This window comes from Peromyscus leucopus, chromosome 1, assembly GCF_004664715.2.
Source record: "Peromyscus leucopus breed LL Stock chromosome 1, UCI_PerLeu_2.1, whole genome shotgun sequence".
NCBI classification, from domain to species: Eukaryota; Metazoa; Chordata; class Mammalia; order Rodentia; family Cricetidae; genus Peromyscus; species Peromyscus leucopus.
In genome coordinates this window covers 190252969-190370395 of record NC_051063.1, presented here as the reverse complement: position 1 = coordinate 190370395, position 117427 = coordinate 190252969, and the positions used below count along the sequence as shown (strand labels likewise).

General features: G+C 36.8%; 3 protein-coding genes across 6 annotated transcripts; all 3 read left to right on the top strand.

The window, feature by feature from the left end:
* The first annotated feature begins 11923 nt into the window (after positions 1-11923).
* Positions 11924-49522, top strand: LOC114685599 (vomeronasal type-2 receptor 116-like). 3 transcript variants are annotated; one of them, XM_028860240.1, is made up of 6 exons: positions 11924-12120; positions 32698-32983; positions 33262-34059; positions 35775-36002; positions 45097-45220; positions 48621-49522. In XM_028860240.1, exons 1-6 carry the CDS (start codon positions 11924-11926, stop codon positions 49520-49522), a joined length of 2535 nt encoding a protein of 844 aa, XP_028716073.1. The 3 variants fall into 3 exon arrangements, with proteins under 3 accessions (XP_028716073.1, XP_037060306.1, XP_028716074.1); XM_037204411.1 differs by having other exon boundaries at positions 33262-34113; XM_028860241.1 differs by lacking the exon at positions 11924-12120 and having other exon boundaries at positions 32918-32933; positions 33260-34059.
* A 2493-nt stretch (positions 49523-52015) lies between these two features.
* LOC114685603 (vomeronasal type-2 receptor 116-like) lies at positions 52016-82434 on the top strand. Of its 2 annotated transcripts, none has more exons than XM_037204408.1 (6): positions 52016-52212; positions 67518-67809; positions 68087-68884; positions 70211-70438; positions 78045-78168; positions 81683-82434. In XM_037204408.1, exons 1-6 carry the CDS (start codon positions 52016-52018, stop codon positions 82432-82434), a joined length of 2391 nt encoding a protein of 796 aa, XP_037060303.1. The 2 variants fall into 2 exon arrangements, with proteins under 2 accessions (XP_037060303.1, XP_028716076.1); XM_028860243.1 differs by having other exon boundaries at positions 81533-82434.
* A 9585-nt stretch (positions 82435-92019) lies between these two features.
* Positions 92020-113677, top strand: LOC114685607 (vomeronasal type-2 receptor 116-like). The gene is made up of 6 exons (XM_028860245.1): positions 92020-92213; positions 94335-94626; positions 94909-95703; positions 96991-97218; positions 109129-109252; positions 112773-113677. The coding sequence occupies exons 1-6, from the start codon at positions 92020-92022 to the stop codon at positions 113675-113677; spliced, it is 2538 nt and encodes an 845-aa protein (XP_028716078.1).
* The last annotated feature ends 3750 nt before the right edge of the window (positions 113678-117427 follow it).

The window sequence follows — 117427 nt, the reverse complement described above, 5'->3', positions numbered from 1 at the left end:
CAACATTCCACTGTTCAAGATCTCTTCTTTCTCTAATATACAATAATGTTTCTAATAAACTGTGTTCTTTTTTTGATATCTGAGTGAATGTGAGACTTTGATAACACAATGGTGAGACTAAACCCAGTGTGTTGTTCTCACACACAACTCTTCCCTAAGCACACACTCTCCCACATCCACCGTGCCTCCAATAAAACTTCCAAAAAGAGAAGGACTCCAAAAGAAAAGAACCAAAGATGCCAAAACATTATACAGACAAGACAAAATAACATTTCTTTAAGTTTTTCTCAGCAATTTGAGTTTCCTCTTTAGTGAATTCTGGGATTAGATAACTATTGTATTTGAAAATTGAATTATTTGTTTTTTTCTTTTTTGCCTAGTCTTTTGAGTTCTTCATGTATTATGGATATAAGTCCTCTATCAGGTGTGGAGATGGTAAAAGCCTTCTTTCCATTCCTTAGGCTACTGATTTGTCTCAAGGATAGTGTCCTTTGCCTTAGAGGAGCTTTTCATCTTCATGAGGCCCTGTTTGTTAGTTGATGGTCTCACGGTGTGCATTAATAGTGTTCTATTCAGAAATTCTTCTCCAATTGCAATGACTTCAAGGTTCTTTCTCACTTTATTTTCTACTATGTTCAGGGTATCTGCTTTTAAGTAAGGCACTTCATACAGGGTGTCTTCTAAATGTAAACATTTGTTGAAAATTCCTTATTTTTTCAAATGTGTATTTTGTATCTTATTATCAAAATCATGTGTCCATGGGTGTGTAAATTTATATCTAGGATGTCAATTAGATTCCAGTGATCAATTTGTCCCTTTTTATTTTAATACTATGCTGTTTTATTACTGTTGCTTTTTGTCAAATTGAAATCAGGAATGGTCAACCTTCCTAAATTTTTAATTACTTTTTCATAAGTATTTCAGCAATTCTGTATTTTTTTGTTGTGGTTTTCCCCTATGAAGCTAAATAATTTTCTCTGAAGATACATGAAAACTTGAGTTGGAATTGTCTGCAATGATAGTGAAGTTTGCCTGTATTGTTGCTGTTTGAATTCCAAAATGTTTTTTTATTCTCATAATTATTCATTTTTGATCAATTATTTTAATGATTTCATTTCAATTTTAAATTCTTGAACTGTTTTATTTACTTCCTGTTTTTTTGTTTTGTTTTGTTTTCCTGGATTTCTTTTTCAATCATTATTATTCTCACATCCTGAGCACAGCTACCCTTTCCTCCACTCCATCCTGTTCTACCCACTACACGCCTACACTCTTCATTAGATCCATGGCTTCACCTTTTGGTATGATTGAGCACTTCTTAGGTATATGCCCAAGAGTGATATATCTGGATCTTGGAGGAGATTGATTCCCAATTTTTAAAGAAAGCGCCATATTGATTTCCAAAGTGGTTGTACAAGCTTGTATTCCCACCAGCAGTGGAGGAGAGTTCCCCTAGTTCCACATCCTCTCTAGCATAAAGTGTCTTCAGTATTTTTTAACTTCGCCATTCTGACAGGCATAAGGTGGTATCTCAGAGTTGTTTTGATTTTCATTTCCCTGATGATTAGGGATGTTGAGCAACTTTATAAGTGGGCAGACCTCCCAAGGAGGTCAAACAAACAGCATAACAAGTGACAATAAAACTAGGAAAAATCCCTCATGTCAAGGCAGGATGAAGCAACTTAATAGGAAGCAAAATGTCTCATGAGGAGACAATATTTTCAAAGACACCTATCTTTCACTGTTAAGAGTACCACAAACTCCACAAGCTAAATAACTACTGCATGCAGTCAGAAGAATTAGCACAGACCCATACAGTCACTGTAATTTCTTCTTCAGTTCTTGTGAGCCCCTATAAGCCCTGCTTGGGTAATTCTGTGGAACATGTTTTTCTGCTTTCCTTGACACCTCTGCTTCCTATAATCCTTCTGCCTTCTCTGCTCCAGGGTTCCCTTTGCTCTAATTAATGTTTGGCTGTGGGTCTCCTTTCTGCATATGCTTCCAGTAGTTACCAGAGGAAGAATCTGGTGTTGACTGGGCTAGACATTGATCTATGAACACTGCAGAATATTTATACATCAATTCATTGATTTTTTCTATGTTATTTTAGTCGGTTCTGTTTTCTATTTCCCTAGTTTTCTGAGTCATTTAGCTTTTGCTTCCTATCCATTCATTTCCTGCATTTCTTTAAAGGATTTAATCAACTAATCTTTAAGAACTTTCATTATATTCATAAAAGTTATTTAAGGTCTTGTTTTCAGGCTTCAGATATGCTGGAATATTTACATACTGAAGTGATAGGTTTAGTAGGCTTAGATAGGTTTAGATTTCTTTCCTGCCAGTACTGGAATGTGAAATGAGAAATTACATGAAATCATGGGAAAAACAGAAGAAATCAATCAACACAAGAAATCGGTGTACGTGAAGTGAGGCTTGCGAAGGGAGACCATATTTTGAAAATCAAATATTTACATTATCTTCCCCTTAATAATGATTGGTTAGGAAGGGTAATAGATATCATTTGGTATTTAAAAGGTAATACACAAGATCTCTATGGATTGCTGTGGAATAATGATTTTGTACACTGCTTTAATAAAACAATGATTGGTCAGATGGCAGGCAGGAAATGTAGGTGGTATAAGAAGACAAGGAGAATTCTGGGAAGAGAAAGGTTGAGTCAGGAGTCACCAGCCATCTAAGGAGCAGCAGGTAATGGTACAGAGGTAAAGCCACAGAAAACATGGCAACATATAGATGAACAGAAATGGACTGAATTTAAGTGTAAAAGCTAGTCAGTAGTAAGCTTGAGATAATGGTCAAGCAGTTTTATTTAATATAAAACTCTGTGTGTTTACTTGGCTCTGAGCAGCTGATGAAGCGTGGGTGGGACACAGAAAAAGGCCAACTACAATGCAAGTTTTTGAATATATAAAAATCAACATTTTTTAATCTTGTAAATGTAACAGTGGTTCTGTGATGAGCTGGGTATTGGTAGAACAGCAGGATTCAGAAAACTTCTGACTTTGGATTTTCTATTAGTTCTGAAGGCAATGGAACCCAGGCTTTGGTTAGGTATTCCATCACTGTAGCAGGTGTTGCATGACCCCTGTGTGAATGCTGTGTAGAACTCAATTGCTCCTGTCGTGGACCTGCTTCTCCCTAACAGGGACTTTATGATGCAATTCCAAGTGAGTAACCTGGAATTCTGACTTTGGGGATCCTCCCTTGTCTATCACTGCATGTCTCAATGTAGATAATCTAATAAAATTCACTGACATCATTTCTAAAGTCATTAATATAAATAGATTTTTCAGGCAATCCTGTAACCAAATTCTCAAAAATGACATCATCAAAGGAGCCTTTATTTCTATAAATATGAGTGATATCATTAAACTACCTATACTCTCCTCATATACATTTAACAATCAAATTTAATAACATGGATATCAGATTCAGAGACCCATGGAAGAGAGTGTCTAAGATTCCTGCAGATGTGAGGAACCACCTAGAAAAAGAACATTCATGAATGCGCAAGTAAGCTTTCCTCTGTCTAGAGAAATAAAGGCAGGTAGGAATACTTGTGTGTCCACATAATGTGCTGATCTGAATAGCAGTTCAAAATACACATTGCAGAGGCTCAGAATAGGATAAAGATTTTCATTTTGATTTTCCTCTTCTTGTTCATGAACATTCCACTTCTTGTGTCCAGTTTAATCATCACAGGTGTTGTTGGGGAATGAAGCAGAATAAAGAAATGGATGGAGACTTGTGTACAGGTTGTGTCTTCTTCTACAGAAGTATAAAAGAGGCTGTGAAGAAGGCTTATTTCAACTACATTCTACAAATGTACTAGAAACTTCATTCAACTCCATTAGTTAGAACCTCAGGAATAGGTGTTGAAAAGACTTAAGTTAAAAAGCATATAATAAAATCAACACGCTATAGTTATTAATTTTTATTATATAATTTTGTGAGTCATTTTACAAAGAGGTTCAAAAGTTCTCAAGTTATTTAGGATGGCATAGCATGGGAAGACAGTTTGAAGAAAGTATCACACAAGTCTCATAAATTGAAAAAACATACACACATCCTTAAAGGAAGCTGTTTGAACTCAGTATTACAATCGGAAGTAAGAAGAGCCAGAGATGTAGGTGACAGAGTGACAAATTACAACAAAGGGCATGCTACCCATGTGTGAATGTGCTATAATGAAGTCATTAATGCTGCATATCAGTTAAATAAATAATAAATAATTAATAAATACAAAAAATAAAACTAGATACCATACCAAAACTGGACTTCTAGAGATTTCATTTGCATACTTGAAAGAAGATTTTACTGGGTCATGAGGTAGATTAATTTCCAATTTTCTGAGAAAGAGCTTGTCTCTAACTCTTTTGCTAGCTTCTAGAACCTACTCCTCATACTGAATTTCCTTGTATGACCTAAATAGAAGGCAAGGTGCTAAGTATTATGACAACTTGATATGCCAATTTTTGCTGATATCCATGGGGGGCCTGACAATTCCTGATTAGAAACAGAAGAGGAGTGGATTAGGGCTGGAGCCAGAGGAGAGATAGGGAAAGGAGTGGAGGAGAAGAGGCAGAGAACCTGGCTGGCAGAATGTAAAATAAATAATAAATAAATAAATACAAAAAAAGTTGAATTTGCTCTGTCTTCCTATGAAAACCTCCTCCTCTCACATTCCTTTTTATGCACATCTTGCACCAAAGGAATGCTCATCACAAGACCAGAGTCATGCACTTTTAAATGTTGATGTTTAAATGTATAGTAAGATCCTGATGAGAAAACTGGCCCTGTTTGCCTCATCTCAAACGTTCTCTTTATCACCACCCACAGCAAAGATATGCCCTACATTTGTCCTACTTTTTCTGTAGTCCATGTCCACTGAAAGAGGTTCATTAGCCCACACTCATCAGATCACTTCCACATTGGCAGTGCAGGTTCTAGAATGCAAACAATAACAGAGGTCTAGGAAAATGTTAGAAGAACAATTTTCACATTAATCACAGGGTCTCTTCCCATTTTCTGTTTGCTTATAAGATACTCAAGAAGAGACTTTTCACAGCCACTATTGGATTATAAAATGATCAAAAATGATGGAGGAAATCAAAGATAAAGAAAAAGAAATGGTTCAACACAAGCCTTTGATGTGTGAGAACTAAGAATCAGGGAGGAAGATCATGTTTTAGAACTCAAATAGTCACCTTATGTTCTCAATAACAGTGATTAGTTGAGATGAGGAGTGATAGATCTTATTTAGTATTTGAAATGAGGCACACAGCTCTGGCATTCTCTCTGGATCTTGTTGAGTTTGATACAAGAGGATACAGGAAACTTCTGGATTTTGGCAGAAGCTGGTATTATCTCCTCTCTTCTCCTTTCCCCTTCCTCCTCTCTAGTTAGAATGCCTTGCCTAACCCTATTCTGCATCACAATTGGCCAAACTGCTTTATTTATCAAGAAATCAGAGTAACACATTTACAGCATATGGAGTGATACCAACCATCAATTGTGAAAAGAAGTATTTCTGTTCAGCAACATTGTTTCATTGAGTTCTCAGGAACACAATAGAGATATAACAAACGTTCTTCAACACACATCATTGAAATGTCATGTCAATAAAAATGCTAAATCTGAACTACCCATACTACCTTATCTCCATCAGATGTGGATAAGTGTGTGAAGTATCTGGAAGACCACTATGCCAACACAGAGCACAACCAGTGTATTGAAAAATTTGTGATCTTTATGACCTATGAAAGTCCCCTGGGGTCAATTCTTCCTTAATGGCTTTGTCCTCCTCTGTATGCACAGCTTTGGTTCTTGTGGTCTTTGTCAAACACCATGACACTCTCAAAGTGAAGGCCAATAACCAGAATCTCAGATATATCTTTCTTGTCTCATTCATTTTTTGGTTTCCTGTGCTCCTTGCTATTCATTGGCCATCCCAACTCATCTACCTGCATTAGCTAATGACTCTTAATTTTTCTTCTCATAAAGATGATAAGAAGTGTCATGTAGAACATTTTTTATACACTTTCTCCTATAACCTTCCACTCATCCACTTATTTTACAATACCTGGCTATTGGACATTATTGCAGAACAGAAATTGTTTTATTTCTGTAATATACGATAACATTTAAGATTAACTGGGAGTCCTTATTTTGATGTTTGAGTGAATGTGTGCCTTTAACAGCAGCTGAGTGAAGAGACTAAATGCTCTTTACACACACACACACACACACACACACACACACACACACACACACAATCCTACCTAATCTCCCTTCCAGATCTACTATGCCTCCATTTCTGTTCCAAAAATAGGACTCCAAAAGACAAGAAATAATGTTGCCAAAACAATATAGAGTAAGAAAAGGTAAAGAATATTTCCTTAACTGCTTCTCAGAAATTGCAGATTTCTCGACGCAAACCTATGGGAAAACCACGCTATGAAAGTTTGCCTTAAATATAAGGCAGGCGCTTTTAAGACCAGCTTGGTATTGGCATAAAAACAGATATGTGGACCAATGGAATCGAAGTGAAGACCCTGACATTAACCCACACACCTATGAACATATAATTTTTGACAAAGAAGACAAAAGTGTACAATGGAAAAAAGAAAGCATCTTCAACAAATAGTGCTGGCATAACTGGATATCAACGTGTAGAAGGCTGCAAATTGATCCATATCTGTCACCATGCACAAAACTTAAGTCCAAGTGGATCAAAGACCTCAACATATATCCAGCTACTCTGAACTTGCTAGAAGAGAAAGTAGGAAGGAGTCTTGAACACATTGGCATAGGAGATCACTTGCTAAATATAACACCAGTAGCACAGACACTGAGACAAACAATCAATCAATGGGACCTCTTGAAACTGAGAAGCTTTTGTAGAGCAGAGGATACGGTCAACAAGGCAAAGTGACAGCCTACAGAATGGGAAAAGGTCTTCACCATCCCCACATGTGAAAGAGGACTAATATCCAGAATATATAAGAAACTCAAGAAATTAGACATCAAAACGACCAACAGTCCAATTGAGAAATGGGCTTTAGAACTAAACAGAGAATTCTCAACAGAGGAAACTCAAATGGCTGAAAGACATTTAAGGAATTGCTCAACATCCCTAATCATCAGGGAAATGCAACTCAAAACAACTCTGAGATACCACCTTACGCCTGTCAGAATGGCTAAGATCAAAAACACTGAAGACACTTTATGCTGGAGAGGATGTGGAACTAGGGGAACTCTCATCCACTGCTGGTGGGAATGCAAGCTTGTACAACAACTTTGGAAATCAATATGGTGCTTTCTTAGAAAATTGGGAATCAATCTTCCCCAAGATCCAGCTATACCACTCCTGGGCATATACCCAAGAAATGCTCAATCATACCACAAGAGCACTTGCTCAGCTATGTTCATATCAGCATTGTTTTTAATAGTCAAAACATGGAAACAACCTTGATGCCCTTCAACTGAAGAATGGATAAATAAATTTTGGCACATATACACAATGGAATACTACTCAGCAGAGAAAAACAATGACATCATGAGTTTTGCAGGCAAATGTATGGATCTAGAAAAAATCATCCTGAGTGAGGTAACCCAGACTCAGAAAGACAAATATGGAAGATGCTAGATGTGGAACAAGGATGACTGGACTGCTACTCACATCACCAGTGAGGCTACCTGGAAAAGGAGACCCCAAGAAAGACACGGAGAAATAGACGATATCTACATGAACAGCCTGGACATGAGTGGGAGCAATGAAGGATGATGGTCAAGGGAAAGAGAGCGGGAGATCCTCGCTGGATCAAGAAAAGAGAGGGAGAACAAGGAATAGGTGACCATGGTAAATGAAGACCACATGAGAAGGGGAGGAAGCAGAGAGCTAGGGAGGCCCACGGAGATCCACAAAGATACCCCCACAAAAGACTGCTGGCAATGGTTGAGAGACGGCCGGGACTGACATACTCTGGTAATGGGATGGCCAAACACCCTAATAGCTGTGCCATAAACCCCATCCAAGGACTGAGGAATCTGGATGTAGATATCCATGGCTGGGACCCTGGTGGAGCGCTGGGAGTCTAATTAGTGAGAAAGAGGAGGGTTTATATGAGCGAGAATTGTTGAAGCCAAGGTTTGATAAATCACAGGGACAAATAACCAAATGAATGGAAGCACATGAACTATGAACCAAAGGATGAGGTGCCCCCAAGTGGGTCAGGCCATCTGAATGGGTGAGACAGTCATTTGGCTTGATCAGTTTGGGAGGCAGCTGTGTGGTGGTGCCGGGTCCTGGGCAGGTTGTATGAGTTGGCTGTTTGAATCCTGGGAATTATGCAGGGATGCTTGGCTCGGTCTGAGATGGGGGGGACTGGACCTGCCTGTACTGAGTCTATCAGATCGATCCCAGGCCTCGGGGGAGACCTTGATGTGGAGGAGTTGGGATGGAGGGTGGGCTGGGGGAAGGTGGAGGGGGAGAGGGGGAGAGCATGGGAATCTGTGGCTATTATGTAGAACTGAATGGTGTTGTAAAATAAAAAATAAGTAAGTAAATAAATAAATAAATAAATAGAAAGAAAGTGCAGTTTTCTTGTTTGATAATTTTCTATAGATCTGTACCTGTTTTTAAAAAGCATTATTTAGCTTTTAATATGTATTTTCATGAAGTATTCACATATTTTGTATAATAATTGTCGACCAGATATAGACTTGGTAAAAAATCTTTTCCCATTTTGTAGGCTGGTGTCCTTTGCCTTAGAGGAGCTTTTCAGTTTCATGAAGCCCTATTTATTAATTGCTGGTTTTAGTGCATGCACTAAAGGTGTTTTTTCCAGAAATTCTTCTATAATTCCCATGAGTTCAAGGCTACTCACCATTTTCTTGTCTGCCAGGTTCAAGGTATCTGTTTTTGGTGATTTTTTTTTTAATTTGGACTTGAAAATTGTGCAAAGTAAGCAGTATGAATCTATTTGGATTTTTCTGTAAGCAGACATCCAGTTATCCCAGCACCACGTTTTGAAGATAAAATATGATTTTAATTCTGTATTTCTGTCTTCTTTATCAAAATCAGGTGTCCATAGGTGTATGAATTTATATCTAGGATTTATATTATATTCCCATTTTTAACATAGTTAAACCTGATTAGTGCCATTTAAAGCAAGTCCATGGCCAACATTAAAAAATTATTAGGATGATATCTTTATAAACAGTGTTATATTTTAAATTCATTTTTTCAAATTGTGAAAAACAACATGAGTACAAATTATACACAACTGTTTTAGCTATTAAAATGAAAAGCCATATTTGAGATAGTAATCCCCTATCACTGTGAGAAAGGATGAACAAAATAGTAGCAAACAAATTAATAAACATGTAGGAATGCTATTTCAGTCAGTAAATGTGGGACTACATTAGGGTCCAACCACATCTCTCATGGAACCTTCTGAAAATACATAAGTAAGTGTACATAACAGATACTTGTCTGCCAATGTTTATTTCATTGTTATTCAAAATTTTTTAGATATGGAAGCACCCTAGATGCTTGTCCACAGATGAGGAAATAAAAAAAAATCAGCTAAAATTTTCTAATTTTATTTTCATATGAAGATTCATTACTGTTATTTGCAATGCATTCTTAGAATTTTGAAAGTTTTTTTCCCATGAATTACCATATATAAATATATGTAATTATAATATATAAATGGATTTTAAAGAAGTTGAAATAAATAGATGCTATGTAATTCCTAAATGACTGAAACAAATTACAAAGATTTACAAATAAGATTATCACTTCTCGGCCTTTTGGCTAAGATCAAGTGTGAACATTATTGGGTCCAGACTTCTCTAGCCATAATAGAATCAGAGGAAAGCCACATAAGATTTATTTAGATATAATGGAGTTGTCTTCAGCCTGCAAGTATTAAATGATGTCATTAGCAGAAATTGGGGATAAATTAGGAGGTCATCCTCTTACCTAAAGAGATGGTCTCTTGAAATACAGACTTTACAGACTCTAGATATAATTGTGTGTGTGTGTGTGTGTGTGTGTGTGTGTGTGTGTGTGTGTGTGTGTGTGTATGCGTATGATTGTGAGTTTATGTGTGCATGTTTGTGTGTACATGCATGAAAACAATCAAAGTACGAGAGGAATTATTTGAGAATTTAAAGCCTTAAGGAACTAGGGATTGGGAACCCAGTGAAGTCAGGCTAAAGAAAATATCACTCTCTTCTCATTAATTCAATATGCTGAAACACATCATGAAGTGAGAAGGAAACTTCTTAAATTGAGGAATGGAATGAATAGTATGATGAGCAAATGATGTGGGTGAGAGGGGGAAATACCAACAAAAGACATGCTACACATATGTGAATTGCTACAATAAAATCCTTTATGCTGTATATTATTTTTAAAAATATTAATTATACCAACTAAAGACAGCTGTATACAATACCGAAAATGAACAAGCAGAATTTTTATTTTCCTGCTCCATGAAATGTGAACTTTCCATCTTCCTATGAAAGACTCTTCTTGTCACATTGTTCTATTCACACATCTTAGGCCCCCAGGAAGTTCACCACAAAAGTAGAGGTCATGCACTGTTTAAATGTTTATTATTAAATGGACAATCAGAGAACATGAGAACACTAGCCCTATGTACCGCATCTCAAATACTAAATAGGACACATCATCAACCACAGCAAAAATGTGCCCCACTTTTGTTCTCCCTTCACTGTAGTCCATGTGCACTGAAATAGGATCATCAGACCACACTCATCTGAACACTCTCACACTGGCAGGGCATGTTCTAGACTACAAACAAAACAAAGGTCTAGGAAAATGTTATAAGAACGATTTTCACATTAAACAGAGGGTCACTCCCCATTTTCTATTTGCTTCTAAGATACTCAAAACAGACTTCTTCACAACCACTACTGGGCTGTAAAATGAGCAAAAACAACATAGGGAATCAAAGATAAAGCAAAAGAAATGGGTCAGCACAAGGATTTGAACTATTAGAACTGAGGCTTGGTGATGAAGATGATGTTTTAGAAATCAAATATTTACTTTATCTTCTCTTTAATAATGATAGGTTTGGAGGATCAGTGAGAGATCTTACTTAGTATTTGAAATGTAGGAAAGAAGATTTCTATGGATCTTGTTGAATATTTTAAAAAAAAAATTGTGATGTATGTGTAACGGTGCCTCTATGAGGAGATGGATTTATATAGAACAACAGAATTCAGGCAATTCTGGAATTTTGCCTGATTATTTGCTCTCAACACAGTGGAAGCACAGAATTTGGTTAGATATTCTGTAACTGTTACTGGTGTAGCATAGGTCCCACTGTGAATGTTGTGTGGAACTCAATTACTCTAAAAATGGAGCTGTTTTTCCCTGACAGGGACTTCTTAATACAATTCCCAGTGTGTAACACGAAATGATGTCTTTGTGAGTCCTTCCTGAGTCATTATGGCAGGTCTCAATGTGAAACATCTGCAAAATCTACTGACATAATTTCTAAAGGCATTAATACAAACATTGTTTAAACAGTCCTGGGATCATATTTTCCCAAAATGTCATCCTCCAAAGATCCTTAATTTTCACAACTATGAGTGATGTCATGATACTAGCTGAACCCCCTCATATATATTAATCAACCAAATTTAATTACATGAACATCAGATGCAGAGCCCCAGGGAAGAGAGTGTCCAAGATCCCTACACTGGGGGGAGAAACCCTCTGGAAAAAAAAGGAATCATGACTCACGAGTAAAATCTCCTTTGACTACAGAGAAAAAGCAGGTGGGAATATATGTGTGCCTATATAATGTGCTAATTTTAATAGCAATTCACAAAAAATACTGACCAGGTGTCAAGTAGGACAAAGATGTTCACTTTGATTTTTCTGTTCTTGCTCCTGAACATTCCACTTCTTGTGTCCAGTATTATTCGTCCCAGATGCTTTTGGAGAATGAAGCAAAATAAAGACAAAGATGGAGATTCATTGACAGGTTGTTACTTCTACTTTTTTATAGGGAAGTGGCCTGTGGAAAAAGATTATTTCAACCACATTCTTAATACACAGTAAGTTCCTTTATATTTTCTAGGTAAATGCCATCATGAATATTTCATTGGGGTTAGGATCATGAGAGTCAGAGTAATGCTTTGAGTATTTGGCCTGATACCCAATCTGAAAACTAAGAAATCTTCTCAAGTTCTTTTAGAGCCTCAGTGCTATTTTTCAATTTTTAATTTGTCCAGAGAGTGTTCTATTATTCTCCAAGTTATTTTACTACTTAAAAGGCTGGAAGCTGAGTGAAGGAAGGCCTCTTTATCTTGTGCCATCACATATAGCCCTCCTCTTCACAGTTTCCACAGAACAGTAGCTGGTGGTGTCTTACTGAAGGAAACCCCACACTATTCAAAGAGTATCATTCTAAATGAGTGCAAGTAAATGACTTTAGAATAGAGTCTGTGATGAACTTTAGATCACTATGTCGCTCCTAATGCATGTACTAGGACATCTAATATTTACAGCAACCCTAGGTCCAGAGACTTTTGCATGTATATTCAGTTACATTCTCAGATGTTCTGCATGTGGTTACATGTGCCTTCTAAAGCTTCATCAAGAATGAAGTAGGAAACCTGCCCACTGTAAAGTTGATACGTGTTCCTGTTTCTCCATACTTCATTTATATATGTGTATAACTATTGGGCTTTGATTTCAAAGTCTAGTTCTTCACTGTCTCTATAGAGTAAAGAAGGAATGTGTGGACTCTAAAAGATAAAATTGCATTCTTTGAAGTGTAAAGCTGTCAATAACATGGTGACTGCTTACTCTCATTGTCACTTCCCTGAGTAAGAGCTGTGGCATGTGATACTTGGCAACACTCGAGAAGCCACCTACCAGTTCATCTTTGCCATTGTTTAAGAGGAATGTGTCTTTTCCTCTATGACTAAGCTGTTTATTCTCTGACACTTATATCACACTAACCGCTTACATTTCTCTTTCTTAATTTTACTAATTATAGCTACATATTTTACCAATTTGGGCACAGTATACATTTTGATTTTGTGTATTGCTGATAGATGTTTTCAAATATAGCTCTTTAGTCAGATTGGCTATACTAACAGCTCAAGGCATTCATGTTTCTTAATGTTTTGTGTGCAGGAGTTAGAGTTTTAGATTTATAAGTTATAATCTCAAGTTCCTGTTAACTGTTGCTAAAAATTTCAATGACATTTTCTCTAGTGGTTATAAAGATTATTCTAAAATGTTTTTATTTTTAACATGTACAGATAAAGATATTTATACCTAAAGATACCATACTGGTACAATTGCTAAGTGGAAAACAGATTGTGTTTAACTCTGAAAGAATCATTCAGAATGAAAAAGTTTTTTGAGTTTGATTTTATTGGCCAGATGATACAAAATGAGTAAGAAGACATGGGAATTATTATTCTTCCCAAAAATATAAACCCAAAATGCTATTATACTATTCTTACTAATTTGTCAATAATATTTATTTTCAAAATTCATAAATATTTCCCATTCAGCATATACTTTACATTCTTTTATTTACAAATATGTAATACTGTCACAAACAATTCTCACTGCAATTTCTAGATGTCCCCAGTTCTCAATACAATGCTAGTTTTGTGTATTTGTAAGAGAAATGTATATTAAAGGTGCTCTCTATAAGAAAATTTATGTTGGGTAGATATACCAAGTATATTTACATTGAGCATACATTTATAAACATAAAATAAGTGAACAATACTGGGTACATGCACTTAATCTCTGCCTTACAGAAAAGAGCGTGTGTATTTCTGTGAATTTGAGGCCAGTCCATTTTAAAGCCAAATGTCATTCAAAACTTTGGAATCCATGGCTTTTTTATGACCTCAAGGAGTATATCTCATGTCCATACACACAGATACATATATTTACCAAATACATTCTGGCATTTAAATTTACTTAAAAATGAATCTTCTGAAAAAACATTTTGTGCCTGCAACAGATAGACCATAAAGAAGAAAAGAATAAGATGAGGATGGACATGAGGGAGTATGTTAACTATATTGTCCACTATTACAATTAATTATAAGTACAAGAGCCAAATGGTAACCCAGAAACACTACTGAGCCTTTACCAGTCATGCTTTGAATGCTTTATCCAACTCAGTTTGATTCCTTTAAATTACGAGAAACTTTGCTTAATCATTTCATGTATTTTTCATAGTGTTCAATAATTTTAAAATGAATTCATATTCAGGTTTACTGCTTGGTCAAGGCTGTGCCCTTGAATTTACCTTCTGAGAAAGCACTCAAAAACTAAAGATGCACAGCCCTCTCTGTGAAAAATACAAAGGCTTATCTTGTTTGTGGGAGATGCATTCTCATGAACGTTTAAAGCTTTTGTAAGCATCCAGCTTCTTATGTCACCCCAACCTCACATCACAGCACATTTGTTTTAATCATAGTAGATGGTTGGGAATACTGTCTAATATAAGATAATCCTCATCCTGACTACAAATGATCATCTGTAGATTTTAGTCCACAATAAACACTTTTCAATTTACAGAACCTCAAATGTAACCTACCAGTTTAGCTTGGTCTTCACTATTTCCAATGATGAAATCAACAAGAACCATGATATTTTACAAAATATGTCTCTAGTATTTGAATAACTAGCAGAGAGTGTACAACTGTGTCACAATTACACAGTCTCATTCATTTGCGTGAACAAAACCATGAAACTCCCCTAATTCTTTCTGTAATGAAGAAATCAGGTGAGGTGTACAGTAGGACCTTACTAGAAATCATCTTCAATAAATGGGACATTCCTGGATCTCTACAAATCTCATCATGAGTTTTTCTTATGTGTTTGGGGGGGTGCTTCTGAGAGAAATCCTGTCTCTATTGGTGCTAAGATGTGTGAGGAAGCAACAGGCCTCACACTTATAATAAACTGTGTAGTTCAAGAGTACTATTCAGGGTCTTGATGGGATTTCTACATTTCCTTGTGTGGATCAGAGATAAGGGAAGAAATAATGAGGGGATTTTTGAGAACAATGCTTATAATTTCTTAGGAGTGCATGATACCTCATGGTGCTTCCTGTGTCCTAGGTCCTTCAGGACCTTTCCATCTTATCTTGATTGATAATTATCAGTTTCACTATCTGTATCAATGACCTCTCCAAATACATCTGTAGCCCTGATCATGATCTCATTGATGCTTTACTTCAGCTGTAATTTGATTGGGCTGGCCATCTCAGACAATGATCAGGCAACTCAATTTCTCTCTCATTTGATAACAGATAAAGAAAAATACAGTCTGCTTCACCTTTGTGAACATGAACCTAGGCAACCTGTATTCATGCATGCCAAGAGCTGAGGTGTATTATAACCAGATAATGACATGATCCACAAATGTAGTTATCATTTATGGTGACATGGAGAGTACTCATGGGGTGAACTTTAGAATTTGGCAATCTCCAGGTATACAGAGAATATGGGTCCCAAACTCACAGTGCGATGATACTACACATAAGACAGACTTTCCACTTGACGCATTTCTTGGGACTCTAGCTTTCGCACACCACACTAGACAGAAGTTTTCCTGTGTCCTGCAACAGCTTGAAAAACACACAAAAAAACACAGAGGCTGAGCAAACTCCCACAAAACACCACCATGCCGAGATTTCTGGTTTTAAATTTTTGTCCAGATATTGGCCAATCTCAGATACTCAGATAAATACCTGGCAAGGCTGGGTGGATAACTGTGAAGTCTCTGGATCTAAGTCTAAGACACTGGAGAACTGCTCACCAATGCCTCATTGCAATAGTTAGTGTTCCAAACTTTCAATGTGGCCTTTATTGAGCAATGAAAATCAGTGATTTTGTTACAAAGCACCTGAATATCCTCACTCCATCTTAATACTGAAAACATATCAGTCCTTAGTCATTAATGCTCTCCATGTTGAGAAAATGAACCTTCATTGATTAATTCTCAAATATGTTCTAATCAGTGTAGGAGATGGTTTTCACAAGTGTCCCTAACTGATTCTGCTCCCACTCTAAGCTCTGGGGACCTCACTTAGATCTAGGAGAGTAATTATATAAGAAATTTGCTAAGATTCTTTTTGGTACATACATGCATGTTTGTGTATGTGAATGGATGTTCTCACTGTGCATGGATGTTTGTTAGTGTGTTTCTGTTTGTCTGTGTATTTATCTGTGTTGCTTTATATACATTTGTTTTTCTGCCTAGCTGCATAGCTATCTGCCTATTTGTAGAAATGATCATAAATTTGCCTTATGGCAATGTCTTTCTGTATGAGTGTTTGTTTTTGCATGTATCTTTATGTGTGTATTAGATAGTGCATGAGTCTGCATGTGCCTCTGTGTTTGTTTTGCATGTTTCTGTGTATGTTCTTGCACATGCATGTATCTGTGTTGCTATGCATGTGTCTGTTTGTATTCTATGTCTTTGGCTGTGGGCATAAATTTTTCTGTGTCACTGTCTCTGTGTAGTTGTTTGCATGTGCATCTCTCTCACTCTGCGTGTATTTCTGAGACTATGAATGTTTGTGTGGTCCTGTGGATATGTGTTGTATGTTTAACTTTCTGTGTGTCTGTTTGGAGGTATATGTCTCTCTGGCTGTGTGTGCCACTTTGTTTATCTATGTGTCTGGGCATGTACCCAAGTGTGTAGAAATGAGTATGTGGCTGTATTATTTATGTATCTCTGTATAGATGTCAGTATGTCTGTGTGTAGCAGTGGGTGTGTATGTGTGTGTGTGTGTGCATGGGGTTGTAACATCAGGATCTCCTTCGGTAGTTTTACTGTTCTTGCTAAAACTTCAAATACTATATTGAATTAATATAAAGAGAATAGACAACTTTCCCTTTTCCTGATTTTATTGTGATTGATCTAAGTTTCTTTCTTTCCAATTAATTTGATATTGGCTAAGGGACTGATGTAAATTGCCTTTATTATGTTGAAGTATGTTCCCTGTATTCCTACGTTCCCCAAGATTTTTGAGAGAAAAAAAGTGGGGTTTTTGTTCTGTGATTTGCTTAATATGATTATTCTAATTTCATTTAATTTGCGACCCCAAAAAACCCACAAAGAACTAACTTCATGTCTTTAATACTGAAAGACTTTTTGCTTGTATACCATACTTTCCTCATTCAATTCTCTGTTGTTAGAAACCAAGATCAATTTACACATTTCTTTATTCCTTCTCACTTTCCTACTTAGATTTTGAAAAAATAAAAAATAAAACATTCTCCAAGACTTTTATCATGAAGGGCTGTTGGATTTGCTTAAAGATTATTTCAACATCTAATGACATTATTACATGGTGTTTTTTCTTTCAGTTTCTTTATATGGTGGGTTACATTGACAGATTTTCTGATGTCGAATTATGTTTCAATCTCTGGGAAAAAGGCTATATGTTCATAATGGATGACCTTTGTATGTTTTCTTGGATTCAATTTGAAAATATTTTTTGAATATTTTACATCTATATTCACAAGGAAAATTTGTTTCTAACCTTCTTTCATGAGTGAATTATTGTGTTTTTTGAAATGTGGTTTATCCTCATAAAATGAATTTGGCAGTCTTCCTGCTGTTTTCATTTTGTGGAATAATTGAAGAAATCTGGTGTTAGCTCTTACTGGAATGTTTGGTAAAACTGTGTGCAAAAACCAACTCACTCTGGGTTTTTTTGGTTTGGAGACTGTGAAAGACTGCTTTTATTTCTTTAGGGGTTGTAGGTGTGTTGCAATTGTTTAGCTGATCTTTGTTTAACTTGGTAAGAGGTATCAATTGAGAAAATTGTCCAATTTGATTTTCTGTTTGATTTTACAATTTTGTTAATTAATAGTTTTTAAAATATGACTTAATACTTGATGTCTATTATTATGTCTACCTTTTCTGATTATGTTAATTTAAATATTCTGTCTTTTAGTTGGTTTGGATGAAGATTTGTCTATCTTGTTGACTTTTTCAAAGAAACAATTCTTTTTTTCATTGATTCTTTTTATTGTTCCCCTTTTTCTATCTTATAGATTAAGAATTCAGTTTGATTATACTAGAGTCTATTCTTCTTGGATATCCTTACATCTTTTCATTCTAGAGCATTCAGGTGTGTTGTAAATTGCTAGTATCAGATCTCTCCAACTTATTTTGTAAAAAGCTAGATGAATGATCCCTATTTTACAACCACTGTCACTTTGTCCTATAAGTTTGGGTGTATGTTTTATTCATATTCATTTAATTCTGTGGTCTTTAATTTCTTTATTCTTGTCATTGATTAGAGGGCCGTTCATTTACAATGAGTTTGAAAGCTTTTTTTTCTCTTATTGTTGAAGTTTAGGTTTAATCTGTGGTAGTGGGTTAGAATGTAAGGGTTTGTTTCAATATTCGTGCATTGCTTGAGACTTGCTTGTGACAAAGTATTTGGTCAAATTTGGAAAAAGTTCCATGAGGTCCTGAAAAAAAGAAATATTTTTTTTGTGTTTGAGTGCAAGGTTCTGTAGATATGTGTTAGGTTTTTCATTTATAAAGTCTGTTGACATGAGAATTACTCTGCTTTGCTTTTGTCTGGATGACTTGTTCTTTGGAGAGAGTGGGATATTGAAATCTCCTACTATCAATGTCTAAGAGTCACTGTGTGATTAATGCTTTATTTATGTTTCTTCTTCTTTCATTTTAAGTTATGTTTCTTTTAATAATATGAGTGACCTCGCATTTAGAGATCAGATGTTGAGAATTGAAATGTTATCTGTATGGATTTCCCCTGTATAAATATGGAGTATTCTTTCTCATCTCATTTGACTAATTTGGGTTTGAAGTGTATTTTGTTAGATGTCAGAAATGCTTCCCTATCTTGTTTTCTACATCATTTTGCTTAAAAACATTTCCAGCCATTAACTCTGAGGTGTGACTATCTTTGATTTTGAGGTATATTTATTATTATTTCCAGGACAGATACTCTTTCCACATACATTCTCTTGTTTGAATTTTCCCTCTATTAACTTCTATAGTACTGTCTGTGTGGGTAGATACTGTTTAAATTTATCATGGAGCAACCCCTTGTCTCCTTCTAGAGGGATGGAAAGTTTTTTCTGGTTGTAGTGGTATGGTTTGACTTCTGTGCTCTCTTACATCTGCAGGACAACTGACCACATCATTTTGGTTTTTATTTTCTCCATTGAAAAGTCAGATGAAATCAGATGCTAATTCACCCTTTTCCTCATACCTTTTAATATTCTTTCTTTGTTCTGTATATTTAATGTTTTAATTATATTGTGAGGACATCCGTTGTCTGTTACCATCTATTTGGTGTTTTGTAAACTTTGTTGTACCTTTGTAGGCTTTTCCTTTCTAGATTAGGAAATCTATGATTTTTGGAAAAATTTATTGTGGGCATTTGTGATGGAATTCTCTATCATTCCTATATTCCTATTACTCTTATGTTTGGCCTTCTCATAGTATTCCTGTGTTTCTTGATGTTTTGTGTCGAGGATTTTTTAAATTAAACATTTCTTTTGATAATTATCTGTTTTGTCTCTCGTATCTCAATGACTTAGATTCTCATCTACATCTCTTGTTTTCCTGTTGGCTGACCTGGATTTACCTTTTCTAAAAGTTCCTCAGTTTGTGTTTTCTTCAGAGATTTTGTGTCCCATTTCAGATCTTATACAGTTTTATTCATTACTTTCAATGGATTGTTTTTCCTTTCCAAGGATTTACTGATTTCCTACTCATTTTTTATTGTATTTTTCTCAATTTCATTCAGGGATTGATTAATTTCCTCTTTAAGATCCTCAACTCTCTTGAACAATTTGGATTTAAGGTATTTTTTATTATGCATCAACTGTGTTGGAATTGTCCAACTGTAGTAAGTTAGCTGGCACTGGGAGTTATGTACTGCCTCAGCTGTTGTTGCTTATATACTTACACTTTTGTTTCTAGGCATCTGAGTTTGTGGTAATTATAGGTCTAGATGCTTATTTATAAGTTCTTCTTATTTGTATGTATGTTTAGTTCTTTGTTTCTGTTTTTTCTTTTGTCTTCTGGCCAGTGTGGCCTGAGGTTCTTCAAGGCATCTCCACATGACTTGCAGGAAAAAAACTTCTGGTGGCCAGATTGGTTTCTATTCCAAGAGGGGGCATCTCCCCAAGTTGGGGCATAGACATTTTGATGCAGAGGTGAATGAGATTGTGGGTAGGGTTGGGTTGGGGTACCAAAATGTGGGATAGTAAAGAGGATGGCCACCAACATGGAATTTTCATAATCATTCATCTTCTCTGGTTGAGCAGGTAATCACACACAGTGTTTTGGTACTGGGGTACTGTGTTCTGGAGTATTGGGGATGGTCAATAGCATTTTGTGGACAGGGAAAGTGGGGGAGAATCAAGGATGACCTACCTGGAATTTTGGGGGTCATTGTGGTCCTTGGTAGAGCTGGGAGAATCTGACCCAGGTGGGCCTGCAATATTGTAGAAAGGAGAATATAAAAGGGTATAGGGTGGGCTGGCATCAAGAGAATGAAAGAAATGGAGGATTCACCAAGTGGCCTATGTAGACTTTCGATGGCAGGCATGTTACGAGCTAGAGACTTGATTGACAGTGTAGGATTGTGTTGAATCTTTGACTTGCTCTGTCACTGGTACTTTATCTGTGGTGAATATTCATTTGTTCATCTGCCCAGGAAATGTTCACACAATGTTCTAAACACCTGTGGCAAAAATAAAACTTTTCAGAATAGCCAATTAGCAGAAATTAAGTAAAAATTAAAAGTAAATATACTCAGATGCTTCTTACAGTGTCTCCCATGTTGCATTATGGGCCTATGTGGTAGCCTCTGTCATAAACACTCATCGCGTGTTTTTTGCCATGTGTTCCATCAAACTATGCATGCTTTAACTAACTGAAGATCCTTACCTTTCTTCCACTCCACCAAACCCAATCTCATAATCTCTTCCCTAGCTCAGCAGCACCCTACCTGCTGTGGACTCAATTCTCTACCTCTGACCCTGAGGCTAGTGGAACACAGAAATTTTCCCCTTCTTTTTTATGTTCATCTTCTTCTCTGTTTTATTCATGCTCACACATTATTTATCTTTTTTAAATTTATTTTATTTTACAATACTATTCAGTTCTACATAACAGCCCCAGGTTCCCTTGTTCCCCCCATTTCTGCCCCCTCCCCTTCCCCCAGCCCACCCCCCATTCCCACTACCTCCAGTTCAAGGCGACCCCAGAGGACTGAGATCGACCTGATAGACTCAGTCCAGGCAGGTCCAGTCCCCTCCTCCCAGACTGAGCCAAGCATCCCTGTATAAGTCCCAGGTTTCAAACAGCTATCTCATGCAGCGAGCCCAGGACCTGGTACCACTGCCTAGATGCCTCCCAAACAGATCAAGCCAATCAACTGTCTCACCTATTCAGAGGGCCTGATCCAGTTGGGGGCCCCTCAGCCTATGGTTTATAGTTCATGTGTTTCCATATATATATGTAGAAATATATATATGATACAGCAAGATCATCATGGTACTGTTGAGTGGAAAAAAATTACAAAACAGCATGTACAATTTGATCCCATTTAAAAAATCTCTAAGTGTGCAGAGAGTCTGGAGGCCACACACCTCTCACACACTTCTCCTCAGTTGGTGGAATCAGAGACCATTTTTCTATTTTTCTTTTTGTCAGCATATTATGACTTGTATTAATAAAAAGCATTAAAAATTCTTAAAAAGTCTACTTTGATGTAGGAATAAGAGTACAGCTTAGCAACCTGAGGTACAGAAATGTAGATAAGTTAGTCTATACTACTTCACTGGTTTGTCTAGCTGTTTTGATGCTAAACACCAGTTCAAAGGCACTGTGTGGAAATATGGTGGTTAGAGCTCATCTTTATTTAAACCAGTGGTTCTCAATCTTCCTAACGCTGCCACCCTTTAATACAGTTTCTCTTGTTGTGGTGACCCCAACCACAAAACCATTTCATAGCTATTGCATATCTGTAATTTTGCTACTGTTCTGAATCATAATGTAAATATCTGATATATAGATGGTCCTAGGTGACCACTAGGAAAAGTTCGTTTGACCCTTGAAGGGGCTCAACTCCCAAGATGGGAACCACTGCTTTAGACAGATGGGTCCACATTCCTAGAGCTCTTACACGGCATCCAGGTCCCGGCATTCTAAGCAATACTTTCCTTACTGACACTAAATGCATCCTTCCTCCTCATACCCACTTGTAAAACTGACCTGAGAGTATCTCAGCCCATTAGAAGGCAAGAGGAAATTTTCCAGAGATGTCAAATTGCAGGCGTCTGAGGGTGGAAGACCAGCTGTTAGCTCTGCAGTGTTTCTCAACATGACCACAGCAGGATCACACAAATGGCTTACTGAACAACTGGAGGGGGGGCTGCTTCCAGAATTTGGCTCAGTATGTCTTAGAGGGTAAGACACAGGTATTAGGAGTTTCTTTTTCCTTTTACACAACACATATTTATTGAGCATATATGTGCCAGGAGTATTTTAAGATTAACAGAATTAAAGTGTCTATCTCAAGGTACATTCTAGAGTGACAGGTACACGCTAAATAAATAAATTATAAAAAACAACATAATTACAATTAACAAAAATAATAAAAGAAAGTGAAATTCCTTTTTTGTCTTAAATTATTTAAAAAGCTGTCACATGGAAGATTAACATTACTAATTCCACAGGCCCATGTAGACAAAAGGATAAATAAGGTAGAATATTTGAAAACGGCAATTAGCATTTCAACAAGTTTCCAGACATTGCTGATACTGCTGGTTTGAGGTCTTGTACCTAATAGGACACAGTAGGAAAGGGCAAGCATGGCACTTTCCTTAACTTCATAGTCTCACGAGGAGACGAGTGCCATGCAGGGAAGGAGAGGGCCTGGAGCAAAGCTGCCTGTCAGGCATTTCACTCTGGCTTGTGCAACTAGGCAACTCATATCAAATGTCAGGTATAGTGGAGATAAGAAAGTGGACTTTCAGGCACTGTGTGTCAGCGGTGTGGCATTCTGTGAAGACTGCACAAACAAGTTCTGTCCACCCTCTCATCTTCTCCCTGCTACACTTGACCTCGGAAGGAAGCATCCCTCCTATACTAGATTCCCTTGGTTCCTGCTATCTGAAGGTGAAGAGCAGACTATGGGGACAACCTGTATCATACTGGGGATGCTGGCCCTAGGTTTAATTTCTGTGTTTCCCACAGTGAGGTCCATTCTCATTTAAGGAACCTCATTTGCAATGAAGGTTTTTTTATTAGCACCATGCAAATGTTTTAACTATAATCTTGTGGGTTAGAGTACTTTAAGGACAAAGGTGGATAAAGTCCATTTCTTTTTCTGTTTGTGGAAAGCCTGTAAACACCTTATTTATTATTCCATGAATATATGCACCCTTCACTCATTTCTGTGCTATTGAATTATGCTCTGGGGCCAAGTGTTTATTTAAATAACTCTGAATTGCACCATGAAATAATAGGCTACCCAAGAGTATTCTTCTATGCTAACAATCTCCTTGGGCCTTTACCTGAGTAATAATTAAACTCATAACTTTAAACCAAAACCAAAATTAAACAAAACACCCAACCAAACAATAAAACCTCATTAAAAAAAAACAACAATAAAAGTAAAGGAACATGCCTAAAGAATATGGTGGATTTGTGGTACAAGGGGACAAGGAGCCTTTGATTCATCCACACTGCGATATGAATCCTCTGGTGGCTTAGTTCAGGCCCAGGAACCTACACTCTAGATGGAAAGCATAAGGCCCTACTACCTACTCACACTGGGTGAGGTGGGCATAGCTGGATCTGGCTGGATTCAAAGTAGTGGAGAATGGACTTGACAGCGAATAAGCACAGCATAGATGTGAAAGATTTCCCTCTAATCCACTGTTGCAAAGCCCACACAGTTCTGCACTCTCGAAGAAAGGTGAACTTGCTCTGTCTTCATAAGAAAGAATCTTCCTTTCACATTCCTCCTTATACACATCGTAGGACCCCAGGATAGTTCATCCCAGGACCAGAGGTCATGGACATTTTAAATAATTCTATTTAAATGTACAATAAGATTTAGAAGAGTTTAGTAGTCCCATTTGCCTCATATCAAATACTAAATAAGACATATCACCACACACAGCAAAGACTTGACCCATATATTCCTACTTTATCTGCAGTCCATGTCCACTGAAATAGGCTCATCATTCCATGCTCATCAGAACACTCTCACACAGGCAGTACATGTTTTAAAATACAAAGTAGAAGACTAGGAAATGGTATAAGGAGGTGACATCCCAGTTTCTATTTGCTCATCAGATACTCAAAATAGTCTTCATTACAGCCAAGACTGGATTGTAAAGTGAGCATAAACAATGTAGGAAAACAAATTTAAAGAAGAATAAATGGATTATCACAAGGTATTGATCTGTGAGATGCAAGAATAAGGAAGGAATATCATGTTTTAGAAATCAAATATTCAGTTTGTCTTTTCATTAATAATATTTGATTGGGAGGAGTAGAAGCGATATGTCTTATATAGTATATTACATGTGGAACAGTGGTCTGGTGTTCTCTCTGGGTCTTGTGGAATATTTAAAAATCACATTTAATGTAAAAATGAACTGTGATTCTTTGGTGAGCTGGATAGTTTTGGAACAGCAGACTTCAATAAATTTCTGAATGTGGCCTGATTACTGGCTCTGAAGAGAGTAGAAACATGGGATTTAGTAAATATTCTGTACCTGTCATTTTTGTAGCCTAGGACTCACTGTACAAGTTGTGTTGAACTCAATTGCTCCAATAAATGAAATAGCTTTAACCTGACAAGCACTTTGTGATACAAATGCCCAGTGTGTAACCACGAAGTCTGACTTTTTCAGTCCTCCTGAACTAATAATGCATGTCTCACTGTGGATCATCTATTAAATTCTATGACAACCCATCTAAAGGCATTAACATTTATGGGTTGATGAGGCAGTCATGGTACCAATTTTCCCAAGTTTGTATCCTGCCAGGGCCATTAATTTCCACAAAGATGAGTCATGTCATGAAACTACCTAAACTTACCTCATATATATTTATCAACCAAATTTAATCCCATGGACCGCTGACATCAGATCCAGAGCCACAGAGAAGAAAGTGTTAGAGATTGTTTAAGGAGTAAGGAAACACCAGAAAAAAAATCATAAATGCACAGGTGTCTCCTCTCCATCCACAAAAATGAAAGCAGATGGGAATACATGGCTGCCCATTTGATGTGTGTATCTGCATGGCTGGTCACAATTGACACTGCTCAGGCACACAACTGGACAAATGTGTTCACTTTGACTTTCCTCTTCTTGTTCATGAGAATTCCAGTTCTTGTGTCCAGTTTCATTCATTCCAGATGCTCCTGGAGAAGAAATCAGAATGAAGACAAGGATGGAGACTTGGTGACAGGTTGTGTCTTCTCCCTTGCAGCAGCGCAGTCACCAATAGAAAAAGGGAATTTCAACAATGATTTAATATAAATAAGTTCCTTTTATGTTTTATGAAATATCATCGCCAATATTTAATGATGGATAGGGGAAAAACATCAGAGAAAAGCTTTGAATCTTCTCCCCCATTTTGCCAACCTGCACATCAACAAACACCCAAAATTATTTTAGAGACTCGATGCTATTTTCCATTTTGTTTTGTCCAGAGTGTTTTCTGTTTTTCTCTCAGTTACAACTCCAACTTACAAGGTTGGAAGCTGAGTTAAGAAAGGACTCTTCCTTGTTCTATCACATATAGCCTTCTTCTTCAAAGTTTCTGTAGCACAGTAGCAGATGATGTCTAATCAATTGGACCACAATTCTGTTTCAATTAATATCATTATAGCTGGATACATGTAAACAGTCATAGAGTAGAGTCAGCTGATGGTCCCTCCATTAGTGTATAGGTACTAATGCACGTGATAGGACAACTAATATTTGTGACACACTTAGCTGCAGAGAATTTTCACATAGATGTACACTTACTATTTCAGACACTCTGAATGTGGTTCCATTATGTCTTCTGAAGCCTCATGGAGAACAGAAGTAGGAGACATGTTCATTGTGAACATCATGTTTTCCTATTTCTCCATGCTTCACTTACATACATGTACAAAACTTGGCTTTAATTTCAAAGTTCAGTTCTTCACTCTCTATTTAGTAAGTAAGGAATTTATAGAGTGTAAATGATATGTTTTCATTCTTTGAAAAGTGAGGCTCTCACTTCCCTTGTCTCTTGCTTGAGAGATGGCTGTGGTAGGAGATACTTGGCAACACTTGAGAACAGGGTTAGAGGAGTTACCTATTTGCACATCTTTGCCATTATTTAAGAATCATGTTTTCTTTCTTTATATTTAAATTGTTTATTCTCTGACACTTACATCCCAATTACCTCCTATGTTTAATTTATGTAATTTTGCTTATTATATCTGCTTATTTTCCGAAAAAGGGCATAATATACATTTCATTTGGTAGATTGTTGATGGCAGTTATGAAACACACTACTTTAATTAACTGGCCCACTCCAATGGCTCAGTTATTTGATTTTTCTGAATGTTTAGTGTGCAGTAGTTAGTGTTTGAGCTTCACAAGTTCTAGTCACAAATTCCTGTTGTGTGATACTGAAATTTTCATTATTTCTTCCTTAACCAATTGGTGACTCAGTTGAGCATTATTCAGTTTCCATGAGATTGTAGGTTTTCTGTAGTTTTTGTTGTTGTTGAAATCTAACTTTAAACCATGGTGGTCTGATAGAACACAGGAGGTTATTCCAATTGTTTTTTATCTGTTGAGAGTTGCTTTGTGGCCAAGTATGTGGTCGATTTTAGAGAAATTTCCATGGGGTGCTGAGAAGAAGGTATATTCTTTATTGTTAGGATGGAATGTTCTGTAGATATCTATTAGGTACAATTGGGTCATGATATCAGTTAAGTCCTTTATTTCTCTGTTAAGTTTCGATTTGGGAGATCTGTCCAGTGGTGAAAGTGGGGTGTTGAGATCTCCCACTATTAATGTGTGGGGTTTTATATGTGGTTTAAGCTTTAGTAATGTTTCTTTTATATATGTGGGTGGCCTTGTGTTTGGGGCATAGATGTTCAGAATGGGTTAAGGAAGAAATGAAGGAAGAAATTAAAGACTTCCTAGAGATCAACGAAAAAAAGACACCACATACACAAACTTATGGGACACTATGAAAGCAGTGCAAAGAGGGAAATTCATAGCACTAAATGCCCACATAAAGAATTTGGAGAAATCCCATAGTAGTGACTTAACAGCACACCTGAAAGCTCTAGAACAAGAAGAAGCAAAGTCACCCAGGAAGAATAGACGCCAGGAAATTATCAAAGTGAGAGGTGAAATTGATAAATTAGAAACTAAGAGAATAATACAAAAAATTAATGAAACAAAGAGTTGGTTCTTTGAGAAAATCAACAAGATAGACAAGCCCTTATCCAAACTAACCAAAAGACAGAGAGAGAGAATCCAAATCAACAAAATCAGAAGTAAAAAGGGGGACATAGCAACAGACATTGCGGAAATCCAGAGAATTATAAGGTCATATTTCAAAAACCTCTACTCCACAAAACTGGAAAACCTAAAATATATGGACATTTTTCTGGATAGGTACCACATACCTAAGTTAAATAAAGACCAGATAAACTATTTAAATAGTCCAATAACCCCTAAGGAAATAGAAACAGTCATTAAAAGTCTCCCAACCAAAAAATGCCCAGGACCAGATGGTTTCAGTGCAGAATTCTACCAGATCTTCAAAGAAGAGTTAATACCAATACTCTCTAAATTGTTCCACATAATAGAAACAGGAACATTACCAAACTCCTTCTATGAGGCTACAATTACCATGATTCCTAAACCAAATAAGAATGTAACAAAGAAAGAAAACTACAGACTGATCTCCCTCATGAATATTGATGCAAAAATACTCAATAAAATAGTGGCAAACAGACTCCAAGAACACATCAGAGCAATTATCCACGATGACCAAGTAGGCTTCATCCCAGGGATGCAAGGGTGGTTCAACATACGAAAGTCCATCAATGTAATACACCATATAAACAAACTCAAAGAAAAAAACACATGATCATCTCACTAGATGGAGAAAAGTCATTTGACAAAATCCAACACCCCTTCATGATAAAAATCTTGGAGCAATCAGGAATACAGGGAACATACCTAAACATAATAAAGGCAATTGACAGCAAGCCAACAGCCAACATCAAATTAAATGGAGAGAAACTCAAAGCAATTCCACTAAAATCAGGAACGAGGCAAGGCTGTCCACTCTCCCCATACTTATTCAATATAGTACTTGAAGTTCTAGCCAGAGCAATAAGACAACATAAGGAGATTAAGGGGATACAAATTGGAAAGGAAGAAGTTAAGCTTTCCCTATTTGCAGATGACATGATAGTATACTTGAGTGACCCCAAAGATTCCACCCAGGAACTGATAAAGCTTATAAACACCTTCAGCAACATAGCAGGATACAAGATCAAATCAAAAAAATCAGTAGCCCTCCTCTATACATAGGACAAAGAAGCTGAGAAGGCAATTAGAGATACATCACCATTTACAATAGCCACAAATGACATAAAATACCTTGGGGTAACACTAACCAAGCAAGTGAAGGACCGATATGACAAGAACTTTAAGTCCCTGAAAAAAGAAATTGAAGAAGATGTCAGAAAATGGAAAGATCTTCCATGCTCATGCATAATCAGGGTTAACATAGTAAAAATGGCAATCTTACCAAAAGCAATCTACAGATTCAATGCAATCCCCATCAAAATACCAACACAATTCTTCACAGACCTGGAAAGAATAATACTCAACTTCATATGGAAAAACAAAAAACCCAGGATAGCCAAAAGAATCTTGTACAATAAAACAACCTCTGGAGGCATCATGATCCCTGACTTCAAGCTCTACTATAGAGCTACAGTAATAAAAACAGCTTGGTATTGGCATAAAAAATGACATGTGGACCAAAGGAATTGAATTAAAGACCCTGACATTATCCCACACACCTATGAACATTTAATTTTTGACAAAGAAGACAAAAGTGTACTATGGAAAAAAGAAAGCACCATCAACAAATGGTGCTGGCATAACTGGATATCAACATGTAGAAGGCTACAAATAGATCCATATCTGTCACCGTGCACAAAACTTAAGTTCAAGTGGATTAAGTACCTCAACATAAATCCAGCTACTTTGAATCTGCTAGAAGAGAAAGTAGGAAGTAGTCTTGAACACATTGGCCTAGGAGATCACTTCCTAAATATAACACAAGTAGCACAGACACTGAGACAAACAATCAATCAATTGGACCTCTTGAAACAGAGAATCTTTTGTAGAGTGAAGGATATGGTAAACAAAGCAAAGTGACAGACTACAGAATGGGAAAAAATCTTCACCAACCCCACATCTGACAGAGGATTGAGATCCAGAATATATAAGGAACTCAAGAAATTAGACATCAAAACGACCAACATTCCAATTGAGAAATGGGCTTTAGAACTAAACAGAGAATTCTCAACACAGGAAACTCAAATTTGCTGAAAGACATTTAAGGAATTGCTCAACATCCCTAATCATCAGGGTAATGCAAATCAAAACAACTCTGAGATGCCACCTTATGCCTGTCAGAATGGCTAAGATCAAAACCACTGAAGACACTTTATGCTGGAGAGGATGGAGAACTAGGGGAACGCTCCTCCACTGCTGGTGGGAATGCCAGCTTGTACAACAACTTTGGAATTCAATATGGTGCTTTCTTAGAAAATTGGGAATCAATCTTCCCCAAGATCCAGCTATACCACTCCTGGGCATATACCCAAGAAATGCTCAATCATACCACAAGAGCACTTGCTCAGCTATGTTCATATCAGCATTGTTTGTAATAGCCCAAACCTGGAAACAACCTAGATGCCCTTCAACTGAAGAATGGATAAATAAATTGTGGCACATATACACAATGGAATACTACTCAGCAGAGAAAAACAATGATATCATGAGGTTTGCAGACAAATGGATGGATGTAGAAAAAATCATCCAGTGTGAGGTAACCCAGACTCAGAAAGACAAATATGATATGTACTCACTCATAGGAATATGCTAGATGTGGAACAAGGATGACTGGACTGCTTCTCACATCATCAGCAAGGCTACCTGGAAAATGAGACCCCAAGAAAGACACAGAGAAATGGATGAGATCTACATGAACAGCCTGGATATGAGTGGGAGCAATGAAGGGTGATGGTCGAGGGAAAGAGAGTGGGAGATCCTAGCTGAGTCAAGAAATGAGAGGGAGAACAAGGAATAGGAGACCATGGTAAATGAAGACCACATGAGAAAAGGAAGAAACAAAGAGCTAAAGAGGCCCACAGAAATCCACAAAGATACCCCTATGAAAGACTGCTGGCAATGGTCGAGAGACAGCTGGAACTGACCTACTGAAGTGATGGGATGGTCAAACACCCTAATAGTTGTGCTATAAACCCCATCCAAGGAATGAGGAATCTGGATGCAGACATCCATGGATAGGCCCCTGGTGGAATGCTGGGAGTCTAATTAGTGAGAAATAGGAGGGTGTATATGAGCGAGAATTATTGAAACCAAGGTTGGATAAAGCACAGGGACAAATAACCAAATGAATGGAAACACATGAACTATGAACCAAAGACTGAGGGGCTCCCAACTGGATCAGGCCCTCTGAATAGGTGAGACAGTCGATTCGCTTGATCTGTTTGGGAGGCATCTAGGCAGTGGTACCAGGTCCTGAGCTCGTTGCATGAGTTAGGTATTTGAAACCTGTGACTTATGCAGGGACGCTTGGCTCAGTCTGGGAGGAGGGGACTGGACCTGCCTGGACTGAGTCTATCAGGTTGATCCCAGTCCTCGGGGGAGTCCTTGATCTGGAGGAGGTGGGAATGGGGGGTGGGCTGGGGGGAAGGGGAGGGGGGCAGGAAGGGAGAGAACAAGGGAATCTGTGACTATTATGTAGAACTGAATAGTATTGTAAAATAAATAAAAAAAAGAAGTTCACAAAAGAAACTTGAAAAAGACGTTTAAGTGTATAAATTTGAAAGACATCATAAGATAATTTTCTGTTGGCAATTTAAGTTAGGATTAAATTGAATTAGGTACTCACCAAAATAGGACAGTTAATGTAATATTTTCTCTGAATTTGTCAAATGTAAATGGTCTAGACAAAAAAAAAGAAATTTTTAATGATATTTTTCTGGGTTGTAATAAAGAAATATTAAAATAATTTTTATTTTAAAAATGTACATGTAAATCTTATTTTTATACCTAAAGAAAACACAGTGGTACAATTTCTAAGTGGAATTGACACTGTATTTAACTTTGAGTGTATCATTTAGAATGAAGGAGTATGTTTGATATTTATTGGTCAGATGATAGGAAATGATTATAAAGAAACAGAAGTTATTATTCTTCCCATAAACAGAAATAAAAGTTTGTATTGTTCCCTCCTAATTGTATATTACTTTGATAAATAATCTTTCATACATTTTACACTTTATAGTCTTCTATTTTATAACGATTTAATACTGGCATATACAAATATCAGTAGGATACACGTTCTGGTTAGTATAAGTGGAAAGATAGTCATGAGATGCTTTCTAGAAAAAAATATGTTGATCATATATACCAAGTGGGAACATATGGCTTACCTGTGAAAACATAAAATAGCTGAACAATACTGGGGAGGTAGCAAATGTCCTTAATCTCTGTACTCAGGATATGGATCAGGTACATCCCTGTACATTTCAGTTCAGTGTGCTCTAGAACAAAGTATCATTCAAAAGCATATAATCCATTTTTCACTATGGCCTATGTAAGCAATAGTCCTGTCCATACATTCAGGTGAATGGTGACTTATATCTTTACCAAATACCTCTCTAGTAGTTAAATTTATTTAAACATAAATCTCTAAATAAAGATTTTACACCTGTGTCAGATTAAACCATAACAACAAAAGAATAAGACAAAATGGGTATGAGGGTATATGTTAACTAGATTGCCCACTGATTTTAAAAAATTGTAAGCACAAGAGTCAAATGTACAAAGTATTGTGTGCTCGTAAAACATTATTTGAGTTCCTTAGCCAAGTCAGTTAAATTCATAAAAAATGCCATAGTCTCATTGGTTCACACATCACATGTATTTTTCAAATTGCTTGATAATTCAAAAATGAAGACATGATCAGGATTGCTGCTTAGATAAAGCCTGTGTCTTTGTCTTTACCTGCTAAGTAAGCACCCCCAAATCAAAATGGACACCACTCTCTATGGAAGATGCCACTGGCTCATGCTATTAATGGGAGATGCACTCTCATGAAATTTAAAAAACTATTGTAAGCTTCCAGCTTCTTATGTCATTCCAACCTCACAGCATAGGACATTTGTTTCAGTATTTGGGGTTTGGGAATACCATCCAGTTTGTTATAGTCCTTCTATAACTACAATAACTTCTATAATGACTACAAAGGATTATCTGTAGACCTCTGTCCATAATAAACGCCATGCCCTTTTCCAGATCACCAACGGAAAACAAGTACTTTCCATTGGTCTTAGCTTTTTCCATGGATGAAGTCAATAGGAACCCTGATCTTTTGCCAAATATGTCATTCGTATTCCCTGAAGGTGGTTTTAAGACTTTGAAAAAATTATACAGTGGCATGCCTCTTTCTGAAGAATATAATCGTTTTCCCCCTAATTATAATTGTATTGGATTCGTTATGTGTATATTGATGCTGAGTGGACCAGACTGGGCAACATCTGCAATGGTCGGGATATTCCAGGACCACTACGGATCTCAAGAGGTGAGACATTTATGGTGTGGGTTTGCAAGAAATCATGACTCTGTTGGTACCACTCCCAGATGATAAGGAGAGTATGAGGAGGATATTAACCTCACACTTATATCAAACATTGTGGTCAAGGGTACTTTTCAGAGACTTGATGGGGATTCATTTCCTTTTTTGAAATTGAGATGAAGAAAGAAGTAACATTTAAGAAAATTTTATGGAGTGTTTTGCAGAAAGTTTGTATAAAAGTTCTTAGGAGTGCATGCAACCTCATGCTGTCCCCTTTGTCCTAGTTCGTGCAGCTCACCTATGGACCTTTCCATCCTATTCTGAGTGATCACGAAAAATTTCCCTATCTGTATCAGATGGCCCCCAAGGACACAGCTCTACCCCTGGCCATGGTTTCTTTGATGCTTCACTTCAGTTGGAACTGGATAGGACTGGCCATCTTAGACAATGATCAGGGTACCCAATTTCTATCACATTTGAGAAGAGAGATGGAAAAAAATACAGTCTGCTTTGCCTTTGTGAGTATGATCCCAGTCAACATGCACGTATACATGTCAAGAGCAGAAGTGTATTATACCCAAATCATGACATCATCCACAAATATAGTTATCATTTATGGTGACACAAACAGTACTCTTGCTTTGAGCTTTAGAATGTGGGAATCTCTAGATATAAAGAAAATATGGGTGACCACATCACAGTGGGATGTCACTACAAGTAAGAGAGACTTAACACTTGACACATACTATGGGACACTAGCTTTTGCACAACACCATTCTGAGATTTCTGGTTTTAAAAAATTTCTCCAGACACTGAACCCTCTCAAATACTCAGATGAATACCTCGCAAGGCTGGGGTGGATGAACTTTAACTGTGAGGTCTCAGCTTCTAAGTGTGAGACACTGAAGAATTGTTCATCCAATGCTTCATTGCAATGGCTAATGACAGAGACGTTCGACATGGCTTTTAGTGATGAAGGTTATGACATATATAATGCTGTGTACACCGTGGCCCATGCTGCCCATGAGATGCTTCTTCAACAAGTGGATGATGGGGAAGAACACTATGGTAACTGCTTGAAGGTAGTGTTTCTTCTATTGGATAAAATATTGTGTCATCAATATCATTGCCTTGCAGTCTGTCAGATGCTCTGATTTACTGGATTAGTAAATATTTAATAAAATAGACATATTTCTGAAAACCCAATCTAGAGGTTGGTTTAAATCTTAATGCAAAAGCAATGGAATGGAAGACACAATTTATCAAGGAATATTAGTAATTATCTTACATAGCATGTGAATATCATTGCCCCTGCTCTGCACCAGAAACTTAACATTCCTGCCTCATTAATTCTCTCCATGAAAAGAAGAAGAGCCCTTGATCATCAATTGTCAAATATGTGGTAATCAGTGTATCAGATGGTTTTTACAAATGCTCTCAACAGATTCTGCCACACTGTAGGCTCTGGGGAACTCCTTTGACACTCTAGAGTAATTACCCAGGAAACAGTGCTATAATTCATTTCAGAACATACATGTGCATTTATATGTGTGAATGGATGGTTCCCACTTGTAGGTGTGTGTTTCTGTGTGTATATTTATTATGCTGAGTATATATGTGTTTCTGTCTGTCTGCATATCTGTCTGTCTATGGAACTAAGCATAAATTTGTCCTGTGTCAATGTCTTTCTTTAAGTTTATTTCTGTATATTACTTCCTGTGTGTCTTTTTCATTGCATGTGTCTGCATGTGACTATTTGTGTGTTTTGCATATGTGCTTGCACATATGTGTATCTGTGTTTCTGTGTGTCTATCTGTATCTTTGTCTGTCAATCTCTCTTTGGATGGGATCATAAATTTGTCTATGTCAATGTCTGTCTATGTAGGTGCCTTGATTTGTGTATGTCTCCTTGTGTGCATTTGTCTATAAAAAGTGGGCATTTTTGTGTGAGCCTGTGTATTTTTGCAGGTTTCTGTTTCTGCATGTCTGTTTGTATTCATGTGTCTGTCTGTTTATGACTGTATTTTCATGTGTGTGTATGACATGTATATGTGTATAAGTGTGTGTATATTGTATATAGCTATATGATGTATGTAAGTCTGTATGGATGTGAGTCTCTTTCATTCTGTGTGTGTGCATTTTTCTTATCAATATTTGGTATCTGTATGTATGTCTGGGTTTCTTTTTGGTAAAATGCTCTGAAAGAACTTAAAATTTAGGAATGTTATGATAGTTATATTTATCCACTTACTTGTATTGTATTTCTTCCCTGGACACCTTCATTAACATTGCTTTACCGAAGAAATCAGTATATGATTTCTGACAACAAGGAAGGGCACATATGTGGTGGTATTCTAATTGTACTGAAATGTGATTTTGATTGTATGTTAATAAATAAAGTTGTCCAGGGGTCAGAGTTATTAGAGCCATAGCACGAGTGTGGCGGTGGTGGCACACGCCTTTAATCCCATAGATCTCTGTGTGTTCAGGGATATAGCCAGCATTGGAGACATATACCTTTAAGACCTAGGGGGCTGTACATTCAGACAGTGACGAGGCAGTCACGTGTTTGGGTTTACAACCAATGAGAAGGCAGAACAAAATACTATAAATAGACGAACAGACAGGAAATAGGTCTCTTTCGGAAAGCTGGGACACCGCAGGCAGAAGGATGAGATTTTAGCTCTGAGCTCTGACTTCTCGGCTTTCTCTTTTACATTGTTTCTGTGTCTCTTATTTAATAAGACGGTTAGTTACATCTACACACATACACTATAGAATGCTGCCTCTCTTTCAGCTGCACTCCATTCTGAGAAAGACTCACTTCACTAATCCTATTGGAGAAAAAGTGAATATGAACCAGAGAGAAAACCTACAGGCTGAGTATGACATTTTCCAGATTTGGAATTTCCCAAATGGATTTGGATTTAAGGTGAAGATAGGAGAGTATAGTCCATATTTCCCAGTTGGTCAACAGCTGAATATATATGAAGATGTGATAGAGTGGTCCACAGGAAATAGACAGGTGGGTCTGACCTAACTGTAATCATTTCTGTTACACCATGGTTACATTATCAGGTGGTGAAATAGATTGTCACATTGAGAAGCATTTTCTAGCCTCCTAATTTATATTTTCTCCATTCAGTTTTTGATGTGATATTTTTATTAATTCTTTGAGGGTCTCAGACATGCATGCCACACATACTGTAAATTTTTACCATTCTAGAACAGGTTTCTGTTTTTTCAACATATAAATTTATTGTTAACACTGTAGTATATTATTTCCAGTAGTGAGCAATATCTTCTTGATTCCATTCTGATTACTACACAGTGATTGTCCTTTTTTCTGCTGAACCTTTGACATAGATGCTGAAAGACTGAAGTTAAATGTAAGCAGGATGAAAGTAAACACATGCAAACCACTGTTTGTTAGTATATAATTTGCTTTAATCCTTTTTACCAACAGTGTCCTAAATGGTCAATATCTCTAACCATATGTTAAGATAATATTTTCATAACACATTTAGATACCCTATCAATGATAACATTGATTTTTCTTTTTTTCCTTCTTTTTTCTGTTAAATGTGTATGGATGCATTGTCATATATGCCTGGTGATATCGATTCCAAAACAATGACTTGGATCCCTGGGAAGTGGAGACAGTACAGTGCTGTGGGATGATCTGTATGTCAAATTGCTCTGACTGGTCAATAAATAAAACACTGATTGGCCAGTGGGCAGGCACAATGTATAGGCAGCACTAACAGAGAGGAGAATTGAGGGAACAGGAAGGCAAAGGGAGAGACTGCCAAATTCTGCCATGACAAGCATCACTTGAAGATGCCTGTAAGCCATGAGCCATGTGGCCAGGTATAGATTTATGGAAATGGATTAATTTCAGCTATAAGAACAGTTAGCAAGAAGCCTGCCACAGCCATTCAGTTTGTAAGCAATATAAGAAGTCTCTGTGTTTACTTGGTTGGTTCTGAGCAGCTATGGAAGTGGCTGGTGACAGAGATTTGTCCTGACTGTGGACAAGGCAGGAAAACTCTAGCTACAAATGGCACCCAACGTGTTGGCAAGAGTTTCCACCTAAAACCACACTGAAAAGATTCTAAAATGGAGCTCAAAACAGTTCCTAGTTGTCTCTTTCTTGATAGCGGTAGCCTGTGTGTTTGAGCTACTATCTATTACAGTGGGTTCTTGGTGTGCTCAACCTGCAGTATGGCTTGAATGAGGCCTCTGCAAGTGGCACATTAAGCTGTGCAGTGGATTTAGCCTTTGCTAGTACAAAACAAAAAGAGGTTTCTGGACACATGCTGCTTTGATAGAAGCATAGACTCACTATTTCTGAGAGTTGATGGCTCCCAGAGCTGGCAGAAAACCACTGCCATGTTGGAAAGCTGAAGTTGGCAGAGCCAGAAGCCACAGATTCATTTCAGTCTTAGAATGCTGCAGTTTAAAGCAATAGGCTCAAGGTAATATAAAAATAAGCCATGTAAAGATGGCTACACACAGAGAATCTGGATTATGTTCTCTTTGATATTCGTAGTTGAAGACAAGCATTTAAACATTAAAACATGCAGGCAGTAAAACTCTAGCTACAGTGCAGGGCCACACAGTGGGTGCTAAAAATCAAACTTGGGCCTTTTACCTGATCAGGATTTGTTACAGACAGCTGAGCCAATTCTCCAGTACTGAAACATGTCCTGTGTAAAAGAAATTGCTCACTAGAGGAATGTTTCTTGGTCCCACTAATTCTTTCACAGTCTACCCAAACAAGGGTGTGTCTAATTTCCTTATGTGTGTGGGGAGGAAGTATTATTAGCAAAATAAATGGTTTTTGAAAATTTATAAATGATTTATTCTACTATAAGTCTATGGTATGATATAGGTATGACTTGTGATGTGGGTAGTTTTATGGTATCCTATTCCAACTTCCCGACTATAAAGTAGCTTGAAATTTAAAGAAACTAACTTCAGAAAAGTCTTCAAGCTTGATCTAAAGTTGTATCTCATGGAGACCAGATAGTATAAAATCAACAAAAATATTCTTTTTTAGAATAACATGGAAAGTTATTATCAGGGAAGAGTACATATGAGCTGAAGGTATAGAAATTTTACTTTCTATCCATTCAGAGAGCAGTAATGAAATTTCAAGTGTTTTCTAACTAAGCTCACTTGAACATTACAAAAACATCCACTGGAGGCATACAGAAGATCAGGAACAATGCAAGCAGTGCTCTACTCCCAGATATAAAATTTTCAGTGTAGAAAAAGGAACATAATATAAAGTAATCAAATCAATACACATTCAAAAGTCACAGTCATAGGCTTAAATGTGAGTATGTTTAAAGACACACCAAAAATAGAATCCAAAGAATGATTATAACAGTATTTCAGAATATCAAAGAGGACAAAAATCAGCTATAGGAGAATGCAGTCAGATCACAAAAACTTGCATACAATAAGGAATTGAGTGAACATGTAACTAACACATTTGAAAAGTTATAAAGTAATGAAAAAATTCAAACTAAAATATATTGATGACTAAGGGGGCCCAGCCTCTCCATAGTCCCCTCACAAGGTCTAGGAAGAATCTCCCACCTGCTGATAGTAATCTCTGAAGAAGAGAAATGAATCTATGTAAACGAAACTCCTTAGTTCATACACTTTATTGTTCTGTGATGGTTCTCTCTCTACATAGCTTCTATTCTGCTCTCATGTCTAGCTCCTTTCTTGTCTGATTTCTCTCTATATTTATCTACTGTTCCCACTAACTTCTATCTTAATTCTCTCATCTTAATTCTGCCTCATCTTGGTCCTTTTTATCTTGTTCTTACCCAGCTAGGACTTCCCCATCTGACTCTTACTCATCTTCTATCTCATCCACATATACTCTCTGGTCAAAATCCTCCTTATCCCTCTCAGTTTTCTGTCTCTAAGTTCTCCACTTTCCACCCAGATCTCCCAGGAATCCAGTTATAAACCCAAGCCATAACAAGCCCCTGGTCAAGCAAGGTCACCAGGCTTGAATTTTACAGGGTCATAAAGGCAGGTAAGAATTTTCCTCAGGCAGTAACCACCAGGCTTTCTTTTACAATCCCAAATGTGAGAGATAAAAGTGAAGGTCAACTGAGTGCTAATGACTGGTTAGTATATCATAAAGGGGATCTATGTGCTCAGTCTATATTCCCAGAAGTGGTTAGTTAGGTAAGAAGTTAAAGGTCTATAAAGTTAGTAAGGTTGTAAGAAGGGAGGATCTGAGCTAAATTGTGTAAAGCATAAGGTCCAGCTGCCCTGGGAGGTGTCTCCTTGTGGAATTTACTTTAAGTTAGGAGACTTGCATGTGGACTGGTATCACTTGATAGTCCTTAAAAGTGGCTAAGGGAGATATCTGACTCCAGAGAAAGCCTTTCCTGAGGCTGTTCTCCAAATACCTGGAATGTGAAAGTCCAGAGAGTGATCAGTCCACACTGTTAGCCATTCTTAGGGAGAACTCAATTGGAAAAACTATGAAAGCACACATGATTTTCATAACAGAATACAGATGATATATAACAAGCCAAAAATACAAAAAGCTCCTTGGGAATTGGTTTCCTCTGGAGGAATTCCCTGATGCCTCCAGGTAGTGACTTTCCCATAACCAGCTTAGTTCTTATGATATATTCCTGTTGCCCACAGCAAAAATATGTAAAGAAAAGAAAATAAATTCAATAAATATCCTAATAAAAATTCTCAGTAACAGAAAATTTCAAGTTAAAAACAACATGGCAGACTTGAAGACAAGGCAGAATAATTAGAAAACTGATAATGTGACAAAGGTAAAAATAAGGACAAAGGAAAGATATATGGGACCAGGGGAATAGGATTAAAGGATCAAATTTATAAACAATGGGCAGAAGAGAAGAAGGACTTACCCAGACATCAACGTATATCCACTAAAATACAATGGGAAATTCCCAAAATTTAGGGAGAGGTGTGGACATAGAGACAGGAGGCATTTAAATTCTAAAGACATATCAGAAAATTAAAATCTTCCCATGAAATATTTTACTTAGAATTTGAATTATAAAAGTAAAGAAAGGAAATTGAAGGCTGCAAAGAGAAAAACACATTTCTAGAAAGGTCCCTTCCAGATAACAGCAGATTCCTTTATGAACTCTATTAAAAGGGGAGAGCATCAATGATGCGTTTCAAGTAGTTAGAGATACAGATGCCAAAACCACTTACTATGCTCAACAAAGTTATCCTTTTTAATCAATGGAGGTTCTTCATGGGTATAAACTTGAACCTTTGGAAATTATTAAACTTTAAAAATGGAAGGCATACTTGAGGTGATTTTTTTTACTTAATTCAAGTAGGAATATAGACTTGTTATCCAGATCTTTAAGAAAGGAAGACATGCCTTATATCAAGTGATAGTGATACATGTCTTAATCCCAGTACTCTGAAGGCCAACCTATTCCTCAAACCAAGTTCCAGGACAGCCAGGGCTAAAAAGAGCAATCATGTCTGTGAAATAAAACCAAAGAGAAAGGAAGAAAGAAAGAAAGGAAGAAAGAAAGAAAGAAAGAAAGAAAGAAAGAAAGAAAGAAAGAAAGAAAGAAAGAAAGAAGAAAAGGAAGTCATGCCTTTAACTGACATCTTTAAAGCTGGGAAAAGACACATCTTTTATCTAGATCTTAAGTTTTCAAGACACTTGGTCTTGAAAATTCAGCTCTAAGTGGGCTATGACCTCTACCAGAAGCCTATGTAAGGACACAGAAAATTGAAACTTGTGCTATTTGTGTGCTTGCTCTCACCTTGCTAGTGATTCCATTTCTTCACTGGCATTAGAAGGTAAATCTATGGAAACTAAGTGTTTAATAAGGATCAACTGAGATATTCAATATGAAGGAATGAGAAGTTATTACTTTCCTGGCTTACTATTTATACCTAGCAATTGTTAGATTAGCTAGACCACATCCTAAAAGATATCCTAATAGATTACAGAGAGACAGAGTCAGATTCACTTTATAATTTCTGTTACTCTAAAGAACCCTATCTAATACAGAGACATACCAATGTTGAGGGATGTATGTAAGTTATAAGAATTCATAACCACTCTAACATTTCTATGGAAGACACATGAAGAACTACTACACACTGAAAATCAGGATAAATAAAAGTGGTTATAGAAGACAAAGGCAGCATGAGAACACTGGACAGAAAAACAACTGTTATCAAACTGTATCATGTATTGCATTAACAAAGTGGACAATAATTAGCAAATAATTCTCAATAAAAATTCAATGTTAAACTTCACATTCTCTAATCATAACACACAAGAGATAAGATTGTTTTGTAAATACCAACATTCATTTTTGCTTCCAAAAACAAACTGCACTTACAAACATGGAGAGATCCCTTCTGTAAATACAGAGGAAAATAATTTTGGGGAAATGGAATATAATAATGAAAATGATAGACTAAACACCTGGAAAGACATGGATGGAAAATATTCTCAACTAAACATTGACTAATGTAACTAAACAACACAACAGAAATGTCTGTCCCTGTGAAAAACCTGACTACATTACAGGGATACAGGATGGTTCAACATATGCAGAACTATCCTCGAAGTAAATGCTGCACAAAAAATAGACCCAAGCATAGAACAATGTGATTATGCAAATATGTGCAGATAGGGCTCTTACCAAAGGCAAGCATCAATTCAGATTTAACATGTAAAACAAATAAGAACCTGCAAAAATAGAAAGAATACATCCTGATTAATAAGGTTTTGTTTTTTATTATTCCAGCCTGATCACTTTAAATTTTTTCCTATGGCAATTTTATTGACAACATTGAAGAGAAACTGAAAGAGTTTCCATGAAAATTCTCAGTGAGGTCAGTCATATGTGGTGGTGCACATTTTTAATCAAAACTCTTGGAGGGAGGCTCAGGCAAAACCTTCTCAGTTTATGGCCAGTCTCGCATACATAGATTCCAAATGAGCTAGAGTTTCATATAGAGACTCTCCCTCAAAAGAAATGAGCAGAAATTGGACATGGATGATATTTTGAGTTCCATCCATTTGCCTGAAAATATCATGATGTCATTGTTTCATGGTTTTTGTTTTTTCTGCTGAGTAATACTCAATTGTGTAAATGTACCACATTTTCTTTATCCATTCTTTGAACGAGGGGAATCATCCTGAGTAATGTAACTCAGACACTGATACACACACACACGGTATGTCCTCATTCATAAGGAGATATTAGATGGAAAGCAAATGAAAACCAGGCTACACTCCACAGCCCCTATAAGCTAGGTAAGAAGGAAGACCTTAAGAGGGACACATGGATCACCCTAAGAAGGGGAAATTGATGATATCTCCTGGGTAAACTAGGGGTAAGGGGAAGAGGAAAGAGGATGGGGGATGGAGACATGAGGAGCTGGGATGGTCCGGTTGGGGGAGGGATGGAGGAGGGAAAACAACAAAAGAGACATCTTGGTAGAGTGGGGCATTATGACATTATGGGGTTAGGGAGAAAACTGGTGCCAGAGAAACTCCCATGATTTCCCAAGAATAACCTCAGCTAAGACTCCTAGAGAGGGTGCCTGAACTGGCCTTCTCCTGCATTCAGATTTTTGACTACCTTAATTCTTTCATTGAGTCTTTATCCAATAACTATAGAAGCAGATGCAGAGCTTCATAGCCAAGCCTTGGGCCAAGCTGTGGCAGTCTAGTTGAAGAGTGCTAGAGGAATTATTTCATCAAGTTGGGTCAAGATAATGACAGGGCAACACACAGAGAAAGCTGACCTGATTAGTAGAAGCTTAGGAACTCTAAACCTACAGCTAGGGGACCTTCATGGTACCTACCTAAGTCCCTTGCATGTGAGTGATAATATGTCGCTCAGTCTGTTTGCAGCCCTTTCAGTGGGACCAAGATCTGTCCCTGGTACATGAGATGGATTTGTAACATATACCCTATGGTGGGATTAATCGCTCAGCCTTGATGCAGGGGGGAAGAACATTGTCCTGCCTCAACCTGGCATGTCATGAATTGTTGACAGCTGTGGGAGGCCTTATCATTTTTGAGGAGTAGATAGGGTGGAAGAAAGGAGGTGTGGAGTGGGAACAGAATGAATGGAGGGAGAGGCAACTGTGCTTGGTAAGTAAAATAAATAATTTCTTTAAAAAATGGAGAAGGATATACATTTTCTCCACTCTTCTTAAAAATTGTCCTTAATCTTAGCAAGTATAAGAAGAAATGGTAAACATGAAATACAGAAGTAAGGTAAAAAATGTGCCCACTGGTAACATACAACTTTATTCCCAGCATTCAGGTGGCAGGAGAGGCAGATCTCTGTCTGATCTAAGTTAACATACTCTATATATGTAGTTGACGTATACCATCAATACATTGTGAGACCATGTGTCAAGGAAACCACAACAAAAAAGGAAAATTTAGCCGGGTGTTGGTGATGCACATCTTTTAATATCCCAGCACTTGGGAGGCAGAGCCAGGTGGATCTCTGTGACTTCAAGGCCTGCTTGGATTACCAAGTGAGTTCCAGGAAAAGTTGCAAAGCTACACAGAGAAACCCTGTCTCGAAAAACCAAAAAAAAAAAAAAAAAAGAAAAAAAAAAGGAAAAAGGAAATCATATTGTATAGAAAGTTAAAGAGGCCATGCCTAGGAGACACTGTGATTTTGATACAGAACTCAATACTAAATAAAGAATGCAAAGTGAGCATGTAACAAGAAGCAGCTGTCTAAAGAAGTACATAGATCGCTATCACCAGGTTTTGATTATACAAAGTTTTCATATTATAAACTTTAAGAAATCCTTTAATTAACTTAAACTGTCTAACTTTTATTGCAGTTCTCCAAATACTTGCAGCCTTTCTAAGGCACTTTGACCTCAGGAAACATTCCACCTTCAACCTCAATACATACCAACCCCAGCACAAATACACCAGGCTCTGCCTACTTAGCTGTTTTTCTCTTTGCACTCTGTTTGTCATGCTTTGCAGTGCTATTTATTGGAGTTCATGTTTGCTGTCAGAGGTTTGAAGAGATATTTCCCATGTTTCTGATATCCATTTATCCTAGCTTTCTACACTGTTGCTGTGATTAAACACTGACCATCAGCAAACTGAGGAGGAAGGACTGATTACGCTCATGGGTTACAGTAAAGGGAGGACAAAGTAGAAATCTGGAGACTGCAACTAAACTCTGAAGGAACACTGATCACTGGCTTGCTCTACTTGATCTCTCAAATAGCCCTGCTTAGAGACAGCACTGCCCATTGTAACTGAAAGGTTTCCTGTGCCCACCAGGCTCTGCATCCTTGTGGTCCTATAGCTGTTCAGACCTCCCAAAAAACCACACAGAGGCTTATATTAATTATGAACTGTATGGCCTATTGCCTCAGGCTACTCACTAGCTAGATTTAATATCTTAAATTAACCCATTTCTATAAATCTGTACTTTCCCACGTGGACGGTTGGCTTATTGGTATCTTTACATCTTACTTCTCATGGTGGCAGCTGGCAGTGTCCTCTGTCTTGCTTTTCTCCTTCCTCCTCTCTGGTTAGAATGTCCTGCCTAACCCTATTCTGCCTCATCATTATCCAAACTGCCTTATTTATCAACTTATGAGAGCAACATATTTTCACAGCATACAAAAAGACACTCACATCAGCTCACAGTGGACTGGGGACTCCTACATCAATTACACATTAATAAAATGCATAAATAATTTGACAGAAGGCTAGTTCATTGAAGTGAAATATTTCAGTTAGGGTTCCTTCTAACTTTTCAGTGTACTTCCTGTCATGGTGATGAAAATTAGCTAGAAATATCACTTTGCAATCTATAGTGTTTGCCCACAGCAAACAACCCATTTTTCTTCCTAAATTTCTAAGATTAAGAAGAGACTCAAATTACATCAGATTGTTTTCATACATTTGCTTGTTGGGCATTTTAACATACACTAAGTTTAATGTGGTCACTCATTTGGTGTATGTAAAATAAGCTTATCAATATTTCAACATGCTGATACAATATAGTTATGGAAGGAATATGGAAAACTACAGATATCAGCATGTGTCTAATTTTCCTCAGATGCCACCCTCAGTGTGCAGTGCTGATTGTGGTCCTGGATTCAGAAAATTCTTGAAGGAGGGAATTGCAGCCTGCTGTTTTGATTGCATCCCCTGCCCAGAAAATGAAGTTTCTAATGAGTCAAGTGAGTGATTTCTGCTGACATAAATTCTTCACATAGATCATTCTCTAACAAACACACTGGGATGATCAAAGGTTCTAAAAGACCACTGCACAAATAAACCATATCACTTTCCCAAGTTAGTTTTGAAAAGACTATTATCATTAACAATGTCACTTTAAGTAACATGTTATGCCATGACATACATCTTTGACTCATTGAAAATCCATTTTAGGGGAAATTTTATCAAAGAAACAGTTTTGATAATCAAACTATAATGTGAGGAAACTCTATACTCTGTCTTAAGTTGTGACAAGTCATCTCTCTAACTACATGTGTATAACATTCTAATCATGAATCTTTAATATTTTTTTCTATTTCCATGTCTGTATGTGTCCTTAGATACGTTTGTAGTTACCATGTACATGCAGGAAATCAATGTAGAACAGACCAGGGTATCAGATCTAGTACCCATGTATGTGGGTACTAGAAGCCAAATCTAAATCCTCTGTAAGATTAAAGAAGAATATAAATAATTACTTGTAAAGTTATAAGAAGATTTTCAGTATGAAAATAAAGATTTCAAGCAATATCCAGAGAGCCTCTTTTTCAGAGGTTCAATGTGATTTGAAATCTAGGGAATTGTGGATAAGTGTTGACATATAATGTAGAAGATCTTGAGTCTAATTGTCAATTTGTTTATATACAGCACACAGTTATTAATGTCAAAAAGTAGAAGATTAAAATGGTTTTGTATGATAGCAACTACCTACAGTTATCCAAATTGTGTTGTCACCTACACAGCCCATGTTAGTTAAAAGATTATTTATTTAGAGTTGGTTACAAAAAATGGCAGATACATAGGTTTTCTCTCATATTGCCTGTCATCTTACATAATGAGAGACCTTAAAGGACGTTTATGGCCATTAAGATGATTCAGAACTTAATTCCCTTGCTACTAAAGCTGATTATGAGTTCATCCATAGGACCCATATAGTAGGAAGAGATTCCCAACCCCTAGAGGTTGTGTTCTGATGTCTATACACACAGAGACATACAACATACTCCAATTTAATCACACAAACTGTAATGAAATTGTTTTAAATATAAAAACATATAAAAGTAAAGGGTATTTAAAACAATAAATACAATTAACCAAAAATATTTTTATTATTTCTTTAATTATGTGTATGTATGTGAGATGAGTAATTTTGTGTACATAATTGCAGGTGCATGTGAGAAGCACCCCAGGCTCCTGTAGTTAGAGTGACATCGAGTTTTGAGACACCCACGATGGGTTCTTGGAACTGAACACATTTCTACTGCAAGAGTAGTTCATTATCCTCACAACTGAGACAACTTTCCAGTCCACTAAACAAATTAACCAAATACATAGATCCACTAATGCATTGTTCTAGACAAAAAGACGTGAAACCTAGAACCACATCATCACTCTACCAATTATCCAATGATTCAGAGCAAGTGTAGTCTCATATCATAAACTTTACCTGGTGGAGATTATAACTTATGGATGGGGTATTATTCCTCAAAACAAAATTCTGTGCTATCACTCTTGCTTGAGTGTTCTTCTTTTATTGTGCTCATGGTGTTATATCAATATCTACTTCATACTAGAGTACACTCACATAGTCTGAGACTCACATAGATGGAAATTAGTGAAAGAGGAAGAAAGGTGATTGTCTGTTCCCAAAGGTGATAAAATTAAGAAGAAGGGCTTGTTAATGCTAAGTATGTACAGAGGTTTCTACCTTCAGGAGGGGTTACTGATTCTTATGAACAAGACTCAGGGTTAAAGCATTCCTAATGCCAAATAAGGACACAACTGGGGACAGATTTATTGATTTATTTAATTTTTGGATTTTAAACATAAAATTATATTTATGTAACATTCTTCTCTCATCCTCACCCTCCTATTTTCCTTATATAAATCCAATCTTTCTCATATTTGTGCTCTGTTGTTATTTTTACATGTAGACACACACACACATTACTGATCCTAAAAGGACTCTAGTGAGGCTGATTATAGCAAATATGGATCTAGCAAATCCTATGATATTCCACCATTCCCTTTGACTTGCTAAAGTCCATTAAATTCCAGGGGTAGTTTGAATGAAATTGGCCCCATCATAGCGTATGGTCTTGTTGGAGAATGTGTAGTCTTATTTGAAGAAGTGTGTCATTGTAGATGCAGACTTCAAGGCCCCTTAAATGCTTAAGCCATACACAATGAGACAGCTTACTTTACATTGTCTATGGATCAAAATATGTAAAATGCTCAGCTTCTTCTCTAGCACCATGTCTGCCTGAATAGCAACATGGCCCACCATGATAAAAAGGGACTGAGCCTCTGAACTATAAGCCACACATTTAAATGTTTTCTTTCATAAGAACTACTCTGGTCATGGTTCACTTTATAGCAAGAGAAACCCTAACTGAGGCTACATTCCTAAAGATAGCCAATAGGGTCTATTTCCTTATTTGGGCAATTCCTCCTACTGAGGCTGACCAACAAGGTCCAGCTACCAAAGTATTGAAGGCCAACTAGCAAAAACTCCACTGTGACTCTCCTAATTAACATCTCCAATCAAAATTAAAAACTTCAAAATAACATGGGGTTCCAATTTTTCCTTAATAAACTTCCATTTTCCTAAAGGCCATATTTCTGTCCTCTCTATTGAGAGGCAGTTCTTTGTCCTCCCTGGCCTAAAACCCCATCCCCATCTCTCTTGTTGCTTTACCCTTCTCCTTCATTCTCTGTCTCTTGTTTTTGCCTCCTAATTCCTGGCCATAGTCCTCTGGTGCAAATAAATATACTTTGTGTTGAGATCTTGGTCTCTTGATATGTCATGTACAGACTTGATGGGTCCCTACTGATTCTGTTTAGTATTTCTTCTATGTAAATAGGTTTGGGCTGGTAATTTGAAAGTAGAAAGCATATCACAGGACTTGTCCAAATAGAAAATACAGTCTCCATCAATTACAGGAACAGCAGTCATAAAACAGACAGAAAGAAATCAGGATGCTCTACATCCATGGGATCTGATACTTTAAAATAAACTGTGCAAAATAATGGTTAATGATTTTACCTTCTCTCAATTCACCAGTTTAAGTCCTTTCATCATAGTATTCAGAATATACTTAAAATAACTGTGCTTTCTGATAATATAGCAAATGGCAACATCAACACACAGTTAAATAGAAAACATAATGATTGTTTGATTTCATTCCCTATAGACAATGAATAAGTATTTTGAATTGGAAGCATTGGGATGCAACAATATCCAACATCTACATCCTCAGAAACAAATGCAGATATTGCAATGCTTCTTCAACACACTTAATTGAAATATCCTGTCAATAAATGGCTGAAGCTATACTGATCATACTTTTCTTTCTCCATCAGATGTGGATAAATGTGTGAGGTGTCCAGAGGACCAGTATGCCAACAGAGAGCAGGACCAGTGCATTCACAAAGCTGTGATCTTTCTAAACTATGAAGATCCCTTGGGGCTGGCTCTTGCCTTAATGGCATTGTGGTTCTCTGCATTCACAGTTCTGATTTTGGGGGTCTTTGTCAAGCACCATGACACTCCCATTGTGAAGGCCAATAACCGGAATCTTAGTTACATATTGCTCTTCTCACTCATGTTTTGTTTCTTGTGCCCCTTGCTCTTCATCGGGCAACCCAACTCAGCTACCTGTGTCCTGCAGCAAATCACATTTGGATTTGTATTCACTGTGGCTGTTTCCACTGTGTTGGCCAAAACAGTGACTGTCCTGCTGGCCTTCATAGTCACAGCCCCTGGAAGGTTGAGATACTTTCTTGTTTCAGGGGCACCCAAATACATCATAGCCATTTGTATCATCATTCAAATTATTCTCTGTACAATATGGCTGGGAGTTTCTCCTCCCTCTATTGACACTGATGCACACTCTGTGCATGGCCAAATCATCATTGTGTGCAACAAGGGCTCAGTTACTGCATTCTACTGTGTCTTGGGATACCATGGCTCCCTTGCCTTAGGGAGCTTCATTGTGGCTTTCTTGGCCAGGAATCTCCCTGGCACATTCAATGAAGCCAAATTGCTGACCTTCAGCATGATGTTGTTCTGCAGTGTTTGGGTCACCTTTCTCCCTGTCTATCATAGCACCAAGGGCAAGGCCATGGTTGTTGTGGAGGTCTTCTCCATCTTGGCCTCCAGTGCAGGCCTGCTGGGATGTATCTTTATTCCTAAGTGCTACATAATTTTGTTTAAACCAGAGAGAAATTCTCTTGAAAAGATAAGGAAGAAAACATCTTCCTGAACACCCATTTTAGAAATTGTCTCTGATAACTGTAGTGTTGGTACAGTACCGCCTATTCTGATGCAATGCAAGATGTATGCATTAGCTAGTGATTCTCGTTTTTTCTTCTAATGATGATGTCAAGAAATATCATGTATACTGCTTTTCGGTACATTGTGACCTACAATCTTCCACTTAGCCTCTTATTTTACAAGACCTGCTTCTTGGATATTAGCACATAGCGAATGTGCTCTTTTCTTTCTCTAATGCAAATTGAGACTTGACATAAACTCTGAGTAACTTTATTGATATCTGAGTGAATGTGTGACTTGGAATGTAAGAGAAAACAGAGAAAATTTGTTATAGAGTGAATGAATGTTTTTGATAATGAAACTAATTTTCCCCTGGCAGAGGAAGACAGAAGAATCCTGTTGCATCCTGGGAGTTGAAGTAAATCTTAGAAGGCAGAAAGATGTTTGGTTAAATAGATAGAAAGAATATTGTGAAAGATGGAGTACATTTACAGTCATGTATGGCTTTCTATGAGGAGATAAAATCACTTATCAATCCACACATCTTCTAGTTCACAGACTCCTATTACCAATAGCTCTAAAGAATCAGATAACCTCTTCATGTTTCTGAGAACACCTACACACAGATATGAACATAAGAACACACTCAAAATGCATACACACATAATAGAAATTAAATGAATGTTTTAAGTTGAATTTTACATAGCACTATAGTACCACACTTGGTTTTCTTTTTCCTCCTATTCATTGAAAATTGATTTTCATTCACATAATATCCCCTGATTATGTTTTTGCCTCCCTCTGCTCATCCAATATCCTCACCAAATCCTTTCCTATCTACACATCATGAAGTCAGAAGGAAACTTCTAACATTGAGGAATGGAATGAGTAGTAAGATGAGCAACTGATGTGGGTGAGAGAGGGGAAATCCCAACAAAAGTCATGTTACATATATGTGAATTGCCTGAATAAAGCCCTTTATGCTGTATATTAATTTGAAAAAATAATAATTATACCACACTAAACAAAGCTGGATACAACACCGAAAATGAACAAATAGAATTTTTATTTTACTGCTCCATGAAATGTGAATTTTCCATCTTCCTATGAAAGACTCTTCTTGTCACATTGTTCTATTCACACATCTTAGGCCCCCAGGATAATTCACCACAAAAGCAGAGGTCATGCACTGTTTAAATGTTTATTATTAAATGAACAATCAGAGAACATGAGAACACTAGCCCTATGTACTGCATCTCAAATACTAAATGGGACACATCATCAACCACAGCAAACCACCTCCCTATTTTTGTTCTGCCTTTACTGTAGACCATGTGCACTGAAATAGTCTCATCAGACCACACTCATCTGAACACTCTCACACTGGCAGGGCAGGTTCTAGACTACAAACAAAACAAAGGTCTAGGAAAATGTTATAAGAACGATTTTCACATTAAACAGAGGGTCACTCCCCATTTTCTATTTGCTTCTAAGATACTCAAAACAGACTTCTTCACAACCACTACTGGGCTGTAAAATGGGCAAAAACAACATAGGGAATCAAAGATAAAGCAAAAGAAATGGGTCAGCACAAGGATTTGAACTATTAGAACTGAGGCTTGGTGATGACGATGATGTTTTAGAAATAAAATATTTACTTTATCTTCTCTTTAATAATGATAGGTTTGGAGGATCAGTTAGAGATCTTACTTAGTATTTGAAATGTGTAAAAGAAGATTTCTATGAATCTTGTTCCATAGAAATATTTAAAAAATATTATGATGTACATGTAACAGTGCCTCCATGATGAGCTGGATTTGTATAGGACAACAGGATTCAGGAAATTTTGGAATTTTGCCTGATTATTTGCTCTCAGCACAGTGGAAGCACAGAATTTGGTTAGATATTCTGTAACTGTTACTGGTGTAGCATAGGTCCCACTGTGCATGCTGGGTGGAACTCAATTACTCTAAAAATGGAGCTGTTTTTCCCTGACAGGGACTTCGTAATACAATTCCCAGTGTGGAACAGGGAGTGATGTATTTGTGAGTCCTTCCTCACTCATTATGGCAGGTCTCAATGTGAAACATCTGCAAAATCTACTGACATAATTTCTAAAGGCATTAATAAAAACATTGTTTAAACAGTCCTGGGATCATATTTTCCCAAAATGTCATTCTCTGAAGATCCTTAATTTTCACAACTATGATTGAGGTCATGAAAATAACTGAACCCCCTCATATATATTAGTCAACTAAATTTAGTTACATGAATGCAGAGCCCCAGGGAAGAGAGTGTCCAAGATACCTACACTAGGTGGGGGGGGGAGGAACCATCTGGAAAAAAAGGAATCATGACTCACCCGTATACTCTCCTTTGGCTACAGAGAAAAAGGAGGTGGGAATATATGTGTGCCTATATAATGTGCTAGTCTTAATAGCAATTCACAAAACATACTTACCAGGTTTCAAGTAGGACAAAGATGTTCACTTTGATTTTTCTGTTCTTGCTCCTGAACATTCCACTTCTTGTGTCAAGGATCATGCATCCCAAGTGCTTTTGGAGAATGAAGCAGAATAATGACAAGGACGGAGATTTGTTGACAGGTTGTATCTTCTTCCTTTTAAGAGTGCAGTGGCCTGTGGAGAAAGACTATTTCAACCACATTCTTAATACTCAGTAAGTTCCTTCATATTTTCTATGTAAATGCCATAATGAGTACTTTATTGGGGGTAGAATTATGAGAGTCAGAGCAATGCTTTGAGTATTTGGCCTGATACCCAATCTGAAAATGAAAAAATGACCTCAGGTTCTTTTAGAGACTCAGTGCTATTTTTCTACTTTTAATTTGTCCAGAGAGTGTTCTATTATTCCCTGAGTTGTTCTACTACTTAAAAGGCTGGAAGCTGAGTGAAGGAAGGACCCTTTATCTTGTTCTATCCCATATAGCCCTCCTCTTCACAGTTTCCACAGCACAGTAGCTGGTGGTATCTTACTGAAGGAAACCCCACACTATTCAAAGAGTATCATTCTATTTGTGTGTAACTAAATGACTGTCAAATAGAGTCTGTAATAACCCTTTAATCAGTATGTCACTCCTAATGCATGTACTAGGACAACTAACATTTGCAGCAAACATAGCTGCAGAGACTTTTTGCAAGTATATTCAGTTACACTCTTAGATGCTCTGCATGTGGTCACATGTGCCTTCTAAAGCTGCATAAAGAATGAAGTAGGAGACCTGCCCACTGTGAACTTCATATGTGTTCCTGCTTCTCCATACTTCACTTATATATGTGTATAACTATTGGGCTTTGATTTCAAAGTCTAGTTATTCACTGTCTCTATAGAGTAAAGAAGGAATGTGTGGACTCTAAAAGATAAATTTACATTCTTTGAAGTGTAAAGCTGTCACTAACATGGTGAGTGCTACTCTCCTTGTCACTTCCCTGAGTAAGAGCTGTGGGATGTGATACTTGGCAACACTCGAGAAGCCACCTACCAGTTCACCTTTGCCATTGTTTAAAAAGAATGTGTCTCTTCACTTTATGTATTAGCTTTTTCTTCTGACACTTATATCACCCTAACCTCATGTTTCTCTTTCTGTAATTTTACTAATTATAGCTACATATTTTACCAATTTGTGCACAATACACATTTTGATTTTGTGTATTGCTGTTATTTGTTTTCCAACATAACTCATTAGTCCAGTAGGCTACTCTAACTGCTCAAGGCATTCATGTTTCTTAATGTTTAGTGTGCAGGAGTTAGAGTTTAAGATTTATAAGTTATAATCTCAAGCTCTTGTTAACTGTTGCCGAAAATTTCAATGACATTTTCCCATGTGGTAATAAAGAATATTCTAAAATGTTTTTAATCCAAAATGTATATATAAATATATTTATACATAAATATACTATACTGGTACAATTTCTACATGGAAAACAGATTGTGTTTAACTCTGAGAGAATCATTCAGAATGAATGAGTATGTTTGTTTGAGTTTGATTTTTATTGGTCAGATGATACAAAATGAATAAGAAGACATGGAAGTTATTATTTTTCCCAAAAATATAAACATAAATTGCAATTGTTGTATTCCTACTAACTTGTTGACAATTTTTGTTTTCAAAATTCATAAATATTTCCCATACAGCATACACTTTATATTCTTTTATTTTACAAACATGTAATACTGGCACCAACAATTTCTAGATGTCCCTAGTTCTCAATACAATGCTAGTTTTGTGTATTTGTAACTGAAACGTATATAACGGGTTCTCCCAAAAAGAAAATTTATATTTGATAGATATAATAAGTATATTTACATTGAACATACTTCTGTAAACATCAAATAAGTGAACAATACTGGGTACATGCGCTTAATGTCTCCATTTAGGAAAGAGCAGGGTTATTTCTGTGAATTTGAGGCCAGTCCATTTTATAGCCAAATGTCATCCCAAACTATGGAATCCATGGCTTTTTATGGCCTCAAGAAGTATTTCTTATGTCCATAAACACAGAAACATATATGTACCAAATACACTCTGGCATTTAAATTTACTTAAAACTAAATCTTCTGAAAAACATTTTGTGCCTGCAACAGATAAACCAGAAAGAAAAAAAATAAGATGAGGATGGAAATGAGGGAGTATGTTAACTATGTTGTCCGCTATTTACAATTAATTAAAAGTATAAAAGCTAATTGTTGACCCAGAAACACTACTGAGCACTTACTAGTCATGTTTTGAATGCCTTATCCAATTCAGTTTGCCTCCTTAAAATTAAACAGAAACTTTGCTCAATCATTACTTGTATTTTTCATAGTGTTCAATAATTTTAAAATGAATTCATATTCAGGTTTACTGTTTGGTCAAGGGTATGCCCAAGTATTTACCTTCAGAGCAAGCACTCAAAAACTAAAGATGGACAGCCCTCTCTGTGAAAAATGCAAAGGCTTATCTTGTTTATGGGAGATGTACTCTCATGAAGTTTTAATGCTTTTGCAAGCTTCCACCTTCTTATTTCATCCCAACCTCATAACACAGCAGATTTGTTTCAATCATAGTAGATGGTTTGGAATACTGTCCAATACAAGATGATCGTCATTCTGACTACAAAAGGTCATCTGTAGATGTTTGTCCACAATAAACACTAGTTGACTTGGGTTGGCCATCTCAGAAAATCTAGTCATTGCTATAAGTCTCTAATGCAGAGGGAATTAAGTGGAGGAAACATTTTATCAATGAAAATCAGTGATTATGTTGCAAAGCACCTGAATATCCTCACTCCATCCTAATACTGAAAACATATCAGTCTTTAGTCATTAATGTTCTCCATGTTGAGAAAATGAGCCTTCATTTATTAATTCTCAACTGTGTTGTAATCAGTGTAGGAGATGGTTTCCACAAGTGTCCGTAACTGATTCTGCTCCCACTCTAAGCTCTGGGGACCTCACTTAGATCTAGGAGAGTAATTATATAAGAAATATGCTAAGATTATTTTCAGTACATACATGCATGTTTGTGTATGTGAATGGATGTTCTCACTGTGCATGGATGTTTGTTAGTGTGTTTCTGTGTATCTGTGTATGTATCTGTGTTGCTTTATATACATGTGTGTTTCTGCCTAGCTGCATAGCTATCTGCCTATTTGTAGAAGTGATCATAAATTAGCCTTATTTCAATGTCTTTCTGTATGAGTGTTTGTTTTTGTGTGTATCTTTATGTGTGTATTAGTTAGTGCATGGGTCTGCATGTGCCTCTGTGTTTGTTTTGCATGTTTCTGTGTATGTTCTTGCACATGCACATATCTGTGTTGCTGTGCATGTGTCTGTTTGTATTCTATGTCTTTGGCTGTGGGCATAAATTTTTCGGTGTCACTGTCTCTGTGTAGTTGTTTGTATGTGCATCTCTCTCACTCTGCGTGTTTTTCTGAGACTATGAATGTTTGTGTGAGCCTGTGGATGTGTGTTGTGTGTTCAACTTTCTGGTGTGTCTGTTGGAGGTATATGTCTCTCTGGATGTGTGTGCCTCTATGTTTACCTGTGTGTCTGGGAATGTACCTGAGTGTGTAGAAATGGGCACGTGGTTGTATTATTTATGTATCTCTGTGTGCATGTCAGTATGTCTATGTGTAGCAGTGGTCATATGTGTGTGTGTGTGTGTGTATGTGTGTGTGTGTGTGTGTGTGTGTGTGTGTGTGTGTGTGGTTGTAACATCGTTATCTCCTTCAGCAGTCTTACTGTTCCTGCTAAAATTTCAAATACTATATTGAATAAATAGAAAGAGAATAAACAGCTTTGTCTTGTTTCAGATTTTATTGTGATTACTTTGAGTTTCTTTCTTTCCATTTATTTTGCTGTTGGCAATGGCACTGATGTAAATTGCCTTTATTATGTTGAACTATGTTCCCTGTATTCTTACTTTCCCCGAGACATTTTTTTTTTTTTTGGAGAGGTTAATTGTGTTTCTTTTCTGTGATTTGCTTAATATAATTAATATGATTATTCCAATTGCATTTAATTTCCTACCCAAAATACTAAATTCATGCATTTAATACTGAAAAATTTTATGCTTGTACATCTCATACAATTCTCTGCTGTTGGACACCAAGATGGATTTACAAATTTCCTTATTCCACCTCACTTTCCTACTTAGATTTTGGGGAAAAAATTTTCCCCAAGACTTTTATCATGAAGAGCTATCGGATTTTTCTTAAAGATTATTTCAACATCTAAACAGATTATTATATGGTGTTTTTCTTTCAGTTTCTGTGGTGGTATTGTGTTTCCCAAAATATTGCACACTTTAATAAATTTATCTGGGGTCAGAGACAGAACAACCACTAGATACAAAGGCTAGAAAATGGTGGCACTCACACTTTTAATCCTAGAATTCCAGAGACAGAAATCCCTCTGGATCTCTGTGAGTTCAAGGCCACCTTGGAAACAGCCAGGCATGGTGACTCATGCCTTTAATCCCAGGGAGTGGTGGTAGAAAGCAGAAAGGTTTATAAGGCGTGAGTACCAGAAACTAGAAGCATTTGGCTGGTTAAGCTTTTAGCTGGTTAAGCTTTTCAGGCTTTTGAGCAGCAGTTCAGTTGAGAGCTATTTGGGGTGAGGACATAGAAGAATCCAGTCTGAGGAAACAAGACCAGCTGAGAAGTTGGTCAGGTGAGGTTAGCTGTGGCTTGTTCTGGTTCTCTGATCTTCCAGTTCACCCCAATACCTGGCTCAGGTTTGATTTTATTAATAAGAACTTTTTAAGATTCATGCTACAAGTTTCTTTATATGGTGGATTACATTGACAGATTTTCTGATGTTGAATCATATTTCAATCTCTATGATAAGGCTATTTGGTCATGATGGATTATCTTTTTCATGTTTTCTTGGAATCAATTTGAAAATGTTTTATTGAATATTTTACATCTATGTTCACAAGGGGACTTTGTTTCTAATCTTTCATGCTTGAATTATTTGAGTTTTTAAAACGGGTGACCGTGGCCTCATAAAATAAAGTTGGCAGACTTCCTTCTGTTTTCATTTTGTGGAATAATTTGAAGAGAACTGGTGTTAGCTTTTATTGGAATGTCTGGAAAAACTGTGTGCTAAAACCATCTCACTCGGTTTTTTTGGTCAGGAGACTGTGAAAGACTGCTTTTATTTCCTTAGGGGTTGTAGGTATGTCGCAATTGTTTAGCTGATCTTTTCTAACTTGGTAAGAGTTAGTTATTGAGAAAATTGTCCATTTCTGTTTGATTTTCCAATTTTGTTAATTACAAGTTTTTAAAATATGGCCTAAAGATGATGCAGATTTACTTGATGTCTATTATTATGTCTCCCTTTTCTTTTCCGATTATGTTAATTAGACTGTTCTGTCTTTAGTTAGTTTGCATAAAATTTTGTCTGTCTTCTTGATTTTCTCAAAGAACCAATTCTTTGTTTCATTCACTCTTTTTTTAAATTTTATTAATTTTATTTTACAATACCATTCAGTTCTACATAACAGCCATGGGTTCCCCTATTCTCACCCCTCCCACCCCCTCCCCTTACACCAAACCACCCCCCATTCCCACCTCCTCCAGGGCAAATCCTCCCCCGAGGACTGCGATCAACCTGGTAGACTCAGTCCAGGCAGGTCCAGTCCCTTCCTCCCAGACTGAGCCAAGTGTCCCTGCATAAGCTCCAGTTTTCAAACAGCCAACTCATGCAATGAGCACAGGACTTAGTTACACTGCCTAGTTGCCTCCCAAACTGATCAAGCCAATCAACTCTCTCACCTATTCAGAGGGCCTAATCCAGCTGGGGGCCCCTCAGCCTTTGGTTCATAGTTCATGTGTTTCCATTCATTTGGCTATTTTTTTCAATAATTGAGTAAAACTGAAATTTATTATAAGCCACAGTCATCCTAGGGACCTCCATGCTATATATATATATATATTTCCTTCATGGTTCTATGGGTTGTGGTCTGATTATTCTTTATTTTATATCTAGAATCCACTTATGAGTGAGTACATACCATGACTGTCTTTCTGGGTTTGGGTTACCTCACTCAGGATGATTTTTTCTAGTTCCATCCATTTGCCTGCAAATTTCATTGTTTTTTTCTGCTGAGGAGTACTCCATTGTGTATATGTACCACATTTTTTTTCATCCATTCTTCCGTTGACGGGCATCTAGGTTGTTTCCAGGTTCTGGCTATTACAAATAGTGCTGCTATGAACATAGCTGAGCATGTATCTTTATGGTATGAATCAGCATTCCTTGGGTATATGCCCAAGAGTGGGATGGCTGGGTCTTGAGGTAGTTCTATTCCTAATTTTCTGAGAAACCACCATACTGATTTCCACAGTGGTTGTACAAGTTTACATTCCCACCAACAGTTGAGGAGTGTTCCCTTTGCTCCACATCCTCTCCAACATTGACTGTCATTGGTGTTTTTGTTCGTAGCCATTCTGACAGGTGTAAGGTGGTATCTCAGAGTCTTTTTGATTTACATTTCTCTGATGATTAAGGATGTTGAGCATTTCTTTAAATGTCTTTCAGCCATTTGTAGTTCTTGTTTTGTGAATTCTCTGTTTAGCTCTTTAGCCCATTTTTTAATTGGACTGTTCAGTATTTTCATGTCTAGTTTCTTGAGTTCTTTATATACTGTGGAGATCAATCCTCTGTCAGATGTGGGGTTGGTGAAGATCTTTTCCCATTCTGTTGGCTATCTTTTTGTCTTATTGACTGTGTCTTTTGCCCTGCAAAAGCTTCTCAATTTCGAGAGGTCCCATTTATTAATTGTTGTGCCCAGGGTCCGTGCTGTTGGTGTTTTATTTAGGAAATGGTCTCCGGTGCCAATGCGTTCAAGAGTGCTTCCTACTTTCTTTTTTATTAAGTTTAGTGTAACTGGCTTTATGTTCAGGTCTTTCATCCACTTGGATTTGAGTTTTGTGAATGGTGACAGATATGGATCTATTTGTAATCTTTTACATATTGACATCAAGTTATGCCAGCACCATTTGTTTAAGATACTTTCTTTGTTCCATTGTATAGTTTTGGCTCCTTTGTCAAAAACCAGGTGACCATATGTGCATGGATTAATGTCAGGGTCTTCAATTCGATTCCATTGGTCCGTATGTCGGGTTTTTTTTTTTACCAGTACCAAGCTGTTTTTATTACTATAGCTCTATAGTAGAGTTTGAGGTCAGGGATGTTGATGCCTCCAAAGGTTGCTTTATCGTATAGGATTCCTTTAGCTATCCTGGGTCTTTTGTTTTTCCATATGAAGTTGAGTATTTTTCTTTCCAAGTCTGTGAAGAATTGCATTGGGATTTTGATGGGGATTGCATTGAATCTGTAGATTGCTTTTGGTAAGATTGCCATTTATACTATGTTAATCCTACCTATCCATGAGCATGGGAGATTCTTCCATTTTCTGATATCTTCTTCAATTTCTTTCTTTAGAGATTTGAAGTTCTTGTCAAAAAGTTCCTTCACTTGTTTAGTTAGTGTTATCCCAAGGAATTTTATATGATTTGTGGCTATTGTAAAGGGTGATGTTTCTCTGACTTCTTTCTCAGCTCTTTTATCATTTGTGTATAGGAGGGCTACTGATTTTTTTGAGTTAATCCTGTATCCTGCCACTTTACTGAAGGAGTTTATCATCTGTAGGAGTTCCCTGGTAGAGTTTTTGGGGTCACTTATGTATACTATCATATCATCTGCAAATACTGAAAGTTTGACTTCTTCCTTGCCAATTTGTATCCCTTTGATCTCCTTTTGTTGTCTTATTGCTCTAGCTAGAACTTCTAGTACTATATTGAGTAAATATGGGGAGAGTGGACAGCCTTGTCTTGTTCCTGAATTTAGTTGTATCGCTTTGAGTTTCTCTCCGTTTAATTTGATGTTTGCTGTTGGCTTGCTATAAATTGCTTTTATTATGTTTAGAAATGTTCCTTGTATTCCTGATCTTTCTAAGACCTTTATCATGAAGGGGTGTTGGATTTTGTCAAAGGCTTTTTCAGCATCTAATGACATGATCATGTGGTTTTTTTTCTTTCAGTTTGTTTATATGGTGTATTACATTGACTGATTTTCATATGTTGAACCATCCTTGCATCCCTGGGATGAATCTTACTTGGTCGGGATGGATAATTGTTTTGATGTATTATTGGATCCGGTTTGCCAATATTTTGTTGAGTATTTTTGCATTAATATTCATGAGGGAGATTGGTCTGTAGTTCTCTTTCTTTGTTGCATCTTTGTGTGGTTTGGGTATTAGGGTAATTGTAGCCTCATAAAAAGTGTTTGGTAGTATTCCTTCTGTTTCTATTGTGTGGAACACTTTGAAGAGTATTGGTATTCCTTCTTCTTTGAGAGTCTGGTAGAATTCTGCACTGAAACCTTCTGGTCCTGGGCTTTTTTTGGTTGGGAGACTTTGATGACTGTTTCTATTTCTTTAGGGGTTATTGGTCTATTTAAATGGTTTATCTGGTCTTGATTTAATTTTGGTATGTGGTATTTATCCAGAAAATTGTCCATTTCTTCCTGATTTTCCATTTTTGTAGAGTACAGGTTTTTGAAGTATGATCTGATGATTCTCTGGATTTCCTCATTGTCTGTTGTTATGTCTCCCTTTTCATTTCTGATTTTGTTAATTTGGGAGCTCTCTCTTTACCTTTTGGTTAATTTGGCTAGGGGTTTGTCTATCTTGTTGATTTTTTCAAAGAACCAACTCTTTGTTTTATTGATTTTTTTGTATTGTTTTCTATTTCTTTGATTTCAGCCCTCAATTTGATTATTTCCTGGCTTCTATTTCTCCTGGGTGAGTTTGTTTCTTTTTGTTCTAGAGCTTTCAGTTGTGCTGTTAATTCATTGTTATGGGATTGCTCCTTCTTCTTTATGTGTGCATTTAGAGCTATGAATTTTCATCTTAGCACTGCTTTCACAGTGTCCCATAAGTTTGGGTATGTTGTACTTTCATTTTCATTGAATTCTAGGAAATCTTTAATTTCTTTCTTTATTTCCTCCTTGACCCTTTGATATTTCAGGTGGGCATTATTCACTTTCCATGAGTTTGTGGGTTTTCTATAATTTTTGATTTTGTTGAGGTCTAACTTTAAGGCATGGTGGTCTGATAAGATACAGGAGGTTATACCAATTTTTTTGTATCTGTTGAGATTTGTTTTGTGGCCAAGCATGTGGTCAATTTTTGAGAAGGTTCCATGGGGTGCTGAGAAGAAGGTATATTCTTTTGTGTTAGGATGGAATGTTCTGTAGATATCTATTAGTTCCATTTGAGTCATAACATCTGTTAGGTCCTTTCTTTCTTTGATAAGTTTCAGTCTGGTAGTTCTGTCTTTTGCTCAGTCACTGGTACTTTATCTGTGGTGAATAGTCATTTGTTCAACTGCCCATGAAAGGTTCACACAATGTTCAAAACACATGTGGCAGCAATAAAACTTTCCTAAAGAGTCAATTAGCATAAATTGAGTAAAAAGTCAAAGTAAATGTATTCAGATGCTTCTTACAGTGCTTCCCAAGTTGTGCTATGTACCTGTGTTGCAGCCTTTACTATAAACCAGTGTAATTTGCACCACATGTTCCATCAAACCATGCATGCTATTTGACTAACTGCATATCCTCACCTTTCCCTCCACTCCACCAACCCCAATCTCACAATCTTTTCCCTAGCTCAGCAGCATGCTACCTGATGTGGACTCAATTCTCTATCTCTGACCCTGTAGCTAGTGGAACACAGAAGTCTTCCCCTTCTAACTTCCTTCCTACCACTCATTGCATTAATTAACACAGTCCCAAATTCCAGGAGACATTTCTTGGATACTCAAAGCCTTCTCCAGCCAGAAGAAAATAAAAACTATCTGCAAATGTTTACCTTTCCTTCAGCTCCACAGGAAACACAAAGCTATGTCATAAACCCATGTCTGTAGCTGACTACTTGCTTCAGCTAGCCACATCAACTTCTCCAGTGGGTCACAAAGATCTTCCCGCTTTTTCATTCTCTATGCTTTTTATCCCAGTCATGCAACCTGAACAACTATACCTATGAATCACCCAGTACACTGTGGCCAGAGAAGCTGACTGGCTATCCACAGATATTCACCTCTCCTTCCATTCTTCCCAGTCAAATCATATATTACCATCCTCAGTTTTAAAACAGACATTATGATTTGCACTTTTCTGACTCTCTAAGGCATTCCTATGTGACTAAGACATATGGGTGGGGAAAACCTGCCTTTCTTTCTTTCTTTTTCTTATTTTTTTCCGGAGCTGAGGACTAAACCCAGGGTCTTGCACTTGCTAGGCATGCCCTCTACCACTGGGCTAAATCCCCAACCCATTTTTATTTTTATTTTTATTTCTTTTTTTGCCTTTCTTTCTTCAATGGAATCCTTCAGATTCCCCCACATGGCCCATCTTCATAAATCAGTTTTAGCTCCCAATATCTAAAAATATGTTTTACATGAACTTAGTGGACAATTATATCATTATGGCAAAAAAAAAATTTCTACCAAGCAACACACAGCCTCCAAAACTACAATGAAAAAAAAAACAAAATAGCAGAAGTCAACACTCACTTTTCATTCATTTCTTTCAATAGGAATGGTTTCAAATTACTGATAAAAAGACTCAGAATAACAGACTGGATGTGAAAACATTACTCATCTGTTTATAGAATCCAATAAAGACTCCTCAATATCCAGGATCAACATTACCTCAGGGTAAGAGTTTGGACAAAGATATTCTGAGAAAATGGAGCTAAAAACAAGTTTGTGTATTCACTTCAATATAAATCAAAATAGAACTTCAAATCAGAACCAATCTGAAGAAATTGAAAAAGACACTACATACTCATAAGAGGAAATACCCGCCAAGATGACATTTTAATTCTTAACATATATGGCCTCAAAACAAGGGAACCCAAGCTTGCAAAATAATTACAAATATAGTTTCACATATTGACCTTCATACACATAGAGTGGGAGACTGCAATACCCCACTTTTACCAATGGTCAGATCTGTCACACATTAGGTAAACAGAGAAATACTGGAATTAATATAATTTGTAAACTAAATAGACATAACAGGTTTTACAGAACATTACACACAACCAAAAAATAATATACATTCCTCTTGGCACTTCAAAAATCGTTCTCCAAAATTGATGATACACTTAGACATAAATCAAGTCACAACACATACATGAATATTAAAAAAAAAAATAAACTCACTACATTCTGTCAGCTCATCATGGATTAAAGCTGCATATAAAAAAATAGCAACAACATGAGGATTACAAGATCATGAAAAATTAACAATTCCCTAATAAATTAAAAATTTATCAAAAGAGAAAAAAGACATTGAACACATTCTAGAATTCATTAAAAAATGAACATACAGTGTACACAAACACATTAGATATACTGATAGCCTTTGTAAGAGGCAAGTTCATGTCACTAACTGCCTACATAAAAGTAATTGATTTCATACCAGTTGTTTAACAGGATTCATCTTTTTACTGCATGCAATAAACACACCTCAATATCAAGGACAGGTATTACCTCAGGATAAATTATTGGATTAAGTTATTTCAAGGAAATGCACAAAAAAGCAAGGTTGTGTAGACATTTTAATATTTGACAAAAAAAAGACTTCAAACCAAAACTATTCAAAAGTGTTAGAAAAGACATTGCATACTCATCAAAGGAAAAATGACATTTCAATTCTTCTTCTTTTTTTTCAAGACAGGGTTTCTCTGTGTAGTTTTGGAGCCTGTCCTTGTTCTCACTCAGTAGACCTGGCTGGCCTTGAACTCATAGAGATCTGCCTGGCTCTGTCTCTCAGATACTGGGATTAAAGCCTTGCCCCACTGCTGCCTGATTCAATTCTTAACATCTGTGCCCCCAAGACAAGGTTGCCAAATTTCATCAGAGGAAAACCAATACATTTAAATCATATATTGAACACAAGCATTGACAGTGGGAGGATCAGTTGCCAATTCCCACCAATAGATAGGTCATCCAGACAAAATTTAAAGGAGAAATACAGGCATTAACAAATGTTATAAACAAAATAGTCCTAACAGATATTTGCAGAATATTTCACCAAAACACAAAAGAAAATACATTCTATGTGCATCATTGTACTTTCTCCAAAATTAACTACATTATCAGAAGCAAAGCAAGTCTCAACAGATAGAGGAAACTTGAAATAACTTTGTACATCATATCAAGCCATCACGAAATAAATCTAGATGTAAACAACAGCAACAGAATTCATAAAAATGCATGGAAACTGAATAACTCTCTAGTGAATGAAAAGTACATAGGGACAAATAAAAACTATGACATCCTACACTTCAGTGAAAATGAATATACTGCATACTCAAAAGTGTGGGACTCAAGAAAAAAAGTGGTACTAAGAGAAAAGTTCGTAGCACTAATTGCCTACATAAAAATACTAAGATCACACACTAGCAACTTTACAAGATGCTTAAAGTCTCTGGCAAAAAAAGGAATAAATTCACCCTAGAGGAGTAGAGAGGAAAATATAATCATACATATGTTTGAAATCAATAAAATAGAATCAAAGTGAAAAAAATAATCAATGAATCAAAGATCTTATTATTGGAGAAATTTAGCAAGATAAACAAATCCTTATCTATTTGAACTAAAAGAAACAGAGAGTATATTCAGATTAAAAAATAAATGTGAAATGAAAGGGGTGCAAACAATAGACACCAAGGAGATCTAGAGAATCATAGGAACAAATTTCCATAACCTGTACTCCACCAAAGTGGAAAATCTAAAATAAATGGATGGGTTTCTCGATAGATCTCCCTACCAAACTTAACTCATTATCAGATATACAATATAACAGACCTATAAACTCTAGTGAAATACAAGCAGTCTTCATAAGTCTCCCAAGTGGAGGGGGAAGGCCACAGTCACAGGGTTTTAGTGGAAAATGGAACTAGACTTTCAAAGATGAGTTAACATCAATTCTTTTAAAATTATTTTACAAGACAGAAACAAAATCAATATTACATAATTCATATTATGAGATAGAGTTACCCTGATTGCCAAACCACAGGTGAGCCCAATAAAGAGAGAATAGCAGACCAATTTTCCTGGTGAACATCAATGCAGAAATAAAACACTTGTAAACCTAGTCCAATATCTCATCCAAATGATCATCCCAGAGATGCAGGGATGCTTCAATGTATGGAAACCTACTAAGGTGTGTACAAACATATAAACAAAATGAAAAAAAACAGAAAGAACACATGATATCTCATTAGATGACAAAATCCAACACCATTTCATCATAGAAGTCCTGAACAGAATAGGTATGTAAGTGACTTGCCTCAACATGAAGAATGCAGTTTACAAGTACGTGGCCAACACTAAAAATTAGTAATGCTGACCTTTTTATAACCGGTATTTTTCACTTTCTTTTTTAAATCATATAAAAAAATTGAAAGTACATTCAAATGTTTTAGCTGTAATAATGGAAAAACATAGTAAAGATGTCCAACTTTACATTGAGAATGAATAGCTAAAAAAGATGAAATAAATTCATGAGCATGTAGGAGTTGTGGGAATTCCCATCATTGTTTTTAGTATGAGTAGAAACTAAGGTTCTCAATGTTGTAAGCACATATATCTAATTCAGTCAGTAAATGTATCAATACCCTAAGGTCCATTCACACCATCTATGGAATTTTCTGAGAGTCAGCATATATAAGTCAGCACAGCACATAGATACTTGTCTGCCCAACTTTATTTCAGCATTATTCAGAATACAGAAGATAAAGAATCAACCTTGATACCCCTTAAAAGAAGAGAAAATAAAGAAAATAGTTCCTTTAAAAGTATTTTCTTTTTTTATATAAACAAAGATTCATTATTGCAGTTTCTAATTCATTCATAAAATTTTAAATGTTTCATTTCATTAATTACCACAAATAATTATATACAGAGTGATTTCTTTTTTGCCTTTTTGAGAGAGGGTTTCTTTGTGTAACAGTCCTGTCTGTCCTGAAACTCACGCTATAGAACAGGCTGGCCTTAAACTCACATAGATCCACTTGCCTCTGCCTCCAGAGTGCTCCGTTTAGAGCAGTGTGCCATTACCATCTGGCCACGTGATTTTTAGCTATACTATATTCATTGATTTTATAGAACTTTAAATAAATAGTTTATATGCAATTCACAAATGATTAAACCAGTGATGAAAATTAACAAATATGATTACTGGGTACAGAATTCTCTTAGGCATATGCACATTCAGCTGAAAGTCTCATAGGATTTATATACACAGAGTGAAGTTGTCACAAATCTGAAATAGAAACGTAAGTTATTATTCTTAACATAAACAGAAACACAAGTTGGTATTGTTCACTCCCAACTGAATATTACTCATTTTTATTACAAAAAATACACTAATAAACATTCTTTCAAACATTTTACAATTTATACACTTCTGTTTTATAAAGATTTACTAGCATATCCAAATTTCAGTAGGATGCAAATTTTATGTTAGTGTAAGTGGAAAGATAGTCATGAGATGTTTTCTAGAAAAAAATTATGTTGATCAGATATGCAAAGTGTGAATATATGACTTGCCTGTGAAAACATAAAATGGTGAACAAAACTGGGGAGGTAGTAAATGTCCTTAATCTCTGCACTCAGGATCTGGAGCAGGTATATCCCCATACACTCCAGGCCAGTGTGCTCTAGAGCAAAGTATCATCCAAAAGCATATAATTCATTCCCCACTTATGGCCCATGTAAGCATTAATCCTGTCCAGACACACAGGTGAATGGTTACATATATCTTTAACAAATACATCTCTGGTAGTTACATTTCTTTAAAAACAAATCTCTACAATAAAGATTTTACACCTGAGTTAGATAAACCAGAAAAATAAAAAAAATAAGACAAAATGGATATCAAGGTATAGGTCAACTAGATTGCCCACTGATTATAAAAAATTGTAAGCACAATAGCCAAATGTGCAAACTATTGTGTGCTCATAAAATACTATTTGACTGACTTAGCCAATTATGTTAAAATCATAAGAACATGCCATAGTCTCATTGGTTTACACATCACAAGTATTTTTCGTATTGCTTGATAATTCCAAAATGAAGACATGATCAGGATTGCTGATTGGATAAAGCCTGTGTCTTTGTCTTTATCTGCTAAGTAAGCACTCCCTAAGCAGAAATGGACACCACTCTCTGTGGAAGATGCCAATGGCTCATGTCATTTATGTGAGATGCACTCTCATGAAATTTAAAAGCTATTATAAACTTCCAGCTATTATTTCATTCCAACCTCACAGCAGAGGACATTTGTTTCAGTATTTGGGGGTGGTTGGGAATACCATCCAGTTTGTTATAGTCCTTCTATTGACTACAAAGGATTATTTGTAGATCTCTGTCCATAATAAATACCATACCCTTTTCCAGAACACCAACGGAAAACAAACACTTTCCAATGGCCTTAGCTTTTTCCCTGGATGAAGTCAATAGGAACCCTGATCTTTTGCCAAATATGTCATTCATATTTGAATTCCCTGAAGGTGGTTGTAAGACTGTGCCAAAATTATACAGTCGCATGCCTTTTTCTGAAAAAAATCAAGATTATTACCTTAACTATAATTGTAATGAAGAGACTACTTGTTTAGTGGTGCTGAGTGGACCAGACTGGGCAACATCTGCAATGGTTGGGACAAGCCTGGACCCCTACAGATCTCAACAGGTGAGACATTTGTGGTGTGGGTTTGCAAGAAATTGTGACTCTGTTGGTACCACTCCCAGAGGCTAAGAAGGGTGTGAGGAGGATACTAGTCTCACACTTATGTTAAACAATGTGGTCAAGGGTACTTTTCAGAGACTTGATGGGGCTTCATTTTCTTTTCTGAAATTGAGATGAGGAAAGAAGTAACAGTAAGAGATTTTTATAGAACTCTTTGTTGAATGTTTGTTTATAAGTTCTTAGGAGTGCATGCTACCTAATACATCCCCCTGTGTCCTAGATCCTCCAGCTTACCTATGGACCTTTCCATCCTATCCTGAGTGATCATGAGAAATTTCCCTATCTGTATCAGATGGCCCCCAAAGACACAGCTCTACCCCTGGCCATGGTTTCTTTGATGCTTCACTTCAGTTGGAACTGGATAGGACTGGCCATCTTAGACAATGATCAGGGTACCCAATTTCTATCACATTTGAGAAGAGAGATGGAAAAAAATACAGTCTGCTTTGCCTTTGTGAGTATGATCCCAGTCAACATGCACGTATACATGTCAAGAGCAGAAGTGTATTATAAACAAATCATGACATCATCCACAAATATAGTTATCATTTATGGTGACACAGACAGTACTCTAGCTGTGAGCTTTAGAATGTGGGAATCTCTAGATATAAAGAAAATATGGGTGACCACTTCACAGTGGGATGTCACTACAAGTAAGAGAGACTTCGCCATTGACTCATCGCATGGGACACTATCTTTTATACACCACCATTCTGAGATTTTTGGTTTTAAAAAATTTGTCCAGACACTGAACCCTCTCAAATACTCAGATGAATACCTCACAGGGCTGGGATGGATGAACTTTAACTGTGAGGTCTCAGCTTCTAAGTGTGAGACACTGAAGAATTGTTCATCCAATGCTTCTTTGCAATGGCTAATGAGACAGCCTTTCGACATGGCTTTTAGTGATGACGGTTATGATATATATAATGCTGTGTACACTGTGGCCCATGCTGTCCATGAGATGCTTCTTCAACAAGTGGATGATGGGGAAGAACACTATGGTAACTGCTTGAAGGTAGTGTTTCTTCTATTGAATGAAATATTGTCATTAATATCATTGCCTTGCAGTCTGTCAGATGCTCTGATTTACTGGATTAGTAAATGTTTAATAAAATAGACATATTTCTGAAAAGCTAATCTAGAGGTTGGTATAAATCATAATGCAGAAGCAATAGAGTGGAAGACACAAATTATCAAGGAATATTAGTAATTATCTTACAGAGCATCTGAATATCATTGCCCCTGCTCTACACCGGAAACGTAACTGTCCTTCCTCATTAATCCTCTCCATGAAAAGAAGAAGAGCCCTTGTTCATCAGTTGTCAAATATGTGGTAATAAGTATATCAAATGGTTTTTACAAGTGTTCTCAACAGATCATATTCTGTCCCACTGTAAGATCCGTGGAACTTCTTTGGTACTCTGAGAGTAATTACACAGGCAACAGTGCTATAATTCGTTTCAGAACATACATGAGTATTTACATGTGTGAATGGACGGTTCCCACTGTGTAGGTGTATGTTTCTGTGCTTCTGTGTGTATATTTACTTTGCTGTGTATATATGTGTTTCTGTCTATCTGCATATCTATTTATCTGTGGAACTGAGCGTAAATTTGTCTTGTGTCAGTGTCTTTCTGTATGGGAGTATGTTTCTGTATATAACTTCCTGTGTGTTTTTTCATTACATGTGACTATTTGTGTGATTTGCATATGTGCTTGCACATATGTGTATCTGTGTTTCTGTGTGTCTATCTGTATCTTTGTCTATCAATCTATCTTTGGATGGGAGCATAAATTTGTCTATGTCAATGTCTCTCTCTGTGATTGCTTCTATCTGTGCATGTCTCATTGTGTGTATTTGTCTATAAAAAGTGTGCATTTGTGTGTGAGTCTCTGTGTTTTGCAGGTTTCTGTTTCTGTGTGTCTCTTTGTGTTCATGTGTCTGTCTGTTTATGACTGTATTTTCATGTGTGTGTCTGACATGTATATGTATATAAGTATGTGTAAATTTTATAGAGCTGTAGGATGTATGTAAGACTGTATGGATGTGAGTGTTTTTTGTCTGTGTGTTTCTTTCATTATGTGTGTATGTGCATTTTTCATATCAATATTTTCTATCTGTATGTTAGCATGTATGCATATCTGGGTTACTTTTTGGTAATTTCCTCTGAAAGAACTTTAACTCTAGGAATGTTATGATACTTTCATTTATCCACTTAATTTTATTTTACTTCTCCCCTGGACACCTTCCTCAATAATGTTGCTTTTAAGAAGAAATCAGTATATGTTTTCTGACATCAAGGAAGGGCACACACAATATAGAATGCTGCCTCTCTTTCAGCTGCACTCCTTTCTGAGGAAGACTCATTTCACTAATCCTGTTGGAGAAAAAGTGAATATGAACCAGAGAGAAAACCTGCAGGGAGAGTATGACATTTTCCAGATTTGGAATTTCCCAAATGGATTTGGATTTAAGGTGAAGATAGGAGAGTATAGTCCATATTTCCCACTTGGTGAACAGCTCCATATATATGAAGATGTGATAGAGTGGTCCACTGGAAATAGACAGGTTGGTCTGACCTATCTGTAATAATTTCTGTTATACCATGGTAAAACTGTCAGGTAGTGAAATAAATTGTCACATTTAGAAGCATTTTCTAGCCTCCAAATTTATATTTTTTAATTTCAGTTTTTGATATGACATTTTATTAATTCTTTGAGGGTCTCAGACATGCATACCACACATTCTGTGAATTTTTATCACTCCAAAATATGTTTCTGGTTTTTAATATAAAAAGAAAATTGATTGTTACCACTGTACTATATTACTTCCAATAAAGTGAGCAATATCCTCTCAATGCCATCCTGATTACTACACAGTGATTGTCCTTTTGTCTGCTGAACCTTTGACATAGATAATGAAAGATTGAGGGTAAATATAAGCTGGATTAAAGTGAACACATTCAAACCATTATTTGTTATTATATAATTTGCTTTAAACCTTTCTTCCAAAAGTGTCCTAGATAATCATCCTCTCTAACCATACATGAAGATAATATTTTCATAACACATTTATATACCCTATGGATAATAACTTTGATCTTTATTTTTTCCTTCTTTTTTCTGTTAAATGTGAATGGATGTCTTGTCTGCATATATGTCTCTGCAACACTGGTATGCCTGGTGCCTATAGATGCATATAGACTTGGATCCCTGGGAAGTGGAGACAGTGCAGGGCCACACAGTGGGTGCTAAAAATCAAACTGGGCCTTTTACTTGATCAGGAATTGTTACAGACAGCTGAGCCAGTTCTCCAGTCCTGAAGCATGTCCTGTGTAAAAGAAATTGCTCACTAGAGGAATGTTTCTTGGTTCCATTAATTCCTTCAAAGACCACCCAAACAAGGGTGTGTCTAATTTCCTTATGTGTATGGGGAGGAAGTATTATAAACAAAATAAATGGTTTTTGAAAATTTATAAATGATTTATTCTACTATAAGTCTATGGTATGATACAGGTATGACGTGATGTAGGTAGTTTTATGGTATTCTATTCCAACTTCCCGACTATAAAGTAGCTTGAAATTTAAAGAAGCTAACTTCAGAAAAGTCTTCAAGCTTGATATAAAGTTGTATCTCATGGAGACCAGATAGTATAAAATCTACAAAATATTATTTTTCAAAATAACAAGGGCAGTTATTGTCAGGGAAGAGGACATATGAGCTGAAGGTATAAAAACTTTACTTTCTATCCATTCAGAGAGCAGCAATGAAATTTCAAGTATTTTCTAACCAAGTTCACTTGAGCAATACAAAAACATCCACTGGAGGCATACAGAAGTTTAGGAACAATTCAAGCAGTGCTCTACTCCTAGACATAAAATTTTCTATGTAGTAAAAGGGAACAAAATATAAAGAAATCAAATCAATACAAATCCAAATGTCAGAATGATAAGCTTATATGTGAGTATGTTCAAAGACATACTAAAGAAAGAATCCAAAGAATTATTTTAACAGTATTCCAGAATATCAAATAGGACACAAATCATCTCCAGAAGAATGCAATGAGATCACAAAACCTTACATACAATGAGGAACTGAGTGAGCATGTGACTAACACATTTGAAAACATATAAACTAATGAAACAATTCAAATTAAATATGTAATGAAAGGAAAATAAATTCAATAAAAATTCTCACTAACAGATTATTTCAAGTTGAAGACAATATGGCAGATTTGAAGACAAGGCAGAAGAATTAGAAAACTGAAACTATGACAAAGGTAAAAGTTGGGACAAGTGAACAATATATGGGACGAGGAGGATAGGATTAAAGGATCAAATTTCTTTCCCTCGACTCTCACCCTTCATTACTCCCACTCATGTCCAGGTTGTGCATGTAGATCTCAGCCATTTCTCTGTCATTGGGCGATCCTCATGTCTTTCTTGGGGTCCTGTTTTCCACTGGTGATGTGAGTAGCAGTCACGGGAGATCCTAGCTGGATCAAGAAAAGAGAGGGAGAACAAGGAATAGGAGACCATGGTAAATGAAGACCACATGAGAAAAGGAAGAAACAAAGTGCTAAAGAGGCCCACAGAAATCCACAAAGATACCCCCACTAAAGACTGTTGGCAATGGTTGAGAGACAACCGGGACTGACCTACTCTGGTGATGGGATGGCCAAACACCCTAATAGTTGTGCCAGAAACCCCATCCAAGTTCTGAGGAATCTGGATGCAGACATTCACGGCTAGGCCCCGGGTGGAGAGCTGGGAGTCTAATTAGTGAGAAAGAGGAGGGTTTATATGAGTGAGAATTGCTGAAACCAAGGTTGGATAAATCACAGGGACAAAGAGCCAAACGAATGGAAACACATGAACTATGAACCAAAGACTGAGGGGCCCCCAACTGGATCAGGCCCTCTGAATAGATCTCTGAAGTATTTGAAGGCCACCTGGCCAAACGTCCTAATTGTCATGCTAGAAACACCATCAAATGACTGAGGGAACTGGATGCAGGGATCCACGGCCAGGCCCCAGGAGGAGCTCCAGGAGTCCACTTGGCGAGAAAGACAAGGGTTTGTATGAGTGAGAATTGTTGATACCAAGTTTGGAAAAAGCACAGGGACAAATATACAAACAAAAAGAAACACATGAACTATGAACCAATAGCTGAGGAGCACCCAACTGGATCAGGCCCTCTGGATAAATAAGACAGTTGATTAGCTTGATCTGCTTGGGAGGCAGCCAGACAGTGGGACCAGTTCCTATCCTTAGTTCATGAACTGGCAATTTGGAAACTGGGGCTTATACAGAGACTATTGCCTCAGCCTGGGAGGAGGGGACTGAACCTGCCTGGACTGAATCTACAAGGCTGAACTCAATCCTCAGGGGAGTCTTTGCCCTAGAGGAGATGGGAATGGGTGTGGCCTGGGGAAAGGCGGGGGTGGGGTGGGAGGGGGAGAACAAGGGAATCTGTGGCTGATATGTAAAACTAAATTTAATGAATAAATTTAAAAAATTTAAAAAAATGAAGGATCAAATTTACAAACAATGAGCAGAAGAGAAGAAAAGGACTTACCAAGACATCAACCGTATATCCAGTAAAATACAATGGGAATTTACAAAATATAGGGAGAGGTGTGGACATCTAGAGACAGGAGGTATTTAAATTCTAAAGACATATCAGAAAAAGAAAATCTTCCCATGACATATTTTACATAAAATTTGAATTACGAAATTAAACAAAGGAAACTGAAGGCTACAGAGAGAGAAACACATTTCTTCGAAAGGTCCCTTCCAGATAACAGCAGATTCTGCCATGAACTCTATTAAAGGGGGAGAGCATCAATGATGTGATTTAAGTAGTTAGAGATACAGCTGCCAAACCCAGCTACTATGCTCAACAACGTTATCCTTTTTAATCAATGGAGGCTCTTCATGGGTATAAACTTGGCTACATCTGGAATTTATTGAAACTCAAAAATGGAAGGCATACTTGAGAGGTTTTTTTTCCTTAATTTTAAGTAGGAAAATATACTTGTTATCCAGATCTTTAAGATAGGAAGACATGCCTTATATCGAGTGATGGTGGTACATGCCTTAATCCCAGCACTCTGCAGGCAGAGGAAGGTGATTCTTTGAGTTTGAGGCCAAGCTATTTCTCAAATCAGGTTCTAGGACAGCCAGGGCTACAAAGAGCAACCATGTCTGTGAAATAAATCAACAAAAAAAAGAAGAAGGAAAGAAAGAAAAGGAAGCCATGCCTTTAATTGACAACTTTTAAGCTGGGAAAAGACACATATTTTATCTGGATCTTAAGTTGGGAAGACACAACTTTAAATTAAAACATTTGATCTTGAAAATTGACCTCTAATCTGGGCTATCCCCTCTGCTGGATGCCTATATAAGGATACAGAAAATTGAAACTTGTGTTATTAGTGTGCTTGCTCTAACCTTGTTAGTGATTCTATTTCTTCACTGGCATTTGAAGCTATATCTATGGGAACTAAGTGTTTAATAAGGATCAACTGAGATATTCAATATCAAGGAATGAGAAGTTTCTACTTTCCTGGACTTACTATTTATACCTAGCAATTGTTAGATTAGTAAGACCACTTCCTAAAAGATATCCTAACAGATTATAGAGAGACAGAATCAGATTCATTTTATAATTTATGTTACTCTAAAGAACCCTATCTAATACAGAGACATACCATGTACAGGGATGTATGTAATTTATAAGAATTCATAACCACTCTAACATTTCTATGGAAGATACATGAAGAACTACTACACACTGAAAATCAGGATAAATACAAGTTGTCCTAGAAGACAAAGACAGCATGAGAACACTGGACAAAAAAAAACTGTTATCAAACTGTATCAAGTATTGCATTAACCAAATGTATAAAAGTTGAAAAACAATTCTCAATAACAATTCAATGTTAAACTTCACGTTCTCTAATCATAACACACAAGAGACAAGGTTGCTTTGTAAATACCAACATTCATTTTTGCTTCCAAAAACAAACTGCACCTACAAACATGGAGAGATCACTTCTGTAAATACAGAGAGAAATAATTTTGAGGAAATTTAATATAATATAGAAAATGTCAGACTAAACACCTGGATAGACATGAATGGAAAATATTCTCAACTAAACACTGAATAATGTAACTAAACAGCACACCAGAAAGATCAGTCCCTATGACATACATGACTTCATTGCAGGGATACAGGCTGGTTCAACATATGCAGATCTATCTGCTAAGTATATGCTACACAAAAATAGACTCAAGCATAGAACTATATGATTATCCAAATATGTGCAGATATGGCTCTTACCAAAGGCCAGCACCAATTCAGATTTAATATTTAAAACAAAGAAGAACCTGCAAAAATAGAAGGAAGACATTCTGATTAAAAAGATTTTCTTTTGTATTATTCCAGCCTGATCACTTTAATTTTTTTCCTATGGCAATTATATTGACAACATTGAAGAGAAACTTAAAGAGTTTCCATGAAAATTCTCAGCGAGGCCAGTCATATATGGTGGTGCACATTTTAATCAAAATTATTGGAGAGAGGCTGAAGTAAAACCCTCTCAGTTATGGCCAGATTAGCATACACAGCGAGTCCAAAAGAGCTAGGGTTGCATATAGAGACCCTCCCTCAAAAGAAATGAGCAGAAATTAGACATGGGTGATATTTTGAGTTCCATCCATTTGCCTGAAAATATCACGATGTCAATGTTTTTTTTGGTTTTTGTTTTTCCTGCTGAGTAATACTCAATTGTGTAAATGTACCACATTTTCTTTATCCATTCTTTAGATGAGGGGAATCAACCTGAGTAATGTAACTCAGACCCTGATACATAAACATGATAAGTCCTCATTCATAAGCAGATATTATATGGAAAACAAATAATAACCAGGCTATACTCCACAGCCCCAGAGAAGCTAGGTAAGAAGGAAGACTTAAGAGGGACACATGGATCACCCTAAGAAGGGGAAATTGATGATATCTCCTGGGTAAACTAGGGGTAAAAGGAAGAGGAAAGAGAATGGGGGATAGAGACATGAGGAGCTGGGAGAGTCCCCTTTAGGGGAAGGTTGGAGGGGAGAGCAACAAACGAGACATCTTGGTAGAGTGGGGCATTATGGCATGACTGGGATACCTGGTGCCAGAGAAACTCCCAGGATTTCCCAAGAGTGACCTCAGCTAAGGCTCCTCCTAGAAAGGGTGCCTGAACTGGCCTTCTCCTGCAATCAGATTTTTGACTACCTTAATTCTTTCATAGAATCTTCATCCAATAACTATAGAAGCAGATGCAGAGATTCATTGCCAAGCACAGGGCCAAGCTGTGGCAGTCCACTTGAATAGAGGTAGAGGGATTATTCAGCAAGTGGGGTCAAGATAATGACAGGGCAACACGTAGAGAAAGCTGACACGAGTAGTAGGAGCTTAGGAACACTAAACCTACAGCTAGAGGACGTTCATGATACCTACCTAAGAGCATTGCATGTGGGTGATAATTATGTAGCTGAGTCTCTCTGTAGCCCTTGCAGTGGGACCAAGATCTCTCCCTGGTACATGAGATGGATTTGTAACATGTACCCTATGGGGGGATTAATCGCTCAGCCTTAATGCAAGGGGGAAGAACATTGTCTTGCCTCAACTTGATTTACCATGCATTTTTGACTCCCATGGGAGGCCTTACCCTTTCTGAGGAGTAGATAGGGTAGCAGAAAGAAGATGTGGAGAGGGAACAGAATGAATGGAGGGAGAGGCAATTTTGGATGGTAAATAATATAAATAATTTGTTAAAAAAGAAATTGCAGAGGGATATACATTTTCTCCAATCTTCTTGAAAATTGTCCTTAATCTTAGCAAGTACAAGAAGAAATGGTAAACATTAAATACAGAAATAAAGGAAGAAATATGCCCACTGGTACCATACAACTTTAAACCCAGCATTCTGGAGGCAGGAGAGGCAGATCTCTGTACCATCTATGTTAACCTACTCTACGTATGTAATTAAGGTATACCAGCAATACATTGTGAGTGAGTCCCTGTTTCAAGAAAACTACAACAAAAAGGAATATTTCTACGTAATCATATTGTATAGAAAGATAGAGGCCATGTGATTTTGATTCAGAACTCAATTCTGAACTAAGGATGCAAAGTGAGTATGCAACAATCAGCAGTTGTCTAAACCAGTATATAGATCACTATCATCAGGTTTTGATTATACAAAGTTTTTGTATTATAAACTGAATGAAATCCTTTAATTAACTTAAACTATCTAACTTTTATTCCAGTTCCCCAAATACTTGCAGCCTTTGTAAGGCACTTTGACCTTAGGAAACATTCAAACTAAAACCTCCATACATACCAACCCAGCACTTCTTCACCATAAATGCACCAGGCTCTGCCTACTTAGCTGTTATTCTCTTTACATTTTGTTTGTCATATTTTGCAGTGCTATTTATTGGAGCTCATGTTTGCTGTCAGAGGTTTGAAGAGATATTTCCCATGTTTCTGATATTCATTTATCTTAGTTTGCTGCACTCTTCCTGTGATTAAACACTGGCCATAAGCAAACTGAGGAGGAAGGGTTGATTAGAATCATGGGTTAAAATAAAAAGAAGACAATGTAGAAATCTAGAGACTGCAACAAAACTCTGAAGGAACGCTGCTCATTGGTTTGCTCTGCTTGATCTCTCAAATAGCCCTGAATAGAGACAGTAATGCCCTCAGTGGACTGGGCACTCCTACCACAATTACCCATCAATAAAATGCATAAATAATATGACAGCAGGGTAGTTCTTGGAGAGTAATATTTTAGTTAGGGTTTTCTTTAACTTTTCAATAGTCTTTCTGTCAAGGTGATGAAAATTAACTAGAAAAATCAGTTTGTACTATGTGGTGTTTGCCCACAGCAAACAACCCATTTTTATTCCTAAATTCCTAAGATTGGGAAGCCACTCAACTTTACATCAGATTGTTTTCATACATTTGCTTGTTGGGCATTTTAAAACATACTAAGTTTAATGTGGTCACTCATTTGGTGTATGTAAAATAAGCTTATCAATATTTCAACATGCTAATGCCATATACTTATGGAACGAGTAGGTTAAAGTCCTGATAGCAACATATGTCTGATTTTCCTCAGATGCTACCCTCTGTGTGCAGTGCTGATTGTGGTCCTGGATTCAGAAAATTCTTGAAGGAGGGAATTGCAGCCTGCTGTTTTGATTGCATCCCCTGCCCAGAAAATGAAGTTTCTAATGAGACAAGTGAGTGTTTGCTGCTGAGATAAATCCTTCACATAGATCATCTTCTCCCAAACACACTGGGATGATCAAAGGTTCTAAAAGAGCACTGTACAAATAAACCATATCACTTTCCCAAGTTAGTTTTTATAGGACTATTAATATTAACAATGTCACTTAAAGTAAATGTTATGTCATGTCACACATCTTTCACTCTTTGAAAATCCATTGTAAGAAACATTTAATAATCAAACTATAAAATGAGGGAATTCTGCACAATGTCTTAACTAGTGAAAAATCTTCTTTGGAAATACATGTAGATTAGATTCCAGTCATGAAATTTTAATATTTTTTCTATTTTCATGTCTGTATGAGTCTTTACATAAATTTATAGGTAGCACGTACATGCAGTAAATCAATGAAGAAAAGACTAGTTTATCAGATCCATTGAACACTTTTGTAGGTATTAGTAACCCAATCTAAGTCCTCTGTAAGATTAATGATGAGGGGAAATAGTCTCTTATAGTATTATAAGAAACTGTCAAGTCTGATAAAGAAGATTTCAAGCAAATCCAGAGAGCCCTATTGTCTAGGTTCAGTGTGATTTGAAATCTAGGGAATTGTGGATAATTGTTACCACATAATGTAAAAGTATTGAGTCCTATAGTCAATTTGTTTATCTATAGCACACAGTTAATAATGTCAAAAAGTAGGAGATTAAAATGATTTTGTATGAAAGCAACTAGCCACAGTTATTCAAATGGTGTTGTCACCTACACAGCCCATGTTAGTTAAATGATTATTTGTTTAGAGTTGGTTACAGAAAAATGGCAGACACATAGGCTTTCTCTCATATTGCCTATCATCTTTTATAATGAAAGACATTAAAGGACATTTATGGCCATTAAGATGATTCAGAAATCAAATCCCTTGCTACTAAATCTGCTGAGGAATTCATCCCTAGGACCCATATAGTAGGAAGAGGTTTCCAACCCCTAGAGGTCATGTTCTGATCTCTATGCACTCACAATACAACATACTCCAATTTAATTATACAAACTGTAATGAAATTTGTTTAAATTCAAAATCATATAAGAGTAAAGGGTATTACAACAATAAATACAGCAACAATTAACCAAAAATATTTTTTATCATTTCTTTAATTATGGTTATGTATGTGGTTATGTGTACACAATTTCAGGTGAACATGAAAAGCAACCAAGGCCCCTGTAGTTAGAATTATATCCAGTTTGAGACACCCAAGATGCGTTCTTGGAACTGAATACAGTTCTTCTGAAAGACCAGTGCATTTTTCCTCACAACTGAGACCATATTTCATTCCACTAAACAAATACACGGGTCCATATATGCATTGTTCTAGAAAAAAAGACTTGAAATCTAGAAGCACATCATCAATTATCCAATGAATTGAAGCAATTATAGCCTCATTTCATTAACTTTCCTTGGTGGAGATTACAATTTTTGGATGGGGTACTATTTCTCACAACAAATCTTCTGTGCTATCACTCTTGCTTGAATTTTCTTTAATTTATCGTGCTCATGGTATTGTATCAATATCTAACTCACACTTGAGTACACTAAAATAATCTGACACTCACATAGATAGAAATTAGTCAAGTAGGAAAGTGGTTGTCTATTCCCAAAGATGATGGAATCAAGAGGTAGCTCATTTAAATGATAAGTATGTACAGAGGTTTCTACCTTCAGGGTAGGGTTATTGCATCTTATGAACAAGACTCAGGGATAAAGCATTCCTAATGCCAGAATGGGATAGAACTGAGGACATTTTTATTTGATTTATTTAATTTTTGCATTTTAAAACATAAAAATTATATTTATGTAATATTCTTTTCTAATTCTCATCCTCCTATTTTCCTCATATAAACACAACCACTCTCATATATGAGCTCTGTTGTTATTTTTACATGTAGACACACATATACATAAATACACACACACACATACACACACACACACACACACACACACACACACACACACACACACAAGTTACTGATCCTGAAGGGACTCTAGTGAGGCTGATTATGGCAAATATGGCTACAACAAGTCCTGCCCTTCTCCCCCATTTCCTTTACCTTGCTAAAATCCATTAGATTCCTGTGATAGTTTGAATGAAATTGGTCCCATCAGAGGATATAGTTTTGTTGGAGAGGTGTAGTCTTATTGGAGGAAGTGCGTTCATTGTAGATGCAGACTTCCAGGCCCCTTAAATGCTTAAGCCACACACAATGAGACTACTTTCTTTATGTTACCAATGGATCAAAAGATGGAAAATGCTCAACTTCTTCTCCAGCACCATGTCTGCCTGAATAGCAACATGGCCCACCACTATGATAATGGACTGAACCTCTGGAATATAAGTCACTCATTTAAATGTTTTCTTTCATAGGAACTGCTGTGGTTATTGTTCTCTTTATAGCAATAGAAACCCTAACTGGGGCTACATTCCTAAAGAGTGCCACCAGGGTCTATTCCCTTATTTGGGCACTTCTCCTACTGAGGCTAACTATCAAGGTCTAGCTACCAAAGTATTGAAATCCAATTAGCAAAGATTCCCTTGTAACTCCTCTAAATAATATGTCCAAACGCAATTAAGCTCTTCATCCTAACATGGGGTTCCCCTTTTAACTTTATAAACTGCAATTTTTCTAAAGGCCACATCTCTGTCCCCTCTACGCAGAGACAGATTTTGTCCTCCCTGTCCTAAAACCCTTTCTCCATCTCTCTTGTTGCTTTACTCTACTGGCCATAGTCCTATGGTGCAAATAAATATACTTTGTGTCGAGAACTTGATCTGGACAAGTAATGTACAGACTCCAAGGGTCCCTACTGATTCCATTTAGTATTTCTTCTATGTCAATTGATTTGGGCTGGTCACTTGAAAGTAGGCAGCACATGACAGGACTTATCCAAATAGAAAACAGTCTCCATCAATTACAGGAACAGTGGTCATAAAACAGACAGAAAGACATCAGGATGCACTACAACCATGGGATCTGATACTGTAAAATAAACTGTGCAAAATAATGGTTAATGATTTTTTTCCTCCGTCAATTCAGGAGTTTGAGTCCTTTCATCATAGTATTCAGAATGTACTTAAAATACCTGTGATTTCTAATAATATAGTGAATGGCAATATCAATACAGTTAAATAGAAAACATAAGGATTTTTTGACTTCATTCCTCATATAGACAATGAATGAGTATTTTGAAATGGAAGCACTACTATGCAGCAATGTCCATCAACTACATCCTCAGAAACAAATGCAGATCTTGCAATGCCTCTTCAACACACTTAATTGAAATGTCCTGTCATTCACTAATCATACATTTCTCTCTCCGTCAGATGTGGATAAATGTGTGAGGTGTCCAGAGGACCAGTATGCCAACAGAGAGCAGGACCAGTGCATTCCCAAAGCAGTGATCTTTCTGAACTACGAAGATCCCTTGGGGATGGCTCTTGCCTTTATGGCATTGTGGTTCTTTGTATTCACAGTTCTGATTTTTGGGATCTTTGTCAAGCACCATGACACTCCCCTTGTGAAGGCCAATAACCGGAATCTTAGTTACATATTGCTCATCTCACTCATGTTTTGTTTCTTGTGCGCCTTGCTCTTCATTGGCCAACCCAACTCAGCTTCCTGTGTCCTGCAGCAAATCACATTTGGATTTGTATTCACTGTGGCTGTTTCCACTGTGTTGGCCAAAACAGTGACTGTCCTGCTGGCCTTCATATTCACAGCCCCTGGAAGAATGAGATACTTTCTGGTCTCAGGGGCATCCAACTACATCATAGTCATTTGTACCCTTATCCAAATTATTCTCTGTGCAATTTGGCTGCAAGTTTCTCCTCCCTCTATTGACACTGATGCATACTCTGTGCATGGCCAAGTCATCATTGTGTGCAACAAGGGCTCAGTTACTGCATTCTACTTTGTCTTGGGATACCATGGCTCCCTTGCCTTTGGGAGCTTCATTGTGGCTTTCTTGGCCAGGAATCTCCCTGACAAATTCAATGAAGCAAAGTTGCTGACCTTCAGCATGCTGTTGTTTTGCAGTGTCTGGGTCACCTTTCTTCCTGTCTTCCATAGCACCAAGGGCAAGGTCATGGTTGTTGTGGAGGTTTTTTCCATCTTGGTCTCCAGTGCAGGCCTGCTGGGGTGTATCTTTATTCCCAAGTGCTACATAATTTTGTTTAAACCAGAGAGAAATTCTCTTGAAAAGATAAGGGAGAAAACATCTTCCTGAACACCCATTTTATAAATTGTTACTGATAACTGTAGTGTTGACACAGAACCACCTACTCTGATACAATGCACGATGTATGCATTAGCTAGTGATTCTCATTGTGTCTTCTAAAAATGATGTCAAGAAGTACCATGTGTACTACTTTTCTGTACACACTGGCCTACAATTTTCCACTCAGCCTCTTATTATACAAGACCTGGTTCTTGGATATTAGCACATAGGGGATATGTTCTTCTCTTTCTCTAGTTCAAAAATATACTTGAAATAAACTCTGAGCAATTATTTTGATATCTGAGTGAATGTGTGACTTTGAATGTAAAAGAAAACAAGAGAAAATTTTTGTAGTGTGAATGATTGTTTTCAGATGATGAAACAAGTTTTCCCCTTGAAGAAGAAGACAAGAGAATCCTGTTGCATCCTGGAAGTTAGAAGCATAAAACTTACAAGACAGAAAGATGTTGTGTTAAATAGATAGAAAGAATATTGGCAAATATGGAGACATATCTCAGCATTTACAATCATGTGTGGCTTTCTCAGAGGAGGTAGGTTTAATAACTTATCCACACATCTTACAGTCCACAGCCTCCTATTCACAACAGCTCTGATGGATCTGATACCCTCTTCTGTCTTCTAAAATCACCTACATACAGATGTGATCATGATAACACACTAAAAAAGCAAAGACACAAAATTGAAATTAAATGAATGTTTTAAGTTGAATTTTACATAGCACTATAGTGCAACACTTGTTTTCTTTATTTTCTCATTCATTGAAAATAGATTTTCTTTCACATAGTGACCCCTGATTATGTTTCCACCTCCCTCTGCTCCTCCCCACATCCCTTCCTATTTGAATCCACCCCATTTCTATCACTCATTCGAAAACAGTCAGGTTTCTATGGGATAATAATAAAAATATACTAAGATAAAGATTATCTAACACATTAGAATTAGTCAAAATGGGCAAACAGAAGAAAAAATGCCCAAGAGAAAGCATGGAAATCTGACCCATGTGTTTGCATATTCAGGATTTCTGTAAAAATCATATATATATATATATATATATATATATATATATATATATATATGTGTGTGTGTGTGTGTGTGTGTGTGTGTGTGTGTGTGTGTGTGTGTATCTGCTAAAAAGTAGAGAAAAGAGGGGAACTCTGACACAATATTATGAGACAAGGACTTCCAAAAGTGAGACTGACTGAATTTTCTGTTTTCATCTATTTCTGGGCATGCAGTGTACAATTAAAAGTAGTTTAATTTCTTATTGATACTCCTTTGGAGGAAAGTAAATTCCCATAATCTGGTGGTTATCAACTCAAGATTGGTTCTGAATTAAGAAGGAGGCTTGTGTTCATTCTACTTTCAGGTATTGGACCCCAAATGGGAAAACATCCATGTAATTACTGTTCCTACATTCTCATGTCCTGTGATTTCTTTTGCATATCAATGCTGTTTATTTAGAAGGTCTTTCTTCTTTGGTGTCCTGAATGTCCTCTGGATTTTGTACTCTTTCTATATATGCATCCATGTTCTTCTCTGTGCCTTGTAAGGAGATATGTGAAGGAGACAACCCTTTTAAAGTTAGTTTTCTTTTTCTCACTAGAATATCTGGCTGTTGATTCCTGTATTTATCCATGTCTGTTGCAGAATCAAGATTATCTGATGATGATTGAACAAGGCCTTGATATAAGAGTATAATACAATGCAATTACAAGATATTTTATTGCTTTTTAAAGAACTGCAGCATTTGTTTTTACTGTAGGTACCTGGGATATCTAGTCTCTGAATTTTTTTCACCCAAGTTGAGCATTTATGCAGTCAATTCAGATACTGGTTGCTTACTCTTACAAATTTGTATAACCATTTCCCTAGCTATCTTGCAGATAGGACATCATCTAGATCAAAGGGTTTTTGAATGTGTTGGCATTTACAGTTCTGATTTGTTAATTGCCAGAGTACATTACAGTACCAAAGACACCAGAATACTGGGTGAAATCTCAATGAAGGCACCAGATCAACTTCTGCATGTTTAACCTTTGTGAAGGTGAAGCTGTTAAGGTCTTATTAATTGCTCCTTGCCACCAGTCTGTGGAGGACAACCTGCAATCCTGGCCACAGCCTGGGTTGTTTGGTGACTCCCATGGGATCCCTTTAGGCAACAATTTAATTAGATGTGACCCACCTTCATTTTGTGATGAAATGGACAGTTTGGTCTCTATCTCCCATATTATTTAGTGAATTTACTTAGATCCCCTTTAGGCATGTGTATAACTTAGAAAGCTTCTACTATGTTAGGTTTACACAATACTCCTCAAGTGGCCTTTAATTTTAGCCATCTTTTCTTACTTTCCTTCCTGCCAGCTCTCTCCTCATTTGATCTTCAAAGTAGTTTTAATTTGCATTTTCATGGTTGCTAAAGATGTTGAACATTCTTAAGTATTGTTCGGCCATGTGTGTTTCACCTTCTCAGAACTCTTAGTTCTGTACATTTTCAAATTGAGCTAACATTTTTCTTGTTCAGATTTTACATTCATTTATATTCTAGATATACTAATCCTTTTATTCCCAGGACCCCCAAGGTACTTGTTAAGCTGTTTCCTCTTTTCCATTGGTGTTTTTAAACCCATGTCAATGCTAAGGTAGCTAAAGCTGTGCAATCTAATTATGGGTTTTCTACCCCATTGAAGCATTTGTACTCAGTGGTGTCAGTGTGATGATCCTCTGTGACTACATCAATAGAGTGTAATGGGACATAAACATGATGATACCTCCAGCTTGTTTCTTTTTGTTGTCCATTGCTTGGTCCATCTAGAGTCTGTTTCTCTATTTGAATTTTAGCATAGTTTTTCATAGTCCCATTTCTCTTTATATAATGATGGAATTTTGATGAACATTGTGCAGAATATCAGCATATTGTTCATTATATAGGTAAGTATTATTCGCACAATATTAATTATCAATCCAGGAGCATGTGAGATAGATTCCATCTTTCAGTGTCGGTCAGTTTCTTTCCTTGGTGTTATAGGATGTTCAACATGATGATACTTAACAACCTAAGTGAGGGTTATTCCCAGGTATTTCATGTTTTAGAGGTTACTGCAATGGAGTTTCTTCCTCGATACATTCCTCAGTATGATTCTTTCTTTTATATAAAGAGCAATTAATTTTGTGCAGTGATTTTGCAATCTGTTACTTTCCAGAGAGTAATCATCAGATGGAAGACTTTTCACAGCAAATATTTAAGGCCTCATGTACATGTACAAAATCATTAGCACATAGAGATGATGTAACTCCCTTTCTTTCCTACTGACTTGTTAATGTAGAAGAATACAAAGAGGCCTACTCTTATTCCAGGGGAGTGTGTATTTTCATCCTTTGTTGTTTCATAGGAAAGACTATCAGTTATTCTAGTTTTTTTTAAATTCTTGACATACATTTGTCATATGTTCCTTCATGTTGTCCTAATATTTTTCTTCTATGCTGAGTATTTTAGTGATACTGAAGATTTTGAGAAGTTTTCTTCACATGTTGAGATGATTATATAATTTATGACCTTTCATATTAAAGCCATTTATTAAACTCTCATTTTTTGGAAGTCACTTGTTTGCACTTCCTGTTTTACTAGGTAATATTATTTCCTTCTCAGGTCTCTAAGGGAGTTGAAGATTATAGAGTTGTAGTTTCAGTTTTCCTTACTAAAAATTTCAGAAAAGAAATTCACTAAGAACTTGTAAAATGTATAGTTTTGAAAGTCATCATAAGTTTTCTATTAGTAATTCAAGATAAGATATAAAGTGAATTAGGTATTTTTGGAGTTACCAAGTTAAGATAGATAATGGAATATTTTTTCTGAATTTTTCAAATGCAACTGGACTAGATATTGTTGATGTATTTATTGCTTGTATATATGTATATAGTTATTGTACTTATTGTATAAATTTTTCTTAGTTATAACTTTTTTATCTTTTATTAGACAAAAAAAGGGGAAATATGGTGATATTTTGTGCTGATACATCCTAACATTTTATTCGTGCTTTAATAAATAAAGCTTGCCTGGAGAGCAGAGGAAAAAGCCAGCCATTATAAGTAAACACAGAAATCAGGCAATGGTAGCACATACCTTTAATACTATCACTTGGGAGGAAGGGATCTGTCTGGATGCCTATGAGTTCAAGGACACTCTAGAGAACAGAGCCAAGCATTGTGACACACACCTTCAATCCCAGACCAACCATAGAGTTCTAGAACTGTGTATAGACAGGCAGGAAGTTACAGAGGTGGGCAGGAAGAGGAAGTAATATAGCTGGACTGAGAGAGCCAATGAGAGAACAGAACAGAAAGGTATATAGGCATGAGTAGACAGGAAGAAGCTCTCTTTGGAAGCTGCAAAGTTGGCGAGGTGAGGTTGGTTGTTGGCTTGTGCCATTCCTCTGATCTCTCTCTGGCTTTAACCCCAAATTCTGGCTCTGTATTTTTTCTTTAATAAGATCATTTAGAAATTCATCAACAGCAATCTAATTGACAGCTAATAATAATCATAAAGTCAGTTCTTAGGATTCAAAGCTGTATTCTTGTCACTCTGGTTACTGCATGCTTATTAGAAAACAACTTTATACAGAAAATAAAAGTAAAAGATTTTTTAGACGAGAAAACTAGCCATTAGAAACTGTGACCAGGGATATTTATACCACAAAAATAAATCTTTTGTAGTCTTTGGTAAGTTCCTATTATAAAATATTTGTATTAAGACTCATGATATCCTTAAATAGAAATTTGAGAAATTCAGAGAGTTTTGATGGTCAGGTTCATCTAACATTTATACATACTAAAAGAGATCAATTTGCTAAGTTGTTCTTCCTATATCAATTCCATAATTGTGTCTTATTTGGTACACTTAAATTTGAAGTTTTCTTATGTCATATGCATGAAGAGAGCTCTGGTCATCACTTCTAATATCTCATGCTTCCTCTGTAGATTATTTCTAATGCTGACATCTTAAGACACTATTGAAAAGTGGAATCTCAGCACAGAGGATTTGTAATATTTTTCTATATTTAAAAAACCTTAGGTAACTTGAGTTTTGTGTGTGTGTGTGTGTGTGTGTGTGTGTGTGTGCTTCTGTGCACATGTGAGTTCATGTAATCCTGAAGTCCCAAAGAAGCCATCTGATCCTTTCAAGTTATTGATACAAGTGGTTGTGAAGAGCATGCTGTTGGGGATAAATATGAGGACCTCTGCAAAAGAATATGTGATATTAACTACAGACACATCAATTTAGATTCTATAATGTTCTTTATACCTGTTTATGAAAACACACAACTGTCTTCTAAGTTCTTCTGTTCTAACTCCTAGGAACCATCAGAATTCCCTTCCTATCCTCTTGAAAGGAGGCGTATATGTAGCTAGAGTTTTTCTGGTCCTGCCTAGTCCACGGTCAGAAAAAATCTCTCTCACCCACAAGTCCCGCAGCTACTCAGACCCAACCAAATAAACACACAAAGACATAATGCTTACAAAATGTATGGTCATGGCAGGCTTCTTCCTATCTAGTTCTTCTATCTTAAATTAATGCGTTTTTATTAATCTATACCTTACCATGTGGCTAGTGGCTCACCAGCATCTTCACATGTTGCTTGTCATACGGCAGCTGGCAGTGTCTCTCTGGGTCAGCCTTCCACTTCCCAGAATCCTCAACTCTGTTTGTCCTACCTATACTTCCTGCCTGGCTTGGCCAATCAGTGTTTTATTTATTAACCAATCAGAGCAACTCATTTAACATACAGACCCTCCCACAGCATATATTGCTTTACTCCCATCGACAAAAATGTTCACTCTTTCACAAATATCCTGTCTTTTTCTCTCATCCCTCAAGTGCATCAAAGTAGAGCATTTATTCAGATATTAAAATAAGTTTGAATTTACTTTGAGCACTTCTGCATTTTAGAACAGAGAAGAGTATTCCACCCTGCACTATTGCCCAATGGCTAGGTCTTAGGGAATGTATGGCTGAGTAGGTTATAAGAGACAATGTAGGAAACAATACTAGACATGCTATTGCTAGGCAACATCAATAGAGAAAATAGTGAGTCATTTTATAAGAGATAGGACTTGCAATGTAATCCAGTATATTTTGGCTATGAACCAACTATATATTTGCCAGTGAGAATTCATTAAATATGAGTTCAGGAAGATGATTTCTCTCTGATCTTTTGAAAACAATGTCTGTCTATTCATAACAAATTTGTGCAGCACTTGGGGATAAAGATGCACCCAGCAGGCCTTCAATGGAATCCAAGAAGGAGAAAATCTCTAAAGCCACAATGACCTTGCCCTTGGTACTATGGTACACAGGGAGAAAACTGACCCAAACACTGCAGAACAAAAGCATGCTGAATGTCAAGAACTTGCCTTCAGTGAATGTGTTAGGCAGATTCCTGGTCAAGAAATCCACAGTGAATCTCCCCAGATCCAGGCAGGCCATGTATCCAAGGACACAGTATAAGCCAGTGACTGAGCACTTGATGCACACAATGATGATGTAGCCATAATCAGATGTGTATTGATATCAACAGAGGGAGGATAAGATCCTTGCCAGGCTGCACAGAAAATAGCTTGGAACAGAGTACATATGGCAATGATGTAGTTAGGTGCCCCTGAAACCAGGAAGTACCTTATCCTTATTCCAGAGGCTATGATTATTAAAGCCATCAGCACAGTCACTATTTTGGCCAACACAGTGGAAACAGCCACAGTGAATACAGCTCCAAATTTCTGCAGAGTACAGTAGCTGAGTTAGGATGGTTAATGAAGAGCAAGGGGCACAGGAAACAAAAGATGAGTGAGATAAGCAAGATGTAACTGAGTTTCTGGTTGTTGACCTTCACATTGGGAGTATCATGGTGCTTGACAAAGACCCCAAGAACCAGAGTTGTGAATGCATAGAAACCACAAGTCCATTAAGGCAAGATCCATCCCCAGGTGGTCTTCATAGTTCATCATGATCACAGCTTTATGATTGCTTTGGTTCTGCTCTGTGCTGACATACTGGTCCTCTGGATACTTCACACACTGATCCACAACTCATGAAGAAAATAAAGTATGATTAGTGTCGATTCAGCATTAATATTTTCAAGATATTTCAGTTAAGTGTGTTGAAACGTCACAATATCTGCATTTTGATGTTGAGGATGTAATTGAAGGAAACTGTTGTAATAGCAATGATTCCTTTTCATAATGTTTATTATCTCTATGTGGAACAAAACCAAAGAATCTTTTTATGTCTACTTAAGGTTATTGATGAGATAGATCATTGGTCATGTTTCCTGGAAACATGAATTTGGTAGTACATTTTGGTGGTTATGATGAAATGATTTATATTGGTGAATTCACAGAAGACATATTCAAAAACCATAGTTTTGCTGAGTGCATTTTAAAATCAAGATCACATGCATTCAGTGTTTCCTGAGGTCTTTGTCTCTTTTAGGAATGTTGTCTCTATGAGATATAAAGATGTTTTCTTTACTAGGACCAGATCTCTGACATATTTTCTAATTCAAATTCGCTAATCCAAATACATTGAAATAGAAGCAACTCTAAATGGAATAAGTAAGACATATGTATCTGTATATGTTTACAGCTATATATACATATAAAATTACAAAAGGAACTTATGACTTGGAGTGTGATTGGGTTTATATGGGTTTAAGCAGGAGGATGAAAGTGGTAGAAATTCTATGAATATAATATTAATATTTGAGAACTGCAAAGGATAAAAAATAAATAAACACAGCATTAGTTGTATCCTTCTCTGGTATTAGGGACAGCAACTTGCAAATCCTTTTCATAAGAAGCAGTAACCTTCCCACTGAAAGTAGAAAACTGTATACATATTTACCAATAAAATATCTCTACATCTTCATTCCATCACCTACGGAAGCATAGAGCACCTTCTTCCTTCCCTCATTTTCAACTTATTGAGTTCCAGACCCTGTCAATGTGCTCATGGGTGAAGTAAATACTGATAAACAGCATGAGAAAGACAACACAAGAGACTTTAAGAACGAGTGGTAACAGAATATTTGTATTGAGCAATAGTACCCATAAGTTATTATCATCACCATGGTAATTGGAGGAAACCATACTGTAATTGTTCTGGATCATTGCATAATTGCAGAGAAGCATGATGTGCTTCCAAGATTTAAAGTATTTTTATTTAGAAGAATGTTTTTATGGACAGTTTTAAATTGTTAATTTGTTTAAGGGGCTAAGAATTTTGTACCTAACTCATCACAAAACAAGGGGTCATGAACTTTTAAATGTTTATTATTAAATGTACACAATTGAGAAGATACGTGTAGTCCTGTTTGCCTCATCTCAAATACTAAATAGGACATATCACCAGCCGCAACAAAGACTTGTCCTACATTTGTCCTACATTCTCTGCAGTCCATAACCATTGATAGAGGCTCTTCATCCCATACTCAGTAGAACATTATCAAAGTGGCAGTGCAGGTCCCAGAATGCAAATGAAGTAGATGAGCAGAAAAATTGTATGACAAGAATTTATACATAAAACACAGGGTCACTTCTCAGGTTCTATTTGCTTTAAAATACTCAATAAGACTTCCCTGTAGCCAATAATATATTATAAAACGAGCAAAATCAACATTGGAAACCACAGATAAATAAGAAAAAATAGGTCAACACATGTGAGGATTGGGAATTATGGAGGAGGATCTTAGTTTAGAAAAGAAATATTCAACTTATCTTCTCATGAATAATGATTGGTTCGGGAGAGGAGTGATAATTCTTATAGAGTGTATGAAATGAGGCATACAGGTCAGGTGTTCTTTCTGAGCTCTTTGAATATTTAAAAAAATCAACATTTAATTTCTAAATGAACTATGGTTCTTTGATGGTCTTGATAGTTTTGGAACATGAGGATCCAGAATGTTAAATGATTTGGACTGATTATTGGTTTTCAAGACCAGTAACTGATACTGGTATAGAGAAGGCCCCACTCTGAATGCTATGTTTAACTCAATTACTCTAAACATGAAGCTGCTTTTCAATGACATGGACTTTGTGATATAATCACAGTGTGGAACAATGAATTTTAATTTATGAGTTCCCCTGAACCAACAATGCATGTCTCACTGTGGATAATCTAACAAAATACACTGACATCATTTCTAAAGCTTTTAACACTAACAAAAATCTAAGGCAGTCATTGGACCAAACTTTCCAAAAATGTCATTTTCCCTGGGGCTCTGCTTTCCAAAAAGATGAATGATGTCATGAAACTAGCTGAACTATCATCCTATATATTTATCTTCCAAATTGTATGTCATGGACTATGGACAGCAGATGAAGAGCCTGAGGGAAGAGAGTTTCAAAGTATTCTCAATGGGTGAGAAAAAAACTGCACAAATAAAGAAAATGAACCATGATACATAAATAGCCTCTTATTTGGTCACAGAAATAAAAGCAAGTGGATATATCTGGGTGCCCATTTTATGTTCTGATATATATGACATGTCACAATCCAAATGTCTCAGAGTTATAGCAGAAAAAATGTTCACTTTGATTTTACTCTTCTTGCTCTTGAACATTCCACTTCAAGTGTCAAGTTCCATTCATCCCAGTTGCTTTTGGACAATGAAGCAGAGTGAAGACAAGGATGGAATATTTCAGCCATGTGCCTTCATACTTGAGGCAGTCCATAGGCCAGTGGAGATAACAGAGTTCATACAACCTTTCAAAAGAAGGTAAGTGCCTTATACTTTCTACATAAATGTCATCAGGGATATTTCATGAGGGGTCAGAGGATGAGGATCAGAGCAATGCCTTGAAACTTCTGCCTCATTCTCCCAACCTGCACATAAATAAATGTCTCCAAATTCTTTTAAATATTCAATGCCATTTTTCTACTTTTAATTTGTCCAGAGAGTGTTTTGTGTTTTCCCAGTTACCCTCTAACTTCCAAGTCTGGAAACTGAGTAAAGGAAGGACTCCATACATTGTTACATCACATATAGTCTACTTCTTCACAGTTTCTATATCACAATATCTGGTGATGTCTCATCAAAGAAACCCCATTCTAATTCAGTGAGTGTCACCCTAACTGGGTTAAAAAAAGGCCATATAGTACAGTCAGCTGATAGATATGCCATCAATGTGTTGTTTTTAACACATTGCTGGGGCTAATGATATTTTTGGCACACTAGCTACAGAAAATGTTCACATCAATGATCAGTTACTCTCTCAGATGATCTGCATGTAGTCACACTGTTCCTTCTAAAGATGCACCAAGAATGGAAGTAGGAAACTATCCACTTTGAACTTTATGTACGCTCCCGTTTCTCCAAAATTTACTTATATGCATGTATAATCACTGGGCTTTAATTTCAAAGTCCATTCATTCACTCTTTCTTTACAGTAAAGACGGATTGTATGGACTGTAAATGGTATGTTTGCACTTTTTGAGAACTGTGGCTGTCCTTAATAGGGGTGACTTCTTCCTTCCCGAGTCACTTGCCTGAGAGACAGCTGTAGCATGTGATAACTGGCAACAATTGAGAGTAGGGATAGAGGTGTTGCCCACTAGCACACATTTCCCATTATTTAAGAATCCATGTCTACTCTCTATATATGTCTAATCTGTCTATTCTCTGACACTTACATCACATTTACCACACTTGTTTTTCTGTAAGTAATCTTATTCACTATATCTGCCTATTTTACCAATTTCAAGACTACCTACGTATTGATTTTGTGTATATTTGGTCTTTATTACTTAGATAACGTGAAATGACTAGGAAGAAAGAGAAGTTATTATTCTTCCCATAGACATAAACACAAACTGGTATCATTCTCTTCCAACTGACTTTTCACCCATTTTTTTTACATAAAAGTTAATAAACTTTTTCATACATTTTACATTTTAGAATCTTCTATCTTACCAACATGTAATACTGGCACATACAAATTTCAGTAGGATGCTATTCTTGTGTTAGTGTAACTGAAAGGGTCTTCTAACAATGTTTTCTACAAGAAAAATTGTGTTGGTTAGATAAACCCAGTATAAATATGTGACATGGCAGTGTAAACATAAAATAAGTGAACAATACTAAAGAGGTAGTACACACCCTTAATATCTGCACTCAAGACCTAAAGGAAGTGTATCCCTGTGCATTTGAGGTCCATTTAGTCTACAATTGGAATCCATTCCCTTCTTATGGATTAATTGAACATTAATATCATCCATTCCCACAGATGAATACAGATATACATTTTTACCAAATCTGTCTCTGGTATTTGAATTTATTTAAAAATAAAACTTTAAAAAAGATTTTATGGCCACAAAAGATAAACCAGAAAGAAGAAAGATAAAGATTGTCAGGATGGCATAAACAACAGAGCCAAATGTTGTCCCAACTATTGTGCATAATCTGACATTCAAGATTGCCTTACACTATTCAGTTAATTTCTTAAGAAAATACTATAAACTCAATGGCTCACACATCATGTGTATTTTACATATTGCTCAATAATTTAAAAATGAAATCACAATCAGGTTTTCTGTTTGTTCAACACCTTGGGCCTTGTCTTTACCTTTTGTGAAAGAACTTAAAAACCAGAGATGCACAAGGCTCTCGGTGGAAGATACTTATGGCTCATCTTAATTATAGGACCTGTAGTCTCATGAACCTTTAAATGTTTTTGTAAGCTTCCATCTTCTTATGTGATTTCAAAATCCCAACATAAAAGCTTTGTTTCAGTCTTTGGGGGTTCTTGGGAACACCATCTAGTACATGATAGTCCTTGTATTGATTACACATGATTATCTGTAAATTTCTGTCTCTATTAATCACTGTAACCTTTTACAGAGGAGGAAATCACAACAATCAGTTTGCACTGGCCTTAGCGTTTGCAGTGGATCAAGTCAACAGGAACCATGATCTTTTACCAAATATATCTTTGAAATTTGGATTTCTAGCAGGTGGTTGTAAGTTCATGGCAAAAGCATATGATATTATTCAATCTTCTGTAAAATATCATTATAATGCACCTAATTATAACTGTATTAATCTGGACAGATGTTCAGTGGTGCTTTCAGGGCCAAACTTGGCAGAATCTTTAGTAGTTGGGAAATCAATGGACCTTTACCATTCACAGCAGGTGAGATTTTGGGTTATAGTTTTGCAAAAAATCCTGTCTCTATTGGTGCCATTCCAAGATGCTAAGAAGAGTATGAGGGAGAAACTGACTTTACACTTACGTCAAATGACATAGTTCAAGGGTGTTATTCAGAGATTTTATGGGCCTTTCACATTTCCTTTTTTAAAGTATAGATAAGAGAATAAGTAACATGTAAGGGGGTACTTAAGATCTCTTTGCAGAAAAGTGTGTTTAACAACTTATATTAATGCATGGTACCTCATGGTTTTCCCTGTGTCCCAGGTCGTTCAATTTACCTTTGGACCCTTCCATCCTATCCTGAGTGATCATGAACAATTTCCTTATTTGTATCAGATGGCCCCCAAGGACACATCTCTAGCCCTGGCCATGATCTCTCTCATGATTCACTTCAGCTGGAACTGGATTGGGCTGACCATCTCAGACAATGATCATGGTATCCAGTTCCTCTCATATTTGAGAAGAGAAATGGAAGAAAAAACAGTCTGCTTTGCCTTTGTGAACATGATTCCAGTCAACATGCATTTATATGTGTCAAGAGCTGAAACATATTATAAGCAAATCATGACATCATCCTCAAATGTTGTTATCATTTATGGTGATACAGACAGTACTCTAGTTTTGAGCTATAGAATGTGGGAATCTTTAGGTATACAGAAAATATGGGTCACCACCTCACAGTGGGATGTCACCACAAGAATGAGAGACTTTACATTTGACGCACCTCAAAAGACTCTAACTTTTGCACACCATCATGCTGAGATTTCTGGTTTTAAAATTTTTCTCCAGACGTTGAGCCCTCTCACCACAAACACATACCTGGCAAGTCTGGATTGGATGAACTTTAACTGTGAAGTCTCAGCTTCTAATTGTAAGACACTGAAGAATTGCTTATCCAATGCCTCATTGGAATGGCTAGGATTACAGACTTTTGACATGGCTTTTAATGATGGCAACTATGATATATATGATGCTGTGCATATTGTGGCCCATTTCTACCAGGAGAAGCTTCTTCAGGGAATGGAAAATGTGAAAGGACATCAGTATAATTGCTTGAAGGTAGTGTTTCTTCTATTGGATGATATTTGGTGTCATCAATGTCAGAGTCTTTAATAGTCTCTCTGATGCCTCATTCCAGTTGATTAGGAAATATTTTACCAAATAGAAAGCTTTCTGAACATTTTTGCTCCTGAGAAAGTAAATCTAAAGGTTGGTATAAATCTCAGTTGCAAAGGCAGTAGAGTAGGACACACAATTTATCAAGGTAAATCAGTGATTTTCTTACAGAGCACCTGAATATCATCACCCCTGTTCTAATACTGGAAACATAGGAGTCCTTCCTCATTAATCCTCTCTGTGATGGGAAGATAAGCTTTTGTTCGTTAGTTGTCAAATAAGTGTTATTCAGTTTAGGGGATTGTTTTCTACAGTGTTATTCGATGATTTTGCCCAAATCTAGGCATTGGAAAATACACAGAATATAATAGTCAGATTCTGTTCAGTACATACATGTCTATCCATATGTGTGGATGGATGGCTATCATTGTTTATGGATATGTTTGTGTTTGTTTCTGTGTTTCTGGGTGTATATCTGTGTTGATGTCAATGAGCTACTGTCCATCTGCAAAACTGTCTGTTTGTAGAACTTAACGTTAATTTGTCTTACATCAATGTTTTTCCTGTAGGTGTGTGTTTCTGTGTGTATCTTCCTGTGTGCATTTGTCAGTGCATGTGTCTACATGTGTCCATGTGTGTTATTTGTGTATTTTTGGATTTGATTGTGCACATGTATATCTATGTTTCAGTGTATCTGTGTTTATTTGTGTGTGTGGCTGTCTGTCCTTGGATTTGAGCATAAATTTGTCTGCATCAATGTCTCCCTGTGTGTTTGTATCTGTATATATCTATGAATTTGTAAGTGTATGTATGAACCTGTGTATGTTTTTTGTGTGTTTCTTTTTCTGCTTGTCTCTTCGGGTGCATAAGTGTGATTTTGTGTGTCTGTGAATTCACATGTGTGTCTTGGCTTACACATGTATGTGTAAGTGAGTATCATGTGGCCGTATTATATATGCATCTCTGTATGGATATGAGTGTATGTATGTGTTTGTGCACATTTAATATTTATGTTTGGTGTCTGCATGTATGTCTTCATTTGTGTTTAGTAGTTTCCACTGAGAGAACAGCAATTCTAGGGACATTATAATAATTTTATTAATCCACTTGCTTTCATTGAGATTTCTCAACTGTGCACATTCAATAAAGTTGTATTTATGATGAGATCAGAATACATTTTCTGACTTTAAGCAAGGACACAAACACTGTAGAATGTTGAATGTCTTTCAGCTGCACTCCATTCTTAGAAAGACCTACTTCACCTATACTGTTGAGAAAAATGTGGTAATGAATCAGAAAGAACAACTGAAGGCAGAATATGACATATTCCAGATTTGGAATTTCCCAAATGGTCTTGGACTTAAGGTGAAGATTGGAATGTTTAGCCCATATTTTCCATATGGTCAACAGCTCCATTTATATGAAGACATTATAGAGTGGGCCACAGGAAGTACAAAGGTGGGTCTGACCTAAATCTTCTGATTTCCATTACACAGTATTTCCATATCTGATTCCTTGTAACTTAGTGAAATGAAATAGATTGTAACCTTAGGGACCATTCTTTAGCCTCCTTTAGTATGACTCTCCTTTTCACTTTTTGATATGATGTTTTATTAATTCTTTGAAGATATCAGACATGAACACATTGAATATTTATCATACTAGAACATGTTTCTGTCTTTTAATATAATTATAAAAATGCTTGTTAACATTGTTTAATATTATTTCCAGTAACATGAAATTCTCTTGGTACCACTCTGAGTACTACACAATGATTTTCCTCTTTTCTGCTGAATGCTTCACACCAGTGCTGAAAAACTGAGGCTAATTGTAAATGAGGAGAAAATTACACATATGCAAATCATTATTTTTATTACAGATTGAGTTCAAGAGTAGCCAGGGCTACAAAGAGAATCCTTGTCTCTAAAAACAATACAAAAAAAAAAGAAATGTGCAGAAAGAAGGAAAGAAAGAAAAGGAAGACATGCCAGTAATTAAGGTCATCTCTTAATTGTTTTATTTAAAACAAAATTTTATTCATTTTACATACCAAACACAGATCTCCCTCTCATCCCTGCTCCTGCACCCCCTATCCTTGCCTAAAACCCCCCTGAGCTACCCTTATCCCCTCCTGTAAAAAAGTAAGTTCTCCCAAGGAGGGACAGCAAAGCCTGGTACATTCAGTAGAGGTAGAACCTAGGCCCTAACCCCGGCCTCAAGTGTTAGCAAGGTATTCAACCATGGGTAATGGGATTCAAAAGGCCAGCTTATGCATCAAAGATATACCCTAATCACTTCGCCAGGGTCCCTCAAACAGATCCAGCTACACAACTGTCTTCTATATGCAGAGTGTCTAGTCTGGACCAATGCAGGTTCCATAGCTGTTGGTCTAAAGTTAGTGTGTTCCTATGAGCTTGGTTGAGCTGGCTCTGTAGATTTCCCCAGCATAATCTTGATTCCCATTGCTCATATAATCCCTCTTCCCTCTCTTCAACTGGACTCCCAGAGCTCCAGAGCTCCACTTGGTGCTTGGTTGTATATCTCTGCATCTGCATCTATTGGTTACTGGATGAAGGCTGTATGGTGACAGTTAGGGTATTCACCAATCTGATTACCAGGATAATCCTGTTCAGGAACCCTAACCACTACTGCTAGTCATCTAATCTTGGGATATCCTTGTGGATTCCTGGGAATTTCCCTAGCACCAGGTTTCTCTCCTACCCTATAATGTCTCCCTCTATCAAGATATCTCTTTCATTGCTCTCCCACTCCATCACTCCTCCAGCTAGACCACCCTATTCTGTCATGTTCTCATCCTCCATATCCACCCCTCAATTGCCCCTCCATATTCCCAGTTCACTCCTGGAGATCTCTGTTTCCCCTTCCCAAGGTGATTCTCTGTCCCTCTTAGGGACTGCCGTGTGTCCTAGATTCTGTGGAGATGTGGGTTGTAGTCAGATCATCCTCTGCTTTATATCTAGTATCCACTTACCATGTTTGTGCTTCTGAGTCTGGGTTACCTCACTCAGGATATTTTCTAGTTCCATGTATTTATCTACAAATTTCATGATGTCATTTTTCTCTCTACTGAGTAGTAGTCCATTGTGTGTATGTACCACATTTTCTTTATCCACTTTTCATTTGAGGGACATCTAAATTGTTTCCAGGTTCTGGCTATTATGAAGAATGTGGATATGAACATAGTTGAGCAAGTGTCCTTGTGGTATGATTGAGCATCCATTGGGTATATGCCCAAGAGTGGTATAGCTAGGTCTTAATGTAGACTGATTTTCAGTTTTCTGAGAAGTCCCCATACTGATTTTTGGAGTGGCTGTACAAATTGGCACCCCCATCAGCATGTCCTTTCCTTATAGAAGGTTCTCAGTTTCAGGAGGTATCATTTATTAATTGTTACTCTCAGTGTCTGTGATACTGGTGTTATATTTAAGAAGTGGTTTCCTGTGTCAGTGCAATCTATGCTACTTCCTACTTTCCCCTCTTCAGGTTCAGTGTAGCTGGATTTATTTGAGCTTTTTATTTTATAATTTAATTTAATTTTACATATCAGCTGCAGATTTCCCTGTCCTCACTCCTCCCGCCCCCTTTCCTTCCCCCCAGCCCACCCCCCAATTCCATCTCCTCCAGGGAAAGGACTTCCCTGGGGATTCAGCTCAGCCTGGTAGATTCAGTTGAGGCAAGTCCAGTTCCCTCCTTCACCCAGGCTGAGCAAAGTGTCCCTGTATAAGCCCCAGGTTCCAAATAGCCAGCTCATCCACTAAGGACAAGTCCTGGTCCCACTGGCTGGGGGCCTCTCAAACAGTTCAAGCTAATCAACTGTCTCAGTTATCCAGAGGGCCTGATCTAGTTGAGGTTTTTGAAACACATTGATTTGAGTTTTGTGTATAGTGATAAATACGGATTTGTTTGCAATCTTCTACATGTTGACACACAGTTATGCCAGCACCATTTTTTGAAGATGCTTTCTTTTTTCCCTTGAACAATCTTTGTTTCTTTGTAAAAAAAAAAAATCAGATGTGCATAGGTGTGTGGATTAATGTCAGTAACTTCACTTTGATTCCATTTGTCCACATGCCCATTTTTATGCCAATATCAAGCTTACTTTATTACAACAGTTCTATAATAGAGCTTGAAGTCAGGGATGATGATCCCTCCAGAAGTTGCTGTATTTCACAGGATTGTTTTAGCTATGTTAGGTTTTCTGTTTGTCCATATAAACTTATGTAATGTTCTATTGAGGACTGTGAAGAGTTGTGTTGGGATTTTGGTGGGAATTCAATTGAATATGTAAATTTATTTTGTAAAGATTTCCATTTTTATTATGTTGATTATACCTGTCCATGAGCATGGAAGAACATTTTTATTTTCTGATATCTTCTTCAATTTTCTTCTTCAAGGACTTAAAGTTCTTGTCATACAGGTCTTTTATTTGTTTGGTTAGAGTAACCCCAGGGAATTTTACATTATTTGTGGCTATTGTAAAGGGTAATGTTTTTCTGATTCCTTTCTCAGCCTGTTTATTATTTGTGCATAGGAGAGCTATTGATTTTTTAAATTAACGTTTTATCCAGCTACATTACTGATGGTACTTCTCAGTTGTAGAAGTTCCCTGGGAGAATTTTGGGGGTCACATATGTAGACTATCCTATCGTTTCCAAATAATGTTTGACTTTTTCCTGTCCAATTTGTGTGCTTTTCATATCCTTTTGTTGTCTTATTGCTCTAGCTAGGACTTTGAGTACTATATTGAATAGATATCGGGAGAGTGTACAGTATTGTCTTGTTCCTGAAATAAGAGACATCACCTTGAATTTCTGTCCATTAGTTTGATGTTTGCTACCAACTTCCTGTAAACTGCCTTTATTTTGTTTAGGTGTATTTCTTGTATTCCTGATTTCCCCAAGAACTTTATAATAAAGGGATGTTAGATTTTGTCCAAGGCTTTTTCAGCATCTATTGTGATGATGTCGTTTTTTTTTTCTTTCAGTTTGTTTATATGATGAATTACATTGATAGATTTTCATATGTTGAACCATCCCTGCATCTCTGGTATGTAGCTTACTTCATCATGGTAGATGATTTATTGATATGTTGTTGGATTTGGTTTGCCAGTATTTTAATGAGTATTTTCTGCATCAATGTTTATACGGGAGATTGTTCTGTAATTCTATTTCTTTTGCATCATTGTGTGGCTTGGCTATCAGGGTAGCTGTAGCTTCATAAAAATAATTTGGCAATGTTCCTTCTGTTTCTATTGTGTTAAAAAGTTTGAGGAGCATTGCATTATTGTATATTTGAAATTTTGGTAGAATTCTGCACTGAATCCATCTGGCCATGGGCTTTACTTATGGATGATAGGTCTATTTAAATTGTTTAACTGGTCTTGATTTAATTTTGGTATATGGCACTTATCTAGAAAATTTTCCATTTCTTTTAGATTTTCCAATTTTGTGGGGTACAGATTTTTGAATTATGACTTGATGATACCCTGGATTTCCTCATTCTCAGATGTTATGTATCCTTTTCATTTATGATATTGTTAATTTAGATATTCTATCTCTGCCTTTTAGTCAGTTTGGATAAGGGTTTTTTTCTATCTTGTTGATTTTCTCAAAGAACTAACTCTCTGTTTCATTGATTCTTTGTACTGTTCTCTTTATTTCTATTTTATTGATTTCAGACCTCAATTTGATTATTTTCTGGCATCTATTCCTCCCGGGACAGTTTGCTTCTTTTTCTTCTATAGCTTTCATTTATGCTGCTAAGTCTCTAGTGTGAGATATCTCCAACTTCTTTATTTAGGAATTTAGATCTATGAATTTTCCTCTTAGTACTGCTTCCCTAGTGTTCCATAAGTTTGGTATGTAGTACATTCATTTCCACTTAAATCTCGGGAGTCTTTGATTTCTTTCTTTATTTCTTTCTTGATGCAGTGGTGATTTGGTTGAGCATTATTAAGTTTGCATTAGTTTGTAGGCTTTCTGTAACTTGTGTTTCTGTTGAATTCCAACTTTAAGACATGGTGGTTTTGACAAAGTACAGGAGATTATTCAATTTATTAATGTAACTATTGAGATTTGCTTTGTGACCAAGTTTGTGGTCACATACTTAGAGAAGGTTCCATAGGGTGCTCTAGAGTTTGGTTTGAATGTTCTGTAGATGTTTATTAAGTCAATTTGAGTCATAACATCTCTTAGTTCCATTATTTCTCCACTAAGTTTCTGTCTGGCAGACCTGTCCACTGGAGAGAGTGCAGTGTTGAAGTTTCACACTATTAGCATGTGAGGTTTTATGTGTGATTTAAGCTTTAGTAATAATGCTTCTTTTACAACTGTGGATGCCCTTGTATTTGAGGCAAAAATGTTCAGAATTGAGACCTCATATTGATAAATTTTTCCTTTGATGAATATGTAATGTCCTTCTTAGTCTCCTATGATTAATTTTAGTTTGAAATCTTTTTTTTTAGATATTAGGATAACTTCACCATCTAGCTTCTTAAATTTGTTTGAATAGAAAGGCTTTCCCCAGCCTTTTACTCTGACATAGTACCTGTCTTTGAAGTTCTGGTGTGTTTCTTGTATGCAGCAGAAAGATGGATCCTGTTTTCATATCCGTTCTGTCAGCCTGTGACTTTTTATAGGCAAATGGAGTCCATTGATATTAAAGGATATTAATGACCATTGATTCTTAATTCCTGTTATTTTTTGGTGGTAGTGTTGTGTGTTTCCCTTTTTGGGGATTTGTTGGTGTGCAATTATGTATTTCCTGTGTCTTCCTGTGTGTTTATAAATTCCTTAGGTTGGATTTTTCTTCTAGTGCTTTCTATAGGGCTGGATCTGTGGATAGGTATTGTTTAAATATGATTTTATCATAAGAAAGTTTTCTTCTATGATTTTTGTTGAATATATTCTCTGTGTTTTTGAGCTGCTATTCTTCTCCTTCTTGTATCCACATTATTGTTAGGTTTGGTCTTTTTAAAGTGTCCCAGATTTCTTGAAGGTTTTGTGTTATGACTTTGTTGGCTTTAATGTCTTCTTTAACTGCTGAATCTATTTTCCCTATCATATCTTCAGTGCCAGAGTGTCCTTTTTCCATTTCTTGCATTCTTTTGGTTATACTTGCATCTGTATTTCCTGTATATATGCTCAGATTTTATTTTCCAGTATCCTGAGTTTATGTCTTCTATTTGGCCTCTATTTTAGTTTTCAATTCTTACACTGATTCATTCACCTGTTTTACTGCGTTTTCTTGCCTTTCTTTGGGGGACTTATTGATTTCTTCCAATTTTTTGTTTCTCTTTGCCTCAATTCCTAAAGGGAATTTTTCATTTCCTCTTTAAAAGATACTGTCATTTTAAAATCATTTTTAAGGTCGTTTTCCTCTATTTCTTCTATTTTGGGATGTTCTAGTCTTGCTGATATAGAACCAAATGGTGGTGCCACGTTGGTCTTTATTGTGTTGAATATGTTCTTACACTGGCATCTACCCATCTTTTGCTCCAATCAGTGCCAATGGTTTCTGTGTGTCAGGGAGCCATACTTGGTCTAATCAGAATTCTTTGTCCAATTGGAGATCTTAGTCCAGTTGGAGCTAGTGTGGTCTGTTTGAGGGAGCAGTTGCAGTCTTGGGGGATGGGTGGGTTTGGGCAGCTGAATGGGGATTTTAGTACACAGTGTCTGATGATGGGGTGGTAGTAAGCCTGCCTGCAGGAGCCCTGCCTGTTGGCCTCCAAGTTGGGCTGCAATGGGTGGGGGTTTGGGGTACAGGTTGTATTCCTGGGCCTAAAGCCTAGAGGCTAGGGTCATCAGGTAGGAGAACAGACTCCAAATTGAGATCTTTTAAGATGGGAAAATCATATATTTTATTTGGGGATTAATTTGAGAAGACACAACATTAATCCAGATTATTTGATTTTAGAAAGCTAATATTTATCTAGGGCTACACCCTCTGGTGGGAGTCAATATAAGGACATTGAAAAGGAAGGTTCTGCTGCAATACTCTTTAAAATCACCCCTGAAACTTCACAATCTATGCCTCCATCTTTTGCATTGCTCCCAATATCCTTATCTTTCATTCTCCTACAGAACAACTCATCAAGCATTGAATGAACATTCAATGGCTTTTCTTGCACAATGTTCCAAAGTCCTTCCACAATTCTTCCTAAAATAACATGGTCAAGTCTGTCACAGAAATACCCTACGATCCTGGTGCCAACTTGTCTTAGAGTTTCTGTTTCTTCATTGAAACACCATGACCAAAAGCAAGTTAGGAAAGAAAGTGTTTATTTGGCTTATCCTTGGATTACTGTTCATCAGCCAAAGAAGTCAGGACAGGAACTCAAACAGAGCAGGAACCTGGAGGCAGGAGCTGATCCAGAGGCCATGGAAGGTTGCTACTTACTGGCCTTCTCTATGGAATGCTCAACCTGCTTTCCTATAGAACCCAAGGCCACTAGTGTAAGGGTGGTACCACTCACAATGGGCTGGGCCCTCCAATCACTAATAAAGAATATAACCTACAGGCCTGCCTATAGCCAGACCTTATTGAGGTATTTTCTCAGTTAAGGTTCCTTCCTTTCCAGTGGCTCTAGTTTGTGACAAGTTGACATAAATCCAGCAAGCATTCCAAACACAAGATACTTTATACTACCAAGGAATGTTTCTTGCCAACAATAGCCACCAAGATTTTATGTACAAACAAGGAGCCATTTGTGACAGTGAATAAGTAAAAAGAACCAAGGCATTAGATCAGCAAAAATTACAAAACTCATATACAGAGAAAAATGTGACCTTTCCTAAAAAACAGAGACTTGAATAAATGTATAACAAAGATGAGGTGAAAATTTACACTGAAAAGGCCATCAGCCTTCCTAAAGCTTTTCACAGTGAAAAAAAAATCACAAAATATCAGACAAAGAAATCAAAGAAGATACACACACTGACAAGATAGATTGGAGGAATTCAAATCATCAAAGGTCTGCAGTAGTCGAAGGGATCCAAAGAGTCCATGAAATTTCTATGACATTCTACATGGAACCAGCAAAAGAATCCTAAAGACACTGGACCTGCTAATTTCAAAATATGCCATGAAGCTGTGGGTAATCAAAACAGCATGATATTTATTTTCAAGACACAGACACATAGATCAAAAAAAAAAAAAAAAAACAGAATAGAGACTCTTCAATACACCTACACACACATCTATAGAGAACTCATTTTCAACCAACGTTTTGCTGGGGTACTTGAACCTAGTTTGCTGGAGCTGAGAAATTAGTGGTGATTAAGAGAAACCTGCATCATTGAGGAGAAATCTTCTGGGAAGGGTTTTATGTGAGTTAGCACATAGAACTTGTGTTCCATAGGTGTTTAAAGTTGTACATGATGCTAACAGCTGGACTTGGTAATGTAAGAGTCACTCAGGTGGTACTGGTTTTGAATGAATGAAGAGATCACGGAGTGCAGCTGAGGAATGGCACTGTGAGAGACCAGGAAAAGACTTTGAAGATACAGAATTGAAGGGTTCATGGAGAGAAATAGAGGCTTGTTACTATGAAGAGAGCCTAGGAGAGGCTATTGGTGAAAGTGCAGGCCAATTTCAGCAGAAGACCCCAGAATTTTGGAGATGCAAGAACCATGAGATGACCACGAAGAACAGCAGCAGCAGAGGAGTGGAGTCAATGGGAGCCAAGAAAAACATGCTGTGTGTGCTGCAGAGGGCAGAGCCAGAGAAGTGACCCAAGGCCTTTAGAGGAGTACAGAAGATCATGAGTAAATTGTGGACTTTGGATGCTGAGTTATTTATACTGTTGGAGTTTGGTTTTGCTTAATTCAGATTGTGACTCTGCCCTGGTTCTTCCCTCCTGCAATAAGAAAGTACTTCATTTATTTTTTATTTTACAGGAACATGGACTGCATTTAAAAAGAGATTTAGGTTTTAAGAGACTTTGAGATTTCTTAAAGAGACTAAATTATTAAGAGTTTGAATTTATAAAGATGGTTGGACTTTTAAAGTTATTTATGTTTTTAATTTGAGATCTTGGGGATGAATAAGAAAGGAAGGGTTATGGTGTAATAGTGATGTATTTGTGAGTTAAGTTGAAAAGGGGTCAGTTGTCCTGATTAGTTTTGTGTCAACTTGACACAAGCTAGAGTCACTGCAGAAGAGGAAGCCTCATTTGAGAAAATCCCTCCATAAAATTGGGGTGTAAGCAGCCCTGTATGACAATTTCTTAATTTGTTATTGATGTGGGTGGGACCAGTCCATTGAGGGTGGGACCACCCCTGGGAAGGTGGCCTTATGGGTTCGTAAGAAACAGGCTGAGCAAGCCATAAAGAGCAACTCAGTAAACAATACCCAGCCACGGCTGCTGCATCAGCTCCTCCCTCCAGGTTCTGACCTTGCTTGAGTTCCTGTCCTGACTTCCTTTGATGATGAACAGTGATATGGAAGTAAAAGCCAAATAAATGTTTTCTTCCCCCCCAAAAAAAATAGAAAGAAAGAAAAGGAAGCTTTTGCTGTTTATCTACTTGCTGTCACCTTTCTAGCAAGTCTGTTCTTTCACTGGCATAAAAGAACTATTTATTTGGGATTCTAATGTATACTGAAGATCAGCAGAAACCTTCAGCCTCATGGACTAAGAAGTTTCTGGATTCTTGGTCTATGCATTTGTTTACAACAATTGTTGGAATAGCTAAACCACAGCCTATAAGAAATTCAAATTATATATATATATATATATATATATATATATATATATATATATATATATATAGAGAGAGAGAGAGAGAGAGAGAGAGTGTGTGTGTGTGTGTGTGTGTGTGTGTGAGAGAGAGAGAGAGAGAGAGAGAGAGAGAGAGAGAGAGAGAGAGAGAGAGAGACGGATTCATTTTCTAAGTACTTTTACTCCTGAGAACGCTAAGTAGTACAGTGACAGAAAAATGCTCAACAGTGCACATAAATTATAGGAATTCATAATGATTCTTGCAGTGTTATGGAAACACTAGAAGAACTTCTACACATGGAAAAGTAAGATATATTCACATGATCAAGTAAGAATAAGACAGCACTAGAAACCTAGCCAGAAAAACAACTGTTAGAATAATATCAAATAATGCAGTAACAATAACAGGCCATAATTAGCAAATAATTCTCAATAACATTTAAATATTAATCTTCAAATTTTCTAATCAAAAACACAAACATCAACATTGGTTTCTAAAACCAACAGTCATTTTTGCATCCAGAAACTAACCTCACTTACAATCATGCAAATATCCCTTCTGCAAATATGTAGGGAAAGAATGTTGAAAAATGGAACATAATAAAGAGAACTAGAGACTAAACACATTGATTTATATGGTAGAAAAAATTCTCAACTAAATACTGAGTAATATAACTCAACAACACAACAGAAATATCTGTCCTTATGGCAAAGTTGACTTCATTCCAGGGATACAAGGATCGTTCAACATATGCATATCAATAAAGTAAATGTGGCACATAAATAGACACAAGGATAAAAATACATGATCATCCAAATATAGGCAAAAAGAGCTCTTAGCAATGTTCACCATCCATTCAGAGTTAAAATTTAAAACAAACAAAAACCTGAAACAGTAGGCTGAACACATCTTGACTTGATAAGTTTTCTTTTTTATTAATAATTATTGTACAGATTAGTCACATTTAAAAAGATTTCCTATGATAATCCTGTGGTCATCATTGTACTATATGAGGAGAAGCTCAAAGTATTTCCACTAAAATCATTAGTGAGGCAAGATGTATGTGGTAGTTCATAAGTTTAATTCAAATTCTTGGCAGGCAGAGGCAGGCAAATTTCTGTCTATGTTCAGTCTGGCATTGACAGCAAGTCCAAGCAAGCTAGGTTTGCAAATAGAGACCCTGCCTAAAAATACATGGTCAGAAATGGGACAAGTATATACATATTCTCCACTCTTCTTCAAAATAGTCCTTAGTATCTTAGCAAGAACAACAAGAAATTGTAAACACCATGAACAAAAAAGAAGGGAAGAAGTTTGCCTGCTGATAGCATGTATTTTAATTCCAGTATTCAGGAGGAAGGAAACACAGATCTCTGTGGTAACTAGGTCAGCCTAGTTTACATCAGGGGTTGAGGTCTCCCAACAACATTGTGAGAACCTCTTTCATAAAACTGCCAAAGAAAAGGAAGATTTGTAGTAATCCATATTGTGGAGAATGAAAGGCCCAGTCCATAGGACACACTGCAGTTTCAACACAGAACTCAAATTGAAGAAAGGGTGCAAAGTATGGACACAACAACCAGCAGCTTTCTGAAGCAGCATTCAGATCACTCTAAGCAGGTTTTTGATGAAAAAATGATTTTTTTATTTTAAACTTTAAGAAATCCTTTAATTAAGATTAAGTAAACTAACTTTTATTCAGGTTCCCCCAGTACTTAAAGCTTTTGTACAGCATTTTCACCTCAGGGAACACTCCACCTTTCAGTGGTGACAATTTCAGTGATTGACAATTCTTGTCAATTCAGCATGTAATCACTATAAATGTACCAGGCTCTGCCATTTACCTAATTTTTCTTATACTCTCTCTTTCATGCTTTACAGTGCTATTCTACTAGAGTGCATGTATGTTATCTGAGATATGAGGAGTTGCTTCCACTGTTTCTTATGTCCACTAGTTCTAGGTTGCAATGCTATTATTGTGATTAAACAGTGACTAAAAACAAAGTGAAGAGGAGTGGTTGATTAGGCTCATGGATTACAATCAAGGGAGGATAAGGTAGGACTCTGGATTCTGCAACTGAATCATAGACCCTTGGGGGAAAAATCTCTACTTACTGGCTTGCTCTACTTGATTTCCCATATGCCCTGCCTGGGGAAAATGCCCACAATGGGCTGAGCACTCCTAAATCAAGTGCCAATTAATAAAATGTATTACAGGTAGATTGACAGGCTAGTTCAATGAAGAGGATTCTTTTAGCTCAGGTTCTGACTAACTTTTTAATGTACTTCGTGGTAAGTTGACAAAAAAATTAACTAGACAAACCAGTTTACAAGCACCATAGTGTTTGCCCACAACAAACATCCTATTCTTCTTCCTGAATTTCTAGCAAGGTGAAGCTATCCAACTTTATATTAATGTTTCCACACATTCATATAAATGACATTATATAATATACTAAGTAAAATGTGGTCACTTATTTGATGTATAAAAATAAGTTTATTGTGTAAATAAAATATAGTCACTCATTTGCTGTATGTAAAATAATCTTATTTCACCATGTTCATCTAATATAGATATGGAAGAAGTAGGTAAAAACACTGATAACAGCATGTATCTAATTTTCCTCAGATGCCTCCCTCTGTGTGCAGTGCTGATTGTGGTCCTGGATTCAGAAAATTTTGGCAGGAGGGAATGGCAGTTTGTTGTTTTGATTGCACCCCCTGCCCAGAAAATGAAGTTTCTAATGAGACAAGTGAGTGTTTCTGCTTAATAAATTCTTCCCAATGATCATCCTCTCTAACCTACATGGGATGATTAAATCATTTAAAAGTCCACTCCACAAATCAAAAACATCACTTGCCTATGTTCATTTTTATAGGAATGTGATCAATAACAACATATCTTCAAGTAATAGCCTTTGCCTTGACATATAGCTTTGACTCATTGGAATTTCACTTTATGTGTCATTTTTTTCAAATAAACAGTTTTGATTATCAAACTACAGTGTGAGGGAATTCTACTAAAGTCATTTCTAGTGTGATTATCTCCTCTAAAATTACAGGTTGATTAAATTTCATTTATGAGTCTTTAATAATATTTATTTCTTTAATTTGGACATATGTTTAAGGCACCATGTATGTGCAGGAGTAAGTGGAGAACATATCAGGGCATCAGAGCCACTGAACTCTGTTATGTGAGTGCTAGGAATCAAGTGAAAGTCCTCTGTAAGATTAGTGGAGACAGGAATAATTACTTGTAAAATTATCAGAAAATGTTTAGCATGACACAGAAAACTAGAAGCAATATTCAGAGATCCCTTTTCAAAGGATCAATGTGTTATGGAATCTCGGGAACTGTGAGTAAGAGATGTCACCTGATGTAGAAAATACAGTGTCCTGTGTTCAGTATTTTTCTATGCATCACCCATTTAATAATGTCACAAATATAAGATTAAAATTATTTTGTATGAAAGCAACTTGCCACAATTTTCTAAATAGTGTTGTCCCCTACACAGCTCTTTTTAATCATATGATTATTTGTTTAGAGTTAGCTCCATGCAAATGGCATATAGATCATTTTTCTCTTCTATTGCCTGTCATCATGTTCAATGAAATGAAAGTCTCTAAAGGACACATATGGCCAGTAATATTGCAAGCAATTAAATTCCTTGTAGTAGGAAAAGTTAGCCAACTCCTAGAAGTTTTCTTCTGACATCCATGCACTCCCACACATAGTATTTACTGAAGTGATTAAATAAAGTCTAGTGAAATTGTTTTAAATGTAAAAACATAAAGGAGTAATGGGTATTTACAGGGAGAAATACAACAAAACTTAAGCAAACAATATTTTATTGTTTCTTCAGTTTTGTCTATGTATGTGAGAGGAATAGTTATGTGTGCACAATTGCAGGTGCATGTGAGCGGCATCCCCTGTCTCTGTAGTTAGTTACATCCAGCTGTGAGACACCTGACATGAGTGCTGGGGACCGAACTCAGGGCTTCTGTATGAGCAGTACATTCTCTTCAAAACTGAGCCAACTTTCAGTCCCTTAAACAAATTAACTAATTACATATGTTTTAAATGCATTTTTTAGATAAAAAGATTTAAAATCTAGAAGCACATCATGGCTCTTCAATAATCCTCTGATTCAGAGCAATTGTAATCACATTTCCTTATTTTGCCAGGTTAGAGATTACAGCTTATGAATGGGGTCCTATTCCTAAAAACAAACATTCTGTGCTATCACTCTTACTTGAATGTTCTTGTGTTGAGTTGCTCATGGTGTTATATCAGTATCTCCTTCACACTGGAGAACACTCACAGTCTCGGTCTCACATAGATGGAAATTCAGGGAGGAGCAAGGTGCTTGTCTCTTCCCAAAGGTGATGGAATCTGGATGTAGGATTTTTAATTCTAAAAATATACAAAGGTTTCTACCTTAAGTGATAGGGTTACTGTTGCTTATAAACAAGCCTCAGGACTACAGGGTCCTTCTTGACAGATGTATTCACAACTAAGAGGGTATTTATTTAATATATTTAATTAATTTTGCATTTTCAAACATCACAATTATATAACTTTCTTCTATCATTTCATCCTCCTACTTACCCCATATAAACTGAATCACTGTCAAATTCATGAACTCTTTTGTTATTCTGCATGTAGACACACATATAAATCTTTACACACACACAAACTTAACGATTCTGAAGGTCCTTTAGCCAGACCAAGTGTGGCCAACATATCTTTATCAAGCCCTCTCCTCCTCCTTTCCCATTGCCTTGCTAAAAACCATTAGATTATTGAAGTAGTTTGAATGTGATTTGCCCACATAAGATCATTAGGAGTGGTCTTATTAGTAAGTATTGCCTTGTTGGAGAAAGAGTGGTCTTTTTGGAGAAACTGTGTCACTCTGGAGGCAGAATTTGAACTCTCAGATACACTTAAACCACACCTAGTAAGTCAGGTTATTACTGTTGATCAAACATGTATAATTCTAAGGTACTTCTACAGCAGCAGATCAGCCTGCATGCCACTATGACCAACCATGATGATAATGAACTAAACCTCTGAATTATAAGACACCCAATTAAATGTTTTTCTTTATGAGAGTTGTCAAGGTGATGGTTTCCAATCACAGCAGTAGAAATATTACCTAGGACATTTACATTTTTTTTTGTTTTTTTGTTTTTTTGAGACAGGGTTTTTTTTGTGTAGCCCTAGCTATCCTGGTACTAGCTTGACATTGAACTCACAGAATTCTGCCTGCCTCTGCTTCCCTTGTGCTAGGATTAAAGACATAAGACACCACCTATGGGCTGACAATTACATACTTAAAGCTAACCACCAAGGTCTGTTCCCTTATTTGGCCACTACCTCCTCCTGGGGCTGACTATCAAAGTCCAGCTATCAAAGTATTGAAGTCAGGATAGCAACACCACCTGTGGCTGTCCTAATAGACTTGACTCTCCAATTAAACACTTTATCCCAAGATGAGCTGCCCCTTTAACCTTTATGAACTGCCATTTTCCTAAAGGGCATGTCTGTCACCTCTCTATCCAGAGGCAGGTCTTTGTATTCCAGCCAAAAACCTATTCCTCATCTCCCATGTTCCTTTCCCTTCTCCCTCATCCTTTATATCCTGTCTTTATCTCTTATTCACTTACCATTTACCTCTGAGATAAATACATGGAGAATTTGATTCTAGGGTATCTCTTGCTGACTCTGAGGTTTCCTACTGATTCTGCTTAGTGTTGCTTCTATGTCAATGTGTTTGGGCTGACAAATTCACACTAGAAAATATATCACAGGTCTTGTCCCAGTAGAAGACACAGTCTCCATCTATAATATAGACAGAATACATAAAACAGAAAGAGAAAAATCAGCAGGCAATGTATCTGTGCTTCTGAGACATTAAAATATAGTCTGTGCAAAAATAATTGTTAATGATTTCAGCTTCTGTCACTTAAAAACGTTAAATTGCTTTATCATAGCATCCACAATGGTGCTAAAATATTTGTACTTTCCTTAAGATGACAAGTGGAATTATTAACACACAGTTAAATACACAACATAATGATGGTTTGGTTTCCTTACACATAAAGATAATTAATGAATATAGTGAAATTGAAGCATTGCCATGGAGCAGGGCCTTTCACCTACATTCACATTAAGAATGTGGACATTGGACTGCTTCTGCAACACACTTAATTGAAATGTCTGGTCTCTAAATATGCTAAGCTGCACTAGTCATACTTTCCTTTCTCCATCAGATGTGGATCAGTGTGTGAAGTGTCCAGAGGACCAGTATGCCAACAGAGACCAGAACCAGTGCATTCCCAAATCTGTGGTCTTTCTGACATATGAAGACCCCTTGGGGATGGCTTTGATTTTAATGGCCTTGTGCTTCACTGCAATCACAGCTGCAGTTCTTTGCGTATTTGTGAAGCATCATGACACTCCCATTGTCAAGGCCAATAACCGCAATCTCAGTTACACTTTGCTCATCTCACTCCTCTTTTGTTTCCTGTGTCCCTTGCTCTTTATTGGCCATCCCAATGCAGATACATGCATCCTTCAGCAAATCACATTTGGAGTTGTATTCACGGTGGCTGTTTCCACTGTGTTGGCCAAAACAGTTACTGTTGTTCTGGCTTTCAAAGTCACAACCCCAGGAAGAAGGATGAGGTTCTACCTGACTTCAGGGGCTCCCAACTATATCATTGGCATCTGTACCCTCATCCAAATTATTCTCTGTGCAATCTGGCTGGGAGTTTCTCCTCCATCTGTTGACATTGATGCACACTCTGAGCATGGCCACATCATCATTGTGTGTGACAAGGGTTCAGTTACTGCTTTCTACTGTGTCTTGGGATACCATGGCTCCCTTGCCTTTGGGAGCTTCATTGTGGCTTTCTTGGCCAGAAATCTCCCTGACAAATTCAATGAAGCCAAGTTGCTGACTTTCAGCATGCTGTTGTTCTGCAGTGTCTGGGTCACCTTTCTCCCTGTCTACCACAGCACCAAGGGTAAGGTCATGGTGGCTGTGGAGGTCTTCTCCATCCTGGCCTCCAGTGTTGGCCTTCTGGGATGCATCTTTTTCCCTAAGTGCTACATAATTTTGTTAAGACCAGAGAGAAATTCTCTCCAAAAGTTAAAGGGGAAAACATCTTTCTGAACTTACAGATCCTAAACTGAAACTGACAACTTTAATGCTGGTACATTACCACCTTTTAGGATACAATGCAAGATGTATGCATTAGCTTTTGACTCTCACTCTTTCTTAAATGACAATGCCTAGAATCATCATATATACTACTTTTCTGTACATATTCTCCTGTAAACTTCCATCAAATACTTATTCTGTAAGACCTGGCTATTGGACATTATTCCTGTGCAGATGTTCTATTCTTTGTGTAATATACATTAAGATTTGAAATAAACTGTGTTCTTTCGATGTCTGAATGAATGTGTGACTTTGACAGCACTTGAATAGTGAAACTTAACACAGCATGGTGTTTTAACACTCAATTTCCCCCTACATACCCTCTCTCCAATATCCACTATGCCTCCATTACCCTACCAAAAAGAGCAAGTTATCAAAAGACAAACCCCATGTGTGGCAAAAACAATACACAGTAAGAAAAGGCAAAGAACATGTCTTTAAGTGTTTCTCACCAATTCGAGTTTCTTCTTTAGTGAATTCTGGGTTTAGATCTCTACCACATTTTAAAATTGGATTATTTGATTTTTGATATCTAGTCTCTTGAGTTTTTATATATTTTGGATATTTGTCCTCTATCAGATATGGAGATGGAAAAACCCTTTTTTATATTCCTTAGGCTGCTGCTTCATCTCAGTGATAGTGTCCTTTGCCTTAGAGGAGTTGTTCTGTTTCCTAAATCTCTATTTAATAATTGTTAGTCTTAGTTTGTGCACTAGTGGTGTTCTTTTCAGAAATTATTCTCCTATAAAAAATCACTGCAAGGTTCTCACCCACTTTCTTTTCTAGCAGGTTCAGGGTATCTGGATTTATGCTAAGGCACGTGATAAATTTGGACTTGAGTTTTGAGCAGGGTGATCAGTATGAATCTGTTGCAGGATGTCTTCTATATGCAGATATTTGTTGAAGATGCCTTATTTTTTCAACTGTGTATTTTTATCTTCTTTATCAAAATCAGGTATCCATATGTGTGTGAATTTATATCTAGGACTTCAATTTGATTCACATTTTAAGTTTTACTGTGGTTAATTTATGGACATCATTGTACTACATTAGAGAAAAATAATATTACCTAAAATTAGAAATGAGGACAGTTATGTGTGGTAGTGCATGTCTTTAATCCAAGCACATTGGAAGCACAGGCAGAAAATCTCTGCCCTCTGTCTTGACAGAACTAAACTGAAACTGTACAGAGATATGCATTTTTCCCATTCTTTATCAAAATAGTCTTTAAAATGTTGAGGATTGGGAAAAAAGGAATACAAAGAAGAAGGAAAGATTTTAGCCTGGTCAAGAAAGACAATTGCCCTCAACCAATGCTACACAGTGAGACACTGCTTCAACTATAACAGAAAAGGAAACATTGTAGTTACCCATATCCATATGATCCAGTGCATAGGAGATGAAAAAAAAGGATGCAAAGTTAGCAAGCAAGAATTTGGAACTTTCTGATGGAATGTATAGATCGCCATCACCAGGTACATGGTAATACAAAGATATGTACATTTTTTTTTACTTTTTTATTTTATGACTTTATTTTACATATCAGCCATGGATTCCCCTGTCCTCCCTCTGCATTTCCCCCAGCCCTCCCCCAATTCCTATCTCTCCCAGGGCAAAGACTCCCCTGGGAATTCAGCTCAACCTGGTAGATTCAGTCCAGGCATTTCCAGTGCCCTCATCCCAGGCTGAGCTAAGTGTCCCTGCATAAGCCCCAGGTTCCAAATAGCCAGCTCGTGCATTAAGAACAGGTCCTTGTCCCACTGCCTGGGGGCCTCCCAAACACATCAGGTTAATCAACTGTCTCACTTATCCAAAGGGCCTGATACAGTTGGGGGCCCCTCAGCCATTTGTTCATAGTTCATGTGTTTCCATTAGTTTGGCTATTTGTCCCTGTGCTTTATCCAACCTTGGTCTCAACAATTAAGTGACGGTGACGAAGAGGATGGAGATGAAGACGAGGAAGCTGAGGCCCCTACAGGCAAGCGGGTAGCTGATGATGATGAGGATGACGATGTTGACTCCAAGAAGCAGAAGACTGACAAGGATGACTAGACAGCAAAAGGAAAAGCTAAACTTAAGGCCACTGTGACCTATTCACCTTCAACTTCCCATCTCAGAATTTAACGCGGTCACCTTTGAGTAGAGGAACAGGCACCGCCCTCCCACAGCGGGCAATGCCACCCACACATGACATGGCACTCTCCACCACTCCACCAAAACCACATGAATTTGCAACAGGGGAGGATAAAGGAACCAAAACTTCCAAGGCCCTACTTTTTTCTTAAAAATATTTTAAAAGGAAAATTTGTTTGTATTTTTTTATTTACATTTCATATTTTTGTACATATTGTTAAGGGTCGGCCATCTTTAATGATAAAGGGTGACCAAACGAGCCTTCAGAGCGTTCTCTGTCCTACTTCAGACCTTACTTGTGGTGTGACCATGTTCATTATAATCTCAAAGGAGAAGAAAAAAAACTAGTAAAAAAAAAAAAAGAAACGAAAAACAACAACAAAAGGCAATCTTATTCCGAGCATTCCAGTAACTTTTATTTTTGTATGTACCTAGCTATACTATAAGTAGTTGGTTTGTATGAGATGGTTAAAAAGGTCAAAGAAAAAGGTTTCTTTTTTTTTCCTTCCTTTGTTTGTCTATGAAGTTGCTGTTTATTTTATTTTATTTTTGGCCTGTTAGATGTATGTGTGAAACAACGTCCAACAATAAACCGGAATTTTATTTTGCTGAGTTGTTCTAATAAAAAAAAAATCTTTCAAAAAAGTTTAAACAATCTAACATTTATTCAGGTTCTCCTTGCATTCACAGTCTTTTTAAGGATTTTCCACTTAAGGAAACACTTGCCTTGCAGCTCAGTATACATCAGTTCTTCAAAATAAATACACTGGGTTCTACCTGTTCAGCTGTTTCCTTGGTCTGAAATGAAACATGAGTTCATTATTAGTATCTGAGATTTGAGGAGATCTTTTCCCTGTTTCAGATGTCCAATAGGCCTAGCTTGCTACTCTGTTGTGATTCACCATAGACCATGAGCAAAGTGGGAAGCAGGAACTGATTTGGCTCATGGGTTTCATACAGTCAAGGAAAGAAATGCAGGAATCTGGAGAGTGCAATGAAGACATGCTCCCAGAAGAAACACTGCTTATTGGCTTCCTCTGCTTGATTTCTCATACATCCCTGCCTAGGGAAAGCACTTCTCACAGTGGACTGGGCATCCCTACATCAATTATCCATTAATAAAATGCTTAAATAATATCACAGCAAGCTAGTTTGATGGAAATAAAGTTTTAGTTAAAGTTATCTCCATTTTTTTTTAAATTTACTGTGTGTAAGAAATTATTTAGAAAACCCAGTTTGCATGCTTGGTCATATTTGTTCACAACAAATAACCAGAACTTCCTAAATTTCTAGGATTGGCTAGCTACTCAACTTTATATCAGTTTGTTTCCATACATTCATATGTGTGCATTATATAACATACTAATTTAAATGTGTTTTCTCATTTGTTGTATATAAAATAAGTTTTTTATACTTCAACATGATAATATAATACAGTTATGTGGGGAGTATGTAAAACTTCTTATATCAGCATGCGTCTAATTTTCCTCAGATCCTATAATCTGTGTGTGATGCTGATTGTGCTTCTTGATTTTATCATTTATGTCAGGAGGCAATGACTGCCTGCTG

Coding starts and splice junctions, on each gene's coding strand:
- LOC114685599 (XM_037204411.1), top strand. CDS start 11,924: ATGTTCACTTTGATTTTTCTGTTCTTGCTCCTGAACATTCCACTTCTT. Junction 12,121..32,697: donor AACCACATTCTTAATACACA/GTAAGTTCCTTT, acceptor GCCCTTTTCCAG/ATCACCAACGGAAAACAAGT. Junction 32,984..33,261: donor ACCACTACGGATCTCAAGAG/GTGAGACATTTA, acceptor CCTTTGTCCTAG/TTCGTGCAGCTCACCTATGG.
- LOC114685603 (XM_028860243.1), top strand. CDS start 52,016: ATGTTCACTTTGATTTTTCTGTTCTTGCTCCTGAACATTCCACTTCTT. Junction 52,213..67,517: donor AACCACATTCTTAATACTCA/GTAAGTTCCTTC, acceptor ACCCTTTTCCAG/AACACCAACGGAAAACAAAC. Junction 68,885..70,210: donor ACTATGGTAACTGCTTGAAG/GTAGTGTTTCTT, acceptor CCTCTCTTTCAG/CTGCACTCCTTTCTGAGGAA.
- LOC114685607 (XM_028860245.1), top strand. CDS start 92,020: ATGTTCACTTTGATTTTACTCTTCTTGCTCTTGAACATTCCACTTCAA. Junction 97,219..109,128: donor GGGCCACAGGAAGTACAAAG/GTGGGTCTGACC, acceptor AATTTTCCTCAG/ATGCCTCCCTCTGTGTGCAG. Junction 109,253..112,772: donor TGAAGTTTCTAATGAGACAA/GTGAGTGTTTCT, acceptor TTTCTCCATCAG/ATGTGGATCAGTGTGTGAAG.